This window comes from Setaria viridis, chromosome 9 (genome assembly GCF_005286985.2).
Source record: "Setaria viridis chromosome 9, Setaria_viridis_v4.0, whole genome shotgun sequence".
NCBI lineage: Eukaryota > Viridiplantae > Streptophyta > Magnoliopsida > Poales > Poaceae > Setaria > Setaria viridis.
In genome coordinates, this window is record NC_048271.2 from 12,590,372 (window position 1) to 12,729,016 (window position 138,645).

The 138,645-nt window shown below is 45.3% G+C and overlaps 16 protein-coding genes and 4 pseudogenes across 18 annotated transcripts; 10 read left to right on the top strand and 10 right to left on the bottom strand.

The window, feature by feature from the left end:
* Positions 1 to 3,612: 3,612 nt before the first annotated feature.
* On the bottom strand, positions 3,613 to 6,345 carry LOC117840413 (tyrosine N-monooxygenase). Its single transcript, XM_034720917.2, has 2 exons — positions 5,269 to 6,345; positions 3,613 to 4,450 (listed from the first exon to the last, which is right to left on the bottom strand). The coding sequence occupies exons 1-2, from the start codon at positions 6,292 to 6,294 to the stop codon at positions 3,821 to 3,823; spliced, it is 1,656 nt and encodes a 551-aa protein (XP_034576808.1). The 5' UTR covers positions 6,295 to 6,345; the 3' UTR covers positions 3,613 to 3,820.
* A 10,436-nt stretch (positions 6,346 to 16,781) lies between these two features.
* Positions 16,782 to 22,937, top strand: LOC117837865 (polyadenylate-binding protein RBP45). Its single transcript, XM_034717662.2, has 7 exons — positions 16,782 to 17,130; positions 20,444 to 20,921; positions 21,697 to 21,752; positions 21,837 to 21,967; positions 22,252 to 22,348; positions 22,438 to 22,608; positions 22,690 to 22,937. Exons 1-7 carry the CDS (start codon positions 16,837 to 16,839, stop codon positions 22,690 to 22,692), a joined length of 1,230 nt encoding a protein of 409 aa, XP_034573553.1. The 5' UTR covers positions 16,782 to 16,836; the 3' UTR covers positions 22,693 to 22,937.
* A 744-nt stretch (positions 22,938 to 23,681) lies between these two features.
* LOC117837864 (uncharacterized) lies at positions 23,682 to 26,176 on the bottom strand. The gene has a single exon (XM_034717661.2). The coding sequence runs from the start codon at positions 26,038 to 26,040 to the stop codon at positions 24,124 to 24,126; it is 1,917 nt and encodes a 638-aa protein (XP_034573552.1). The 5' UTR covers positions 26,041 to 26,176; the 3' UTR covers positions 23,682 to 24,123.
* Positions 26,177 to 30,755: 4,579 nt separating this feature from the next.
* Positions 30,756 to 33,340, top strand: LOC140221089 (uncharacterized; annotated as a pseudogene).
* Positions 33,341 to 35,670: 2,330 nt separating this feature from the next.
* On the top strand, positions 35,671 to 42,783 carry LOC117836367 (uncharacterized). Of its 2 annotated transcripts, XM_034715772.2 has the most exons (9): positions 35,671 to 35,984; positions 36,465 to 36,545; positions 38,215 to 38,272; positions 38,378 to 38,442; positions 38,564 to 38,856; positions 39,190 to 39,390; positions 39,499 to 42,145; positions 42,240 to 42,322; positions 42,411 to 42,783. In XM_034715772.2, exons 5-8 carry the CDS (start codon positions 38,678 to 38,680, stop codon positions 42,300 to 42,302), a joined length of 3,090 nt encoding a protein of 1,029 aa, XP_034571663.1. In that variant the 5' UTR covers positions 35,671 to 35,984; positions 36,465 to 36,545; positions 38,215 to 38,272; positions 38,378 to 38,442; positions 38,564 to 38,677; the 3' UTR covers positions 42,303 to 42,322; positions 42,411 to 42,783. The 2 variants fall into 2 exon arrangements, with proteins under 2 accessions (XP_034571663.1, XP_072146836.1); XM_072290735.1 differs by lacking the exons at positions 35,671 to 35,984; positions 36,465 to 36,545; positions 38,215 to 38,272; positions 38,378 to 38,442 and adding an exon at positions 38,975 to 39,091 and having other exon boundaries at positions 38,845 to 38,856.
* An 859-nt stretch (positions 42,784 to 43,642) lies between these two features.
* Positions 43,643 to 47,464, top strand: LOC117839323 (purple acid phosphatase 18). The gene is made up of 5 exons (XM_034719625.2): positions 43,643 to 43,994; positions 45,510 to 46,178; positions 46,501 to 46,689; positions 46,808 to 46,896; positions 46,989 to 47,464. Exons 1-5 carry the CDS (start codon positions 43,743 to 43,745, stop codon positions 47,206 to 47,208), a joined length of 1,419 nt encoding a protein of 472 aa, XP_034575516.1. The 5' UTR covers positions 43,643 to 43,742; the 3' UTR covers positions 47,209 to 47,464.
* A 4-nt stretch (positions 47,465 to 47,468) lies between these two features.
* On the bottom strand, positions 47,469 to 50,920 carry LOC117839324 (4-coumarate--CoA ligase-like 1; annotated as a pseudogene).
* A 6,353-nt stretch (positions 50,921 to 57,273) lies between these two features.
* On the bottom strand, positions 57,274 to 62,679 carry LOC117836629 (4-coumarate--CoA ligase-like 1). Its single transcript, XM_034716095.2, has 6 exons — positions 61,566 to 62,679; positions 58,986 to 59,178; positions 58,612 to 58,754; positions 58,023 to 58,090; positions 57,813 to 57,915; positions 57,274 to 57,597 (listed from the first exon to the last, which is right to left on the bottom strand). Exons 1-6 carry the CDS (start codon positions 62,592 to 62,594, stop codon positions 57,481 to 57,483), a joined length of 1,653 nt encoding a protein of 550 aa, XP_034571986.1. The 5' UTR covers positions 62,595 to 62,679; the 3' UTR covers positions 57,274 to 57,480.
* Positions 62,680 to 68,271: 5,592 nt separating this feature from the next.
* Positions 68,272 to 73,620, bottom strand: LOC117840763 (4-coumarate--CoA ligase-like 1). 2 transcript variants are annotated; one of them, XM_034721284.2, is made up of 7 exons: positions 71,868 to 73,620; positions 70,966 to 71,158; positions 70,401 to 70,543; positions 69,198 to 69,265; positions 68,988 to 69,090; positions 68,614 to 68,772; positions 68,272 to 68,496 (listed from the first exon to the last, which is right to left on the bottom strand). In XM_034721284.2, exons 1-6 carry the CDS (start codon positions 73,059 to 73,061, stop codon positions 68,656 to 68,658), a joined length of 1,818 nt encoding a protein of 605 aa, XP_034577175.1. In that variant the 5' UTR covers positions 73,062 to 73,620; the 3' UTR covers positions 68,272 to 68,496; positions 68,614 to 68,655. The 2 variants fall into 2 exon arrangements, with proteins under 2 accessions (XP_034577175.1, XP_034577174.1); XM_034721283.2 differs by having other exon boundaries at positions 68,272 to 68,772; positions 71,868 to 73,617.
* A 2,775-nt stretch (positions 73,621 to 76,395) lies between these two features.
* On the bottom strand, positions 76,396 to 78,152 carry LOC117840764 (uncharacterized). Its single transcript, XM_034721285.2, has one exon. The coding sequence runs from the start codon at positions 78,062 to 78,064 to the stop codon at positions 76,778 to 76,780; it is 1,287 nt and encodes a 428-aa protein (XP_034577176.1). The 5' UTR covers positions 78,065 to 78,152; the 3' UTR covers positions 76,396 to 76,777.
* A 1,988-nt stretch (positions 78,153 to 80,140) lies between these two features.
* On the top strand, positions 80,141 to 83,163 carry LOC117839976 (protein FATTY ACID EXPORT 5). Its single transcript, XM_034720427.2, has 3 exons — positions 80,141 to 80,493; positions 82,703 to 82,790; positions 82,909 to 83,163. The coding sequence occupies exons 1-3, from the start codon at positions 80,295 to 80,297 to the stop codon at positions 82,979 to 82,981; spliced, it is 360 nt and encodes a 119-aa protein (XP_034576318.1). The 5' UTR covers positions 80,141 to 80,294; the 3' UTR covers positions 82,982 to 83,163.
* A 288-nt stretch (positions 83,164 to 83,451) lies between these two features.
* On the bottom strand, positions 83,452 to 85,226 carry LOC117839974 (molybdate transporter 1). Its single transcript, XM_034720426.2, has one exon. It carries the CDS (start codon positions 85,072 to 85,074, stop codon positions 83,623 to 83,625), a length of 1,452 nt encoding a protein of 483 aa, XP_034576317.1. The 5' UTR covers positions 85,075 to 85,226; the 3' UTR covers positions 83,452 to 83,622.
* A 7,132-nt stretch (positions 85,227 to 92,358) lies between these two features.
* LOC140221090 (uncharacterized) lies at positions 92,359 to 94,623 on the bottom strand. Its single transcript, XM_072290417.1, has 6 exons — positions 94,599 to 94,623; positions 94,325 to 94,500; positions 93,583 to 93,678; positions 93,178 to 93,492; positions 92,860 to 93,032; positions 92,359 to 92,497 (listed from the first exon to the last, which is right to left on the bottom strand). Exons 1-6 carry the CDS (start codon positions 94,621 to 94,623, stop codon positions 92,359 to 92,361), a joined length of 924 nt encoding a protein of 307 aa, XP_072146518.1.
* Positions 94,624 to 102,109: 7,486 nt separating this feature from the next.
* Positions 102,110 to 103,671, top strand: LOC117835283 (tyrosine N-monooxygenase-like; annotated as a pseudogene).
* Positions 103,672 to 109,821: 6,150 nt separating this feature from the next.
* LOC117835284 (tyrosine N-monooxygenase-like) lies at positions 109,822 to 113,226 on the top strand (annotated as a pseudogene).
* A 1,290-nt stretch (positions 113,227 to 114,516) lies between these two features.
* Positions 114,517 to 115,347, top strand: LOC117837208 (uncharacterized). The gene has a single exon (XM_034716795.2). It carries the CDS (start codon positions 114,753 to 114,755, stop codon positions 115,110 to 115,112), a length of 360 nt encoding a protein of 119 aa, XP_034572686.1. The 5' UTR covers positions 114,517 to 114,752; the 3' UTR covers positions 115,113 to 115,347.
* Positions 115,348 to 116,367: 1,020 nt separating this feature from the next.
* On the bottom strand, positions 116,368 to 123,649 carry LOC117837206 (uncharacterized). Its single transcript, XM_034716793.2, has 5 exons — positions 123,033 to 123,649; positions 122,883 to 122,932; positions 117,619 to 117,745; positions 117,298 to 117,402; positions 116,368 to 117,219 (listed from the first exon to the last, which is right to left on the bottom strand). The coding sequence occupies exons 1-5, from the start codon at positions 123,451 to 123,453 to the stop codon at positions 116,597 to 116,599; spliced, it is 1,326 nt and encodes a 441-aa protein (XP_034572684.1). The 5' UTR covers positions 123,454 to 123,649; the 3' UTR covers positions 116,368 to 116,596.
* Positions 123,650 to 126,200: 2,551 nt separating this feature from the next.
* On the top strand, positions 126,201 to 129,893 carry LOC117835285 (putative disease resistance protein At3g14460). The gene has a single exon (XM_072290742.1). The coding sequence runs from the start codon at positions 126,218 to 126,220 to the stop codon at positions 129,503 to 129,505; it is 3,288 nt and encodes a 1,095-aa protein (XP_072146843.1). The 5' UTR covers positions 126,201 to 126,217; the 3' UTR covers positions 129,506 to 129,893.
* Positions 129,894 to 129,945: 52 nt separating this feature from the next.
* Positions 129,946 to 132,554, bottom strand: LOC117837207 (uncharacterized). The gene is made up of 2 exons (XM_034716794.2): positions 131,696 to 132,554; positions 129,946 to 130,739 (listed from the first exon to the last, which is right to left on the bottom strand). The coding sequence occupies exons 1-2, from the start codon at positions 132,404 to 132,406 to the stop codon at positions 130,380 to 130,382; spliced, it is 1,071 nt and encodes a 356-aa protein (XP_034572685.1). The 5' UTR covers positions 132,407 to 132,554; the 3' UTR covers positions 129,946 to 130,379.
* A 1,233-nt stretch (positions 132,555 to 133,787) lies between these two features.
* Positions 133,788 to 136,555, top strand: LOC117835286 (la-related protein 6C). Its single transcript, XM_034714648.2, has 10 exons — positions 133,788 to 134,176; positions 134,552 to 134,633; positions 134,789 to 134,883; positions 134,978 to 135,049; positions 135,139 to 135,218; positions 135,328 to 135,418; positions 135,566 to 135,613; positions 135,702 to 135,770; positions 135,876 to 135,986; positions 136,066 to 136,555. The coding sequence occupies exons 1-10, from the start codon at positions 133,817 to 133,819 to the stop codon at positions 136,321 to 136,323; spliced, it is 1,266 nt and encodes a 421-aa protein (XP_034570539.1). The 5' UTR covers positions 133,788 to 133,816; the 3' UTR covers positions 136,324 to 136,555.
* The last annotated feature ends 2,090 nt before the right edge of the window (positions 136,556 to 138,645 follow it).

Here is a 138,645-nt window from a genome sequence, read left to right on the forward strand (position 1 = left end):
ATCGAACGGTGAAAAAGATTTTAACTCCACTGCGATTAATCTTCAACCTCGCCTCGTTTGTTATATACTAATTCAGACCAGGTCACTGGAAAGACTGATAAGGATTTGCCCTATCCATCCAACCTTGCCCTCCAAGGCTCCAAACACACACTCGCTTAATTGGATATCACACGCTAAAGAGAAGACCGACAGGATCAAGTTACAGTAATACTTTTACCATGTAGTAGGTGCCACGTAAGCATGCGTGGACATAAAGGTTGGTTATGTTTTTCCAGCAGTCTCCTAGCATGACCTAAGAGCGAGAACTATATGAATCAAATATTGGTGCAAATATAAAATAGAAAAGCATGACTACTAGCTCTAGTCAATAAGGGGGATAAATATGAAAGAGAACCTGTAGCTATATATGATAATATGAATCATTACGATTGATTGACAACACAAGCATCTGTGTCTAGACAAAGCTAGTTCACAAGGTATCCTTCCTAGCTTGAATGTTTGAACATTAGCACTTCGCTTGAACTCCATCATTGCACCTCGTTTTTTTAGATACAACCCCTGAAACACAATGGATGAACTACGCACACCGTATCGAGCGTTCCATGCATTTTTGAGACACTAGCTAGAATCAAATTGATCAGTGCTTATGTTTAATTTGTATTGAAATCTTGATTGTGATGATATAATACAAATGATTTATCATGAGCAAAGATAAATTTTCAGGCGACCACTGCCCCTCTCCCCCTATCTGACCTAGGATTATGTCGTTACCCCTCTCCTCCGCAGCTGGACGCCACCATCACCCTTCTCCACTAAGAATCAGTTCTAGGTTTTTTTAAGATAATGGATGAAAATCCGGCTTCAGGAGGATGCATCACACCACAATTATTACAAAAGGTAGCCACTGCTACAACACCAGCACACGTAAGAGACATGTAGCCTAAAAAAAATAAAAAGATCCCTCCTAATTGCAGTTCGAGTAGTCATCCTTCAAGGCTTGCTTCGTAAAGTCGATTCCTGGTGATCCATCTTCACACCAAGTAGGGCAAGATTACTATCAGAGCTTGGCCAATTTCGAACAATGAGAGGTACTTCTTCATTAGCTCACTAATTAAGACCATGACCATAAACCACTGGATAGACAAAACCAATTTCCACGGCTAACACTAAGCAGAGAAGACCTGAGAACTTCCAAAACAACACCTCCAAGGAGGGCACGACACCACCAGCATCGACGCCGCCCGTCCTACATGGATAAGGTTTTCACCAAGAAGAACCCAAGACACGGGGAGCAACCATGACAAACGTCTCATAGAAGGAGTACGGCACCCAAAGGCGTCACCGTCGTCAGTTCGTTGGGTCAACAAGCAATGGCTTTCGCTCGAGTGCTGCCCCAAAGTCGCCCAAGCGTGTCCCATACCACGCCATCACCAAGCAACACTGACAGCCATGCCTCCATTGCAGCACAACAAACATTGCAGCTCTCATAGATGAAGTGCGTCCCATACCACACTAACACCTTTGGGACCAATGCAAGCTGCTACACCGCCATAGCCGCACACCATCTTTGTCACTGCGTAACCTTCTGTCGACGAGGAGCGCCCCATACCACGCCTCTACCAACTCAGGCTTGAGCGTCCCGTGCCACTGTCACTGCACACGCACCACAACACAACCTCCAAAGACAAGGAAGCACGTTCCATACTAGGTGCCGCCATTGTAAGCCTCCCCAAGGTGCCACCACCGATGCGTCCAAAATCACCAAACTGCCGCGAAGATGAAAGGATCCGCCCCTCAGGCCACCGCCGAGACGTGTCGACGGTGACAGGACAGCAGCGACGCACGCCTGTCAGCCAGCACCACTGATGCCCCAGGTCACGCGCCGTTCATGGACACTGGCGCAGTTGCACGCCATAGGCCACCTGCCCGCCGCTCCACCACACGGTCGCCCCCTGGATCCGACCGGGGAACACACCTGGGTGCATGCGGCCACGAGAGCCTGGCCACCGCGTGCACCTGCCCTCCGTAGAGCTGGCCAGGGGCGAGGTAGACCAGTCGCATCCGCCGCCGACCACCATGGCCGCGGATGGGGCGCCCAAATCCGAAGGACCCGCAAGGGAGAAGCCCCTCCCGCCACCTTCATTGCGTCTGCCTGGCTTCCGGCAAGCCGTTGGGGCAGCAACGACGCTGGCGCACTTCCTTGGGCGGGACTCCACTCCCCCTCGGGGGTCGACCAAGCACAGAGGATGGCGCACTTCCTTTCTCAGATGGGCCGCCAAGGGGTTAATAGATCCAGACCCCAGGGCACTGGATCCGCCCGCGGGCGCGCCGAGTCGACGCCTCTGTGCCCACGCCTGTATCCATGTCCAGCAAGCCGCCGTCGCCGCTTAGAAACTTCCAAGCTTGAGGAAGATGCCCCGCCGCCGCCTTCCTCGTGGCCGTCGGGCTTCCATCCACCCGGTCTGGCGGCAGCGAGGGAGACGGAAGGGGCCGGCCTGGTCCCGGTGGCGGAGATGCGGGGCCGCCCGTGTCGCCCTGGGGACGACGCGGGGGCAGTTCCGATCCAATCGGTCATGCTACTGAAAGTTTGTTGAGCGAGATGATAATGTATTGCCAACGATTTACAAACAGATTCTTAATTCACCACGGAATCACTTCCATGGAGAAAGGAAATTCTATGCGGCGGTGCCGCACAGCGCCCCCCGTGCGACACCACCTGGATGTCCGACACGCGTCCCCGCTGGACGATCCAACGCGCAGCCCCCCCCCCCCCCTGCTTGAGAGCCAATTCCACGATCGAGCCTTGAGCCGATTCTGCGATCGATTCCGCCGTTCCGCATAGAGCGATCAAGCCGGCCGCTGCCGCTCCGTTGAAATTGGATCAAGCCGTTCCACTCCTTGTCAATGCTTGTGATGCAGGTTCTGGGAACATGGTCATGCTCTTCTGCCATCGATGCTCACGTTTCGGTGATTCAGAACTTTTTGGACTTCAAATAGCTAGTGCTCTTTCATTTGTGATCCATGCTCTCTAATGATATCAGAACATATCCGTGTCCATGTTCCATGTACTTGATGTTCGTAAGGTTACAGGAGCGCCATCTTGTTGCTATCTGGAGGCGCTGCAAGAGCCAAGATATGTTGCACCGGAGGCGCTGCTGCGCTGGCCTGGTCGGCGACGAATGCACGAGGACGCGAGCAGCAGCTCTATCTGGTGCCCATGGTTCATCTACATATTAGCGGCTCAGGAGGAGGGGCTCTCCTCGGCTCAGCTTGGTGCAGGTGCCGCGGCTCGATTTGCATGTACTCCGTAGATGGGATCGACCTGATCTATTGAACACGTGTCGGACATGCAGGTGGTGTCGCACGGGGGGCGCTGCAGGAGCCAAGAATTTCCTTGAGCTAAATTGGCATATCGTTTCTTTGTGCTAATGAGCAGTCCTTTTCCAGAGAGTTGGTTTCTGTTTCTTGTCTGATCATGAGCTTCTCAATATTCATATTGGACATAAGATTTTATTGCTCTTAACTGATTTGCAATGACCTATATAGTTGTTTCGAAAGGATTTGTTTGTCTCTAGTTCAGTATTCGACGTGGCCAAATTTACATAAGTTACATAAGGAAAAGGTCCATTTTTTTAACCATCAAGCTGATGTACGGATTAACTCCAAAACAACACAATAACCACCGGATGTACATGCTCGCACACTACTATGCCACAACTACTTATCCAGCTCCAAAAGCGAAACTTCTTTATTACTACATGTACTCGTAGTCGTCACTCACATAAATTACCAAAAACAAGCCGCAGTACGTCACATAGTATCACTTGGCCTCGTAGAGGTGCGCTGGCAGCCGCGGCGTCGCCCGCAGGACGAGCGGCTCGACCCGCACGAGGCTCGTCGCCGCCTCCCGGAGCTCGACCCTGCCGACGCCGGGCGGCGCGCTCCAGTCGAACCCCTGCAGGAGCCTCCCGAGCAGCATGACTGTGATGACCGTGCCGAGCGACAGGCCCGGGCACCCCCGCCTCCCCGTGCTGAACGAGATGAACCGCAGCTCGGGCTCGGAGAGCGACACGCCGCCGCCGTCGAGCAGGTGCCGCTCGGGGCGGAACTCGAGGGGGTCCTCCCACACGTTGGGGTTCCGGCCGAGCCCGACGCGGCTGAGGATGACCTGGCTGCCCTTGGGGATGGCGTAGCCGGCGACGGACGTGTCCGCCATGGCGACGCGCGGCGGGTTGAAAGGGTGGTACGGGTGCAGCCGGAACGCCTCCCGGATGCACGCCTTGAGGTAGTTGAGCTCCCGCACGTCGCGCTCCGCCACCAGCCGGTCCCGGCCGACGACGGCGTCGAGCTCCGCCACCGCCCTCGCCATCACCTCCGGCCGGTTCAGCATCTCCGCCAGCGCCCACTCCGCCGCGTTCGACGGGTTGTCCACCGTCGCGATCATGATGTCCTACATTCGCATGCGATTGTGTGTTCAGCCGTCGTCAGTGCACGTAAGATGAACAAGCACGTGATTGCTGCTGCGATCGAGCCGTGCACACTTAATTATGTGTGCGCACGGATCGGACAAGCGCGGAACGTGCCCACACGTCCCCACACATTGATCCGCGGTCACATCGTGGAAGCTTTTGTGTATCACTTTGGCAGTACGTGCAACAGAGATGCCATGAAGATATGTGACTGTTTGACTCCCAATGTCTAAATTTTAGTGCGGAACGTGCCCACACGTCCCCACACATTGATCCGCGGTCACATCGTGGAAGCTTTTGTGTATCACTTTGACAGTACGTGCAACAGAGATGCCATGAAGATATGTGACTGTTTGACTCTCAATGTCTAAATTTTAGCACCTATCATATCGGATTTTTGATATTAATTAGGAGTATTAAATAGGCTAATTATAAAACTAATTGCACAGATGGAGGTTAATTCGCGAGACGAATCTATTAATCTTAATTAATCCATGATTTGACAATGTGGTGCTACGTAATCATTTATTAATGATGGATTAATTAGGTCTAATAAATTCGTCTCGTGAATTAGCCCAAGGGTTCTGCAATTAGTTTTACAATTAGCTCATATTCAATGCTTCTAATTAGCATCCGAACATCTAATATGACAGGACTAATGTTTAGCGGCTAGTATCCGAACACCACCCCACTCTCGCTCAGTCAGTCACTCACTCAGTCAGTCATCAAGAGTAACCTGTGTCGGGGAGAGAAAGAGAGAGTGCATGTGTAGCTAGATGTCGATGGATGAGTGGCTTACGATGATTTGCGCCTTGATCTCGTCGACGGTGAGCAGCGGCCGGCCCGCGGCGTCGTTGAGGGAGGCGAGGACATCGAGGAAGTCGGCGGGGTCGCGGCGCTCGCCGGCCTTCCGCAGCTGGCGCCACTCCTCCACCCTCTCCTCAACGACGGGGTCGTGCAGGCGGCGCAGCGTCCGCATGATGCCCCTGACGACGCGCTCGTGGCCGTCGAGGTCGAGCCCCACCAGCGCCGGGAAGTAGTCGGAGACGCAGAAGGCGTCGAGGTAGTTGAGCGTGGCGAAGAGCGCGTCCACGTGCTCCGCCTCGTCGCGCCCGGGGCCGCCGGTTCCGCACGCCGGCGGGGCGGCGGCGAAGTGGCGCCGCCCCAGGGTCAGCATCCGGATGACGTTGCCGCAGAAGTGCCTGGCAACGTGCCGCACGTCGACACCGCCGCCGCCGCAGAGCGCGCGGACGTAGCGGACGAGGTGATCGGCCTCCCCCTCCCGCACGGCGCGGAGGCGGTGCTCGGTGCCCGGGGCGAGCACCTCGGCGGTGAGCACGCGGCGCATCTTCCGCCACTGGTCCCCGAACGGGGAGATGCTGGCGCTGCGGTAGCCGACGCTGAAGGACTCGGCGGCGAACGTGGTGGGGCGGTCGGCGAAGACGGCGTCGTTCCGGCCGCGGAGCACCTCGCGGGCCATCTCGGGGCACGAGATGGCGACCACGTGGACGGGGCCGAGGCGCACGCGCACGATGCCTCCCCCCGCGTCGGCCAGCAGGCCGTCCAGCCACCGGTGGACCGGCTTGTTGGCCAGCATCTGGTGCATGTTGCCCAGCACCGGCAGCCCCCGCGGCCCCGGCGGCAGCCCTTTGCCGCCGCCGGTGCCTTTTGTTGACACCACCTCCGCCTTGTTCCTCCGGTACAATACGGCCATCACCACGAGGCCGCCAAACAAGACGGCGGCCGCGGTGGCGGCGAGCATTGCCGGAGCCGGCAAGCTCGACGACATGGCGTCGTCAGCAGCGGTCGTCTCTTGCAGTAGCATTGCTTCGATATAAATGTGGGTGGGTAATCCAGCGGGTGCTCTGGTTTGGAGGAGCGTGTCTTCAATGGCGAGAGAGACGACGGACGGGGGCGTAAGTACTTATACCCCGAGGCCGAGGACGGCCATGCACACTGACCCAACCTGAACCTGGGCGGCGGAGGGGGACGGGCGTTTTACTCCGACGGCGACAGGTGGTGGCAGCGCCAGAGCACCGGCGCACGGTCTCCATGGACGACAGCTGGTGATCCACAGCAGTGACTCCGGCGACTAGTCACCCCCGTACATAAAATGCAATTCCACTCTAGCTGCAGAGGACATGGGCACGAGTAAAGAAGACGAGAAACTGCTGCGATGCATCACGTCCAGACAAAGATATCCTCGCCGCATTCATTCCGGGCTTCAGAAAAGGTCCAGCGGCAATGCAAGACTTGAAAAGGTCCAGCGGCAATGCAAGACTCTATCCGAGCGCGGTGAATCAAATTCTTAAAAACCTAGAGAATTCAAAGATTTGCTGCGCGATCCGTGAAGCACGTGGGGGAGCATGGAAACGGAGGCTGCTCGGGGGTTGTCAGCCTGCCAGGGATAGCGGTCGCGGAAAACCGGGGGTGCTGTGACGCGGAGGGTGGAGAATGGCGAGAGCGCGCGCCGGCGATTGTCAACGGCTGCCCGCGCCACGCAGGGCCCCCGCTGTCGGGTGACGGGGTGAGGCCGGTGGGAACAAGGTGACATTCGAGTGGACCGGTCGGTCGGTCCACCGGGCCGGGGCGGACAAGTCTCGACGTCGCGAAAAGTAAGAGCGTGCATGTTCAGCTGCTGTGAAAAAACTTGAAAAAAAAATAGGCTTTTGTGCAACGAGATAGGATCAGCAATTCAGCATGGAGAACACGGTAGAGCTCGGAAGCTTCATGCATGGTACAGTGAAGGATTAGTTTAGGAGGAACCTGCGAGTTGTGTTGCGTTTGCAGTTGTTTGTTTCGAATATGAAGGTGTGGACAAAGAGATGCTGCTTTCGTACAATCGTTTTCGTCTTTCCTATTTGAGGGAGATACATTAGTTAGGAACATGAGATAAGGTTTATCCCATCTAACAAAAGAAATCTAAATCCAGCAGCCATCTTTTACACCCCCTCTAGTTACAAATAGCTAGGTGGTGATTTTTTGAGGTTTGCCATCACCATTACAAACTTTACTTGTGTATTTGGGTACTGGGTTTGGGCATCTCAAAATTGGTATGGGTAGACTAGTCTTGGATGTAGCACCATAAACGTATATTTTGTGCAGTATTTTACAAATATACATTGTAGCCAAAAAACACTAGCCCTTGTTGTGCCTTTGTGAGGGAGTGTATCGAAAAGGAGCGGCACACAAAGTAAGAATGGATTTGAAGTCGTCAATGAGCGCCGCACGTGGGTACCCGACGTCGCATTCGTCAGGTGTAACAAAGCATCATGGAGATCAATAATGTCCACATACCATGCTAATATTTTCGCAGTAGGCGATTATGACCTTCACAAAGAGCGATGGACCTCAAGACTTACTAGTGAGGTGATGACCTCTCAAATTGAAAATGTGGAGGTATATGGTGATAACCCACATTTGGAAGTCAAAGTGTAAAAATCAGTGCGTGTGACTCACAAGAATGGTACCTGTTGTAGTTTTGTGTCATTATTAGTTCAACCCAATATGTAATAGGAACCTTTTTCAGTTGCAAGTGAGGATTTGTGGGTGAAGTAGCGTGAGCCCTTTACTATCTACGCATGACAAGAGATGTATATCCATATGGATTTGAACTTTTGGCGAGCCTTGTAGAATAAATCATCGTAATGACATGTAAAAGCTAGGGAGGAGGGTAAGGATGGCATCAGATCGGGTTTGGGGCGGATATCCGCGGGTTTCGATTTCGGTTCCTAGTTTTCGCCCACAGTTTTGCAAGTTCGGATACCCGAAATACTGCGGGTTTAGGACGGATTCTTGAATTCACTCGTGGAGCTCCATCGAGGCTCCGAAACATGCAGCCCATTAGAAGCCCACCTAGCAATCCTAGGTATATAAGCCTGAAATCTTCACCAGCCGCACCGTCCCGCATCCAAACTCCAATCCGCCTGGGCCCGCCCCACCGCTCGCCCCTTCGCCCCCACTGCCGGCCCCCGTGCCCACCCTCCGCCCCCGCCCTTCGCTCACTGCCCCGCCATGCTGCGTGCCCTTCGCCCCGCCCTCCCCCCCCCCCCCCCCCCCCCGCACCCACCCTCCGCTGCAATACTCTCGGGTTTCGGTTAATCCAATGGGTTTCGGTTTCGGAGATGGATTTTCACCTGAATCGGTGTTCGGGGCGGATTCGTGTTTAGATTCAGGTTTTGATTTTAGGTGCCCAGACACTCCACCTGATCCCACCCCGTTGCCATCCTTAGAGGAGGGATCCAATGGAGTTTTTGTCATTGGCAGTGAAATTTAGGTAGTAAAAGTAAGCGTCCAGAGAAAAAAAATTGAGCTGTCTTCTGTTTAAGTTTACGTAAATGCTGCCACCATTATGTGGGAGGATAGCTTTTATCCATCTACTTGCTATATAGCTTTTTTTTATCATGATAGTAATGTTAGTTATTTTTGTCCACAGCATCATTGCTACCCCTGCTGTGGATTTTGTTCGTGGGCTACTAGATCTAGTGAAATTCGTGGAAGGTGGCACTAGATTTAACCCTTTACCTTGATAGAGAGGACATCACCACTATCCATTTAGGATCTCACTAGAATCGTGCCCGTGCGTTGCTACGGGTCAAAAAGAAAATATCTTCATAAGCATAGTTTAAATAGTATAGGTTGCCTCACAATAAAAAACAGTTTAGAATGCCAACCCAAGGCAATGTAATTAATTTTGTCTTGGTTTTGACTTTTGACCATACTGTTCAGGCACACCTCTGCAAAGGAAAAATTTGTATTATATAGTGCGATGAGCGTCAAAATCTATCATGGAAAAAAAAATCCTTTGGTGCTAGCATGACCGATGGAAAAAACAGAAGCAAATGCCGTTGTTGCATCACCAGGTCGTTTACGTGGTACTGCGTATGTTCATACCCACATGCCAAATAAAAAGCACATATTTAAATATGCAGAGAAAAATTAAATGATCCGTGACAATCTTCCTATGGATAATGTAATATCAATTTTAGTTAACCATTCATTAGCACTTCATAGGTAGCAATAGAATCAGATGATAAAACTCTATTGGGGTATATGCATGTGCGTTGCTACAGGCGAAACAAATTCATTACAGGAACATCAATTTAGAATAACAAACTTATTTGAACTTGTTGGGAAATCACATATCATCGCTCAAACAATATTATATCATTATTAAGCAAATTTCATGCACAACGATTCTCTTGACATGTTTAACAAGAAGCATTCCTGTTAACAGTATAAACAACCTACATTCTAACTTGTCTAGTCTTAGGGAGTCCATTCGTCCACCAAATCATGGATAATGTAACAAAGGCCTAAGTTTGCAGCCTAATATGAACTTTCACTGCATCTATAATTTCAAAATCATTAAACAAGCTTTACATTTCACTGATCAAACTTGACCCTTCGTCCGCTTTGATTAGTCATCCTGGAAAAAAAAAAGGACATTGTCTTGAAAGTACAGGTGCAACTATTGGACAGCGTTTCACCGGAGATCGTTTCACCTCATGAAGGTCCTCGAGTCACCATCACCAATCGACATTTATCTCGACATATCTTCAGTTAACGCAAAACTTCAGGCAGAGACCAATGATCTGTGTGTAGTTGCCTACAGAATTTTTGTGACTGAAAAAAAGGACTATGAGTCTCAAAGCATGAATAGGCTTACCTTAACCACATACAAGATGCAGCATTCAGAAATCAGAACACATCAGCTTGTGTGCAGTGTACAGAATCAGGTAATATATTGAGCTTGACTAAACAAAATGTTTACCAATTCGGCTGCCAGCACTTTCTTTTGGCAGAGGTACGATAGCTTCTGAGTTCTTCAGTACAACCACCGTGACCACCAACAGATGATGACAGCAAATTACACCTTCCACACAGAATGGTTCTTAGTTGATAGTGCTTGGTGCCTCTGTCTGCTAATAGGAGAAATGAGATCAAGCAGTGACGTGCCGAATAATCATTCAGGAGAGCAGATCTTTTATTTGATGATAGTCCTAGCATTTTTATATGGAATTCTGTATATGCAGTTCAAGGGAAGCAAAAATGCAATCGACTAACGTTGTAAAAGTGTAAAGAATAATTGACATTTCAGAAACCTTTCTGCACGCTCCTTTAAAAATCCAATGTACAAGTTGATGATCTACCAGAAGAAGAAAAGAGTAATATCAGAAATACTCCTGGGAAGGTTGGTCGATGATAAAATCCAATGTACGCTATAAATATAGAAGGAGAAAATACTTCTATCTTTAATTTTCAGGACGGGCGCATCGCGTGAAACGCCAGCAGCCGAAAGTGATCTGCTCGTCGCCGACCCAGCGCCAAATCATGTTCCGGCGCCGCCTCCGCCTCCGGCTACAATGGCGGAGGACGTCGCTGCTGCTAAAGAGAAGGCAGCGGCGTTCCTAGCCTCTGTGCGAATGGCGATTCAACCACCGCTAGCTGCTGAACCTCCGCGCCAAATAACTCCAGTGACAACGTCCCAGACTCGGCGTAGCAGCAGGCTTGCGGCGCAACCGCTGAACACGGCGGTCAGAGCATCCAAGAAGGGCGAAATCCTCGCGATGAAGAAACTGGGAATCATTACACAAGACCATGAAGCTGCACAGATCACTGACAAGGACCTCGACAGGTTCTTGGTGTCCACCATGCAGCCGCGCCATTTCGCTGCCCTTCGAGATATCTTCCCCGCCGCGAACGGCCTGACTGATCAAGAACTGCTGCTGCTCACCAGTCAGGCGTGCGCCATTCCCGCCACCTAAATGCGTCTGAACGCCTACCATGTTGTAATTTATCATGGACCAGCCTAATCACAACCTTTTGGTTTGGAATGTTCGCGGGTTGAATGCGCGGTGCCGTAGAGATGCGCTGCGAACGATGGTGAGCGATGCCAATGTGGCCATGGTTTGCCTTGAGGAGACCAAGCTCCACGACATCAACCGATTCCTTGTCAGTGAGATGCTAGGACAACGTTTTACACAATTCGCCCATCTACCGTCTTCTGGTGCAAGTGGTGGCATCCTCGTCGCGTGTAGAGGCCCGGAAATCTCCTGCTCCACCGTGCACATTGGTCGGTTCTCTGTCACGGTTAACCTCACCCTGGGAGTGACGGATGAACAATGTAGTCTCACCACAGTATATGGGCCGCAACCGGAAGCTGACAAGATCGAGTTCCTCGACGAACTTTGATCCGTTCGCAACCTCGTTACGCCGCTATGGGTTATAACAGGAGACTTTAACCTGATCCTAAATGCTGCCGATAAAAATAACAAAAACCTTAACAGAAGAAACATGGGCCGTTTCAGGAGGTTTATGGATGACATGCAGCTGAAAGATTTGTACCTACATGGATGACGCTTTACGTGGAGCAACGAGCGTTCGAACCCAACCATGGCTAAACTTGACAGAGTCCTAGCGTCAGTAGAGTGGGAGATGAAGTTTCCTGGTGCTTTTTTACAAGCGCTATCTTCAGATATGTCTGATCACTGCCCTCTCCTCCTCGCGACAAATGCCTCCTTCAGTGCCAAGCCTCGATTCCACTTTGAAGCCTGGTGGATCAAGCTACCAGGGTACTTGGATGCGGTGCAACGTGGTTGGAAGTGCCCCCATACAGTTTCAGACCCCTTCACCATTCTTGACCTTAAGCTGAAAAGTACGGCGTGGGAGCTGCAAAGTTGGAGCCAATGTTGTGTCAGCCAAATCAAATCACAACTCTTACTAGCCAGAACCTTGGTCTCTTGGCTGGACAGGGCGCGGGAGGAGCGCCAACTCACAACTAGTGAAGCGAATCTGAGGAATGAACTAAAATGCAAAATCCTCGGTCTGCCTTCCCTCGAGAGGACAATGGCAAGATTAAGATCAAGAATGATCTACCTGAGAGATGGGGACGCTAATACCAAGTTGTTCCATATGCAGTGTGGCCACAGAGCTAAGAAAAAGTTCATCTCCCAACTGGAACACAATGGTGTCCTGGCACTCACACATGATGAAAAAGAACTACTGCTCCACAAATATTTTTCTGAAATATTGGGTTCTCATGTGCAAAGAACAGACTTCGTCAACTTGCCTGCCCTGGGTTTCCTACCAACAGACCTCCATCACGGTTCCTTTCACTGAATCTGAAATCTGGAGCACAATTAAAATGATGCCTAATGAGAGAGCACCGGGGCCTGATGGGTTCATTTCAGAATTCTATAAGTCTGCTTGGTCTGTGGTAAAGGCTGACGTCCTGGCTGCTTTCAACGCCTTCTATAGGACTTCCTGTGCACAGCTTCACAAGTTAAACGGTGCCCTGATTACTCTGCTGCCAAAGCACCAGGATGCTAGAAAACCAAGCGAGTACAGGCCGATAAGCCTCATACACAATTTTGCTAAGCTGGTTGCTAAACTCCTAGCTAACAGATTAGCCCCTGAACTCAGTAAGCTGGTGGACGTTAACCAAACTGCTTTCATCAAGCAACGGTCTATTCACGATAATTTCAAATTTGTTGAGCAGGCTGCTAGGACTTTGCACAGAAAAAAGAAACCCTCCTTGCTGATCAAACTGGATATTGCAAAGGCATTCAACACAGTAAGCTGGCCCTTCTTGCTGCAAGTGTTAGAATCCATGGGTTTTGGGCTTAGGTGGAGGAATTGGATATCAGTCCTTATCTCATCAGCCTCTACGAGGGTACAGCTCAATGGAAGATCAGGACCCAGAATTCACAATGCTAGAGGCTTAAGACAGGGTGACCCACTATCACCAATGCTCTTTATTCTTACCATGGAAGTACTCAACCGGCTACTGAAGAAAGCTGCCCAGGATGGTGTCCTTGCCCCACCAGCTGACAATGCCATACATTACCAATGCTCTATCTATGCTGACGATGTGATTCTCTTCGCAGCACCAAGTGTTCAGGATGTCACCACTATTCAGGAGGTGCTCAGATTCTTTGGACGAGCATCTGGACTTTATACTAACCTGGGCAAGAGCTCGATAACCCCCATCTCATGTTCACAGGAACAGCTCGATAGAATTCAGCCTATCCTACCGATCCCCATCTCAGATTTCCCCATCCTTTATCTGGGGCTGCCTCTATTAGTCACGAAACTGAAGAAATGTCACTTTCAACCTTTGATTGATAAGGTTTCAGCAAGCATGCCCGCTTGGAAGGCACCTTTAATGAATAAAGCCGGAAGGCTTACCACAGTGAAGGCGGTAATGAGCTCGGTCACAGTCCATACCTTCATCTCCTTGAAAGTTCCAGAATGGGTATTGCAGGAAATTGACAAGAGATGTTGGGGCTTCCTCTGGGCCGGCAAGCCTGCAGCGGATGGTGGCCATTGCCTGGTGGCCTGGCCATATGTCTGCAGACCGCTCGCTTATGGAGGGTTGGGCATCCCCGACTTGCGCATCGCATCGCTAGCCTTGAGAATGAGGTGGCTATGGCTGAAGAAAACGGATCCCGGTCATCCATGGACACATATGCAGCTCGACTTCGAACAGGATAATGATCTGAAAAAACTATTCCAAGCTTCGATTCAGGTACAAGTAGGAGATGGCAACTTAGCGTTATTTTGGGTTGATAACTGGATGGGTCAGGCCTCGCCGTGTACCTTGGCTCCGGAATTATGCAACTTGATCAGGCCACGAATCAAGAATCGACGGACAGTAGCGCAGGGGATGCACCAAAAGCAATGGATTCATGATATTGTCGGACACCTAACAGTAACTGCGTTAACTGAATACGTCACCTTATGGCATCACTTACAGCAGGTTCAGTTAACGCCCGGGTCGAAGATTTGGTGACTTGGAAATGGGATAGCTCTGGTTCTTACTCCTCTAAATCGGTATGCAAGTTCTTCTACAGCACCTCCATCAAGTTTGCCGCAGCGGAACCGATTTGGAAGGCTTGGGCACCATTGAAAGTGAAGGTATTCATGTGGTTAGCTGTCAAGAATCGGCTCTGGACAGCTGCTAGGAGGCAGAGACGAGGATTGCAAGATCATGCGCGTTGTGGCCTGTGTGATCAGGAGTCAGAGACTACAGATCACCTCTTCTCTAGGTGCCCTTTCTCTATGCATGTGTGGCATCGAGTCAGTGCAGTACTGAACCTGCACAACGCCATCCCGGCAAATGAAGTCGGACTGCTAGACTGGTGGCTCAGCAAGAGAAGCGGTGTCCATTCCGGGCAAATGAAAGGCTTCGATTCAGCATTTATGCTTGTTTCATGGAAAATACGGAAGGAACGCAATGAAAGGGTGTTTGCAAGATCGCCACCAAAGGATGCCTCACAACTGCTGCAGGAGATCATTCAGGAAGGGCAACTCTGGTGCGCCTCTGGTGCAAAACACCTAGCTGCCATAGGCTGGCCGATACCATCAGGTGTTTTAGATCAGCATTTTTGATTTCGGCCTTTCTGTGCCATTTGTGTTGTCGTTGCGGTGGTGTAATGTAAGCTAAAACATGCCTAAACCCGTGTGCGTGCGCCCGGATAGGCCCGCAATGTACAAAACTTTTTTCTTCTTAATACAAAGATACGCAGCTCTGCTGCGTATTCACGAAAAAAAATTTCAGGACGGCGATGATACGTGTAGCTGCAAATACTTCTATGTTGCTGCACTAATTTACTTTACAATAAGTAAAAAATAGAAATATGGGGAGAAAATAGTGGCCGCCGAACTTGGCCTCGTAAAGACCAGGCGCAAACACGTACTCAATTTGTCAGTTTAGAAATCACATCAGTCACAACTATCTCTTGGCAAAATGGACGGCGATTGTAAGGAAGCATGAAGAAGCCCAAATAAAATTCTAAAAATTGATAATGATGTTGCTTGTCAGTGGGAAGTCATCACCAATCAGCCCAATCTAAAAATTATGGTGAGAGAACACCCTAGCTGCTCAAACATTGCATAATCAATTGGATCCAAGTCATTCAGCAAAAAGACCAGAACTCTACCCCAAGCAATGCAATTTTCAGATAGCCTATATTGAACATTAGTTAGCCCGTTGAGTTATTACCCAATTCAGAACAAAAAATCCAAGCACCACAACACATGAAAATTCCATTTACGCTATCAATCAACAGGTTCAATGCCCCGGCCAACATCCTCCTCCCCAAGAATGCCCAAGATGCACGCGAGAGGGAGGGGTTGCACGAGGGGAGGGGCAGCGCATCAAAGAGAGGGGTGGCGAATCGGAGGGGAGGGGTGCGGTTAGGAAAAGAAGGGGGGAGGGGCGGCATGGGCGGACGAAGAAATCAGAGGAGGGGGTGGCGGGGGTGAACCGGACGGTGCAGAGTGTGAAAGTACGATCGGAGGGTTGAAATCGGCTCGAGGGAGGACCATGGAGTGGGGGTGAGATAACGGACCGTAAAAAAATCCCTTTTTACTTTTTTTTTAAGTAGGAGAGACATGCCTTGATTGTGGATTTAGATGTTGGCTATTGCGGCTATCAAATGCAAGGATTGTGGTTCCTCATCGGAGTTGATACAAGTTTTTTTACTCTCTTTTTTTTATGCTAAGCTTGTTCAACTATTACGGCGAAAACGTGAATAACGACAAAGGATGGAGGGTGAAGGAGAGGGCATATGGTTATCTTTTCTTTGTAGTTTAGGTTCTTTATGTAATATGACAATGCGCTTTCTAGCTCTATTCACAAAGACAAGTATATAATTTGTTTGTAAAGAAAATAATTTCCTTTGTTTTTAGCCTCTAATTAAAGTGCATAAAAACAGAGACAGCTATCCATATGTTTTTTCTTTATACTTTTAACTCGAGTAATATTAATATGTACACTTATTGTGTTGATCTTGATTAATCATACTTTTGGGCTTTAAAGTTGACTATTGGTTGCCTACTTTTGTGGGAATTTTGGTTAATATTAAATTTGATAAAAATGTGGCCAGGTCAATTTGTGGGCACTGATATGTTGCGTTGTTTAGGTTAATATTAAATTTGATAAAAATGTGGCCAACTTGCAAAAAATTGAAATTTCTCAAACCTGTCCTCAGATGAAAATTAAAAATGTACTCCTGTAAATCTTCCATGCAGTTTATATGGAGTAGAAAAGCATTTCGAAAAATATGGAGTAGAAAAACACACATGAAGCGCGCACAAAAAAGAGTTTATCCGAAACATAGCCCAAACCGGGCTAGCCCGTTCAGGAATCAGGATGTGCGGCGGTTTTTTGCCTTCTTTGGCAAAACCGGTAGCCTCTTTCCTTCGCTAGATCCGGTCGGGTCGATCTCGGCCGTCCGCTCCAGATCGGACTGACGAAACCACCTCAGCGGCCGCAATTTCTATCCATCCGTTTGGCCCACGAGCTCCCCCTCTCTTCTCTCTCCTCGCGTTCCTAGGGTTTTGACCCCTAAACCGCGCCGCCATGATGCAGCCGCCGCCGCCGCCGCAGCAGCAGCAGCAATGGGCAATGGCGCCGCCGCCCCCACCGCAGTACTACCAGGCGGGGCACCCACCGCCGCCGCCCCCGCAGTTCTACCAGGCGGGGCCTCCGCCTCCCGCTATGTGGGGCCAGCCGCCGCCGCAGGCTGCGCCGGCGCCGGCGCCGGCACCGTCCGGCAGCGGGGGAGGGGACGAGGCTAAGACCCTCTGGATCGGGGACCTGCAGTACTGGATGGACGAGAACTACCTCTACAGCTGCTTCTCCCAAGCCGGCGAGGTGATGCGCCGCCGCCGTCTCCCTGCTCTTTACTTTAATTGTTTCCAGATTCCAGATTGGTCTTTGAGAATTTAATCCTACAAGTGTAGGAAAGTTGTGCCCAAGTTCTGTTTATGTGCGTGGTGAAGAGAGGCATTTTAGAACTTGCCAACTCAATGGCTTGAACAACATGATTTGCCAGTTCCGAAGTGCCAAATTATTGAGTGGTGATTGAAAAACATGGTTTTGATGCTAATTTATGTGCATTACCTGGTTGGCTGGCATTAGTTGATCTGGATAGCATTTGGCCATGCAACCGGTATGGCAAACCTGAGAAGCTACCATACCATATGTTGTCTTATCAGTTTCGAATGTGACGTTAGTTACTTAGTTTGCACAATAGTTTCTCTTTTGCCGAGAGGAGAGTTGAATCATATTAGTGTTTGGATTTTTTTTTTCTTTAAGGTGTGTTGTGCTTGGAATTACATTTTTTTTTGTGTGTATGTTGTTCCTATGGCAGGTGTAGCCCCTAAGCAAACTTCCACTGTGTTACCGCAAACAATTTTGGTGGTTTATTAAGGGATGTTGTGACGTTCCATATTTTCCCATATTTAACAACATAATATTCACCTCTTTGGTAATGATAATTCCTTTCTGGGCTGCATCTGAATGGGAACACCAGGCAGCTGGTGTTATACTAGCCTTTTGGCAAAAGGGGGCTTATGTTATGATTTTTCTTGTGCCTCTTAATGGTATTATATGTATTGGCCATTGCAATGATAGATTCAACCTGTTTTGGGAAGCAAAATAGTTACCATTTTTGCCTGTTCACTCTAGCTGTTACGTTCTGTTAGCTAATGTCTAATATAACTATATAAGCCAAATTTCCTTGCTATGCATTCATGATTACTCTGTTTAAGATCTACTTAGATCACTGGAAGTTATTGCACTGCACATGTAATTTTCACTCTCTTTATACTTATGCAGGATTGGTTATCTCATAAAATGAGTTGCTGCTAACTTTCATATACTTGCTAGATGCCTAGATATGAACTTAATAGTGCAAATTTGTTAGTACATGATGCAAACTATCCATATGTCATGGACTGTTAGTATGTTCATGTTGATTGTATTTAGTACGTGACTCAAATTATTGGGTACTTAACTACTTATGGATTCATACTATTATTAGAAAAAATCTATGGTTTTTGATGAGCTTTCAAAGTTTACAGTGATCTTTTCACATGATTTATGTTATGTCATGACTCATGAGTGGTTGCCAGACTCAGATGGTTCGCATGATATTTGCACTCCCAATGTTTTAGGTTCATAGGTACCATCACAGAGATTCTTGATTATGTTTTTTTAGATATTCCTCTGCTTCAATTGTATTTATTAATATCTTCATTCAACTAGAAATGTGTTATAAATGTTCCTTTGGATTATTTCACTAAAAGTATGCTTTTATCTTCTTCAAATTTTACCACCTTTGCTGTTTTGTTATACATATTTTAATGCTTGCTTGGATATGATATTTGGATTTTTGTATGGGGTCCGTGCATGCATATTTTAGTGGGATCAACATTTTAGTTTGCACAAGTTCAGTTGTATGTTTGCATCTTTTTTACTAATATAAACAGTCTCTTGTTGGCCATTCACATATCATTCACTGATGTTTTAGCATTGGTTATTGAATTTTATATGGCATGGGCATTAGTGCATTAGGCATGTTTTGATGAGTATAGATTTGTAAAATTCAGTGCCCCCTCTGCATTTACATAATACATGTATGCTGTCTTGGACATGTGCATTTTACAAGTGGTAATTTTGAACATATCGATATTTGTGACAATCTTGGTAAAACATAGCGAGATATGGACATCTATCTTAAATAAAGGATTATTTGTGACAAACTTATCAGTATTACTTTCACTTGTTCAAACTATGTACATATCCTCATAAAATTTAGAAAGTTTTAAGTGCATCCCGTCTACAACATCCAAAGCATTAGAAAGTTTTAAGTGCATCCTGTCTGAAGCAACATATATTCTATACGCTTCCAAAACAACGTATATTTCATGCTGTGCCACACACCAGTAGATAATTGAAAATTTAAACAGCTTCCTTTCTAGGACGCATCATTAAAATAATTCAAATTTTGCAGATGTTTCACTATGGAATATGTTAATCTGGTTAAATTCTTTTATGAATTTTGGTTTAGGTTCTCAAAGAACTATATCCATGTGTTTGAATTGGAAGGACTAACTCACTTTTGAGTTACTCACTTGAAGCTTTAGTTGTGCTAAAGTTTGAGTAACACAAATGTGTGCTATTTATGGGAAATCACGAAAATAAGTGTTGCTCAATATAATGGTGAACTTGCTATAGTTACTGAACTGTAGTGACTAGGAGTAATACATGATTTTGATAGCAACTAGCAACTCCATCAAACCAAATGTCGCTTATTTGTGTTGGTTTATGGGTTGATCGTGTCATGCACTTTTCATGACAAGGTAATTACCGCACCAATGATGGTACAGCTCAGCTTGAAGGAGATGAAACACTATAATATAGAGAAAAACTGGACCAGAGATGGAGAAGTCTCTAGATGACACAATTACCAGGCTTTCTTGACCTCAGATTTCAAGGCCTACCATTTTGAACCGACTCAAAAGTTGTCCCAAATTCCCAATCTGCTTTTTACTCTCAAGAAATTCATTGGTAAATGTTTGAAAAATGACATGACGACCTGGATCAACAGTGAATTCAAACTGCTAGTACAAATGAATTTAACTCAGATAATTTTCCAGTCAAAAGAATATATCAAAACTAAAATACAGTATTAGATTGTTGCCTTGTGCTCAAATATTCTAATGTATTGTAAGTTGCTTCTTTCTATTAGTTTGTTTCAGTTTTTTTCAATACGTTTTGGGTGACATTCAGGATCTCTGGCAGTTTTTTTGTTTATATTGGATCGTTCAAGTCTTTGGTGACATGTGGAGCTAGCACTATAAAAGGCACATTATAGGCTACGAGACCAAGCAAAAAGAATGAACTTACTATCACGTATAGAGTTGCTGCTTTCATCTACTGCCTATTTCTTCTTATTTCTCTGGCTATCTAGTCCATGAAAGATAATGCTACATGTAGTTATCCTTTGCTGTAAATTTTTCTACTAATAGTGTGTAAACAAAGACTTTTATTCCAGGGTATAGCATGGACTTATGTGTTTCATTTTATTTCAGAGAGTTCATTCCTGGCTTCGTAAAATTTACAGCATGAGAAACACCATTGTGGTATATTGGCTTAATGAGTTGACTTGTGTAATGTTCAGGTTATTTCAGTGAAGATAATTCGGAACAAGCAGACTGGGCAGCCTGAGGGTTATGGTTTTATTGAATTTGGCAACCATGCATTAGCTGAACAAGTTCTTCAGAATTATAATGGTCAAATGATGCCTAATGGTAATCAACCTTTCAAATTGAATTGGGCTACAAGTGGGGCTGGTGAGAAACGTGGAGATGATGGCTCAGATTATACTATATTTGTTGGGGATCTGGCCTCAGATGTTACAGATTTCATTCTACAAGATACATTCAAGAGTCGTTATCCATCAGTCAAGGGTGCAAAAGTTGTCTTTGACAGAACTACCGGCCGCTCGAAAGGCTATGGTTTTGTTAAATTTGGAGATTTGGATGAACAGACTCGAGCTATGACTGAAATGAATGGACAATACTGTTCTAGCAGGCCCATGCGCCTTGGACCAGCATCCAACAAGAAGAATATCAGTGGACAACAACAGCCATCTAGTGGTATGCAAGCTTACTTCTATAGCTAGGACATTTTTGGCTCTGTCAAGGGAATTATAAATATTTCCTCTTCTTGTTGTATGGTTTGTGGTAGATAAAACATGCTTCTTCTTAAATTCTCCTTAAGTATGGATGGACATGAAAATAGTTGTGCTCACTTCTTAAATTCTCCTGTTAACCATGATGAATCAGTTAAACAAACATCCCCAGATGTACCCATGGTCCTGAATTTCATAAGTTATTGTCACAAACAAAATAACATGGTCGCGTCCATCACACTGTTGAAACCATTATCAACTCCACTTTTGATGCTTGCACCGCACCTTTAGTGCCTTTCTCCAATCTCTAATTTCTTCATAGCATTTTGTTTAACAGACTTTGTACTGGAAGAAATAATCAATAAAACATCTCTATTAAGGCCACCATTTAAGCCTTCTGAGATATAAACGGTATCACAGCTTCTCATCCATACAAGCACAGTCAAATGTAGGGTGCACCGTACACTCAGATAAACAACATTGTACAACTACCAAGTGATAGTTTGAAGAACGTTCTATTAAATCTACAACTATTTTGTTGATTACTTTTTTATTATCTGTTATGATCTGACCAGGTTGACATGTGGCATATTTGTGTTGTTACCACCCACGATTGATTGTTAAAAACTTGAAGTCTAAAATGTTTATGGATCACTAGATAACAGTTTGCATATTCATGACTTAGAAATCTATGACTATAGCCAAAATGTAAATTGGCTTACTCTTCCGTTCTTCTGCAGCTACATACCCGAATACACAAGGAACTGATTCTGATAATGATCCAAACAATACTACTGTGAGTATACAACAAATAGTTTTGCCTTTTCAAGCTGAACCTTGAATGGATGTTTATTTTTTAGGCATGTTTCATTGCTTGCAGGTATTTGTTGGTGGTCTTGACCCGAGTGTGACTGATGAGGTTCTGAGGCAAACCTTCAGTCCATATGGAGAGCTTCTCTATGTCAAAATACCTGTAGGAAAGCGATGCGGATTTGTCCAATATTCTAACAGGTATCAAGAGTATCTTTTCTGCTGTTATTTGATAGCCTCATTATCTTTCGGTTTATTACACTGTGCAGACCAATTTACAGACCTCAAACCTTTCTCTGCTAATACTTAGTGCCAAAGAGGGCATCCAATTGGATATAGTAATTCCACATTACTGAGGAGTGTATTTTGTAAAATGTAAACCGTATGGAAAAGGATTGGAAATTTAAAGTGGAAATGCTGCGTAACATTCTGAATCGGACACTCCTATATGGATTTTGTCTTGATTAAAAATTCTATTTGTTCAGGGCATCAGCTGAGGAGGCCATAAGGGTGCTAAATGGAACCCAGTTAGGAGGCCAGAGCGTAAGGCTCTCGTGGGGTCGTAGCCCTGCAAACAAACAGGTATCTTTTGTATCTAATTAGCATGCCTTTTACTTGGTGCTTTATTAGACAAAAGTAATCAGATGTCCTTTGCTGGTTTTTTGTTCCAGCCTCAGCAAGAGCAGAACCAATGGAGCAGCGGCTACTATGGTTATCCCCAAGGTTATGATCCATATGGTTATGCTCGGCCTCCTCAAGATCCTGCCATGTATGCGTATACAGCATATCCAGGGTATGGAAATTACCAGCAGCAACCACCGCAGCAGCCCCCACCACAACAGGTTAAGCGTGTTTCTCAGGGTCCTAGTACAACTTGTATTGATTAGTTTCTGCATTGCTAAGACAAGTTTTTCTATGTGCAGTAAGAATAATGGTTCGAGAGGATCATCATTCGCAAGCTGGCAGCGGAGTAGTTGGGGCAGCAACTTAGGTGCATTGGCATGAGAAATTTTGTGACTGTTGCTTGTGTTATATTGCTCCGACGTCCTTGTACACGTAGCCTGTGTTGTACGTGAGATTTTTGCTGAGGCCTAGAGTGACAATAGTGTTTCAGCTGTAACTGGATCAGACATTTTTCCATTGTTCAAGAAGTTTTGTCGCGAGGATTTTATTGTGCTGCTCGTGCCACGTAGGAATACTGTGTCTTGGTTTCATTTTTCGACTTGCTCTTATTGCTAAAATCTTTGAGAAAGTTTACAGTTACTTCTTTCGTGTCTACGCTAGCATTGACATCCTTAGGCTTAGGGCTGGTTGAATGGGCAAATGTTTCCATCCATGAAATAGGAATAACACTTCGAATTTGGTTTACTTGTCTTGCCGTGTTTGGGGCATAGCGGTGTCTCTGCACATTATAACTGCTGATGTTACACTCGTCTTTTCAATGTTTTCCTTCTTCCCAAAGCATTGTTATGGTTGTTCCCTCTACCATTTCGTATCTCATCTTCTTAATCCCTGCGCCTAGTTAAAATAGGCATTATAAATGAAATAGTGAAAGTAAATCTGGAAAAATAACTCTGAACTCCATCCAGTGCACAATATATATGTGTGAAACTGTACGGAATTATCGACTTGTCGGGACAATTGCAAAGCATGTATTCCCTCCGTTCCAAATTATATCATTCCAACTTTTCGGAAGAGTCAAACCATTTTAAGTTTGACCAAAATTATAGAAAGGATCACAAAGATTTATGACACTGAATAGATATACTATGAAAATATATTTAATAAATAAACTAATGGTACTTATTTGGTAACATGAATATTAGTACTTTATCATATAAATATGGTCAAACTTGAGATGATTTGACTCTCCAAGAAAGAATGACTTATAATTTGGATCAGAGGGAGTAGCATGGATCAGAGGGAGTAGCCCTCAAGATACTTGACTCATCATTAGTATTTTGAAAGTCCTTTCCCTAAAGAAAGGCACTTGATACAACAGTTAACCGTGTGATGTTCAACATCTACTGAAATAACCGAAAATGCTAATCTCGTCAAATTTGATATGTCAGATGAAATCTTCTACTAAGGAACCAAAAGCTCGAATAACTTTGTATTCTTGATATCTTCAATAACGCCACAAACTGCTACTAATTAGGAATCATTGAGACAGTCTTTCAGCCTGACCTTATGTGTCCACCCATCAGGAACTGCACTTGTAGAGCATGATACATCATACCCAGCCACTGCAATTTGAAGATTCAGGATAAAATACTGTGGATGCCACCTTCAGGCTAACAAGAAACTGATTTCCTGACGATACCAGCATTTGGCAGTAATAACTAGTGGTTTATACTTTACTCAATACCAAAATGCTTCATCAATTGCTTTCTTAGAGCACCTCTGGAGCACAACTCACTGAGCATCTCCTGTGCCTCCTTTACAAATCCCTCACTTGCTAAGCCTCGAATAAGTATAGTATAGGTTGATTCGTTGGGCATGCATCCACAGGACACCATATAAGCCAAAAATTCAATAGCACGATCTGTTTCCCCTCTTTTGCAGAGCGAAGAAATAACTGCATTGTAGAGCACTGGATCGGATCTTATTGTGGCATCTTGGATGCTGTCAATCATCTGAATAACCTTGTTAATTCTACCTTCTCTTGAGAGGGCGCAAGCTATTGATGAATAAATGATTGTGTTTGGACTCATCCCTTTGTTGACCATCACATTTAACAGCTCCAGTGCTTCATCCGTCTTGCCAGCCTTGCCAAGCCCATCAATCACTGTGCTGTAACTAATCAGGTCGGGACTGCAACCATTCACTAGCATCTGCTTAAGAAGTTCAATGGCCTGCTCAACCATTCCCTTTTTACACAAGAAATTGATGAGCGTATTGAACGTAAAAGGATTTGGAGGACAACCTTGCTGAATCATTTGAGCCATCAGCTCCTCAGCATCCACCCATCGTTCCGCGCTGCACAAACCTTTCAGCACAATAGTATAGCTTATGGTATTCGGCTTGCATCCGCAGGCTGCCATACTTTTCAACAACATGACAGCTTCGTCGATAAGCCCTTCTTTGCAGAAGCCATTGATCACCGTAGTGTATGTGATGACGTCCGGCATGCATCCGTGCTCCAACATCTGCTCAAGAAGTTCGATCACCCTGTCAACCAGCCCATTCCGGCAGAAGAAATCAACGAGTATGTTGAATGTGACATCGTCAAGCGGGCAATCCTTGTCAAACATATCTGCCAGCAACTCCTCAGCTTCCTCCCACCGCTCGGCACTACACAATCCCTTCAGCACGGTGTTGTAGCAAACCACGTTGGGCTTCAGCCCGTATGATGGCATCCTGCTCAAAATCTCATGAGCAACCTCAAGATGCCCCTCCTTGCAGATCCCATCGATGATGGTCGCGTACATTCTGATGTCCGGCGTGCATCCGTGGTCTGCCATTTGCGCGAGCACCTCGTGCACCCGCTCGAACAGCCCGTTCCGGCACAAGTACCCAATCAGTGTGTTGAATGTGACGATGTTAGGCGGGCAGTCGACCTTCACCATCTCCTCCATGAGCTCCTCCACCTCGCCCCAGCGCTTGGCCATGCACAGGCCCTTGAGCACGGCGTTGTAGCTCACCACGTCCGGCTGGCACCCGAAGGACGGCAGGTCCCGCAGCAGCCGCACGGCCTCGTCGACGGACCCCTGGTCGCAGATGGCGTTGAGGACGAGGTTGAAGTTGCCGACGTCCAGCGTGCACCCCCTCTGGTGGAGCGACCCGAGGACCCGGACGGCGCTCCGGAACCCGCCGCCCCTGCAGGCGGCCTCGAGGATGACGTGGTACATGGGCGGGATGGGCGCGCATCCGCGGCGGGGCATCTCGTCGAGCACCGCGAGCGCGTCGGCGATCCGGCCCCGCGCGCAGAGGGCGCGCACGATGGGGAAGTAGGTGTAGGCGTTGGGCGGGACGGGCACGGCCGCGGCGAGGCGGCGCGCGGCGGGGAGCTGGCCCGCGCGGCAGTAGCCCGCCACCATGGCGTTGTAGGCGACGATGCCCGCGCCGTCCCCCGCAGCGGACAGCGCCCGCGCGGCCTCCGCGGTGCGGCCCGCGGCGCAGAGCGAGCGGATGAGCGCGGAGAGGCGGCCGCCGGCGGCCGCGTCGGTGGATGTCGTCGCGGTGGGGGCGGAGGCGGCGAGCACGGCGGGCCTGAGCTTGGGGGGAGGCTTGGAGCCCGGGATGGTGGGCGGCGGGAGCGACGAGGTGACCATTGGCGATTTGGGATTGTCGAATGGAATGCGAGGATGCTGGTGACGGGGGGCAAAGCTAGCAGATAGTGGATTTCTGGTTTTTGGTTTTGGGGGACCTTGAGCTGCAGCTGCAACCTGTCGGCCATTCGCAAATGTCCCTGCATTCCAATGAGAAATACTTCCTCACTGAGATATTTTCTGAGGCAATTATTTTTTATCTATGACCCATAATCCAGATTATATAATCTAGAGCAATTATAGTCAGAAATAAATAGGGCATAAGCGCCTACCATGACGCAAGCTCTAACTAGGTATCCATCACCTTTTCACATCTTAATTTCGTCATGGATTAACCACCGCACACAAATGGTGGTGGCCACACTGCACGAGCGGATCGGATGGATTTCCTTTTGATTTGGCTCTTTGAATTTATTTTTCTTCAACACATAAATCCATTTGCGGATCCGCTTGAACCATAACAAACGAAACATTACACGATGTAAAAAAAATAATGTTTACAACAAACCATATCAACATTTGCATAATGCTACTTCAATATTTGTATTACGATATTTCAACCATTTTATATAAATATATGTTAAAATATTTTTTATTGTTGAATGGTCTGAACCTAGTTCAACATTCTGACTATACTATTTCGATAATTTTGAATGGTTAATTACTTAAAATGGTTGATCAAGTTCCTAAAACGTTTCGTTTGAACATTTGAAAATGGTGAATATATATGCCAGATTAAAAATCATTTTTTTCTCAAAAAAGAATAATCCTAAGATTTAGGATAGAATGATTAAAAACCAAATGAAATCAAACTTGCGTCTTGGGCCGAAGTCCCTCCTGCGCGCCAGGCTGCTGTTGAGCCGTTCCATGAGAACCCTTATTCATTCTAGGCTGCTCCTACTTTTTGCGAGAAGGGATAACATCATATTAAGAGGGTGTTTGGATACCCCTTATTTAGGAAAGTTTAGTAACAAATTTACCAAATCCCCCTGCTAAACTATGGTTGCTAAATTTTAGCTCTTTAGCAACTTTTGGTTGCTAAATTTGGAGCTGGACACCCTTTGCCCCTCATTATTGCTTGTCTGAACCCTCTCTCCCTCCCTTGCATTAAATAAGAGCAGACAGGTCTTTCTACACCTCATTAAATGTTGTTTAGCCCATGGATCCAAACAGCCATGGCTAAAGTTTAGAAACTCAAGTTTAGCGAAATTTAGCTTCTAAAGTTTAGCAAACGGATCCAAACAGGCCCTAAAGGAGAACAGGAACAAGTACAAGTGCATCCTTTTTCCAAAAGAGCCCCTACGTAATTGAGAAATTACAACGAAGCCCTTCTTCTTCCTCCTCAAAACTGCACCGCTGCACTCCCAGAACGCACCACCGCCGTCGTTACCTCGCATCCAGACAAGAAGCCGACACACAAAGGTAAGCCGCAAGAAGTCCTCGGTAAACGAACATCGGCCGTCAAGCTTCCCAATCTAACAACCCCTCCTCTCCACCTTCTGTGCGTTCCAGAACACAATTCTAAGGGGTGTTTGGTTACACGGACTAAAGTTTAGTTTCCGTCACATTTAGATACTAATTAGGAAGACTGATACTAATTAGGAAGACTAAACATGAGCTAATTATAAAATCAATTGCACATATGGAGGCTAATTTGCAAGACAAATCTATTAAGCCTAATTAGTCCATGATTTGATAATGTGATGCTACAGTAAATGTGATAATTATAAATTAATTAAGCTTAATAGATTCGTCTCGTGAATTAGCCTCCATCTGTGTAATTGGTTTTGTAATTAGTCTATATTTAATATTTGTAATTAGTATCTAAACATTCGATATGACTGGGACTAAACTTTAGTCCATGGAACCAAACACCCTATGATACTTGCAAAGAGAGTAACAGCAACACAGAAACCGAACCGTCCACATCAGGCCGCCATGGAGCACCAAAGCAACCCAATCGAAAACCAAATTCGCCGCCACCACCGAACTCGCCAACCCAGAAAAAGAAGCTTCCCAAAGGGAAGCACAACAACTCCATCCCATCCAAAAGATAGAGTAGAAACCTCCTCCTTGAATCTTGACCCAAAGCAGTGCCGCCGCCGCCACCGGGGAAGACAAGAGGAAACAAAATCCTCCCAAAGGAAGCATCGGAGAACACGCGAGAACCACCATCATCTCCGTCTCTGCCTCCGGGGAAGACAAGTCCGCAAGACATCGCCACCTGCGACATCCCCGAAAACCCTAAGCTACTCTATCTAGATCTAGGCTAGACTAGGAGCTACTCTATCTAGATCTAGGCTAGACTAGGAGCTGTATAGCCGGATGGAGGGCCTGGTGCCTGCAGATGCAGACAAGCTGGTGATAAGCCTGCAGGATGTAAATTGGTTCGGATCGCCGCAATTCTCGGTTATGAATGCACTTGATTATCGCTTAAGCATCGTAGAGTAATCAAGTTGAATATAACGTTTTTCCTAGAATTAATATGCTATATGACTTAATTCCATCCTTAGTAAGCTTTTCGCAAAATGGGGATAAGCTAGTACACCATAAAGCTATCATACAGGATTTTAAACCTACCTTAGTCGGGTCAGTCTGGCTAAGTACCCTTGTACTCAGGGGATCCCTTGTTGTTATTTTTAGAGGCACAGCAGGGGACCTCTGAAGAAGAAGTCCCGAAGAACTAGGGTATTATACGAGTCTCATAATACCATGGAATAAAATTTAGTTGTATAATTATTTGCCTTGGACTGGTTCGATGTTCAAAACTTTTTTTTTTTGACAAGGAGCTCAAAAGGCCTTGGCATGTGCCCAATGCATTAGTTGTGCACCTGCTCCGAGCGGCATCCCCCGGCCGGCCTCGTCGTTCGCCGAGATGTCAGGATTGTTTTCTACCGGTGTCATTAGCGTTGTAAACAGTGTTTGAACATTATTTCCACTAAATTTTCTAACATCCGCCGGTGTCAGCTGACACCGACATCAAGCTGTAGCTTCGCCGCATGATGTTGTGCGATGGCGATGAATTGTGGTGGCGGTCGGCATTTACGTCGCTTCCCTGGACTGGAGGCCAAGTCCTCCCGCTGGCTGAGAACCGAAGAGCGTCCGCCTCCACGCCACCCTCCAGCATTGCACACAGCACACGGCGCTCCTCCCAAACACTAAGGGTGCGTTTGGTTGCGAGGACGAAGTGGGACGGGACGGGACAATCCCACTTCGTCCCGTGTTTGGTTGGAGGACAGGTGGGATGGGGACATCCCTAGAAGAGAATATTCTCTCTATACGCGGGATACTCCCGTCCCTCCAAAACGAGCGGACGGGGGCGTCCCACTTCGTCTCCGTCAACGCCGTGTCTTCTTCGTCAGGCGGGCGCGGTCGAGCTCCTGCAGCCGGGGCGGGCGCGGCAAGATGCGGCCGCGGTCGAGCTCCTGCAGCCGGGGCGGGCGCGGCAAGATGCGGCCGCGGTCGGAGCTCCGGCGGGCGGAGGCGGGCGCGGCAAGATGCGGCCGCGGTCGGAGCTCCGGCGGGCGGAGGCGGGCGCGGCAAGATGCGGCCGCAGCCGGAGCTCCGGCGGGCGGAGGCGGCGCCGCGGGTGGAGCAGGAAGGCCAGCATGGTGCAGGGAGGAAGAAGAAGACGTTGTTAGTATGACGAGTGGGCCCCACAAACGGTGTCTAACGGAAGGAGAAAACTGTGCTCATCCCGTCTGTTGCAATCTCTCCAACCAAATAAAAAATTGGGACGACACCATCCCATTCAACCAAACATGAAATGGGATCATCCTATCCCAAAAAATTGGAACGGGACCATCCCGTTCTACACTGTCTCCCATCAGGGGCGGATCTGGGCCTCGGGCTGCCCGGGCTGCAGCCCGGGGCGAGGCCCAAGAGTAGTGGAAAACTTCTTCATAAAAATAGTATAAAAAAGCATTTTGGCCCATTAGCCCACCCCGAAAAGAAGTTAGCCCAGGCGGAAGGCGTCCAGGCGGCCCAACAACTTCAGGCGGCCCAACAACTCCCGTTGGCCGTTGCCCTAGTTCCGGCCGGCCCATGTGAGCATGCGCGGGGCGGCCTCCCGGCTCCCCCGACTCTCCTGCCCGAGCGCCCGCCGCCCGACCGCGCAGGGACCGCCCACCCAGCTCGCCAGGGCTCGCCTGGTCGTCCGCGCGCCGCCCCCCGGCCCCGGCGCGCCCCTCGCCAGCGGCGCGCGCGCCCCCGCCGGTCGCCCGCGGCCCCGCGCGCCCCCGCCGGTCGCCCGCGGCCCCGCGCGCCGCGCCCCCGCCGCCCGCCGGTCGCCCACGGCCGCGCCTTCGCCGGCCGCCCGCGCGCGGCGCGCCGCCACCCGCGGCCGCGGCCCCACGCGGCCGGGCCCCCGCCGCGCCGGCTGCCAGTGCGCCGCTTGCGGCCCCACGCGGCCGGGCCCCCGCCGGCCGCCAGGGCGCCGCCCGCGGCCCCGCGCGGCCGCGCCCCCGCCGGCGGCCGCCCGCCGGCCCGCCCCCGGCCCCCGCCGGCCGCGCAGTGCGCCCACGCCCGGCGGCCGCCGGCCGGCCCCTGTTCCCCTATTGTCTATTGAAAATTTGAAATTGTTCCCCCGGTATGCATTTTTTTTTGAAATTGCTATTTCTATGCAAAGTAATGATAGTGAATATTTCATTTTATTGATTTGAGCAGGAAGTATTTGAGTCTTAGTTTGCAATTGCAATATTTCATAATCATAACTTAGAATGGAGAAATACTATGCTAAAAAGAGTAGTGCCGAAAGTGTAGAGAGCCGGGTTGAGCAAAAAAGACCACGGATTGAACTTGATATGAGAGATATAGTTGCTGATCCAGGAGAAAGGAAGCCAATTGATGATTTTCATCATGACATTAGGGATGAGGTAAGGAGAGCATATCTACAAATAGGTCCATATAGGCCAGCTGGTCATAAGTTTCCAAAAACGAAAAAAGATGGTAAAGGCCAATCAAGAGGATTTGTTGGATCATGGTTTGATCAATTTGATTGGTTAGAGTACAGTGTAGCCAAGGATGCAGCTTATTGCTTTTATTGTTATCTCTTTAAGCCACAACAAGCTGGGTTTCATAGTAATGATAGATTCACCAAAGTTGGATTTAGAAATTGGAAGAATGCAAAGAATTGTTTCAAGGAGCATGCTCAATCAATTGATGGCTTTCATAATAATGCAAGAAAGCGTGCACTTGATTTCAAAAATCAGAGGCAAAGTGTTGAACATGTATGGTCTGTTACAAGTGCAGCAGAAGAGGAGGCATATAAAGCTCGTTTAAGTATCATGTTAGGCATTGCTAGATTTCTCCTTTTGCAAGCTTTAGCCTTTCGTGGACATGATGAGTCTAAAACATCAAGAAATAAAGGGAACTTTATGGAGATGCTCGAATGGTACAGAAAGAAGGATCCTAAGGCTGCTTTTGTGACTGGTGAAAATGCTCCAGGGAATAATCAAATGAGTAGTCCAATGGTTCAGAAAGATTTGGCTAGGGCTTGTGCAGAGGAGACAAGTGAGTTAATTAAAAGTGAAATAGGAGATCGTTGTTTTGCGGTTCTTGTCGACGAGGCTCGTGATGCATCTATTAAGGAACAAATGGTTGTGGTTGTGAGGTATATACTTTCTCTCTATTTGGTTATTTTATTGGTTTTGTTTTGTTGCTTTCAAGTAACACTATTTTCTCTTTTCTCTTGTAGGTTTGTCAATGATAAAGGAAGTGTGATTGAGAGGTTTCTTGGCATTGAACATGTTTCTGACACCACATCAACTTCACTAAAAGAAGCATTGGATACTATGCTTAGAAGATATGGTCTATCTATTTCCAAGATTAGAGGGCAAGGATATGATGGAGCTTCAAATATGAGAGGACAATTTCATGGGTTACAAAGACTGGTATTGAACGAAAACCCATATGCCTTTTACATCCATTGTTTTGCTCATCAATTGCAGCTTGTGGTAGTTTCTGTAGTCAAGTGTTGTGGCTCAACTTTTGATTTCTTCAATTATGTCACTTCAATCGTCAATGTTGTTAGTGCTTCTTGCAAGAGGAAAGATCAACTCCTTCAAAGTCATCATGATAAGCTTGTTGAGCAGTTAGATAGTAGTGCTATTTTTTCTGGGAGAGGGAAAAACCAAGAAACTAGTCTTGCTAGGCCTGGTGATACACGGTGGGGTACACATCACAAAACATTGGCACGTCTTATGATCATGTGGTCCTCTGTACTGGAGGTATTGGAGAATATTAGTGAAGATGGAACTGATGGGAAAAAAAAAACTACAGCCTCTGGATTGATTCAAAGAATGTAGTCATTTGAATTTATGTTCATATTACATCTTATGATTAGAGTACTGGGGATGACTCAAGACTTGTCACAATGTTTGCAAAAGAAAAATCAAAACATTGTTCGTGCAATAGGATTAATTGGCTCTGTGATGAGAAATATGAATGAAATGAGGGAAAATGGTTGGGATGCTCTTTTTGAAGAAGTAAAGGAGTTTTGCCTCCTCAACAACATAGAAATTCCTAATATGGAAGATATGATACCAGTTAGAGGTCGTTCGAGATGTCGTGGTGCTAAACTAGTGAGTTACTACCATCATTTTCATCATGGAATTTTCAATGTTGTGATTGATCAAGTTTATTGTGAGTTAAACAATCGATTTCCAGAAAGATCAACTCAACTCTTGAGATGCGTTGCTTGTCTTGATCCGAGGGATTCTTTTGCCAACTTTGAAGTACAGAAGTTAGTTGAGCTTGCTAAGATTTATAAAGATGACTTCTGTGATTATGACTGCATAAAGCTTGCGGGTGACCTTCCTATATTCATTGATGAAGTTAGAAATGATGATAATTTTGACACTTGTATTGATCTTGGTAACCTTGCTGAGAAGATGGTTCAGACTGGAAGAGATACAGTTTTTCCTTTGGTGTATCGTCTCATTGAACTTGCATTGATTTTGCCGGTGGCAACAGCAACAGTTGAAAGAGCCTTCTCTGCTATGAATATTATCAAGACTGAACGAAGAAATAAAATGAATGATGATTGGTTGAATAATAGCATGATGTGCTATATTGAGCGAGATTTGTTTGCGTCGATTGAAGATGAAAAAATTCTAAAGCGCTTTCAAGGCTTAAGAAACCGTAAGATAAATTTGCCAAACGAGGGCTCAAGGTGCGTGTTGTTTACTTGTATTAGTCTATTTCAATACATAATGTTATCTTGCTTTATATAGGGCTGATATGTTGAAAATTTTAATGTAGACTTGAGGACGTCGGAACAAGTGGAAGTGGTGTTAATTCATGAAGACATGTATGGTTCTTTTTTATCATGGAAGACTCTTAATTTGGTAATTTTCTACCTTCAATATTCTATGTATTGTTTGAGTCTATTGGTTGAATTGTGCTCTTTGAAAAATATATTATATCTAATAGTGTATGGCTAGTAAAATTTTAAGCCTTATATTAGTTAGCCCGGTCGGAGCCCGTTTCTGGATCCGCCACTGTCTCCCATCCAAACGCATCCTAATCCTCGTGCCCAGGACGTACTCAAACATGGGCGTAGCCGCGTAGCACGGCTGGTGTCGTCGATCGCGAGTTCACGACGCGACGAGGATGCCCGCGTGGTTTGAGACGCCGACGGACGGAGATACACTAGCTAGCTAGCGGTAGTGCACCGTACAACAGTAGTAGTAATGCTTGCTGGAAAGTTGCACGTACCCTACCAAAAGGAATCCCCCAAGATATGCCAGGGCTAGGCCCAAAGAGGTAGGCGCAGCGGCTGACGCAGGATTGGCTACTCCACTGTCCACCACAACTCCCCAAGCAAAAAACACGCTCGCCCAAGCAAAAGATTTCCTTTCTTCCTCGCATCCGCGAAACCCGCTTTTGCTGCAGGCGCAGGCCAGTGCCGCGGCCGTGACGTGACCGCACACCACGCGCCACCACGGCCACGGCCACGCCCGGGGTCAAGGCGTATGCATGCCACATTGCCACGACCAGTCGACCACGGCGCGCGGCGGCGCCATGACAAGACGTCAAGACACGCCGGTCTCTCCGCCGTCCCGCCGCTCGCGCAGCGTCATCTCCATCCAATCAGCCATTAAACTTCAATTCAATAACCTAGTACTTTCTCTCCAACCCGTCTTCGATCATGCGACTGCCGCGTACTACTGGACTACTGCTATCTGCTTCACCTGCTGCGTTCCGCCCTAGGCCGCACGGCACGGAACAAAGCCGCATTTTGTGTTGGTTCCGTTGTCGTACGATCCGGAAAGGTTTAACCACATCTTTCCGCCGCGCGGTCGTAGGCACGGAACCGATGAAGCCCTTATTTACTTCACCCCCAACTCCCAACTTTGGCACTATGCAAAAAGAAGATTCACCATCACATCAAACTTGCGGTATATGTATGGAGTACTAAATATAGATGAAATTAAAAACTAATTGCACAGTTTTGTTGTACTTTGCGAGACAAATCTTTTGAGCCTAATTAGTCAACGTTTGGACAATAATTCACAAATACAAACGAAACGCTACAGTGTGCTACAGTGCCAGCACAGTAATTTGGCACCTCCCAATTTGGCCAACGAAGTCACGACGGTTTTTTTATTATAAATTATTATTGTCAAGTACAACTCCGATTTCCACCCTATTTTCCCTTTAAAAAACATGTGGTATCTCTTTATCATTCTGTTCAGAAAACGTATAACTAATATGCAAAGTCCCACCGCCTCTTGCATTTCCTAAAGTGCTTCCTACATAACCTCCCGTAATCTCGTGGGAATTTCTGATCCCGCACGCACCTCTCGATGCCACCTCTACCTCTGGAGTGGGACGAGCCCCTTTAGTTAAGCTTAGAGTGAATTCCTAATAAAACCATAAGATAAGATTCTTTACACAGCAAGAGGATAAGCTCCATTAGACAATAAGATCAACTGTGTATATATAGATAGTGTTTTTGTTATACTTACCAATATAATTCTTGTTGGCGTCAAATAATAACCCGAATGCCAAACTTTAGCTTCGTACTCATTTAATTTCGACGTTGGCACTATCACTTTTAGCTCATTCAGGGACGACAACATCTACCAACAAGTCCATATTTACAGTTAGTTAATTGATGTTGATAATACATACATGCGTGAGACCTTGTTGAATGGGAAAAGAGAGGAACAAGGGGGTAGTTTTTCCTAATAAGAAGATTTTTTTATAGTAATAAAATATATTCAAAATATATGTGACCTCACATGCCTATAAGTCTAACCGGAAGACAACATGTTTGGCTACCAGGCATTTTATTTCGAACTATTAGGGCTTGTTTGGTTCCTTGTTTTCAACTTTTGCCCAACCAAAATCATGCTATGCTAAAATTAGAGTTTGCCAAAATCAAGGCATGCTAAAATTAGGGTAGAAAATTTAGGTATTTACTGCCAAAATATGATAACCAATGCTTTTTCCCACTAAGCTTTAAGAAATTTGTGGTGACTTGCCATTATTTTAGCTATAAATATTGGTGTGCTATTTTTTTTAATGAACCAAACAATAAGCAAAATTTGTAGGAGCACCTTGAATTTAGTTGGGCAAATATTAGAATCTAACAAGCAGGCTCTTAATGTTTGCCTAATGTAAATTAGGAAGAAGTAAATAGCTGAACATTATTATTTTCCTTAATTAAACAAAAAAAGCGGTGCCTTAAACTGGTTCAATGCGGTAAATGTGGAGCCGTGGCAAGAAGGAAGAAACCGTGTGGAGAGAGAAAGGAGAGGCACAACCGGGGAAGTTGGGGGCACGACTCGCGCCGCCTCCGCCCCGTGCTCCACTTTTTTTCCCTCCTCTCACTGCGCTCCCACCCTTCCGCCGCCGCTCTCGCGTCCGGGGACTTCTCTCGCGCGCATCGGCCGCCGCCGCCGCCGCCGCCGAAGCTTCCCTTCCATACTGCATTGCCGTCGGTAACGCCTTCCCCTCGCGATCGTCCTGTTTTTTCGTCTTGGACCGCTCCGCTGCGTTCTCCTCCCTTCCCCCGCCGGTGCAACCGCAGGCGCTTTCTGGGTGCTAGGGTTTAACTTCCGAGTGTGGATTACCTCAAAGAGGGGATCTTGGCTTTGCACCTAATGCTTCCCTTCTTTGCAACTATTTTTCTTTGCATCTTCTTTAAAAATCTTGAGAACAGTAGCATTTCTTGTGTAATAAAAGTTCGAGAATTCTTTGCATTAATTGTGCTTCTCCATGTCGAAATTGAGTTCTTTTTTTGTGCGCTTCCTTTCCCTTTCTTGTAAAATCGCAGCCCCTGCATTTTGCCTTTTTCCCCCCCCTCTGTTGATGTGTAGTTATTTCCATCATCGATGTGCTTCTTTGAGTTTTCGTCCTCATGTATGATTAGTGTCACGTGAATCGCATCTCCTATCTGATCGTTGTGTGATGTTCTATAGATCTCAGATTGAGTTGTGACTCTGACGCTGACGACTTGAGGCCAAGGCGAATTCCAAATACACATCTGCTGCGGGGACAAGGTATTGCTCTTCTCTCTATGGCTCCATGCATGAAGCACGAATCATGTATGGACTGTTCCTAGTTCTGCTCCGCCTCAGCATTGATTCAGTCTACTGGCATCTATGTTGCTCTCTACCTACCGGTCTTGGTGCCTCTACTCATAAATTGGGCATTTTTCCTGTTTGGGATCAATCATAAATTTCATGTTTAGTCTATATAGACTGAAAGATTCGGCGTTATGCTGGCCGCAGTACTATCTGGTTGCCAAGTGTGCCCTTTTTTGTTGCTCAACCAACCATTTTGGGCCCCCCTTGTTTCTACCTTGGGGAGACCAAATGTCCAAATGCATGGGCCAGGCCTGACTGACGCTACGTTTTCTTTTGTTGTGGAATGCGTAAGGCAAGTCCAAGTTTAGACTTGGGCGAATTTAGCACAGAGTACTCAATTTGATAGTGTCACATATTTTTCAACAGTTCTGTATTTGGAAGGAGATGCTTTTGGCTATTTTGCGCTATTATTATCTGCAAATACATGGACGTTTTTCTTAACTTTAAATGTTAAAGTAATATGCTTTCACCACGAGGTCAACATGTATAAAATATTCACCAATTGGAACACGTGGGCTTAAATATTAACAGAATTTTAATCCAAGATCATGCCGTGTTGTCTATGCAATAGGCAACACTGCATCAGGGCAGCTGTTAATTTATCATCCAGGAATGATGGTAGTATTGAATTGCGATCTTTTATGAATAATTGGGATTGGATTGATAACGTAAAACAATAGCAGACTTCTGGTTAGCTAATCATCAACATGGAGACTCTGCCTCATGGTTGAAAGTAACTGTTAAAACTAAATTTATTACATGTAGGTTGGTTAGAAAAATGAAGATGGTTAATGATAAAGTACTAATATTGGAAAAACAGTATTTTTCTATTAGCCTGGTAGTTTTTATACGGTTTGTCTCTGATTCTTTTCTCTATTCAAAGTAACAAAGATTGAATGTTGACCTAAAACTTTGATGACACTGATTGCAGTTTTAAAATCTTATCGTATTGATTTAATGTCGTGGCCAAGGGGGTTAGCATGTTAGCTGGTGCAGGCTTGCAGTAGATATGGCTTTAATGTCTACCATTATAAGATTCATACTCTTTAATTACTAAAGGAGTAAGCATGATTGCAGAATATATTGTTTTTGTCAATGCAATAGTGAATACTCAGTAACGAAAGCGACACATGTGTTTATGTAATTTTTTTATTTTTTACATCAAACTCCATCCTTCACAAGATATAAGTAAGATATAGTTTCTGTTTTTTGACATTTGCTTAAAAAATGTAAGGTTTCCATGCCTTTTGAACTATCTTTTCTGTTCATTTTCCATCACTAATCTCTCTCTCTCTCTCTCTCTCTCTCTCTGTGCGCTGTTCAACATTTTGAGTAAACGCCAACACAACTATTCTCTGCCTTCTTGCTAAGACATTAATACCACATACACTATGGTTATTTTCCTCTACCATTCTCTTGGTTCCTCATGCTCCTTAACCTCTTTGGCAAATGATAGTATGCCTTATAAAAGATATGTAGGGACTCTCTAGCAGCCAGATGCCAGATTATACAGTTCTATTTCTTATGGACTTTCCAACCATTCAAGTCTACTGATTACTGTTCTCCTATGCTGAAAGTATAGGGGCGGAGCAACCAAGTGCTGATATTTGAAGGATGGTTTAGGGAGTACGAACCAAAAGGTAATCCTTGGTGTAAATTTGTAATTTTTCTGCTAAATTGCTTATCAAGGGACATGTTGCAATTGCAACAATTATCCAATGATTCTCTATGGGAATTATTGCTAGGAAGCAAGAGAGAAGGCAGGAATTTGACTGATCCAACACCTGACGATGGCATTCATATTTGATTGGTAGGTGCCTTCTTGTGTGTTGTTGAGTCTTGACATTCCTATTTCTTATTGTAAATTAAAGGTTTACATCTTCATGGAAGTTCTGGCAGTAAGTTAAATTTGAGCTCCATCTGTTTTTCAGCCTGTGAAAGCCTCACCCAATGAGTAAAGGATTCAAACCGGCATCCCAGTTTCATCTGCGACATTGGAGTTGGCATTGTAGTGTCCTCTTTATTCAAGTGCTGCCAGATAACAGATGAGTTCAAAAAGGTTATTATTGCCGTCAATACATGGACAATCTCTGGGACAAGCAGCACGAGGTTATTCATGCACTGAGAAGTACGATTGGCAAAACCTAACCCGTCACCAAAGTGAGCAGGCAGCAAGGGAGCAACCTGATCATGATGCAACCCTGCACTGCCATATGCCTGGCAGGTTATTCTCTTGATCAATACATGCAATTAAGTTTCAGATTCCATGATATACTATTATGCTTTTTAGTTTCATAGGTTCAAATTTATCATCTTGATGGGATTATGTGATGTGGAAACAGGGTGGAGGGTTCTGTAACTGCTAATGAAATTTTTACATCCGCCTAAAGATTCTTACGATTTGCATAGAAGTCGAGGAGAAATCGTGAACAATAGATATTGTGACTGTGCTACATGTGGTATAAAGAGGCGTGCATCCGTTTTCAAGTTTGTGATGCTCATTATTACTTTCACCAAATATTTCAGTTTTATAGAACTTATGTATTTTGGCATGCAGGTTGGGGGAATATACTGCATCACATGGTAGTGGACATTCCTCTGAGACTCATGGCCGTGGAAATGGAGTAGGTGGACCATGCCACCTATCTTCTTGTTCTTATGGTGGATGCCATGGTCAAAATCATGCTTGTCTCAGCAATACATCAAAACAAGCTAGGCGCAGCATTTCACCTGGACGTGATCCCATCATATCGTATCGGTAATATCTCGTTCTGAGTTTCTGATGTTAAATATTTGTTGTTATGCATTTATGACAAGTTTTCGACTATTTAGTCCTGGCCAGTTAAATGGTTTGTTTCTAATCTAGGTGCAAGAGAAGCCTGCCCTTTGGTAATGTTCATCATTGTGCAAAAGGAGCTGACAGACAGATATGTCGAGCAGGAAGTTGTAGGAAGAATTTTTCTACTAACCAGGGGAGTAGCAGTCAGAATAGACACAATCATGATGATAGATATCTGCCAACTAAAGTTGACTTCCTGTATGACCATTTTTCTGAGATAGATGCAGCAAGGCATCGGTCCTACATGTGCAATTTTCACAGTAAGCGTAAGGGAAACTCTTGGAAAGATCCTATATCATCACAAGGTCGATCGTGTCAAAGGGATGAAGTAGCAAGAGCTCATCCCAAGAGACCAGTTAATGAATTTCGTTCCCACCATCATGAGCAACTTGAGCTTTCTCCCAATGAGGATTTTCATGAATGCTTGGATAGCTGTCGAACTTTCAGAAATGCTTATAATGGCAAGATGGTAAAAAGGAAATTTATAAAACAAGGTTTCCATGAAAACACTTACAATGGTGCTTGCGCTAGTAAATATGAGAGAAACAATAGCCGGAAAAGGAAGTCAGATCATTTGGGTGGAAAGAAAGCTAGCAAGAATGTGGCTTATGAGGACAAGTCTAAAAGGCACTGCTGGCCCAGGGAGAAGGACCAGCAACAACAGGTTGAGACTGACAAGAAGAGGATAAATGATAGTCTGGAGGTAAATGCTGAAATGACTAAGTTTGTGGGTCAAAATGGAGGAAAAGGGAATTATGATCCAAAGAAGAATGCTACAGCTCCTGCTGCAAGTGGCTCAACAAAGTGTGATGAGAACTCAAACATGTTAAGTCCCAAGTGCAGCAAAACTATTGCTTCATCGAGCACACCAAAACTGAGTGAAGGAAGTATGGACATGGATCTAGAATCTGACAAGCAGTCTGATGTCGACGGCTGCACTGAAAGAGGTATACTGCAGCATCTTCCAGTCACCCATACAGAGAGGAATGTGCAACTGAAAGAATCAGATAATCTTGCTCAGTCCGAGGCACTTCGCCAAGATTGTTTGATCCTATGGAGATCAAGACAATTAAGAAAGGCTAGTGCTGCTAAGGCTGATAAAATTGTAAAAGCTAATCAACAACAGACTGGACGAAGAAGCAAGGTGTCAACTGGCAGAAGAGTGATGAATGGAAGACCTGCTGCTTTTGCTACCTCAGAAAGTGATAATGAAGATGACACTGCATTGGGGTGTTCTGATCGATTTAGTAGTGCAACATCATCCGATGGACTACAAAAGTGTGGTGAAGGAAGAGCTAACAAAAAGATAGAGAGGCCCCTCAAATTCCATAGTAACAGTAAATGCAACAAAATCCCTCAAAATGTAACTGCTGAGAAAGGGCTGGAGTGTAGTCTCAAGCTTCCACCAGAAGCAAATCCTCTTGAACTTTTGCAGCCGAAAGAAAAGGAGAAACATCTTAACAGGAAGCAATTATCGACTGATCATCCAGATGCCAAGGTGTTGAATAGTTGTTCTGACACTAGTAAAGTGGACCAAGCTGCTGTTTGTCATTGTGATGATGGTGCACATCAGAATATTTCTCAACAGGAGACAAATAATGCTGACAGAAATAAAGAGAAACTAGGTGTAAAGTGTGAAAAGAAAGCAGAAGGCCATGGTGCCAAATGGGTTGAACAATATACTGGTGCTGACCCAACATTGCTGGACCAAGAGGCTGTTGCTCGTTGCTCGATGAATGTAAATTTGAAGGTAAATGCTCTGGAGACTCCAAATCATGAGAGTGGAAGTACTCCATTTCATGGTTCAATACTGGATAGAGGAACTGCAAACATGTGCCAAAAGAAACCCATCAATAGGGCCAGTGAAAGTTACTGCAGAGATTTCAAAAATTGGTTGGATGGAAATGATCGTAGAGACAACCAACAGGAAACCATGGATCATAACATTTTAAGAAGGAATCAAGTATGTTCAGTGATGGCAGACCTTGAAAATGTGTTGAACGAGAAAGATACAAAGGACTCCGAACCTCAAGCTCTTAGGGTTGAGAGCACATCAAATCGATGGATAACCACAGAAGATTGTACTTATAACACAATACATTCTGGTGCTGCTAAACAAGGTGATGGAATCCCTTGTCCTTCGATACCAGACTTAAATTGCTCGCCTAGTATGATCAGCAATGAGGACTTTGCGGCACCCGAGGAACTGGTTTGCCAAGATGGTTTCAAACCTCAGAATGTTACTAAGAGTCTTTCAGCTTCGTTAACTGGACCAATTGCAAAGGAAGAACATCATGAGCAAGTGAAGGAAGAGCAGCATCAGCAAGCTGAGGCGAATCAAATCATCAGAGAAGTCTACAAAAAGGAGGGTACCTCTGAAGTGGCAACACAGTTGGAGATCTCTGAATCAAATACTGGGCCTCCACAACGAAGCGCAGTTGAAGAAAGTAGCGCACCAATGGATCTATTCAAGTGTGCCCTGTGTGAGTTCGTAAAAAATTTCATAAAGCCTCTGTGGGACAACGGGGTGCTATCCCGGGAAGTGCACAAAATCGTAGTGAAGAAGGCTGTGGAGAAAGTGGCTGGTGCTTGGGCCTCGAATGCTCCCTCAACAGAACTGGCCATCTCAAGGATTTTGTCTGATGAAGCTAAAAATATAGAGAAGCTTGTTCAGGTGGACTTTCAATCCTCGTCCTATTCACCATTATGCAATCTTGGGTTCTACCATAGCGAACTGGTTAATGTAACACATACCGCACATCTTGCAGGGCTACCTAAATATGTACGTGGGAAGAGAAGTTCTTAAAAAAATTATGCCTGATATTTCCTGAGCGGTCCAGCGAAACATGCTGTAAGTATTTTCTGGCCCCATCTGCTGATACCATTTTCCGCATTGTAGAGTTATTACATGCTGGTGATGAATTTCATTGTTTCTACAGGTAGCTCCGTGCAAGTAGGAGGATGTGAAGCGTGCGAGGCAGCTGCGAAGAAACCATGGAAGGGAAAGACAATTAAGTTATTAAAACTCTCACAACCGCCCACCTGTTGAATTTAAACACATCTTCGTTCCTGGGGGCTGTAGCCTATCGTTAACTTATTAAGAAGATGTTAGGAATGTATATATTATTAGTATCTATTTAGCCGGCTTTCGGCTGGTGATGCCATTTTGCCTCTGCAATCATGAAGGGTCACTGGTTGTGAAAGGGTGCTAAACCTGTGTGGTGTGGCCGCGACATGTGATGGTGGGCGTTTCACCTAATTTCATGGGCACTCTGGTGGTGCGCGATGCTTTTTGAGCGATGTTGCTTGCTACGCATGCTTGGTGTTCGTGGAGGCTGTCCGGTCCGGCAACTTCTAGAGGGCACCTTGTTTTTCTATTTACTTTTCCATTGTTCTGCTTGGTCATCTGTCTCTGCTATTTACTAATGTAGGTTTCATTGGCATGCTCTGTCCTTGTGGTAAGCTCGTGTGGTGTTTCTGGTGAACACGTGGCTGGCGTTGGCTCGGTAAGAATATCCTGTATACAGCGATCTTTGAGTGCGAGATTTGGTTGCTGCTACTAAATTCTGCGATAATTGCATTGTCTGACTTTGCATGATGATGAGCGCGATTGGGTTGCCCATCCAATTATACGCTATCCAGTGGAACGAGCAACATTGTCCTTGTACACCCTAAATCAAAAACCGTTTCAATGTTTATTACTTACTTTAACCAAGATCTCTCCGGCTCAGGCCATGTTTAGTTCACCCTCAACTCCCAACTTTGGCACTATGCAAAAAGAAGATTCCCCATCACATCAAACTTACGGTACATGCATGGAGTACTAAATGTAGATGAAATTAAAAACTAATTGCACAGTTTTGTTATACTTTGCGAGATGAATCTTTTGAGCCTAATTAGTCAATGTTTGGACAATAATTCACAAATACAAACGAAACGCTACAGTGTGCTACAGTGCCAGCACAGTAATTTGGCACCTCCCAATTTGGCCAACTAAACAAGGCCTCAATTCCATCTCTTTTCCCCAAAGTTTTGGCACTTCCATCGTACTATAACCAAGATCTAATCTTTCTCTGAAATATGATCTGTTCACACTGGATGCAACGAAACATTCCCGAAAAACCAGTGCGTTGACCCGGAGGCCAGAGCTCTTCTGAAACTTTCCCACACTGTGTTCTTGCTCTACCAGAAATGACGTCAAACTGAAGGAGGTAGCCCGCCGTACAAGCATACTGCGCTGCGCCCCAGACAGAGCCGAGGAGCAGAGGACGATGGGGACCCGAGCTGCTAGAGCCCGCAAGAAGAGCCCTCCCCTTCCCGCTCCCATGGCCGCGCCGCCCCCCCTCCTGCTCCTCCTGCTCGCCGTATCCTCCTGCGCCGCCGCCGCCGCCGCGACCGGGGCTCACGTGGTGGGGGAGGACTACGTCCGGCCGCCGCCGGCGCGGTTCCACCCCAAGTCCCTCCTGAGCATCTTCCCCTGGAGCGAGAAGAAGGCGTCCGCCTCCGCCACCGACCCGCAGCAGGTGACATTTCTTGATTAGGGCCAAGAAAGGGGGCGCTTTCTTGATTAGTCGGCGACCGAGCGATTAGGGAGTTTCTTGGTTAGTTTGATCTGGATAGCTTCGATTGGATCGGAGTCGGAGTAGTCGATTTAGTGCTGTTTGTGGCCACCAATTGACACTTTCCCCCCTGATTAGCTGCAATTAAGTCAAATTCGTGTCCAGCTGATTTACTGTATGTTGAGTTATTCTATCTCGGTTTCCGTATTCAGAAGTAGCTCTAAGCTCCCGTTCATCTAATCCTCTTAATATTTACTCCCCCCAAGTCTAGGTCTCTTCAGTTAGTGAGGTCCCACCCGCATAGATATATCACAGTGCGATGCTGTGTTTCTCAATTAGATCATTATTGCTACTTGTCAATTCTAGTATGGCCAAGAACTTATTTGCTAGACAGTGGACAGGACAACATGTCAGTTCTAGACTTCTAGTATAGCCTAAATAAACTGCAAGGAAGTCTATTTAAATGTTCTGCTTTCCATTATGGTAATACGGAAATTCTATACCATTGCATGCTACGGCAATTCCTTATTGATTACTCAATAGACCTTAGTAACATGTTTCCACTTGGCACACAGTTATGACCATCCTTTTAAAATATACCCTGATTCTGCATTGTTACCTTCTTTTGTATGTTCATACTCCGCTAGGCATCCATTATCCCTGATAAGGGCTCTCTGCTAGTTTTGATGGCTTGGTGCCCAAATATTATTTTCATTCCATGCTGCATGATACCTTTAATTTGTGGAGTATAATTATAATGCCAAGCTCAGATCTTTTAGCATTATTCTTTAATTTGAAACATGAATTATTTTTTTTATCTTATAAAAGATTTGTAACATGGCATGGTCAGTTGAGTTTGACTGGTATCTATGTCCATTTCATTAGACCTCTATTAAATGCAAGGGTGCATTTCATCAATACTCCTGTATTTATAGGAGTTTTGGGCTTTTAGCTGCACATATGAATATATGATACGAGTAGACTTGTGAAATAAATGTCACCATTTCGTAACCTGTGCTACAATACAAGTGTAATTTGGCCTTATATTATGAAGCTGAGGTAGTGTAAATTTCATGAGGTCTGTTGATAACAAATTTCTTTATTTGGTATATAAAAACAATTAGACTTGGATTATTATTGTTCATGGGTAATCTGTTGATGTGCCATATGGATGGCTTAGGCCTTCTTTCTGGATTCTTTCCCATTTTCTTGATTGATAGCCTATCTTCTTTATCGTTTCTTAGAAGCTTACCATAAGATTCCCCATGTTAAACAAGTGTCATTAATTTGAGATTTCAGGAAGTGTTCGACTGCATTAATCTATGTGATCCCTAAAGCTAAATTCGTTGCAGAATACCCCTGTGCATTTCATGAGTACTAGTCCGTAATCCTGTTTCTGCTCTTCCTTTTATTCTCAATACTATCTGCTCGTAGAAATGATCATGAACAACTCAAATGATGTAATCACATGTTTTACAGGTGCACATATCCCTAGCTGGAGAAAAGCGCATGAGAATAACATGGATTACCAATGATAACTCTGTCCCCTCTGTGGTTGACTATGGAACCAAAAAAGGCACATACACAATGACATCTCAAGGAGATAGCACATCCTACAGGTACTTATTGTATAGTTCAGGAAAAATTCATCATGTTGTTATTGGACCTCTTGAAGACAACACTATTTATTACTATCGATGTGGAGGGCAAGGCCGAGAATTCCAATTTAAGACCCCTCCCTCCCAATTTCCGTTGTCATTAGCTGTTGTTGGTGATCTTGGGCAGACTAGTTGGACAACATCAACGCTGAATCACATTAAGCAGTGTGAGCATGATATGCTTTTGCTCCCTGGTGATCTCTCTTATGCTGATTTTATGCAACATTTGTGGGATTCCTTTGGTACATTGGTGGAGCCACTTGCTAGCACACGGCCTTGGATGGTGACAGAAGGCAACCATGAGAAGGAGCACATTCCATTTCTTGAGTCAGGATTTCAGTCATATAATGCGCGATGGAAAATGCCTTATGAAGAGAGTGGATCTACATCAAATTTGTACTACTCTTTTGAGGTTGCAGGGGCACACATTATAATGCTAGGTTCCTACACAGATTATGATGAGACCTCAGATCAGTATGCTTGGCTCAAGGTACGAAACTTCATTATGAAATCCCTTCTCCACTTATAGGACTGAAGGTTCCGTTAACATTTCATTTGCTAGAAAGAGTAAGGATAGACTAATGATTCCAAGTCATACATAGTGCACCAGTCATCTTTAATTTTAGATACCACTCATCTTTAATTTTAGATACCACTTATCTTTAATTTTAATTATTAGTTAGAGGTTATTTGTGCTCAATTGATATTTTGTTTGTATCTTGAAGAGGATGTCTTGAACTTCAAAATCCCTACTCAGCATTCTTGCTGACAATACCCAAGATTTTTGTATATTGACTTCTCTGCTTTTTCAGGCTGATCTTGCCAAGGTTGATAGGAAGAGGACGCCATGGCTCATTGTATTGTTGCATGCCCCATGGTATAATAGCAATTGGGCTCATCAGGGTGAAGGTGACAGTATGATGGCCGCGATGGAACCTTTGCTCTATGCTGCTCATGTGGATATGGTAGTAGCAGGTCATGTGCATGCTTACGAACGCGCGGTATGACTCCTCATGTATCCCTGAACTGCAGTCTGCAAGATTGTTCAAATTTGGGCCTGTAATCATTTAGTTGATCTGAATGAAAATTCCATATGATGCTATTTCACTCTTAATGCAGGAGCGAGTATACAATGGCAGACTTGACCCTTGTGGTGCTGTTCACATAACTATCGGGGATGGTGGAAACCGTGAAGGCTTGGCCCACAGGTACCACTTCGCCTTCATTATACATGTTCCTTAGGGTTCTACTCACTTAAGAGTCACCTGGGGTATGCTTAATTGCTTCTTGGTGTGTTCAGGTATCGCAATCCGAAGCCAACTTGGTCAGTCTTCAGGGAAGCGAGCTTTGGGCATGGTGAACTAAAGATTGTGAACTCCACCCATGCCCACTGGACTTGGCACAGGAACGATGATGAAGAACCAGTAAGAACGGATGAAGTGTGGATATACTCGCTGTCTGGTTCAGGGTGCATCCAGGAAGGCAGCCATGAGTTGAGGAAGATTCTAATGTCTCCTTGAGAACTACTCCTGCACCGCATGTCTAGAAGTGCCTGCCATGTACTGTATATATGTGCACAACTTGATAAACTAACACCGAAAAAAAGAACTGAAGAGTTGTGCTGTATATTGTATATTGTAGACTGGTTGATCAAGGGTGATTGTTGCTTTGAGTACTTTTGTTGTGTAATGTGATGTTGTAGCAAGTAACATTTCTGATATATGTTTTGAGGAAAACGAGACACACTTAACAACATGGAATTATGGTTTGGAGACATATCTGATGTATGAACTCGCTAATTGCTTCCAGATGTATTTGTTTGTTATTAGGAGATACAAAAATAGGCATGGGGTTGATAGGATGGCTCGATTGCTTTTTGAATACCACTATATGGCGTACACCATCTGTTCTGTACCTAGTGTCTGCCATATCTGTACTAATTTGTGGTTCCTTACAGTGACTTGATACGTAAACCTTGTGTTCAATCATCTAGCAGAACCTAGAGGCAAGAGGTGTTCTGAAATTGAGAAGATCAATTTGCTACAGCTTGGACGATCCGACTTGGGCGATTAGCGCTCTCCTCAAAATTTTTCCTGAAGCAGATTTTGGTACACTGTCCACAAAAGTAACTTTCCTCAGTCTCTTGTAGTACGTGACCTGAAATGTTATTCATGAAAAAGTCATTACGATATTAGAAGGGTCATATTTCAGTAGATGTGCGAGTACATAACATTCAATTGACGGATGAAGGTACAGAACGTTATCCATTCAGGAATTACAAATGCTTCATTCTACTGAGAGATACTACAGTCTTTTTATGAGAGTTAAAATAGTTGCTGGTCACAGTTAATCCTAGGCTTCTAGCCAACCTCACCTGCTTTTCAATAAATTTCTGGACATCAACTTCAGAGAGTGAACTGTTAGGTGATCGTACAACATAGGCAATGGGAACTTTCCCTGCTTCAGGATCAGGATACCTTCGAAAAAGTAGACTTCCAAAATAAGAGACAAGAAAACCACATAATTGAAGGTTGTTTATATAGAAGAAACTATAAACACTAGAATCTAAACACTAGAATCTAAGTTATTCAGCTTACGGGATGACAACGGCATCGAGAATTTGTGCATGAGACAGAAGCAATCCTTCAAGCTCAGCAGGAGCAATCTGCCAGTAAATAAAGAAAGATATAAAACTAAGACAAGATGATACAAAAAGTAAATAAGAAGTTTCACTGTACGAGGTCTCACACAGTCAAACTTCTTATTATAAACAATGAGGAGCTTGTCAAGTTGTTTGTGTATTATTGCGATCCTTTTGTAATCTTATTCAACTTGTCTTGAGCTTCCTATGCACGAGTTTGCCCTTTTTGATATTTCGTTCATGGTCCTACTGAAAGATTGAGCCTACAGGCATTCTGTTTCACTTAAAATTTACAAAATACTACCCTCTTTATTTGTACTGAAAAGTGTTTTTAAGGGGGAAAAAACTGAAATTCTTTACCTGGAAACCTTGTACTTAATCAGCTCTTTAAGTCTATCGACAACATAAAGCTGGCCTCTTTCATCAAAGTATCCAAGGTCACCAGTATGCAACCACCCTTGCTTGGTTGTAATTTCAGTAGCTTGCACATTGTTGAAATATCTTACAAATAATATATACCCAAATAAGTAAGGAGAAATTTTGATGGGGATTTTTGGCCCGTTGCATTGTCAGTGAACAACGATGTAGCTTATGACAGGGAAGTTTGTAGGTGGAGTGTCTTGATATACATGCTAGCTGTCTGCCCTTTTTTATTATGTCAGTCACTAGCCATTGATTGCTTTATCAATGAACAGTTGCAATTCCAGAAACAAAAAAAAAGGTACTAACAATTGCTGCAGCTTGAAGGCTTTTGGGAAAACTCTAGAACATCTCACTCTGTTGCCTTCCTATTACATTTTAATGGGCTGGGCCTATTACACATAGATGGCCCAACACAGTTACATTGATCGAGAAATTGATATCTTTAGTGAATAAAGCTCCCCCTCTCTCTCAAAACAAAAAAAGTGAATAAAGCTCCCCCTCCTGATCATAGAATGTATAGAGAACGATTGAAAGCAATGCACCACAATTTGAATTTACCTCGCATTATGCTTGGTCCACGGACACAGATTTCTCCTAATTGATTCGGAGACAGATGCATCATTGTCTTTGCATCGACAATCTTTGCTTCAACTCCAGTGACAAGTGTTCCAGTTGAACCAAACTGACGGGCACGTCCCTTGTGTGGGTATTCCAGCGATATCATCCCGCAAGTTTCTGTCATACCATAACCCTGCAAGAGGACCAATGTCATGAAAATTGCATTGCAATAAAATTTTCGTTGTAATTTGTAAATAAACTAGCTTTGCCAGCAGACAAAGGAATCTTATCTTTACTATTTACAGGTGAGCACACTATTCAAACTTTTTCTTGATCCAAATTCCAAAATGGGAAGAAAGAACAGCTCTGGTGGAACTACAGAATCTCAAAAATGCTCAGTTACCTGGATAATCTCGGCTTGGGGGCATTTGTCGGCCACGGCTTCCATGACGTCCTTGCCGAGCGGCGCGGCGCCGGAGGCGATGCACCTGAGCGAGCTGAGGTCGTACCTGCCGGCCCTCCCGTGCTTGGCGAGTGCGATCATGACCGGCGGCGCGTAGAAGAGGTACGTGACGCGGTGGCGCTCCACGGCGGCGAGCACGGCGTCCACGTCGAACCGGGCCATCACGACGACGGTTTTGCCGCGCTGCAGCTGCGCGAGCGTGACGACGGACATGCAGTAGATGTGGAACATAGGCAGGAAGCAGAGGAACACGTTGCGCCCTTCCCCGAGCTCGTCCTGGTCCGACGTCGCCCCCGTCGCCGCAGCGATGAAGTTGCCGTGGGTGAGCACGACGCCCTTGCTCTCCCCCGTCGTGCCGGACGAGTAGAACAGCGCTGCCGTGTCGCTCTGCAGCGTCGGAGGGCGGCGGTACTCCGTCTCCTGGACGCCGGCGACGAGGTCCGAGTAGAGGGTGACGTTGTTGGCGTGGTCTGAAGGCACGGCGGCGCCATCGCCGTCCAGGAGGATGGTGGGGAGCCGGAGGTCGGCGATCTTGGGCAGGATGTCGGACACGGTGATGATGAGCTTGACACGGGCGTCGGCGATCTGCTTGGCGATCTCCCGTGGGGTGTAGAGCGGGTTGGCCGTGGTGGCGACGGCTCCGATCGCGGTGACGGCGAGGAAGCAGACCGGGTAGAGCACGCAGTTGGGCGCGAGGAGGAGCACGACGTCGCCGCGGCGGACGCGCGCGCGGGAGGACAGCGCGGCGGCCGTGGCTAGCACCGCGGAGCGGAGGGCCTCGAAGGTGAGCGCGCGGCCCGTCGCGGCGTCCACTTGCGCGGGTGCGGAGGCGCACGCGGCGGCGCGGCGGAGGACGAGCTGGGTCGGAGAGTGAGAGCGCCGGGTCGGAGGGGATGGGCGCCGCCGGGCGCGGCGAACGGTACACGCCGTCGGAGCCGTAGCCCGCGGCCAGCAGGGACGCCGTGCCCGCCATAGTTGTTGCCTGCCTCTTTCTTTCCCTGCTCCAACCGAATGGAGCTCTGGTTCTTCTCCTGATCTTCTCGTTCAGAAAAGAATGGTGACGCTTACGGTCTATTTATGCATTTTGGAAGTAAATTTTATTTTGTATATTTATGACGTAGTAAAATATTGTAACATTGTTAGATAACATTTTTTTTCTAAACATAACTGCAAACGTAGATACTAACCAAGCATACACCTGTCACAATAAACGCACACACTACCTATATATGAGCACATTTGAGAAATTAGGCAGACAGCTTTTCAAATTAACAAAGTCGTCACAGACGTTGACTCAACGGCCATGTAATGTACCGTTAAAAATAGTGCTATTATTTTTTTAAATAAATTTAAAAAAATACGACCATTCATAATAATGAGTTTAGGATCTGATCCAGTTGGATTGGTTCCTAATCGAGCTATGCGTACAATATATAAAAATACGCGCTTTCTTTTATATTTAAAAAAATAGGTAGGGTCTGATTCGTAAATAAAAAACTATGCGTATAATATAATATGATTTTTCTTGAACTAGGCTCAGCCCCGTTTCTATGCAATGCACAGTAACGGATCTACCATAATTTTCACTTCTTAGTATTTCATAATCTAGAGAGCCGAATGTAAAAGTCAAGGTTTTCCTGGACCACGATGACTGTTGACCCAATATCAACCATAATATGAAAGTCTGTGCTCATAAATGTTAGAAAAATGATGCAAGTACAATCACAATGTACATACTTGTATCCATATTTGCTTTCTAAGTATGGTTTGAACGCATGCGTATCACAATTCACAAAACTGCATTGGCGCAAATAAATGCTCCATCCGTATCAAAATAATTATCGCTGCCGACTTTTTCTTGTAACATTTGACCGACTACGTTAGGCTTTAACTTGATTGGAAGTTGGAATGATTAGCCAGCATACTCTGTCCTGACATTTCATTCCTTGATACTCCACGTGAAACAATAACTGAATTAAGAAAATGTTTTTCCAGGAAGCTATAGGGATACAATGTTCCAGCAATTTATCGTGCAATGCATGTTGATACATGTCACCGAATTCTTTTTAGTGCCCTGATATCTCTCAGTCAGTGTTGATCCATCTGAAGTCTATGTTCAACAAATTTACATTTCTTCCCTCCATCTTCTTAAAATTACTGCTTGTGACTTATGTTACATTAACATTGTAAAAATATATGACCATACATGCACAAGTTTGACAAGTTCATGGCCAAATTGATACAACCAAGTTATGGTACGATGGGTGCAATTTACTCTATTAAAAAATTTATTACAAATGTACGAAAAGATAAGTCACGCTTAAAATACATATTGTTGGGGTATCCCCAAACAACAGTAAGAATATGACAAACGTTACAGTGGCTGTCCTATCAATGATTCGTGTGTTCTTAGGGGGGACGGTTCGCCTCCCTTTATAGAGTCATAAAGTTACATTTCCGCATCCCCGTTATACCCATACTCAACCACTACATCCTAAGAATATTCCGTACAAGACAGTAACTTGGTTCTCATGCGAGACGTCGCTGTCACGGTAGAATTACATATCCAACCTCATACTAGACTCCTATTACGGAGCCGTCCTGCTATAAAGCGGTTCCGGGGCCACCTTGACTGTCTTCTTCTTCATTTGTAAGGTTCGTCGAGACCGAGCAGCCTTCAGTAGACTTCCCGCCTTCTTTGGTCGAAGCCAGTTGACTTCGACTTCTGGTCACGGAGTCTTCACGAAGCCGAAACGCTGGGAGCTCCGCGGGGGGTTTAACTTCGTGAGTCTTTTCCTGCAAAACAACAAAGTGGACACCTTCGTGATAGTTAACTTTGGTCATTTGTTAACTTCGTAAAGAGGGGGAAAGTGATGAGGTTAGAATCGGTCCAGAGGAAAAGGTCCCCGCTAGCGCCATTCAGGGTGTGTTGTGGGACGGTCCCCAACACATATGATGGTAAAATAAGCCAAAAAAAATTAATGATACTTACATAATTTTTGAATAAGACGTATGATCAAACATTGTGACCAAATCAACAAGATTCGAGAACTTTTGTATTGGCCCTTATGGCATGTAGGAATTCTGGAAGAGTTTCTATAGTAAACAGAATTTAAAATTTAACTTCAACGCATGTTGTGTTCCGTATGAAATTCTTGTGAAATTACTACTCCCTCCGAGGAGCTGCCATGTGCCATGGCGGAGGCGAAGGGACATAGCCGTCCGAACGAGTTCCTATAGCACCCAAGCCATGCATGCACCCACACAATTTGTGGTCCTGCGGATAACTTCACAACTACTTATTGCTGAGACAAGGTTCTGATGTGCTAAATTATTCTTCAATTGTTCCCCATATTAGAATTTACCATTGAACTTCATTAAAATGAATACTCAGGTTGCACTCAGGTAGGTTGAAGTTTATTTCACCTATACTATTTTGTGCATTCTTTTATCACCACTTGTTCATTGAGATAATTATTTTGCATGAGACAGTATACTAATAATGATGACATGACATATAGCAGAGGCAACTCATATTGCGAACAAATTCAGAATCACAAGAAATACCTGCTAAGCACCATTACATCCCAGATAGTAATTTCCTATCTGCTAAAGAAAGTATATAGTGGCAGTAAGCATCAATGGCGTTCAGAATTTTACTTTGAATCGTCACGTACTTGCATAACGTGGGTGTGCTTTGAGCCACAGCACCAATGACCAATTGACAATTCTCTAATACGCCGCTGCTTAAACTACTGAAGTTCAGTGAATTATTAAGTTAGTTACATCTCTTTCTGTCTGAACACAATTGCAGGGTAGTTTCACGTACGGCGCCTTCAATTCGAGTGGATTTTTATCTAAAAGAATGTATCATTGGGTGACAGTGACTACGTCATATGCTAACTCCCGTCGAGCAAACACGTACCTGAGTCATTTTTTCTCAATCTCGATTGATGATTGATCACCTAATAACCCTTGTTTTTATTTGCACCGAACAAATAACACAACTGCCAGCCCCATGGCCTGGCGTGGCAACAACAGGAACACTCCATGTCGCTTCCTTCCAGACCGGAGCCCTTGTCTCACACACATGCCACGCTCTCAGGCGCTTGGAGACGCGCCACGCTACCGCCTGCTTGTAGCCTCGCTCCATGTGTCCTGTTGATCCACACCAACCGCCAGGACCTCGCGTCCATCTCCCTTGAGTCCGACGACGCCTTGGTCCGTGCCTCGCCACCATCCAAGCTCTTGCCTCCTGAGGTCGTACACGCCCTCTATACACGCGTGTATCAGGTCTGCATGCGCTACCTGCGCCAGCACTCCGACCACGACGACGTCCGCACCAATCTTGCTGACGACTCCTCGCTGATAATACCTGGCTATCTAAACCACCCGTCTCGACCCACCCTATCTACGTGCCTCGATTACAGCCATGCTCGTCATCTTGCTTTCCTGTGATCTTCCACGCATACACTCTTGACCTAATCGCTAGAAAATTAGTCCTTTCGGTGAACGCTGCCTACTGATCTACACCAGCGGAAATGATAATTGGATCTACCGAGATGAAGATGTAAGAGTAAGACTATATATGGACAACATCGGAGACATAATCTTTCTTGATGAGGTTTAGACGAAACCTATACATTCCCGTTGCATGACTACAGAAGCTCCTCACCAGTACCACAACGAGATCTTTTCCCCATGCACAAGTTTTAATTTCTGATGCAAGCTTTTGAAATGAAATTGTGAAGTTAAAACTAGTGGGAGGAAAAGGTTTCGTCAGCACCAGATACAACAATAGAAAGTGAAGATGGATGCGTCCCGAAGGGGGAAAGAAGGTGAAGGTGCATGCGTTCGGGAAGGAAAAACGTGAAAGTTCATGTGCTCTAACTTCGACCACAAATATGACCAACCGTACCGTAGAAAAATGACCACGAGCATGCGCATGCGCAGACAGGATGAAAGCGATAGGGAGAAAAGGGGGATAGGCCGTCGAGATCGTTCCGGCAGCAATGTGTGAAAAGCGAAAATATAGGAGAAGAAAATGAATTTGAAAAGGAAGAAAATATAGTCATGTGGCAAATGTTGTGAAGCTAGCCTATCCAGTACGTCGCCATCGGTACGTTATTGTATAAAACCGGACTATTATGAGCACAATTATTCTTCCAAGTACAACATCAACCTTGACATCGACGTCGCCATCGGTCTTTGCAACTGGACTCGTCGCCACACCGGCAGGTCATCTGGTCCAACCGAATTGTCCATTCCCCAACGCGATCAAATGGTACGGATGCTTTAATAGATTAAATCTGTTTTGATCCCAAGATTTGTTTTGGTCTGTTTCTAATCTATTAAAATTCGCTGCAATGCCTATATATATGATGATATTAATATGTAAGCTCTTTCTTTTTCTAAGGTAATTTATGTCAATTGTCCAAGGGAGGTTAATCTTGTAGCTCATACTTTAGCCAGTGAGGTTGGTATTCATCAAAGTACATGGGTTGAAGAACCACCTGGTTTTATTGTACCAATGTTGGTTGATGATGTAACTGTAATTTCGGCACTGCTAGCACCCGGATCCGGATGTCCGATAAGAATTTTCCTATCGGATGTTCTGTTGCAATATCAAAATAAAAAACTACAACATTGAAAATTTATGGTTGCAACATTGAAAAATATGCAAAAAATAGCTCAATGTAAGGAAAAATTCACACCGCAACATTGAACACATATTTCATGCAACATTTCCAAACAAATCATGGGTTGAGGTTGCAAACAAATCATGGGTTGAGGTTGAGCTCGTACGGTAACAAACATTGCAATATGGAAAATCAACAAATAAAACATCAAAAACCAACTATTGCAACATCGATACATCTCAGATCACAAGATGCATTCATCTACAACACCCACGCACATCTATAGCACATGCAACATCCAAAAATTTCTAATGCAACACCATGAGGTATCTATTACAACATGACTATCGGGGAGAACTATCTTCAGATCTATAAACAGGCCAACCCCACGCGCGCCCCACGCCTGCTGGCCGCCGATCGCCGCCTCGCACTCCCCGCAGTTGCTTGCCGCCGCCCGCACCTGCTGGCTGCCGCGGCTGCTGGCCACCGCCGTCGCCCCTACACCCTGTGCCCGCGCCGCCCACTCTTGCTAGCTGCCGCGACCACCGGCCTCGCCACCACGCCCACTGCCCGTGCGCGCCCCTGCGCCTGGCGGTGGCTCGCCGCTGCACCTTGTGCTTGCCAGCCACGCCGCGCACGCTCGTGCCCACCTCGTCGGGCGCTCGCGTGTGCCGTGGGGTGGCGCGGCCCCGAGAGAGAGGGGAAATGGAGAGATGAGTGGTGCGTGTTGCAGCAGTGTGGCCGCGCATGGCGAGGGGCGGAGCAGCAAAGAGCACACCGGCAAGGGACAGGGCAGGGTCCATCAGTGTGGTGGGGGATGGCCAAACTCATCGTGCCTACGGTGTTGCTGAGAAAGGGGAGCTCAAGAAGGTGGAGCGGGAGGTACTGTCCATGGAGACTGAGGCGGAGTATACAAAAATGAGGAATGAGTGGATAAGAATAAGGAAGAAGCAGCCGAGCAGTTTTTTTTATAAAGTGCCGATCATTTATTATTTCGCTCGGGAGTCGTAGCCCGTGGGCAGCGTCCGATATTTCTAACTCGCATAGGAGGTAAGACTCTTGGCATTACCCCTGTAATTTGAAAGAATAAAACTCATCATCATGGCTTTTCAAAAAAATAATCAGTACTTATTTTTTTCGTTGTAACTTATATCCTCTTTGACACAAAATGGCAAGTCTAACAATAACTCTTTTTTAAAAAATATTTTCCATTTCGGCAATGTGGATGGAACCACAGCAGTACACGCATATAAGTACGGCGGCGGCCTCGAGAAATCCATAACCGTTGGTACGCAGACAGACACACACGTACGACTTGCACAATTCCGTTCTGCGTCCTGTTGACGCCTCTCGACGCCATGGCACCCTTGCTGTCTTGCATATCATTCTAGTTTCTTGCGGAAGCCTCTCGAGGATTGGATTTTTAAGTAGAACTTAGGAAAAGTATTACTTACAGATAACCCCCTCTATTGTGAACATTTGCAACAGTTTATTGGTGTTTCTGTTTTACGCCTTTCAATATGCATAATTACAAATTTAATAACTTTAATCATATAAAAATGGTTTAGGTATACGAGATCTCTATTTTTTCTGGTATTCAGAGATAGCCTTTTTTTTAGCTCATATTTTATTTTGTAATTCTAAAAATTATGAAATTTGAACCATTGATTTCTAAAAATGCTAGGAAAAATTTACTAAAGCTGTTTGAGCGTGACATTGACTTTAATTTATGTATACTACTTGTTCACTTGCAGCAAAGTTACTTGCACAATATTTTTCATCATCATGTAGAAATGTCTAACCTTCTGTATGAACCACTACATAGGAAGGAAGGGTTATGTATGATGAACAACAACAAAAATAAGCATGAAGTTGATAGGATGGCTCGATTCCTTTTTGAATATATATCAGTATCTTGCGTACATCATCTGATCTGTACCTAGTGCATATCTATACAGCATGTATGCTTCCTCAGAGACTTGATAGGTAAACGGTAAACCTTGCTTGTGTTCAATCATCTAGCAGAACCTAGACACAAGCGCTGTTTCTGAAAATTAAGATTAATTTGCTACAACTTGGATGATCTGACTTGGGCGATGAGCTCTCTTCTCAAAATTTTTCCTGAAGCAGATTTTGGTACACTATCCACAAACTTGACCTTCCTTGGTCTCTTGTAGTACGCGACCTAAAATTTAGTTCACAAAAATGTCATTACGATGTTAATTAGAAGGGTCATATTTCAGTTGATGTGGGAGTAGCTAGAGAACATTCAATTAATGTAGGAATCGTCCATTCAAGAATTACAAATAATGTTTGATTTTAGCGAGAGAGAAACTATAATGTTTTTCTATTAAATTAGTTGCTGGTCACAATTAAGCCTAGGCTTGTAGCCAAACCCACCTGCTTTTCAATAAATTTCTGGACATCAGCTTCAGAGAGTGAACTGTTAGGTGATCGTACAACATAGGCAATGGGAACTTCCCCTGCTTCAGGATCAGGATACCTTGGAAAAAAGAAGGCTTCCAAAATAAGAGACAAGAAAACAACTGAATTGAAGGTTGTTTATATCAAAGAAACTATAAACACTAGAATCTAAGTTGTTCAGCTTACGGGATGACAACGGCATCGAGAACTTGTGCATGAGACAGAAGCAATCCTTCAAGTTCAGCAGGAGCAATCTGCCAGTTATAAATAAAGAAAGATATAAAACTACCTTAAATAGTAAAAAAAAGATACATACAAAAGATTGTGCTTACTATGCACGAGTTTGCTCTTTTTGATAAAGCCTCTATTTCGTTCATGGTTCTACTGAAAGGTTGTGACATTCTGTTTCACTTGAAATTTCGTTCCATTAGTTACAAATAGGCCTACATTAGTAGCCTCTTTGTTTCCGGGAGCATGCCATATCTACGTTAATGTGCAATCAAACATTTGATGCTTTCCCACTAGAATAAAAATTTATTGTTTAGATCTTCTGTTCATGTCGAGCTACCTACCTTTGTAGACCTTATTATGTTAGTGTTTCTGTGTATGATATTTCAACAAAATGCGTACAACAAAGACACGCCATAAGTAGAACAGAGATAAGTATAAACCAATTCAGTACAAGGAAAAATTTCTTTTTCCCCTCAAATGATTATAAGAAAAGGCTTGCTAAAACTGAAAAGTAGTTTTAGAAAAGAAAACTGAAATTCTTTACCTGGAAACCTTTGTACTTAATCAGCTCTTTAAGTCTATCGACCACATAAAGCTGGCCTCTTTCATCAAAGTATCCAAGATCACCGGTATGCAACCACCCTTGCTTGATTGTTAATTCAGTAGCTTCCACATTGTTTAAATATCCTGTAAATAATATGCCAAATTAGTAAAGAGAAATTTTGACCATTTTTTTTTTGCCTATACTCGGTGAACAACAATATGGATACAATATGTTATGACAGGGAAGTTTTTAGGTCTATCTTGATATAAATGCTAGCTGTCTTTTCCTTTTTAGTTACGCCAATCACTAGCCATTGATAAATAATTGCGCTTTATCAATGAGCAGCTGCAATGCCAGAAACAATTTGAATTTACCTCGCATTATGTTTGGTCCACGAACACAGATTTCTCCTAGTTGATTCGGAGGCAGATGCTTCACTGTCTTTGCATCGACAATCTTTGCTTCAACTCCACTAACAAGTGATCCAGTTGAACCAAACGGACGGGTACGTCCCTTTTGTGGGTACTCCAGCGATATCATCCCACAAGTTTCAGTCATACCATAACTCTGCACAAGATGCGTATGAAGATTGCTGAGTGTAAATCGATCCTTTAAGTTATGGCACTTGTTAGGCCCTTGTTAAGTGATGGTTTGACAACAAATGGAAAGAGGTATTAGTGAAATAAAGTAATCAAAAATAGAAGAACGCTTTTATGGAGTTCAAATGAAGGCACCGTGTAGTATGGCGATGGACATGCCGGACTAATAAGCATATGACTCGCACAAAAGGAAGAATTTAGCTCGGGAGAAGAAAAAGATATACATGCCGGACAATGCAGAATTAGGAACCTGCTAATGGGCTAAAAACCGACCCGAGTCCACCCGAACCACTTGAACTAATCGCTTGCAAAACCCAGACCAAACTGAACCCAACACGATATGAAACCAAAACAAAACCAATCACTTTCTAGCTATCAACACCACCGGTTCATCCAATTCCCAGGGCCAACACTCACGCACTGTTTGATCATTGCAAAGGCAACGAAGACCAACATCTGAGCAAAAGCTGCGCTTTGTCGAGTGGAGATGAACCTGCACACCTGCCAGGCCGCACCTCCTCCCTGCGTACACGCGCCTCGGCATCGTCGTCCTTAATTGCTGTGCGGGAGCTCTCTGCTCAGGACCTCGCCGTTTCGATGTTGCCGGCGACGAGCTCGCCAAGGCCCTGGCGGAGATGCTCTACAACATGCGTCATCCTTACACGCACACGCTCTCCGACGGTCCGACGACATCATCATCCATACGCTGCTGCCACGTCAACGGCGTCTGCGGCAACGACACCGAGGATGCACACCAACAAACCGATCAAACTAAACCACTGGCCGAACCAAATCTTCGTCACCCTGTAGAGTCGCTCCCCAGATCCTACATGACTAACTCGCTACTAATACCTAAACCACTGGCCGTCTGGCCGAACCGATCCTACCTACCATTAGCTACTTCAACGACCACCAAACCAGGCCAGGCCAAGTACAAAACCAACCCACCAAATCCACTTTGGGTTACCAGCTTTGCTTGCCGGCAAGCTCGCTCGTTGATCCTACTGCGGTCGGTGTCAAGCAGATGCGGCCATGTACGGGGATGATCAGGACCTCAGCATTACTGGAGAGACGACATAACGAGTGACCAGAATAGAGGTTGTGGTGGGACTTCCTTTTATGGCAAGTAAATCATTCGGTTTGTGCAGGAGTCTTTGTAGCCATATTTTTTTAATGAAACAGGAGGATATATATATTAAAAGCAAAAGGAGAGAATTATGTACAAGCAAAGGGGGAGGAAAGCAACTACTAGAGGTCAGGTAGCCATTGTTCAATTTGAGAAAAGTACATTCTCCTTGCCCGATGTAACATTAGAGCAAAATTTCTCTTGAAAAACACCTTACTGCTATCCAACCTTGGGGCAATGTTCTTGAAGATCAGGTCATCCCTAGACATCCAAATGGTCCAGCATTTATAGAGAGAGACTTGATAACTGGAATCATATTTCTAGTGGAGCTCTAATTAATGTCGACTATCATGGGGCAAATCTTTATAAGTTCTTAATATTTCCACACCCAAATAAGGCCTCCCCCCACCTCCCCCAAACTTTTTCCACTTCTCCGGTCTGCCCGAGTTCGCACCTTTTTACTTACTCATCCCGTTTTAGGTTGCAAGTCATTTTAGCTTTATTCTAGTTAAACTTCACTAACTTGGACTAAGATTATAGAAAAATGGTGTGAAAAGACTTCTAGCCTAGTGGTTAGAGTACCTAAGTAGCACCTAGAAGGCTCGTGTTCGACTTCCCGTGGGAGCGAATTAAACGGATCTGGAATAAAAAATTATAAAAAAAGGTAGGGCTTCCACTTCGTTCAAAAAGATTATAGAAAAATGTACAGATATCTAGCATATTGAAGTGGTTTCACTAAATAGATCATGAAATATATCTTAATAATGCATTTATGTGATATTGTAGATGTTAACATATTTTCAACTTGGTCAAATTTAGACAAATTTAACTTAGCACAAGGCTAAAACGGCCTACATTTTAAACCAAAGGGAGTAACTCTTTAATTTTCCATATTTCTTACTTGAAACATGTGTCTTCAATTTATAGAATAGTTCTTGCTCACTCTTTTATAGGTGGGTGCACACACAAGACAAATCTTAACTGAATATCTAGGTAGTGTGTAGGAGTAGACATTATTTATTGTTGTAGGGGAAGCCATAATTTGATGTTTTAAATTGCTTTAATTCACTTTGTTCTTCTCCTAAGCCATACGAGCGCCTATTTCTTGGACGGATGTATATCCAACATCAGATCCCACATAGTGTACGCAACATACAAAATTGTTCTTGATCAAGCAAGGGGAAGAACATCTCTGATGGAACTGCGGAATCTCGAAAATGCTCACTGACCTGGATGATCTCGGCGTTTGGGAATTTGTCGGCCACGGCCTCCATGACGTCCTTCCCGAGCGGCGCGGCGGCGGAGCCGATGCACCTGAGGGAGCTGATGTCGTAACTGCCGCCCCTGCCGTGCCTGGCGAGCGCGATCATCACCGGCGGCACGCAGTAGAGGTAGGTGACGCGGTGGCGCTCCACGGCGGCGAGCACGGCTTCCAAGTCGAACCGAGCCATCACGACCACGGCGTTGCCGCGCCGCAGCTGCCCGAGCGTGACCACGGACATGCCGTAGATGTGGAACATGGGCAGGAAGCATAGGAACACGTTGCGCCCCTCCCCGAGCTCGTCCTGGTCCGACGTCGCCGTCGTCAACGCCGCGATGAAGTTGCCGTGGGTGAGCACGACGCCCTTGCTCACCCCCGTCGTGCCCGACGAGTAAAACAGCGCCGCCGTGTCGCTCTGCCTGGTCGGCGGCCGGCGGTACTCCGCCTCCTGCACCCCGGCGATGAGGTCCGAGTAGAGCGTGACGCCGTTGTTGGGGTAGTCTGAAGGCACGGCGGCGCCATCGCCGTCCAAGAGGATGGCAGGGAGGCGGAGGTCGGCGATCTTGGGCAGGAGCTCGGAGATCGTGACGACGAGCTTAACGCCGGCGTCATCAACCTGCTTGGCGATCTCCCGCGGGGTGTAGAGCGGGTTGGCCGTGGTGGCGACGGCGCCGATCGCGGTGACGGCGAGGAAGCAGACTGGGTAGAGCACGCTGTTGGGCGCGAGGAGGAGCACGACGTCGCCGCGGCGGACGCGCGCGCGGGAGGACAGCGCGGCGGCCGTGGCGAGCACCGCCGAGCGGAGGGCCTCGAAGGTGAGCGCGCGACCGGTCGCGGCGTCCACGAGCGCGAGCGCGGAGGGGCACACGGCGGCGCGGCTGAGGACGAAGTCGGAGAGGGAGAGCGCGGGATCGGAAGGAATGGGCGCCGCCGAGCGCGGCGAGCGGTACACGCCGTCGGAGCCGTAGCCCGCGGCTGGCGACGCCGTGCCCGCCATAGTCGCCTGCCTGTTTCTTTCGCTGCTGCAACCAAATGGAGCTCTGGTTTGCCTGCCTTCCTCTCCTGATCTTCTTGGTTTGGAGCGAGCATATATATCCTCCCGGCCGTTCCGAAAAAGAACAGCGACGGTGAGGGTCCATTTATGCTATTTTGGGAAGTATTATGAGATTGTGACATTGCTAAATATAAATAATATAGTTACACATATTCAGCCTCATAAGCACGCACACGCACACTCAACTCATGTGAGCATGGCCAGAAATTATGTGGACATGTCTTCAAATTGACGACTCATGTGAGCATGGCTGAGAAACTATGTGGACATGTCTTCAAATTAACAAAGTCGTCGTGGATATCTTGTTGATGACTCGATGGTCACATCATGTACTACTATAAGAATAACTTCATTATTTAATAAAATAAATAAATAATATGAGCATACATACTAAGTAATCTAGGTACTAGGGATTGGCATATATTTTTATTGTTCTTAATATCATTGTGTTGTTACAAATTCAGTGTTGCTGGACCCCTAACCGAGCTATGCTCAGTTCTATTAATGTACTTCTATTATTCTTAAAGGTTTTCTTTTGATATATAAAATGGTATTGACATTCAAGTTCATTTAGACCTTTCCACCATAGAATATATTTTTTTTTCTTTAAGCTAGGTTCGGTCCATACGTTTTAATTAAGAAACATAAGAAACCTAGCCTCTCCTGCGCGCCGCTTGTTGGGGCAACATAGTGGCAGACCGCGAAACCTAGCGCAGCTACCCCTTCTCCCTCTCCTCTCCCATCTCGTCGTCGCCGGAGCTGGACCGTCGGAAGTCCGTGCGGCAGCTAGGAGGGCGGCGGCAAGTGGAATCTTCCGATCCAGGTCGGTATTGCTCGAATCTGGGTCGTGTTGGCCTGAGGGGTGTGGTGGCAATGGCGGTCTGCTGTGGCCTCGTGGGGGTGACGTGGCCTACGATGGTGGTGACGGTCTACTGTGGCCGCGCACGGGGGCGAGGTGGCCTGCGGCAGCGGTGGCGGTCGCAGCATCTGCGCAGGGCGTTCCTCCTACCGTCGATGGTCATCTGCGGCTCCACGTGAGGGTCGATGGTCTTCTCTGGTCGCCGATGGTGCTACAAAGGGCTCTCCGCCACTAAGTGCTGGTGGTGCACCTGACCTACCTCCCCGCAGCTCTAATCTGTGTAGGCGGCCACCGCGCGATGGGGTGGCGTGGCCTGGCGCCACCATGTGCGACACGCGGCAGCCGCCGTCAGCCTGGGCGTCCTCCCCTCTCCTCCCTCCTTCCCCTTCCTCTCCCCTCATCTCTCTCGTACCTCAGCCCTATGGTTGCCAAAGATGCTCCCCGACGCCGACATTGGTCACTTCCGGCCTCACTTCGGGTTGATCCGAGCCGGATTTGTGGCTCTGTGCTCCTCTGGTTAGGGATTGACTCCTGCTGTTGCTGGCGGTCGTGGCCTCTGGGCCGCCGTCACCATCTCCGATAGCCACCTCTGGGTTGTTTCGGCCCAGATCTGTGCCCGTTTGGTCGAGGTGGGGCCTCTGGAGAGTGCTGCTTGGGTCGTGGGGTGCCTGCTGTCGTTGCCGAGGGTCGTCGTGCGGGGCTGCCGCTGCCGGTGGTCTTCGTTGGGAGCCCCCGCTGCCTTTGTTGTGCTGCCCGTGTCTAAGTTAGGGTGCCCCCTCGCTACTCCCGTCGCTTGGTCGTGTAGGTTTCTGTTGCCGACACCGTTCTTGGTCGTGGGGCCACCGTGCCCATTTGTCACTCTAATGGTGGGAGTCTTGCAGGCTGCGCTTCCGCTCTGGATCTGCTAGCACCCCTCTTCACGCAACGCTTCTCTTCCTTCACCCTCGCACGATTTCTCTTGGTTGATTTGTCTCCAACTGTGCTCCCCGCTGGCCATGGTGTTGAGGATGAAGGATGGGTCGGGTCTTAGGTGAAAACTTTGCGCAGCTTGGGCTGGCACACACAATGGCGATGTCCTCGAATGTTGTTCACCATGTTGGAGGCATTGCGATGACCCTAACCTTGTTTCTTTAGGTGAAATCGAGTATGGATGTCTAGATAGCCGATGGTGGCGCACGTATGTGTCATTTTCTTCTTGAAGGCATCGTGTATAAGGAATCCTTTGGGCTCTCTTCATCCACATTGGCGTTCTGGCTGGTTTTGATAGTCATCTTTGTGCGTTCTGGCTGGTTTTGATAGTCATCTTTGTCTGTAGGGTGTTGGTCGCTTGATCGTAGCTATTTTGGTCATCGGGCAGTGGTAACGTGCTTCATGGCTTCTGAAGTTGGTCGCTTGATCGTCTCGTCGTTGCCACCACCGCCGCTTGCGCCGACTGGCATCGCCGGATCTGCCCTCCGGGTGATGGTGGCGTGTGTTTTCTTCCAGACTCGGTCTTATGGAGCTGAGGTGGTCGCTCTCTCTCTCCCCGTGCATTGTCATCTTAAAACTTTGATGGTGGCTCATCACTTAGCAAGATTGGACTTCGTGCTTGGTGCTTGGTGGTCTTCCGCTTCGTCAGGCTTGAGTTCCTTGTTTGTGTGGCGGGTTATTCCTAAGCTTTGTGAGTGCTTTGTGTTTCTTCGAGTTTGTTGCTGTCGTGGTGGAATGTTGTTGTACCGGTTCAAACTCTCTTCTTCGTAATGAAAAATGTGCTATGCATGTCTTCTTCTTCTGTTTCCTTCCTTTAATTAGGAAACGAAGTCAAATATGAAAGTCTTTGCTCTGTTAAATGTTGAGAAAAATGATCAAGTACAAAGTAAGTACTTGTATCCATATTTTTCTCTAAGAGGTTTGGTTGATACGCATGCATATCACACAACTACATTGGCACAGATAAATAAGATTCTAGAACTTGTATTGGCCTTTTTGGCCTATAGGAAAGGATTTCAAATAATAAAGAAAATCCAGAATTTAACTTTGACTAAACGTTAAGTCCTGTGCAAAATTATTGTGAAATTACAATATTCCAGCCGGGTCTTCTATCCGTCCTTTAAGACATATATCGAAGAATTAATAAAAATTCTTCGATAATTTTTTTGTGTGGATAAATATTTCTATTTAATTTTGTTTGTATTATATTTTTTTTGGAAAGGGAATGACACCACCTGCACGTGGGAAGATGCTTCTGACACTCGACATAACGGAATGTTCCGTCCGGCCGACCGTAACCTTGACACCCCCAACATGGAGAGTAGGCGGTGTGGTCACCTTGCTGCTGTAGAGCTGTTGGCGGACAGGCATGGTGGCTGTCGCACGCGTCGCCCGCCAAAGCCCCACCCGCCTCGCCGGGGCCGCCCTAGGCTCGCACGTGATTACCGCCGATGCTGCGCTCGTCAAACTCGCCCTGGCCTCAAACGCACTGGCCATCGTAACCGGTTTCGCTTGGCAAGCCGCAAGCGTCGGACACCGGACGGCCAGACCCAAGGTCGAGCAGCAGCAATCGCGGCGTCACGAGAGAGCCGCCCAGAAACACGCCGAAACGGCCGCCTACCTTGCCAGGCTCGAGCTGCAGCACCTGCGCCTTGCCAAGCTCGAGCTGCAACAGTAGGTCCAGGTCACCGGTGCCGCCAACTCGCTGAGCTTTTCGGTTCTGTTTGGATTTCTACCGCAGTCCGCAGGTAGCATGACAAACACGCGGCGAATATTTCGTCCCCAAAACATTTGGTGCAAAAGGCTGTGGGATTATGGAAAAAAAAGGTTCGTGGAGCCAAACTTGCGGCAAACTCCAGAAGCGATCCAAACAGGCACCTAAAAATCTGTAGCAAGTTGTGGAAGGGATCCAAACACACCTAAAATGCTCGAGATCGGTATGGAGCTGCCCGCTGCGGTCTGACCTTGGAATATATCGAAAGAGTGGTGATGGTGTGCTACATCAGAGAAAGAGTGCAGGATCTGGACATTTATTTCTCTACGGGTGCGCAGAGCGTACCTCTCTGTCTAGTTTTTTCCAAATTCAACAGAAGAAGCATTTCATATCGAAATTTTTCATGTACTATAATATATATCATGTTGAAAGAAATGGTTAACCATAAAATTAGTAGGAGAAAAGGTTCAACTTCAGAGATGATAGCAAATGTTCACATGATCACGTCCATATCAGGAGGACAGCTATTATATTATTTAGTTAGTAGTCACATTCCGTGTCATATTGCTTGGGATTTTATCGCTTATACTCCTTTTTTTTTGTGCAGATTTTCCTTTTGCGGGTTATCCTGTGATTTTATCTTCTATGATTCTCTTTTCTACTATCTTTTTTAAAAAAAACATATCCTCTACCTTTTAAATTTGTTAGCGGGTTCTCCATTTTGGGTTACCCAGATTTTGTCACCTATAATTATTTTTTTATGATTCTATCTGTTACCGAAGTTTTTTTTCTAACAAATTACAGAGTTCATGTAAAAAAAACCAAACAAGCACCTAATAATCTGTGATAAGTTTTGACGAGTTGTGGAAGCAATCGAAACACACCCGAAATACTTGATTGGGTAAATGCCGCGCCCCATGGAGCTCCCTGCTGCAGTCTGGCATGCGGATAAAGCTGCCTCGGTGAGTGGATGAGGATGGTGATAATGTTTGCGGTGCGCTGTGTGGGGTGGGGGGAGGGGGGCACGGTCTGTGGCCCCGTATACAGAGGAAAATAATTGGATCAACAATATGTACGTGGAGAGCACCTCTCTGTCTAATTTTTTCCCCCAAATTCAACTAAAGAAGCATTTTATATTAAATTCTTTCATATGTTAAAAATATATATCATGTTCAAAGAAATAGCCAAGCATAAAATTAGTGGGAGAAACGGTCCAACGTAAGAGATTGCAAGTGCTCACATGATCACATCCTTATGAAGATGGCATGCACTATATTATTTAGTTAGCGGTCACATTCCAAGTCTTATTGTTCGGGGATTTTATCGCTTATTATACTTTTGGCTTTTTTTGTATGGGGGTTTCCTTTTGCGGGTTATCCTATGATTTTATCTTATGATTCTTTTTCTTGTAGTTTTTTTTATTTTATCCCCTACCTTTTTATTTCTCGTCAGTTTTCCTTTTTGATTACCCAAGTTTTGTCATCGATAATTGTTTTTTCTATGATTTTATCTGTTTCCTAGTCTTTTCCCGCAACAAAATACAGAGTTCACGTGAGAACACCCCCATTCACGTAAGGTAAGCGTTTGAAGTGACTTTTTTTTTTCCCGAACAATACGATTTGAAGTGAAATTGTGAAGTTAAACTAGTGGGAGAAGAAGGTTCCGTTAGCAGCAGAGACAATAGAAAATGAAGATGCTTGCGTCCGGAAGGGAAAAAAACGTGAAGATGCATGCGTTCGCGAAGGAAAAAACGTGAAAGCGCACGTGCTCTAACTTCGACCACAAACAAATATGACCAACCGTCCAACCGTACTTTGCCTTACTGCAGCACGGTGCACGGAGCTGCAACGCGCGCCAGCAGTGGACAGAGCGGGTGCGGCGGCTCTCAGCGACTGAGCAGACAGGACGAGAGCGATATATAGGGCGAAAGTCAGGGTATGATGATGCCGTCGAGACCGCTTCGGCAGCAACGTGGAAAGGAAAACGAAAACAAATGAGGAAAAAATGAGTTTGAAAAGCAGGAGAACATGTCGGTTTCAAAAGAAATTTGCACTTCCATGGCCGGCTTGACACGGATGAGAGAGCAAGCAAGGACGTTTGTTGATTATATTGGGCTAGATTATGGTCTAATGGTAGTAGAGTAAAAAAAATCAAACGTAGTCTTTTACTGTAGTACACGTGATCCATAATTTAGAGGGTGAACCGGTTGGCCATCGTCGTATAACCGGTTGAGCCAGGCTAAGCGGTCCGGTCCAATAATGATCCACTCTACCGATTGGGCTGGCCCATAATGAATTGGGCACCTGAAAAATAAAAAATAAAAAAGCCTAGAACATCATCTTTCGGGGTACCCCTCTTAAGACATCAGAATTCGAACATAGCAGATATTTTATATGTTGTGCTGAATCGGCTAGCAGAACCTGAACACTTAAGACTGTTCTGAAATTGAGAAGATCAATTTGCTACAGCTTGGATGATCTGACTTGGGCGATGAGCTCTCTTCTCAAGATCTTTCCTGAGACAGATTTTGGTACACTGTCCACAAACGTAACCTTCCTCAGTCTCTTGTAGTGCGTGACCTGAAATGTATTTCACCAAAGTATCATTGCAGTGTTAGGAGTGTCATATTCAGTTGATGTGGGAGTATAAAACAATCAGTTAATGGAGGGTACAGAACATCGTCCGTTCAGGAATTATAAGTGTTCCATTATAATGGGAGAGATACTATAGTATTTTAGTTAGAGTTAAACTAGTTTCTTATCACAATTAAGCCTAGGCTTCTAGCCAACCTCACCTGCTTTTCAATAAATTTCTGGACATCAACTTCAGATAGTGAACTCTTAGGTGATCGCACAACATACGCAATGGGAACTTCCCCTGCTTCAGGATCAGGATACCTTTGAAAGAAGTAGACTTTCAAAATAAGAGACAAGAAAACAACAGAATTGAAGGTTGTTTATATCGGAGAAACTATAAATACTAGAATCTAAGTTGTTCAGCTTACGGGATGACAACGGCGTCGAGAATTTGTGCATGAGACAGAAGCAATCCTTCAAGTTCAGCAGGAGCAATCTGCCAGTAAATAAAGAAAGATATAAAGTTCCTTAAATAATAAAAGTAATATGTTACAAAAGATATAAGAAGTTTGACTGAAGGTACTTCGACCAAATGCCTCATACGGTTAAAATTTTTATAATTAACATGCAAGAGCTTCTCAAGTTGTTCGTGGATTATTATGATCCTTTTGTAATCTTATTCAACTTGTCTGGAGCTTACCATGGATGAGTTTGCTCTTTTTGATAAAAAAAAAACTTCTCTTTTTTCCATGGTTCTACTGAAAGACTGAGCCTACTGACATTCTGTTTCACTTGAAATTTCTATTAATTACAACAACAACATAACCTTTCAGTTCCAAGCAAGTTGGGGTAGGCTAGATTTGAAACCCAACAAGAGCCACAAATCATGGTTCGAGCACATGAATAGCTGTTTTTCAAGCACTCCTATTTAGAGCTAAATCTTTAGGTATATTCCATCCCTTCAAATCTCCTTTTATTGCCTCTTCCCATGTCAATTTTGGTCTTTCTCTACCTCTCTTCACATTACTGTCACGCCTTAGGGTTCCACTATGCACCGGGTCTTTGTTGGACATGTCCAAACCATCTCAGCCGGTGTTGAATAAGCTTTTCTTCAATTGGTGCTACCCCTAACCTATCACGTATATACTCATTCCGGACTTGATCCCTTCTCGTATGATCACAGATCCAACGCAACACACGCATTTTCGCAACACTTATCTGCTGGACATGTCATCTTTTTGTAGGTCAACATTCTGCACCATACAGCATTGCAGGTCTAATCGCCGTCCTATTAATTACAAATATACCTAAAATAATACTGCCCTCCTTGTTTGCAGAAGGATGCCATATATATGTAATCAGACTCCTGATACTTTGACCACTAGAATAATGAAATATTGTTTAGATCTTTTGTTAATACCAAGCTATCATCGTTGTAGATCTTGTGTGAATGTTTCTATGTGTATGATATTTCAACAAAGCTTACAACATACACAAGCCATTAGTACAACAGACATAAGTAGAAGCCCAAATTGGTACGAGGAAAATTTTAGTTTTCCCTCAAATGATTATAAGAAAAGGCTTGCTAAAACTCAAAAGTAGTTTCAGAAAAGAAAACTGAAATTCTTTACCTGGAAACCTTTGTACTTAATCAGCTCTTTGAGTCTATCAACAACATAAAGCTGGCCTCTTTCATCAAAGTATCCAAGGTCACCAGTATGCAACCACCCTTGCTTGATTGTGAATTCAGTAGCTTTCACATTGTTGAAATATCCTATAAATAATATGCGCAAATAAGTAAGGAGAAATTCTGACCAGGTTTTTTGGCCTTCTGTTGGTGGACAACAAGTCAACAATGAGATACAATACAACAGCTTATCATGACAGGGAAGTTTGTAAGTGCAGCATCTTGATATAAATTCTAGCTGCCTTGCCCTTTTCAGTTATGCCACAGTTACTAGCCATTGATGAATCGTGTTTGAGAGAGAGAAAAAACGTGCTTTGTCAATGAACAACTGAATGCTAGAAACAAAAAAAAAACACGATTGCTGTTGTTCCATTTTAATATCATTGAGTGAGCTTGGTAGAGTGTAGTGACAAAGAAAAAATGACATACTTATAGTGAATAAAGCTCCAGCCCTGATCACAAAATGCATATAGAACAATTGCAAGCAACGCACCACAGTTTGAATTTACCTTGCATTATGTTTGGTCCACGAAGACAGATTTCTCCTAGTTGATTCGGAGGCAAATGCTTCATTGTCTTTGTATCGACAATCTTTGCTTCAACTCCAGTGACAAGTGCTCCAGTTGAACCAAACTGACGGGCACGCCCCTTTTGTGGGTACTCCAGCGATATGATCCCGCAAGTTTCAGTCATGCCATAACCCTGCAAGAGGAGCACAGCGAGTTTATAGCTAGCATCATGACATGACTACAAGTAAACATTTTTCTGCAGTTTCAACAACACACGGGGTATGAGTCTGATCTAAAGATAAAATAGGATGCAACCCTCAAATACTGCATGCTGTCATAAGGATTAAGGAGTGCTGTTTCAGCAGAACCTGTTCAACATAGTTCTAACTACAGAGCTTGCATAAATAGCTTATTAGTGTGTATGCTTATTGCAGCTATGTCATGAAAAGGTCCTTTGCTTTTAACTTTTCGTTGCGATTTGAAGGAAACTAGAGTCTTCCCTGCAGACAAGCAATCTACGTTATGTTTATTCTTTACAGGTGAGCACATTATTCAATCATAGATGTTATTTTCTTGCTGGTATACTGGACCACAATCCAACATGTGATCCAAAATAGTACATAAAAATATGCCAAAGTAATCCTGATAAAGAAAGAAATAATTATATTATTGCAGCATTACCAAGGCTAGTAAGTGATACAATGACACAACACATAGTAGTAGTTAACTAGCTTGGGCGCCTAAACTGTTTTGGATAGCAGTGTAATGCAGTACTGCAATCTTCTGTCTTACTGTTATTAGAGTAGTAGATAGAATGAGAGAGTATGAAACACTTCTGGCGTACTAATGCAATGTTTTAAATTTAAAACACCATAATCCCAAATGCTCGCTCTGTCGCTCACCTGGATAATCTCTGCGTTGGGGAATTTGTCGGCCACGACCTCCATCACGTCCTTGCCGAGCGGCGCAGCGCCGGAGCCAATGCACCTGAGCGAGCTGAGGTCGTACCTGCCGCCGCCCCCGTGCTTGGCGAGCGCGATCATCACCGGCGGCGCGCAGAAGAGGTAGGTGACGCGGTGCCGCTCCACGGCGGCGAGCACGGCGTCCACGTCGAACCGGGCCATAACGACGACGGTGTTGCCGCGCTGCAGCTGCCCGAGCGTGACCACGGACATGCCGAAGATGTGGAACATGGGCAGGAAGCAGAGCAACACGTTGCGCCCCTCGCCGCGCTCGTCCTGGTCCGACGTCACCATGGCCGCCGCGGCAATGAAGTTGCCGTGCGTGAGCACGACGCCCTTGCTCTCCCCAGTCGTGCCCGACGAGTAGAACAGCGCCGCCGTGTCGCTCTGCCGCGTTGGCGGCCGGCGGTACTCCGTCTCGTGAACCCCGGCGACGAGATCGGGGTAGAGGGTGACGTCGTTGGCGTGGCCCGGAGGCACGGAGGCGCCATCGCCGTCGAGGAGTATGGTGGGGAGCCGGAGGTCGGCGATCTTTGGCAGGAGGTCGGAGACCGTGACTACGAGCTTGGCGCGGGCGTCGGCGGCCTGCTTGGCGATCTCCCGCGGGGTGTAGAGCGGGTTGGCCGTGGTGGCGACGGCGCCGATCGCGGTGACGGCGAGGAAGCAGACCGGGTAGAGCACGCAGTTGGGCGCGAGGAGGAGCACGACGTCGCCGCGGCGGATGCGCGCGCGGGAGGAGAGCGCGGCGGCCGCGCCGAGCACCGCGGAGCGGAGGGCCCCGAAGGTGAGCGCGGCGCCCGTCGCGGCGTCCACGAGCGCGGGCGCGGAGGGACATGCGGCGGCGCGTCGGAGGACGAGGTCGGAGAGGGAGAGCGCGGGGTCGGAGGGGATGGGCGCCGCCGGGCGTGGCGAGCGGTACACGCCGTCGGAGCCGTAGCCCGCGGCGGGCGACTCCGTGTCTTCAGCCATGGTTACCTCGTCTCTCGCTTCTGCGACCGAATTGCTTTGCTCTAGTGCGGCGGATCGGCGGATCGCTGGTGTTGGAGTGAGAGAAGAGTGTGTGTGACAAAGTTCTGGTTTGGCTTGCTTCGTCTCCTGATCTTCTCGGACTGTGACACTGGGTGATACGAACATGATAAAAGCATAGGCTCCCCGCCGGTCAGAAAAGAACAACGACGCTTGCGGTCCATTCTAGGTAATTTGGCAACATTGTTAAATAACGATTATTCTTAATAAAATAGGTTTTGCTCTGATACATAAAATGGCATTGATAGCTCAAGTTCATTTGGAGATATATACTATGTCTAAAAACATATGCATCTAAAAATGCCAAAACGGCCTGCAATTTGAAACGGGACGAGTATATGTTATCTTTTTCTTCAAACCAGGCTCATTCCTATTTCCATTTCATAGTGACGGAAAAGACCTTCAGCAATGTACTTTGTGTTCTAGCTAGTCAAATATACAAGTCTGTCCTCTCATAAGTGTTGAGAAACATTATGCAGTACAAAGTATGCATACCACTGGTATTTGTTTAATTTCTAAGGGGGTTGGGTTGGTACGCATGCATACCACAAAGCTGCATTGGTACAAGTAAAATTTCTCGCTATACATAGAACTCTTGTATTGGTCATGTTTGGCATACGTTGGAATTCTGTTAGAGTTCCATATAACAAAAGAAAATTTAAAATTTGACTTGACTAAAGATTGAGTTCTGCACGAAATTGTTGTGAAATTACAATACCCCAACCAGCCTTTAATCTCCCTTAACAAATACCATTGAAAAAAGAGTTGTATGACCATGCAAAATTATACTCCGTTCCAAATTGCAGGTCGTTTTGAATTTTCTAGGTTCAGACATACATTATATCTAGATGCATAATAATAAAAAAACACTAAAATGACCTACAATTTGGAACGGAGGGAGTACTCCATGTCACAGTAGTAAGGCATGTCTAGAAGCGGTTGAACTTTTTCCATATCCAACAAGATAAGCGTTTCATGTTGAGTTCTTTTATATGTGTTTTAATATATCCTCTTGAATGAAATGGTCAAGTATAAAATTAGTAGTAGAAGTTCAACGGCAGAGATGATAGCATATTGAGATGCAAGTGGTCTCAGCACCCACACCCATATCAAGATGACAGCGACTATATCATGTAGTTAGTAGTCACATTTCAAGTCTTAGTTTTTGGGATTTTATCCTCTCTTTTCTTTTCTTTTTTTGGAAAGGCTTTCTCTTTTCTTTTTGCAGGTTACCCTGTGATTGTGTCCTCTATGATTCTTTTTCACAGGTTTTTTTTTTGGATTTTATCCCCCTACCCTTTTGATTTTTCTGTGGGTTTTCCTTTTTGGGTCACCAGGGTTTTGTCACCTATAATTGTTTTTTTTAGGATTTTACCCTCTACTTTCTTGGTGCTAAAGCCTAAGATTTTCCCCTAACAAATTCAAGTTTTAATACATGTCTAAAAGCCGCAAGAGCTCTCTTAATGAAAAATGTATGAAGCGTTCGAGATGAAATCGTTAAGTTAAAACTAGTGGGAGAGAAAGGTTCAGCTGTAGAGACAATAAAAGGTGAAAACGTACAAAGCGTTCGAAATGAAATTGTTGAAGTTAACAAAACTAGTGGGAGAAAAAGGTTCAGCGGCAGAGACGGAGAACGTGATTACGTGAAGATGCACGTTTTAGGAAGGAAAACACGGGAAGATGCATGCGTTCGGGAAGACAAAACGCTAAGAACTGAAGACGCATGTGCTCCAACTTCGACCACAAACATGGCCACCCGTACATTAATCACCACAGTTGCCACTTGCCTTGCCATTTACGGTGTTTTGATTATTGTGTATTTATCCCATGACCTCTTGTTGCTGAGCCTTAGTTCTGTTTTTGTTAACTTTAGCATCTGCTCGAGAAAAACAAATATGCTGTGAAAGCTGCTGCCTGCTGCTGGCATGCTTGAACCATCTGAAAGAAGCTTGCCAAGCTGGAAGCTCTTGCGCTCCATAGAAACCATGATATCGTCGTCATAATCAAGTTGCAATCCTCTCATTATTTAATACTCACTCATCCCAAAATACTATTCGTTTTGACTTTTTCTATATACTTTAAAAACAAACCTGAAGTTTAGAAATTACATGCAAAGCACATTATAGGAATTGTAAAATTGGTCGAACCTGGGGGGATACTCTGCAATATGTGAAGATTCGATAGTCAACAAATGCACAAACCTCATACCATAGGAAGTTTCTCGACAAAAAAGGTGAGACCTCTGTTCCGAGAACCTGAAGTTTGGCTGCTGCAGCATGCCAATGCTCCGCTGCATAAGAAAGTTTCACCACATGGGGGGTTCCAATTAGCAAAAATGAACCTTCAAATCATATTTCTGCAGAAAAAGAAGATTGTGCAGGCAGTTGTAAAAACATATCCAGGTAGTATGTCACCATTTGCATTGAATAGGCCACATGGTTGGCAAATAAAAGCCAATCAGGTCTCCAATCTCCTACAGATGCAAGTCCCTAGCCTGAGGATCCCAGCTAGTGCATATTTTGATTCTACCAAGCTTGATTGATACCGATAAGGAATAAAATTAATACGAGAATAAACAAGGCATGCCAGATATGGCTGCCCAAGTTGTTTGCCTTATGGTAACTGTAAAAATGAAATGAGCACAGAAACTGGAGTTAAACCTGAGGGAAGCAAGTCGGAGAGCTTGTTCAGTACATAAAAATACATAAAAACAGGAGGACACTCATTTATTTTATCTGATGAGCATTACCATACCATAACATCAAGGGAAACTTAGAACAGCATGCAGGAAAATGTTACTATAGGAACAGTTAGGAAGCGAGCATCTCATTAATGAATGGGCTCAAACACATAACCAATAGGACACAAAGCAAAAATATAGAGGAAAATCAGAGTTACCTGTTATTTGTAAAAAAAAAGAAAAGAGTATAACGTTACCTCAAAAAAAAAAACAGAGAGCTTAGAATGTACACACCATCTATACGGAAATAGAAACCCACAAGCCTGCATTTTTTTGCTGCCATTCATGTTTCACAGTATTTCCAGTATTACCCAGTGGCCAGTGCCAAGATGGGGTTTGGGGAAAGGAATTTCCAGGCAGCCTTACTCACTTATTTTGCAAGGAGGCTAATTCAAAACCAGGATCACTAGGACCTCCAGTGGCATACACATCATGATAGTTATAAGGGGCATAATCTTTACTTATTCAAAATGGCAGAAGCTGACTGAGAAAATTGACGGAATGGGATGCATGAAATTTCAATGGCTGGAAGAAGAACAGGCATTCTTAGGTCAATAACAAAAGTTTTCTAAACGACTCAGTTTTTTACTTTTTGTACCAAACTTCATGGCATGGAACATTGGAAAAGGCAAGAAAATTTAGCTGGTCCAAGTTTATTGTGAGCAGCTAAACTTTTTGCAGAAAAACAGGAGAATACAAACAGAAGAAATGCAGTGCTACATCCCATATATGATGAATCATCATCCCATACAAAAAGGACTAAAGGAGTGATCCCATACAAAAAAGAGTGCCATAGGTCCAAGTCTAATACAAAATAGTTGTGTATGCCAGCTTAGCAGTAGTAAGAAAAGAGTTACATCTGATCATAGAATAAGGTGAAACCTACAAGGGTATGCTCTCTACCCTTCCACTAGCATCCAGGTAATGGAGATAAAGCTTAAATGAAAAACATCATCTCCAATGAATTTTTAGTAATAAAAAATTCTCAGTATGAAGTAAAGTATATGTCATCTGGACTGAAAAATGCATCCAGAGGTCATCACGAAGTTAGACAGCAGACTAACGATAAGACCTGTTTTTATGATTAGGACTTCAGCTTTTGCTTCACATTCTCATCCTTGCATCGCCGCTGATCAGCAATCATCGACTCAAAAACATCCAGGAGATCATCCAATTCCTTTGAATCCTCTCCCAATTTCTTCATGGCAACAACTATGCTCTCAATGGTAGACAAGCACCCAGCCCTTGGCTCATGCCTCACCTCACTATACAAGCTAACCCTATCTGACTCGAGCTTCACATGTGGCAGAAGTTGTAACCATGGATTCTCATGGTACATCCTTTGTGCCTTTGCCCAAGTGCCATCCAACACAATCAGATGCTGCACCTGACAACCTGAAGCATCTATGCTGATTGCCCGCTGACATGGAAACAGCAGAGCTGATTTTGGCGGTATGGTAATTGAAAATTCCTCAAACTCTGTTATTTCTCCAGTGAGTTTACACTTCTTCATTTGTATCTTTGTGACAACAAAACCATTTGAGACAGCTGCTTCACCAAGCGGGCCTCTTGATAACCATCTGATTTTTGGTTTCACACCACGCTCAATATCGATCCTTAGTTCCTTCTCTGTGAATGCAATAGTGCACTTATCCATGCTCTTCATGGTCCAATCTTGCCCAAGATCAGCACCAACTTCAACTTTTTCTACACCTATACCATTGCAATCATTGACCATCCCCTCACTTATATGATTGCTTTCACCATTAACAGAATCAACAACAGAGTTCCCTACCTGGTTAGCTCCAGAGCTAGGCCTATCCAGATCTGCAGGTTGCCCATCACTCTTCACCTTCTTGAATCCAAAACTACCAGCACCATTGTGGGCCCAACCAGGAGAACCAACCTCTCCAACAAAATTGATGTCTTCAACACCCAAATCACCAGAGGAATACAACCCTGAATCCTCAGAATCGCAGCTCGCGCCAACTTCATCTGATTTCCCACAAGTCCCATCACGAGGAAATGCAAGATTTCCGGAACGGGCGGTTACAGGATCGCATCCAAGACCCGGCGCCGCGGCGCTGCCGGTTTCGAGCGTGGTGAGGATGAAGTGGGCGCGGTGGTTGACGTCGGTGACCTGGGCGACGGCGAGGTTAAGGAGGCCGAGGCGCGCGACACGGGTGGAGTTGAGCGGGTGGTGGGCCTCCATCGCGTGCTGCAGCACGGTGACGCCGACGGCGGTGTCCACCGGAGGGGAGCGGAGGCGGCCGCAGAGGCAGAGGCGGATGGGCTTCGTGCAGACGCCGCACATGGGGCGGCGCTGGCCGGGCTCCCGCCGAGGCGCGTCACTCTGGCTCGCCGCTGCCATGGGCGGGCCTGAAGGGGACTGAGGCGGCCGCCCGGGGGAGGAGAGGTGTGGGCGGTTCGTGGGTTTGACCGAGGTTAGGGTTTCGGAGGATGAAAGATTTTTGTTGGGCCGTTGGGTATGTTCTGGGTTGGATTTGGAGGGGAAATAGAAGATTTTGAAAAGAAGAAAGGAAGCGGTCTCTTCAAATCTGTAGAGTTTCCATTATTTTTATAATTTTTAAATAAATAAAGATGGAATAAGTTTGTTTTTATATATACTTAGGGCTCGTTTGGTAAGGCTGTAGCTGTGGCTGAAACAGCTTCGACTCCTCCGGTAAAGGAGTTTCTCTGGTGGAGTTGAAGCCTTCTTCTATCTTTTATAAATAGATGGAAGAGTTCAATGTCCAATATAACCCTCCCTGCTCGTACATATATGAGTTTTATTTTTGCCCTAAATTTATAACATGAGTTCATATGAAATGAAAAATAAGAATATATATTATAGATTAACAAATAATTTGTATAGCTAAGTTATTGGACCACATAGCACACTGGTCCATATTGTTTATGTGGGTTTTAAAAGAGAATTACAGCCTTTTAGGCCCAAGAGAGACACGGGTGAGAGAGAGAAGTGGATAAGAAGAGAGTGTTCTGCTCTCTGCTCCTGGCCGGCCATGGTCGAGCTCTTGGAGCTCAGGCGGTCAAGCCAGCAGCGCAAGAGCTAGTGGATGAGATAGGGACGTGATGGAACCGGTCGTTTCGAAGATGGGGAGCTCGTTTGCGGTGGAAATCGGTGGACGGGAGTAGCTGGCTGGTGGTAGCACCCCATTGCCCCACGATGCCGTCAGCCGCTGAGCTCATCTTCGTGCTCCACCACCACACCCCGCGCGACGTTGTCGGCTGTGGTGCTGCTCTGCAGGCGAGGTAGGTGGTAGGATAGTGAGTTGGAATGGCATTTTGGGGTGTGATTTCGGTGAATTTCATGAGCAATTTGGTATTAGTGCTTGCGTAGTTGCGTGGATGGGGTGGAGCCACGGGAAGCTGGTATTTTGAGCTCCATCCGTCCGGTACAAATCGGCATGTGGCTTCGTATGGGCTTCACATTCACATGCGAAGCCGGTTTTGACTCGTGCATTTGGTAGGGCTCCTCGAGAAGCTAGTGCCGGAGCCGTTTGCCCTGCCAAAGTCAGCCTCAGTCCTCAAACGCTCATGCGTGTGAACAGGGTACATGTATAAACACACTAAAAGTCCGACATTATTTTAAAGTAGTAGACGTATATTTTGTCATGGGTTGGGTAGTTGTTTTGTAGAGAGGAAAAGAGATAATTTTTCTTAACATGGTTTGATTGTTAGCAATATAAATGCCTGCAGATAACTTTTAAGGCATTTTTTAGAACTTAAGTTTCAACTGAAAAGCCTTTCAACCCCACTCAACTCATATTATTTTTCTCGATATGAATCATGCCTAGTACTTTCCTCCTCGACCTCTCCTCATTTTTCCTCTTTAAAGATCTGTTCTAATCTTGAAACAAGAGCCATTCAAACTTCAAAGATTTGTGAATTCAGCTAAATAATCTAATTCTGATTTGGAACAATTCTTCTATAATACTACCTCCGATTATTTTACTTGACGTTCAGACAAGAAAGCATGTCTGAAACATTATCTACTACTTCCTTCGTTTCAAATTATATATCATTTTGACTTTTCTAAATTTATAAATATTTATATACATTTAAACATATACTATATTTAAGTATATACAAACATGCATGCGTATAGAAAAACTAATACGACCTATCATTTGGAACGGAGGGAGTACTTCCATGGCTGTTATCAAAGATGTCTGTTATCAAGTTATACCGCTTTTCTCTTATCTTATGGCATTGTCACGAAACTCGTATCATCCATCGTGTGGAATCCATAAGCAGGGTTGGGGAATGACAGCATGTGAACGTTTGGATTTTTTTTAAAAAATTTGGCTAGTGCCGTGCTGGCGTGGCGAGCGAGTGGTGGGCACACTTTTCTGGTCACCTACCCTCCGGAAATGACCAAACTGCCCCTCCACCTCAGCGCCACCCGCTCCTTCGCCGCAAGCCGCGCAGGCCGCCACGCGCACACCCCAACTGGTCGACGACGACTTCCTCCCTCCCACCTCGCCCCCGGAGAAAACAAACCAAAAGAAGAAAGCAGCGAGGGAGCAGCCTCGCCGCGAGATCTGGGACTGGGAGGTAGAGAGAGAGGCGCCCCGAAGATGCACGACTTCTGCTTCACGATCCCCTACGGGTTCGCCGTGCTGGCCGGCGGCGTGCTGGGCTACCTCCGCCGCGGCAGCACTGCCTCCCTCGCGGGGGGCGCCGGCGCCGGCGCGCTCCTCCTCCTCGCGGGGTTCGTCAGCCTCAAGGCCTTCGAGAAGCGGCGCAACTCCTACCTCGCCCTCGCGCTCGAGACCCGTACGCGCCGCCCCCTCCCCCTTCACTCTCGGCTGCGCATTTCGATTTGTTTGCGTTTCACGATTTGTGCGATCGTGTCCTCGGATAACTTGGTGGCGGATCTCTAGCTTAATTGTCGTGGATGGGCGGCCATTATGGGGTTTATGCGATGCCAATTGTCATGATGTGCGGTTTCTCTGTTGAAATTGGCCGCTGAGTCATCGCAGAAAAATGATTTTTTTTTACGGTAGGGTGTAGTAATTTGATTTGTTTGAGCATAGTATTATCTGGGTTTCCGACTTAGTTGATATGTTTGGGATCTGAAGTTCAGAGTTCTAAGCAGTTAGAAATGCTCGCTGATTCGATTGCGTTCAAAACATGAGAAATGTACATAAGTGTCCTTTCGCTGACAGTTCAAACACCAGGCGGTGGTCTCTGAGATCCCAGCAAAGTTGTTTCCTTGTGCTGGTGTCTCACTAGTACACCCTTGGGAAAGGGACAAACAAAAGGAATTTTTTGATGTTCGGTTGTTAGTGCATCACTTATCCTGTGTGTTTGCCTGAAGCGCCCCAATGATCCTCTATGAGCTGTTTGGAATGCAACTTTTCTTTTTCTTGGGAAAAATGTTCTTTGCTGGTACTGTTTGAGAACCCAGTGGGTGATTCCACCTCCAATAGTTCCATAACCTTTTCAGTGTGGCTTGTATTGCTCATCATCAGAGCCTCTTGCATGTTGCCTCATTTGGGACATGAGGACACTAGTTTGCTGCAACATCAGCAGTTTCTTCATAGCTACAAAAACTCCTTGTGCATTACACGTGGGTATTTTTTTTATCAACCTAATTTTATTGTGTATTATGGGTGTGTGCTCATGACTGATGGGAGTAAGTTTGCTTAAAATACCGCATTGAATTATACTGCAGTAGGTTGTTGTGTCAATGCCAGCTTAATGGTCATCTGATTCCTCTCGATCCTTTTTGTGGGTAAATCAATTGCTTTTGACATGATATCAGTTCTACTAGTATATCAAATCAGCCTCTGAATTTCTGAATCTGATTGGTTCCCATAGATGGGGTGAGATACTAATATTCACTTATTACTGGTAGATAGAGTGGAAAATCATCCATGATGAGATACTCATGTTTTAATCAAAGTTTGTAATGGCTCAATGGCTAGTTTTATGAGCATTCATACAGTTTTGTTCTGTTCTGGAACATGAAGGGAAATATTCTTGCTTGGTATGAACAGGCATAGGTCCATACATGTACTCCTGCAGTAGTAGACATGATCTAGCACCAGGCAATCTGCATGATCCTTTCCTGCATACCTAGGAATTAGGATTGTTTAGAATGCAGCAGTTCCACAGGAATTTTTCAGGAACACGTATGCTGTTTTTTTTTCAGTTTTAGATACTTTCGTTCACTCTGCGTTTAGCATAATTTTCATTTCCTTCTGAACTTCAAGAGATCAATAACTTTCATTGGCCTTTTCAGTCGTTGAAGTACACCAATTATCTCGAATGTGTCCCTTCTATGGCTGACTCCAGTCCAGTTGTTTCAGGACACTAAAAACACCTCATACAAAATTTGAAAGGATGTGAACAGATTCATGCTCACTGCCCTGTTGATTTATGTTAATCATCTTTGGCAGGGCATTAGTGCCAGCATTTTGATCTTGAGCTTCTAACTATTTCGTTAGAAAATTCTCTTGGAGAATTCAGTTCTTCCTTGTTTTGCAATTTAGTGATTGACTCCAAGAAATTGCCACAATCCTTTTGCATTCTCTTGAAAAGTTTGAAGAATTACTTATTGAAATTGGATGCTTCCAAATCCTACTCCAGGGTGGAATCCTCATCAATGAACACTTATTGCCTATGGAATCCTGAATATGTTCTTCCATATCTTCAAAGTTTAATCCCAATAAAGCCCTGAGGCTTACAAAAGGGTGTCCCCTGACCCCTCCTGTGTCAGATTTAATGATATATCTTACTGTTAAAATGTTTTGGCCATATTTTGTATTTTACAGACTGTCAGTTCTTGTTACATACCATGGTAACTTTTCTTAAGAGACTACAATAAGGTTAATGCTTTCCACGAACTGTTGTTTCTGGTAGAGGCATCAATTGCTAAGTGCAAAATAAACGAATGAAATACCTTTCTGCTTCTGCCTGCAAATTGCTTTGTTGCTTATCGTTTCTGTACTAACTGTGCAATTTTGTTGATATCAAACAGTCTGTGCATTCGCCCTGACCTACGTTATGGGGCAGAGATACCTAGAAACTTCAAAGGTAATGCCAGCTGGTGTTGTTGCTGGTCTCAGGTAATGTCAGCCTCGACACTTTGAATGCCACACTGGATTTCACACACCACAATTTGTTTTCCTCCCGCAAATAGAAAAATAGCTTCCCCGAGCTAATGTTTAGTTTTTTTTCTTGCAGCGCCTTGATGTCTGCATTCTATCTATTCAAGATTGCAACCGGTGGCAACCACATCCCACCAAAGAAAGAGTAAACCAAGATTTAACTTGTAATATATGTTTGATTGAACTCAAAGGATCACGACCGATTATGTTGTCTAGTGGCACAGTAACTTCAGGGACTAGTGTTGTTCTCCATTTGTAATTTCTGTTAGAATGTACCATGGAGCTCTGAACTTTGTACAAGAAATAAAGATTAAAGATGTGATTCACGGAAGCGAATGTGATGTTACTGACGCAGGCTTGTGTGATCATGGTAACTGCTTCCTTGCAGTGGGGGTCAGGGCCATGGCCAGACTGAGCTATCTTCACCCTTGCCTTGTGAGAATCATAAACACACGAGGCAGCAGAGGAAGAAGAGCCCTTTCAGCTGTGGAAGAAGCATCATCCGTGTTCATTCAGCCATGGTACTTGGATGGCAGGCAAACCTGATGATCGTTCATGGAGAAGCGATGTAGAGGACACTGCTGTGGAACTGTGGAAGAAGGCTATAAGATGTACTAGATGCAATGGACACTCTGTCAAGCTGGAGCGGTACTGATAACATTGCTGAAGATGAAATTTCCCAGTCAACGAGTAGTGGCAGGGGACTGTATGGACACACAGAATCACAAATCATAATTCACAATTTACAACACACGCGACCTGAATGGGGATCGATGGCGCTAGCTGCTAACTAGCTCAGCCTGAACCCCATCGCCCAGGCCCTGAGCATGAGCAGGCCGTGCGCGACCATGCCGCAGAGGAATCCCAGCGCGGCGCTGGATCCGACGAGCGACACGGCGGCGCAGAGCAGCATGACGAACGCCTCCGCCTTTGAGGACATGTCCCTGGCCACGACGGCGAGCTCGACGCCGGCGAAGAGCAGCAGCACGCCGAGGAGCCCGACGGGGAACGCCACCAGCACGCGCAGCATGGATCCCCCCAGCGCGAGCCCCAGCGCCAGCTTCAGCGCGCCCAGCGCCGCTACGCACCCGCCGCTGCGCCCGCCGAACCTGTACTGCCCCGCCAGCCCGCCGGCGCCGTGGCAGCACGGCATGGCCCCGAACCAGCACCCCACCAGGTTCATGGCGCCCATCGTCACCGACACCGACGTCGCCGACGCCGCCGCCGCCTTCTCCGGGAACAGGTCGCGCGTCAGCTTGCACACCGCCACCACGGAGTTGAGCACGGACAGCGGGATCTGCGGCACGGCGCCCTTGAGGAACCCCTGCCTCCACGCCTCACGCGAGATGCGCACCACGCGCATCCGCGATGGCCCCGCGCGCAGCTCACGGACCGCCGCCGGGTGCCGCGCCACGGCGAACGCCACGCCCAGCACGAACACGATCACCGCCGACGGGATCGCCGGCGCCGCGCGCCTAATCATGGAGCGCCAGCGACCTGATTCGTCCCTCTCTTCTTCTTGGCGCTCTCCTTCTTCTTGGCTTTGGCGATGTGTGTCTCTGTCTCCTCCTTGGCCATGGCCTTGATCTTGGACGGTGCTGCTATTGCTGCTGCTGCGGCGGCTGCTCTCGGATCCTGCGCCGTTGACGAGGAGGATGAAGCAGATGGCTGCGATGGCCAGGATGAGGCCGTCGAGGCCGGTCCAGGGGCGGCGGCCGGAGGACTTGCCCTTGCCGAGGTTCTGCTCGTAGCGGATGTACTTGACCGCCGCCATGGCGAAGTTGAGCCCCTGCGCGAGCTGGATGCCGCGCACGACGGGGAGCGGGACGAACCAGTAGACGAGCTGCATCAGCCGCGTGACGCCGAGTAAGAGGACGAAGGCGGCGGTGAGGATGCCGGCGGCCATGACCTCGGGGATGCCGAACGAGGGGTCGGAGAGCGCGGTGGCGGCGATGGCCTTCATCGGCTGCACGGGCATGGGCACGCCGTAGATGAGGCCGGTGACGGCGTTGTAGATGCCCGTGAAGATGAGGGTGGTGCCGAGGTCGAGGTGGCTGGCCAGCGCCAGCGACAGCACGATGGGGATGTAGGTGCCCAGGTCGCCCATGGCGCCGTTGAGCTCCGACCACACCGACCGGAACGCCAGGTTGTCGCGCGCGCGCAAAAGCAAGGACCTTGGCCCCCTCGGCTCCTTATCGCCGGCGAGCGCCGCTTCCGGGTCAGGGGTCACGGTGGTAGCCATAGCTCGATCTCGTCTGATCACCGTGGTGGCTGGCGAGAAGAAACAAAGGCGCTGCCGCAGGATTTATAGGCGGCGGTTGGTTGAGGTCGTCTCCATCGATCGTCTCCATCGATCGGCTTTGCTTGCCTCATTCGTTTTCACGCACTTCCTTGGTTCATATTCGTTTTCCTTTATTTTTATCAAAAAATTTAATCTTTGAAGCGTATTTATATATCTTTTTTTTAAGTTTTGGTTTGCATCATCACCAGGGGCACAATAATATACATGTCAGCAATCATCATCAGTAGTATAGGAATCCAATAAATTATTTATACAGGTACGGTATTTGCTTCATGTTTATCTGTCAAAGTTTGTGCTCAGTTCGTATACACATTTATCCACGTTACTGAGGTCCTGTTTGGTTACTTTTGCTAAAATTTAGCATCTAAAAGTTGCTAAAGTTTAGTCAAGGTTGTTTGGATACCTTTGCTAAACAACATTTAATGAGATGGATAAAGACTTGTTTGCCCTTAATGAATGCACCAGACAAACAATAAATGAGGGGTATAGGTTGTCCAGCCCACCTTTTAGCAAGTTTTAGCAACTAAAAACTTGCTAAAGTGCTAAACTTTAGCAAGCTTTAGCAAGGGTGTTTGGCAGTTAGCAGCTTTGTTGCTAAACTTTAGCTGCTAAAGTTTAGCAAGGGTATCCAAATACCCCCTGAATCTGATAAATTAAAACTTGCCGTTTAAATATTTCTTTTCTTCTGAAAGAATGAAAAGAAATTAACTAAAAATCATCGGAATTAAAAGGAAATTAAACGACTGTTCGGTTCGCTTAAACAAGAAGTGCCGATTACAAGAGAATAATAGAGTGAGAAGAGTTTGAAGGCATCTGGTTCTCTTCTGACATCATCGTGTTCCATTTTAGTGATCGGCTCAGTCACAACTTGGGATTTGCTGTTGCCGTGAGTACGTAGGATTCATTCTCATATGGTTTTTTTTAAGGCAAAACAGAGAAGGTAATATTTCAAACGAGGACAAGAACAATAAAAAGCAAATAACCACATTTTTCTCTCTTTTCTTTTTCCAGCTTACGCTATCTCTTTGTTGGTGGTATGGGGTGTATGAGTCGGGTTCGTCCACTTATACATTAAAACAATGCAGAGACACTGCGGATTCTCTGACGTGAAGGAGTAAAGTCAGAGGGCTCCTGTAGTCATAACTTCTGATGTTTTTTGACCGCCCATTCCAGCACAATTGTTATGCTACAGTGATTGAATCGAAGGCACCGGTACTATTCATCCAGACACAAATTGGGTAACTTCTCTTCATGAAGTTAGAGAATCCGCGCCGGCTGAGACAAAGTACATGTACTACCATCAGTAAAACAGAAGAACGTTTCGTCCCTCCTTTTTCTTTTTCTTTTTTTGGTTGCAACGATGGAGATGGCGATTACATTATTGTTCGAAAAGAGGAATATATAGAAGTTAACAATGTTATCTTCCCAACGCATCACGTACAATTTGGTTGAGGCTGTCAAGCTAGCACAGAAGACGTGTGTTTATTCGGTGTAGGTGTTTCCTTACCTCATCTAATTAACATCAGTTGACAGCATCTTTCAAGGAATATGCACTTTTATATACTGCTAGAGTACACAGGTTAACTAACAGTAGTAGTATGTATATATACAAGGAAGGCATTAGCTGCGATTTATTTTCTTCTTCCTTTTTTCAAATCATGAACACAATTGTTTTGTTAGTTGAGCAGTACTAGCGAATGCTCCCTCCGATTCAAAATACATGACATTCGAGGCAATTGGTGTGGTTTACAAGGTGAAATTTTGACTAGTAATTGATTATAACATTTCAAATGAATTTAACTGAATATTATAATAAAATTGTTTTTTTCTGATGATTGTTGCAACATCCATATGACATACCCAATCTATATAATTATTGTATAATACTCCCTCCATCCCAAATTGCAGCTCGTTTGGTATTTCATGACTCATAGTTTTTACCATATATCTGAACATAATGTATATTTATGTGCATAGTAAAAGGTATGAACATGAAAATATCAAAACGGCCTACAATTTGGGATGGAGGGAATAATAGTTAAAAATTAAAGGAACGATGAGTATAAATTAAAATGACACGCAAGGAAGATGGAGGGGCTAGGGGAGTAGTGAGCAATTGAGCATGTAGTGCCCCATCGGAGCCCCAAGAGGCAAGCATACAACGCCCTTGGTGTGTTTCTTTCCTTCTTTTGTAGCAACGGCTATGTCAAGCTGTATTCTGATGAGGGAAATTCTCCTAAAGTGGCTAAGTGTATGATGCAATATATATATTCTCCCACTGTGCTTTGTTTGGATTGACAGGGCTATCTTGGGCGGCGAAACCCAAACATGCCCTACTCTGCCTATTGCGCCGTAGTGATTAGTGAAACAGAAGTGGCAGCCGGCCAGCCCCATGATGGAAGGTCAAGTTCAAGAGGGATGGCTTCTATCGTCACACATCTCAAGGCCCATGAAAATGAGTGACCAGCGCCACCACCATAAATGACGAAGCCTCCCACTACGGTACTCAGCACACTGCTCGCTCCAGTCCATTCTGCGTTGTTCACCATGGCATCAAGATCTAGCACAGTTGGGCCAAAGCTGCTGGACATGAAGATCTGCTGGACATGAAGCTTGCGCTCCAAAGCTGTCAGGATCGTGGATTTGCATCCGGAGCTAGCTATACAAATTGGAGGCGAATAATGTTGCTGGACGGACGGTGAGCATCGCGTACTTCTTGCACAGAACCTCACGGGCTATAACAGGGCAGGCAAACAGGAACCACATGTGTGTGGCTCTGAGTCGGAGGGCATAGGATGTCAGTGCCCATCTCATTGAGCAAACCGTGGATAGATCCATCTGAACACGGCCGGGCCGGCATGTTCCAGATTATGGTATAAATGTCCATGCAGCTCGTGGCCTGTCTATCCGGCACGGAGCTCTTTTTTTGCCCGGCCCTAGCCCAGCCCGGCACGGAGAGCTTCGTGCCCGTGCTAGCCCAACCCGGTATTGCGTGCCGGGCGTGGGCCACTACCTCGGCATGTCGGGCGGCATGAGCCCAGCCCGGTTTGAAGAGATGGCCCGCTAAAGCCCCGTTACCCGCCGCCTCATATAAAATTAAATTTAAACCCTAGCCACTGCCCCCTCCTCTCTCCCCCGCCGCCACCTGGCTGCCTCTCTCACCCTCTCCGCTCCGTTGCCTGCCTCTCTCTCGGTCGGCTCGGAGTAGAGCTCCTCCTCCCCTCTCCCGCCATCGCTCCACCTCTCCTCCCCTCCTCCTCCGCCGCCCCCCTCTCCTCCCCTCCACCGCCGGCGCCGCTACCCCCCCTCTCCTCCATGTCGGCACCGCTCCACCTCCTCTCCTCCACCGCTAGCGTCGCTACCCCCTCCTCCCCTCCACCGCTGCCGCCACCTCCTCCCCTCCGCCGCCATCACCGCTCCACCTCCTCTCCTCCACCGCTGGCACTACTACCCCCTCCCCTCCACCGCTGCCACCACCGCCCGCACAGGGAGCATACCGTGAGGGCCTGCCATGCCTCACGGTGGCCCGAAGTCGGCCGTGCTTTATGGCCTGGCCTGGTACGAAATGGGCCCGTGCCTGGGCTGTTGGTGCAGCTCGTGGGCTGGCACGGCCTGGCATAGTAGAGACATAGTGCCGGGCTAGACCCAGCACGAAGGGCCTGACCTAGCCGGGCCCATGCCAGGCCGGGCCGAGCCGCCCGTTTGGATATCTATAGACCATAGGATGCATGTTACCCATCACTAGCAATTAATAATGTGGTTGGCCCTGGGGAGCAGGCCTCCTATATTCCCCTTCCTCTCTACAAGTTGATCTCTTGTCAACCTAGCTTATTGTCAGTAGGATATCTGTGGTGACCATACTAGATGTCTTGAACAGTCTGGTATGTAGCACCGGAGCATCATGCAATATTGTATTTATCTTTACTGGGATTAGTTAATTTGCGGCCACACTAGGTACCAACTTATCGCTTCACATTTTCTAATTTCCTAGAATAATACTGAAAATATATATAGCATCTCGCTGTTCACCTCATGTGAGCTTTCAAGATTATATTACGCATGTCAGAAGATAGTAGTTGCATAAAACCTTAAAGCATGACGACCATCTCTAGTCAACAGAAATAGGAATATATGGAAGATAACATACATTTATAGACAGAGAAATCTCATACAACACATTTAAACAGTTGGTCGAACGATCTCGTTCGTACATGTATGCACTGACAGATCGAAACAGTAGAGGTACTGGCAATGGCACAGCTCATCATTGCACACATCATATAATAGATCATAGATCTCTTCACCACCCCAGAGATAACAGAGAAATAAAGCAATTGTAAACAATGAAGAGACGACGTCGTGCAAATGACTGCAAAAAGACACCATGTAGCAAACACTACTAATAATGGAAGAATATCGAACTGGAGTTGTATGGGATAAGTTTGCAGCCACGAGCCGTCTAGGATAATCTCTAGTGATCACAGAAGCATAATCTCAGATGTTTCAAACTCAGATTTGGGATAAAGGGTTCCGAACTTTTTGAAATTTGGTGCTTGATCTGTACCGGTGAAATGATAAGGTCTATCTATCAATATATTGTTTCTTTCTCTTGCGGTTCTTGATGTGTCTTGTCTTCACTTGATTTTATTTTCTAGCTCTATGGCAAGTCTTGTACTCCCACAAATTAAATTTGAGCAGTGAGGAAGTGAAGAACTTGATCCACATATGTTTCCTTGAGATTTTAAATAACTCAAACAATGGATAATTCTTCGATGGTATGAGGTTACTCTTTTAATTATGTACCCCAAATGTAGTTTTTTTTAAATCGCCTTGAAATAAAGAGAAAGAAGGATCATCTGCCAACCAGTCTTATATTACATTTAAGTTAAAATATTATGGACGGAGAACTTATATATCAGCACATTTGCAGTCGCAATTTTTTGTTAACAAATTAAGGCGACACTCACAAAAAGGGGAGAACAATTAAACCGTTTAACAAATGTGTACATCAGAGAACAGTTCAGTTTTTCTTAGATGGGAATCATGGACGGAGGACAAAGCAGCATATGTGCAATGTAGTTTTGTTCCCAAGTACTATATTACAAGTCCATTGAAGTGTCAGAAATATATGAAAACCCTTCCAAACTATAACAAAAACCATGTCGTGTGATGATGTATCATTGTACAGGTTAGAAGTACGGTACGATGAGAGCTAGTTAATACCATCTGCCAAGGCGTAGCAATGTTTTTTATTATTGCTTCATATGTTTCAACGTGTCTGCCCTTGACTCTTGGTCGCACATCGGTGCATATGTAATTACCGCTTAAACTTTTATAGCTGAGCAGGTCATCACCTCTAGATGACACTGCTTCTACTTGTATTTTGGCTTCCATCCTCTTAATGAAATACGTGCCAAGGCACAATCGCGAAAATGTTTCAACGCGTCTAAACTCCCACATGATTAATTCTTACGCCTTAAATTTTACTGTGATCATGTTGTGCTAATTAGATATTACTAGCCCATCAAAAGCCGCTCCTTCGTGAGCTACTAATTTTAAGAGAGACGAGTATCAGAAGTCCATAGACAAATTTAGAGTCCAAGCCCAATCACTTATCTTTGCTCTCTTATTCATTCACATTCTAATATAGTACTAGATACTTTTGTAACATTTTATCTGGTCATGATAGGATTTAATATACAAATTTAGATTTTCATAGTTTCCCCTTTACGTCGCATCTCCTTGTGTGTTTAACATATGTTTAGTTGAAACTTTGCTTGAGCCATGTGTTTAATATAGAAACTAATATGCTAACCATTTCATGACTACATGTAAACAAGATCTTGTATGGTGATATGCATTATGCGTGTGCTAGTTTCTTTTTCTGTATGAAAAATGAGAAAAGTTGTGTTTTGGGATAATTAATAAACAATAGATATAGGCACTTTCAGATGCAAATTACGAGGGATTGCTTATATTATTTTTCATAATGACACAGGTGAGAAATTTGAATAATATTTGTGATGTTACTTTAAGTTCACAATATTTGAGGTGGTTAATTTGTATATATATTTAGATGCTTACTTAATACCTTGTTTTTATAATGGTAACGATTGGTAAAGATTTTAGAAATAGGATAGATCCCATGACTGTTTGGGGCTAAATGTTCTTCCACCTTTGCCCTGAACATTCTCAATGATTATTAAATTATATCAAACTGATAACTAGATGTTTTTATTTTTGTGTGAGTTTTATAATTTATTTTTTATGCATATCGTAGTGAATACTCTAAAAAGGTCACTGATAACAAGTAAGATGTAATAGAAAACTCAACATTCGTCCCGAGACTCAGTACCGGTTGCATTTTAACTCGGTACTAATGTGAGCATTAGTACCAGGTCTAACGGCTAGTCCCCAAGGAGCCCCCCTTGACCCCCTTTACCTTCACCCGGTACTAATGGGTGACCTTTGGTACTGGGTGACCCGGTGCTAAAGGGGTACCTCCCCTCATGCGTCAACCCCCCTTCTTTCTCTCACCCACGCTCACCCCCCTCCCCACAGTACTTATCCACTCGTCCCCCTCATCCGGCCTCTCACCCGTGCCTCTCTCTCTCTTCTTCTCCCTGCCGAATCCCCTCTCTCTCCCTATCTGAATCCCCTCCCCTCTCTCACCCACACAGATCCCATCGCCGCCCCTCTCCTCCCCCCCTCCGCTCTCCCCTCACCTCTTGCATGTGGCGAGGACCGGTGGCGGGGCAAGGAGCGGCGGAGGCAAGAAGGGAGAGCGCGGCGAGGCGGCGGAGCGGTGGAGCTCCGGCGGGAGGGTGCAGCGGCGGAGCGTCGGCAGGCGTGGCGGAGCAAGGAAAGCCTGGATCTTGGAGTAGTGGCCACCTCTCCCTCAGATCCAGCGGCAGCGGCAACCGGCGGGCTGAGGAGCAGCGGCGGTGGCAACCGGCGGTGGTGGCTGAGCAGCATAAGTACACCGCCTCCCTCCCTCCCTTCCTTCCTCTCTCTGGTGCGGGGCTCGGGTGCTGTGCGGCCGGGGCTCCGGCGCTCGAGCGGACGACGGCAGGTGCGGCCGGGGCTCCGGTCGGCGGATTTTTTTTATTTTTTAATACCCCTTTAGTACTAGTTATTTGACCCGGTAGTACCGAAATAGAAAAAATGCCTCTTTCCTGCAGGAGTTGCAGGTGTGATTGGCCCACAAATATCACCATGGACAAGCTACAGTGGACGCTCAGCTCGGTATGCCACCTCCTTGGGGAATGGCGAGCGTCGCTGCTTGCCGATGAGGCACCCATCACAAAGTTGATCCACATGTTTGAGGTGCGGCATGCCGACCACCATGTTCTTCTGTGGCAAGCTACAGAGAACATGAAAATTAAGATGACCATACCTTGCATGCCACAGCCAAGAGCTATCTTTCATGGAAGCAAACAAACAAATCGGAGTAGTAAGATTCAGGTGCAGCTTGTAGAGCCTATTCCTTGACCTTGCAACCTTTGCCAACGATATTCTTTTCCTGTCAAAAATATGCAGAAAACCATCTTCAATGATAATTTTACAGCCATTCTCTTCTAGCTGTCCAAGACTTATAATAGTACTCTTCAGTCTTGGAATGAAATACACATTGGTAAGCAGCTGTGCTCTTCGTTACGGCACTGAAATAACACAGTTCCGCGGCCACAAACATCCACAACTGAACCATCTCCAAATTTGACTGACCCATTTACTGCTGCATCTAATTCAGTAAACATCTCGCGTGAGCCAGTCATGTGATTGCTTGCTCCTGTATCTAGATACCACAAGTCAGTAGCTTTATTTTCTCCATCTCCAACTATGGGCTTCACTCTCTCTTCATTCAGCATAACATGCTGCTCGTGCTTCTCCTCAATAACCTGCACGAGCTCACATACTTCAGCTAGCAGCAAGGCTGGCTCATCATTGTCTTTTTTTCTTGGCAAAAAATGCTTTGGCACCCTTCTTCGGCCTGCGACAATCCCATGAAAAATGCCCATAATCCTGGCAGTTATAACATCGAACTTTCTTGATGTCAAACTCATCATTGCGGGTGCGCTCGCTATCACCGTGCCAACGACCACGGCCACACCCGCGCCCGCGTCCGCACCCACGACCCTTGCCGTGGTCACGAGTGCCTCCTTTCTTAGCACCACTGCTGGACCCCTTGCCTCCATTCTTCTCTTCCTTGGCTCTCCACTGAGCACGAGTGAGAAGAACGTGCTCATCATCTACATCATCTGGGACACGCAAGCGCTCCTCATGTGCTTTGAGACGACCGATTAGCTCCTCCACAGACATAGCGTTCATATCAGCAAATTGCTTGATCGAGGAGGCAATCTGCAAGAATTTCTTAGGAAGTGCACGGTGTATTCGCTTTACAACATAGGAATCCTCCATCGCCTCCCCCAACTCCCTTATGTGACTTACAAGACTGCCGACCTTGATTGCATACTCTTCAACACTCTCACTACTTTTCATCTTGAGCGCATCAAGCTCCTCTTTGAGGGTTTGCACCTTAGCTGCCTGCACGTTTGATGCAGCGTCAGGGAGTGGATTTTGAAGAAATATTCGCTCCTGTCGTAAGAATGGAAACTGTGCGCCTACTCATTGCACTTGCAGCTCAGGAGGGTTGGCAGGTTCATCATATGGATGTTAAGTCAACATTCCTTAATGGTGAACTCAGTGAAGAGGTGTATGTGTCGCAGCCACCAGGGTTTACCATAGAAAGAAAAGAGCAGCACATATTGAAGTTAAAGAAAGCTCTGTATGGTCTGCGGCAGGCACCACGAGAATGGTATGCAAAACTTGATAAAAGTCTTGTGTCGCCCGGATTTGAGAGAAGTCCAATGGAACATGCTGTATATAAAAGGAAGAAAGGAACTACAACCTTGTTAGTTGGTGTTTATGTTGATGATCTGGTAATCACCGGCATAGACCCATGAGAAATAAAGAAGTTCAAGCTGGAGATGCAGAGCTTGTTCAAAATGAGTGGGCGCACAGTTTCCATTCTTGCGACAGGAGCGAATACTTCTTCAAAATCCGTTCATACCAGCAAATTGCTCGATCGAGGAGGCAATCTGCAAGAATTTCTTAGGAAGTGCATAGAGTATTCGCTTTACAACATAGGAATCCTCCATTGCCTCCCCCCCAACTCTCTTATGTGACTGACAAGGCTGCCGACCTTAATTGCATACTCTTCAACACTCTCACTACTTTTCATCTTGAGCGCATCAAGCTCCTCTTCGAGGGTTTGCACCCTCGCTACCTGCACCCGGTCAACACCAAAGGATATGGTCTTCAAGGCCGCCCAGACCTCCTTCGCATTCGTCTTCTCAGAGACATCTCCTGCGCCTCCATCACAACCTACATCTTGATAGACCAAGTTGAGTAATTCTTCCGCGTCAGCACGGGATACGACAGCCTGGCCGCGGCTGAATTCTCACCTGCTGCTCTACTGCCTCCTGCCATAGCTCTAGACGCTAGCTGGTATTTGGGAATACAACACTAGCTCTGATAGCAAATGACATATTAGAACATGGCCTGCAACTTGAACACACACGTACACAATATCACTTGGAGAAGCTGAATAATACACATGTGTTGTTGCAACGCAGCAATCTCAGCTCTGCCTAGTTGCTTATATATTATATGCTTAACATCAAAGCAAACTTCAGCTACAAAATATGTAAGAACTCCATGCATAGTGGAAGAGGTGAATAGCACAGCTGATCCACCTTCCTACAGCACTACGGCAATGCTATAATACCACTTGCATTTATTTATGTGCTGTGACATGATTAGGCACTTAAGCTCTAGAAGATAAACAAGATTAATACTAATAATGCCCTTCTTTCCTTCCTCCATTGTTGCGGCCATTTTTCTTCCAATTGCTCAACAAAACTCCCATTTTTGAAGGATAAACGTTAACATCTTATTTTGAGGTTGGTAACTAGCATTCCTTAAAATTCTTAGCTTCTTTCTTTGGCTAGTTTTTGAAATTTGGCATGAATTTGATGGAGAGGCTCTCTTGCTTCATTTTAGAGCTCATTTGTGGTGGAATTTCAATGGAGTGAGCTGAAATTTGAAGGTTGCTCATCACCGCCTTGCTTGAAGGTTAGTATCTTGCTCATCACTTCATGTATGCTTAGTTAGATTGTTGCAAAATTTAGAAAATGTGATGGAGAGGCTCTTTCTTGACTCTAGGCTAATTTTGAGCAATTTTTTGATGGATGCTCCAAAAGTTTGAAGTTATCACAAAACCTCACATGATTTAAGTTTAGTGAATGTAGCCTCTTTTGAATTTGGTACCTTCTATGCTTTGCCTAGTTAGATTTTTGCAAAATTATGAAAAATATGATGGAGAGGGCATTTCTTTGTCTCTAGGGCATTTTTGAGAAATTTCTTCATGGATGCCACAAAAGTGGGAAGTTAGCACAGAAAGTCACGTGATTCAAGGTGTGTTTAAAAATTCTTTTGTAATTGGTAGTTTGTATGCTTTTCCTAGTTAGATTGTTCCAAAATTGAAAAGAATGTGATGGAGAGGCTCTTTCGTACCTCTAGGCTATTTTGAGGAATTTCTTCATGGATGCCACATAACTGTGAAGTTAGCACAAAAACTCAAGTGATTTTCAGGTGTTTATGAAGCTTATTTTGTAATTGGTAGCTTGTATGGTTTACCTAGTACTCACTGTTGCGAAACTGAGAAAATGTCGTTGTTCATAGATGGATCGAGGATGGATGTACTGTTCAAAGGCGAGAGAGGTTTCATTCATCAACGGTGTTGATTCTTTTGTGAAGGCCGCCAAGGCGTACATCACAAACAATCCTCAGAATGATGGGTACGTATGTTGCCCAGGCATTGATTGCAAAAATTAGAAGGAGTGGAGCAATGTCGAGCAGATCTGCTGTCATTTGTTGCGTAGGGGTTTTACGGGTAACTATTGGGTACGGAATAAGCACGGTGAGGGTGGCGTTAATGAATCTAAGGCAACGACCGTGTCTGAACCTGCCCGGGCTGCAGCCGTGCATGGAAACACTGGTGAAACTTCTTATGAACTGCCAGTGCTAGAAACTTCTAATGAGCTGCCCGTGCCAGAAAGCAAGCGCGAGACATTAGCATTAGGTGAAGGGTTAGATTCCATAGACCGGATGCTATGTGATGCGGAGCATGAATGCCTTGATGCAAGAAATCTGAAGAAGCTCGAGCAGATGAGGAAGGATGCCAGGACACCACTATACCCGGGCCTGTAGCATTTCAAAACTGGAAGCTGACCTGATGCTATTGGAGATGAAGTCAACCAAAGGTTTGTCTAATAAAGGCTTTGATGATTTTTTAAATCTCCTGCAAAAGATGCTCCCAAGCCCGAATGAGTTGCCTGAGAACATATATTAGGAAAAGCAGATGATCTGCCCAATGGGCCTTGAAGTAGAAAAGATCCATGCGTGCCCCAATGATTGCATCCTTTACCGTGGGGATACGTACAAAGATTTTGATTCTTGTCTAGTGTGCGAAGCTTCAGGTACAAGTGTGACTTGGCTAAAACTATGGCATGCGACTGGAACAAAAGACCCCCCGCGAAGGTCGTCCGGTATTTCCCCATAATTCCTCGGATAAAGTGGTTGTTTGCGAACTCGAAGACAACAGAGCTTATGCGGTGGCATGCCGAAGAATGTCTGTAAGATGGAAAACTCAGGCACCCAGCTGATGGATCCCAATGGAGGGATATCGATTGGAAATTCAATATAGCATTTAAGAAGGAGATAAGGAATATAAGGTTTGGTTTGAATATGGATGGGATGAATCCTTTTAACATGGTCAGCAACAATCACAGCACATGGCCTGTTACTCTTTGCATATACAACCTTCCGCCTTGGCTTTGTATGAAGCGGACGTACATTATGATGCCGTTAATGATCCAAGGCCCACGACAACCTAGCAATGATATCGATGTCTATTTGGAGCCACTGATAGATGATCTGATGACATTGTGGAAAGATGGTGTCAAGGTGTGGGATGAGTACAAGCGGGAACACTTCAAGCTAAGAGCATTGCTATTCGTAACAATCACGGACCTACCCGGCTTGGGTAGCTTAGCTGGCCTGCTATGAAGGGACATAATGGATGTGTGGTTTGTTTGGATGGCACCGAAGCTAGATGGTTAACCAACAGCAAGAAGATGGTATACATGGGTCATCATAGGTTCCTTCCCTTGAATCACCCATATCGGAAGAACAACAAATCCTTTGATGGGACAAAGGAACCACGCAACGCTCCACAATATCGCGATGGGAGGCAGATATTTAAAATAGTAAGCCAACTTAGATTTATTCTTGGAAAGGGCAAAGGAAGTGTACCCGCCCCAGCTGATTCTTTGTTTAAAAAGAACTCATTGCTTTGGAGACTTCCATATTGGCAGTTCTTGATGATTCGCACGCACTTGATGGCATGCACATAACTAAAAATGTGGCAGAGACCAATCAGAACATTAATGGCACATAAAGGCAAAGGAAAAGACTCAACAGAAGCTTGATTGGACCTTCAAGAGATGAATGTCAGGCAAGAACTACATCCCATTATTCTAGATGATGGAAAAAAGAAGCTTCCAGTTGCTTCTTGGACATTGAATAATACTGAGAAAAAGAAGATATGTACTTTCTTCAATGAACTCAAAGTGCTGACAGGATACTCCTCGAACGTCAGGAGACTAATAACCATTAAGGAGTTGAAATTCAACAAGAGCAACATGAAGGCCCACGACTGCCATGTCATGATGACACAACTACTCCCAATTGCGATTAGGGGTGTCCTTCCTGTGAAGGTACGAGACCCAGTCATTAAGTTGTGCTCATTATTCAATGCCATCTCACACAAGGTCATAGATCCAGACACACTGGACAAGCTTCAGGCTGACTTGATCCATACTATTAATAGGCTCAAGATGCATTTCCCACCCACATTCTTTGACATCTCACTGCACCTCACTACTCACCTTGTTGCTCAGATAAAAGCTCTTGGGTCAATGTTCCTGCATCAGATGTTTCCTTTTGAGAGGTTAATGAGCGTTCTTAGGAGATATGTTCGGAATAGATTTAGGCCAGAAGCGTGCATGGTAAATGGATGGTCTACAGAGGAGGCTATTGAGTTCCGCACATACTATTTGGATCTCGACAGAATTGGGGTTCCAGTATCTTGTCATGAGGGGAGGCTGAGTGGAAGAGGAACAATCGGTCAGAAGTCGGTATGTGTTGTAGACCTAGATGCTTTCAAGCTAGCACACTACACTGTTCTACAACAAGTGGCCATAGTTTCTCCATATATCGATATGCACAAGCATGAACTACAACAGCGGAATAGGAACAAGACAAAAGCTTGGATCCTGAAACAGCACAAAGATTCATTTGGCAGCTGGTTATGATTGAAGTTAACAGGTGTTGATACCGGTCCTCGTGAGCTGGATCTATTGGCCATGGTACCATCTAGTACCGTGCTCATGTTCCAAGGATGCGACATAAATGCATACACATTTTAAGATGAAAAGAGTGCTAACCAAAACAACGGTGTCCGTATTGATGCTTTTGACAACAATCATCAACAAGAGTCATACTATGGAAGGATAGAAGAGATTTGGGAGCTAGATTATGGACCACAAATAAAGATCCCTCTGTTTCATTATCAATGGGTTCGACTCAAGGGGGTCTTCGAAGACAATTACGGCATGACTATGGTGGATCTCAAGGATGTAGCCTATAGAGATGAACCTTTCATTTGGGCCAAAGATGTAGTGCAAGTATTCTATGAAAAAGATCTAGCTAACGAGGGCAGACATGTTGTGGTACCGGGGAAAAGAAAGATTGTCGGCATTGAAAATACAACCAAGGATGAAGTAAATGGCTTTGCAGACATGCCTCCACTCGGCCCAAATGTCAACCTTCCTCTATTTGAAGAGGGTGATGAACCTGCTTATGTGAGGCTCGACCATAATGAAGCCCTCATCGTTGACAATGAGTGACAAGACGTGATAATTCAGAAACTCTTAACATTTTCTATGTACTTGTTTCATTATATGTACTATGTTGAACTCTGGTTGTATCTTTTTTTAATATTGCATGCATTGTCTAGAAGATATGTTTAACCTTTTTTATTGCACTCTATATCATGTACTATTTAATTGTAATAAAAAATTGGAAAAAAGCCATCACTGCCGGTTCTTGTGATAAACCGGCAGTGATAGTGACCTTCAATGCCGGTTTATATTTAAAAGCGGCGGTGAAGGGCACTTTCACCGCTGGTTTATATCTATAACCGACGGTGACGGTTGCTATCACCGCCAGTGCTAAAAGAAACTCGGCGGTGATATGCATGCCACCCAAGAAAAGGTGGCAATGTGGAATGAAATGATAGAATGTATGCGTGAGCAAGTTCGTGAAGAATGCAATGCATCTAATGCTCAATTCCACGAAGAGCTTGAGAAAAGAATGAGCCAACGTCAAATAGAAGATGGTACCCAAGATCATGCAAGACCATTGCTAAATCGTAGTAGCTATGGGAGCACGGCTATGCCTGAAGAAGATGCATTGGTTAGATGGCCTTTACTTGAGATCGAAGCTCCAAGAAATTGCAAGCTATATGTCCAGGAAGGATTCATGAAGACCAAGGTGGCCGTAGGTCAGGCTCATCCTACTAGCCCAGATGTTATGTTGCATTATCGTCCATTACCAGATGGCTACGCCAAAGTGACACTTGATGCTCTCATTAAGAAGAGTTATGGTATAGTGGAGTTGGACTTTGTCGTAGGGGGTGAGTCGAGGAAACTAAAGCATAACCTTAGATCATTTGTGGCTCGGAGGAAATGCTACATATCCTTTGACTCATCATACTCTGATGATGATGTTGATGATGATAACAACCGCGAACATGACCCGGTGCCACCACAAAGGGATGAGAGCCCACCACGTGAAAGGGATCCAAGCCCGTTGCTTCGAAGGGATCCAACCCCGCTACCTCAAAAGGAACCAACACCACCACCAAGTCCAAGGAGCCCACCATCAAAGAGGAGATTATCCTAGAGGATACCTTCCGAAAACTCAAAACAAGCAAGCTCAATTTCTCAGGGGAAGGGCACTACGAAGAAAAAAAGGGTTAATGCCAGCATAACATCGCTCTTCATGGTAGTAGATGAGGTGCCAGTTAGTCTAAAAGTTGTTGCACATTTCCAGAAGCATTTCATAAAGCCAGAAATAGAAAAACTGCCCTCAGACTTTTCAGAAACCATTAGCAAAGGCCATTTGATTAAATATTTAAGGTTGTGCATAATGAAAATTTGGAGTGGATAGAGCAGAGGAAGGCCCTTTGTGAGGCGAACAACATCACTAAGGAACAACTTCTGACAATTCAGTTAAGTCAAGATCCTCAAGTGGCGGGGCCTGGGCCTATTGCATGGAAGTTTGAGCTAGGAAAGGATCTAGTCAAGCCGAGCATATCCCCGAGTTACCCACGAGAATGAGACACTTACATGAGTGGTAGAAACAACAGAGCACCAGCATATTTGGTGCGAGTTACACAAAGCATGATATCCACAAGAAGGGTGACAGTGAATTATGGATTCCTTTCAAAGAACTATTGCAGTTCTACCAACAGCGAGCCCTTGACGTCTCAATCATCGCCTTGTGGATGTTGTAAGTATCATCGCTAACATGTAATATGAGTTCTTTTCTAAGTAGCTTGTACATATAACTTCATTCTTTTGTAGGATGGAGTCTTATATGTGCCGCGAAAACGGGATTAAGGATGTAGGCTTCTTGGACCCTACCGCTGTCCATGAGAGGACATTAGAAGCTACAGACATGAAGAGTTACTGCTTGATGCTTTTTTGGCCTTGAATGACAATAAGCACATACTTCTCTCCTACAACTGCTTGTAAGTGGATATGATCCTTACTTATCGTAAGACACTTGTTGTCAAGCACTTAATTCATTCGTTGCACGATATATATGCAGTAACCATCATGTCCTCATTGATATATGCATTTTGGAGAGTACGCTCAGCATATATGACTCAAAAAGAAAGCCTCGCTCAAATGTCCAACCACTCATTGACCTTTTGAACAAGTAAATAAAGCAAATCACTCTTTTTTGATGTGTTGGATTTCGTTTGTTATATTTGCTTCCACCTAATCGTAATCACTGTTTGTAATGTCAAATAGGGTCTTTGCTAAATATCGTAAGAAAAGCAGGGTTCATAAACCTTATTGGAAAGACTTCATCGTTAATGAAAAGAAGTGGATCCTAAGGCAGCCTGACAGTAATGATCATTGTGGATTTTATGTTATGTATTGGATGCATTGTATAGTGGTGATGACTTCAGTGCGGCATCCGAGCATGTATGTTTGAAACCCTCCATAATTACCATTCATGACTTGCACTTAGTATTTGAACCTAACTGATACATCTTTGATTTGTATTGCAGAAGAAGGGGTGTCCACTTCCGCGCTAATGATAGGCCAGATAATATCACTTCAAGAACAACTAGCTGGGTTCATTCTAGATCAGGTTATCAATCCAAGGGGAGTACTGCTTGATTAGGAGGATTAAGTATCAAGTTGTTTGTGAACTTATTGGATATATGGACTTGTGGTTTATGAACTGACGTATGGACGTTACAATATGTTTTATGTGGACTTGTAACAATATGGTTCATTGTGGACTCGTGTATGGATTACTGCATTCTCTGGATTTTTATGATATTATATATATATATATATATATTGCTGTCAAATGGGTGATTTTAATTAAATGTATAAATTTTTTCTTCGGAAAAGCTCATCACAGCTGGTTTGAACCTGTGGTGAAATGGACGCATCACCGCCGGCCTGTGGCATGAACCGGCTGTGATGATGGGCTCATCACCGCCCACCTGAGAAACAAACCGACGGTGATGATTCCAGAACCGGCGGTGATGGGGTACGCCATCACCGTCGAATTGGATATGACGGATCCCAAACCGGCGGTGATGCATGGTTTGGGACCGGCGGTGATGAGACTTTCTGTAATAGTGAACACCACACACACCAACACTACACACACCTCATAGTTTCTAGGTGCAGTGGAAGAAGATGAGGAGGGTTCTCACCTCGGAGATCCTGTCCGCGTCAATGGAGCGGCGGTTCCATGGCCGGCAAGCGGAGGAGGCCGACCACCTCGTCAGGTTTGATTACAACCAGTGCAACGCAATGGCTAACCGCCGTAGTGTCGATGTACGTCATGTAGCTCGCCATTTCTGTGGCAACATGATACGTAGGCTCGTGTTCAGCAAGAGATACTTCGCCGAGCCACCGCTGGCGCCGTCGGCTGGAGCCGGCCCTGGTCCTGACGAGGTGGAGCATGTCAATGCACTGTTCACGCTACTGAACTACGTCTACAGTTTCTGCATCTCGGATTACTTCCCTGTGTCGATAGGCCTAGATCTTGACGGTCATGAGAAGGTTGTGCACGGCGTGATGGCGACACTGAACAGATTGCATGATCATAGAAGAGAGGCTCCATGAGTGGTCTGCTCTTCGTAGACGTAGTGAGAAGAGTGAAATCAGAGACTGACTTGACGTGCTGGTTTCTCTTGAGGATTCGGAAGGGCGACCTCTTCTATCGCTTGAAGAGATAAAAGCACAAGCAGCGGTGAGTTATAACTTTATCTACGCTGCTCTGCCTCAATTCATTTCATTTCCTCGATATAAAATTATTCGATAACTACTTAAGTATGTTGTGAAGTTAACATTGATAATGTGGGATCGATAATAAGAATATTTGTTTCTTCCTCTCTTTCTATATCTCTCTTCTTCCACTGTTTCAGATATTTTACATGTCACTAATTGATCTATACAATGGCATTTATTAGGAGATAATGTATGCAATAGCTGACAACCCATCGCGGTCGAGTGGGCACTTGCTGAGATGATGAACAAGCCAGAAATCATGGAAAAGGCAATGGACGAATTGAACACGGTCGTCGGCAAAGAGAGGCTAGTCCAAGAATCTAACATTCCTCATCTCAACTATCTCAAAGCTTGCATACGGGAGGCATTCCGCATGCACCCTTACCACCCTTTCAACCCACCCCATGTTGCCATGGAAGACACCACCATCGTCGGTTACTTGATTCCAAAGGATAGCCATGTCCTCATAAGTCGAGTTGGGCTTGGGCGAAACCCCAATATTTGGCTTGATCCTCATGAGTTTCAACCAGAGCGGCATCTGATGAACAGTTCAAATGTAGTTCTCACTGAGCCAGGCCTTAGATTCATGTCGTTCAGCACGGGTAGGAGGGGCTGCCCAGGGGTTTCACTTGGCAGTTCTGTAAAAGTGATGCTACTCGCAAGACTTCTGCAAGGTTTCAGCTGGACAAAGCTGCCTGGCGTTCAAACAATCGAGCTCAAGGAGTCCCCTACAAGCATCGCACTAGCTGAACCATTGATCTTGCAAGCTGAACCTCGTCTGCCGGTGCACCTTTATGAGTCTATTTAGCTATCAACATTGTTATAACAGTCTCCATTTATACTAAATTTTCCTGAAGTTGTAATTATATGTATGATTGTATGGCCATGTATGTCCTCTGAAATGTGGGTGCAATATTGTAAATTCAGTTATGCAAAACCGGGTTTTTTTTCAGAATAAAATAAAGTTTACATTGGGCATTGTGTTGAGCTTCATCTGATTTGCTTATATTTCTACAATCTGCTAGAATGAGCAAGATATATATTTCATTTGCTTAAGCTCCAATACTACCAGTGAGCCTTTTTTTTTTTGCAGTCCAGTCATCAGGGATTCAGGGGTATCATAAGGTATACAATAGCAATATTTGTACCTCTGTCTTGAGATTAACTATATACTTACCTCCTTCCGCAAATAAATGACGTTCATGCATAAAGTTTTTGCCTACAAACAGTTCAATCTCTGGTGGGAAACGCCATATATTTCCGACCGGAGGGAGTATATGGATAACTTACTGGAAGCTGATTTTTTCCAGTACCAGCAGGGGTGGATCCACAGTACAGGGACACCAATGAACTCAAACAATTACCTAACACTATTTTTTATTCAATTGATAATCATGTAGCTTGGTAACACCAATAATTTTATTTTCTAGATCCGCCTTCCTCCAAGGACTCCCTTAGTACCTCCAAGGACTGTTAAAAGAGCTCGATATCAACTTCCTCGATCCTGCACTGTTCAATTCTTCTTCTGACTTTTCTACTTAATAACCATCGTATTCAGTGGCCCCCTTATTGTAATCTCACAATATCATTCACTTACCTCAGCATATTGAATCATTGATCAATTCTCTTGCTTCACTACACTACAAGACTTTGGGTATTAACGACGGGAATTGTGGTCGTTAAAAGTCTAATTGTGGTAATATGGTCGTTCATGATCATTAAAGGCTCCATCGTTAAAAGTATTAACAACCACGTAATAATTCCGGTCGTTAACTCTTTAACAACAGGATATGCATGTCGTCGTTAATTATGCATAAATAACGACCACTTTTATAGTAATAACGACCACTTTTCCTGTTGTTGCCAATGTTACATAGGAGACATGTTTTGAATGTTAACGACCACTTTGTAGCAGTAGTGACCACAATGTTTTGTTGAAAGCACTGCAATGTTGATTAACGACCATATATTTTTATTTGAAACAGTACCAATATCACAATCTTACTGCTAGTTACTATTCCATATTGGATAATTCTTCCATCTCATAACACATCAATTAACTTGGAGGAAATACAATTTTTGTCTGATTGTGGTCAACAGACCTGAAATAACATAACCATTTACATAGCAACAAACTAAATGGACCAAAAAACAAATCTACTGCTACATCGAAAAAAAGGTGAAGATTCTAATACTTCAGGTAGCCTTATTATTTGCATTTGATTGGACAAATATTGTTTTGCGAGAGCTTTATAAATGAGTAGCTTTCTCCACAGACCAGTGTGTGCGCAACCGTGCACCTACAATAGAAAAAATGAGAAGATATAATAAGTGACCAGCATAAAGTGAGAACATGTGGAGGTAGAACATTATTTACCATTGTAGTTTCGAAACTATAAACTAGTCTAAATGAGGAGACTATGTGAACATGCTGCAACAGTATTATTAAGCTGAAAACATGAAACTTACTTAGGTTGTTGGTCCCCAGATGGTCAGGTGCCTACCTGAACAATTCACAGTTGTTCTGGTTAACATATGACCCTGCCTGATTACAAACAGTGTGTCCATCAGATTCACAAATTGTCTATTATATATTCAGAAATTAGAACTACCACACTTAAACCAATTTAGATGAAGTAAAATCAAATTACTGTAAATTCTCCATCCGTCAACCAACATATGCATTTAGCTATTACTGATCTAGTGAATAGATTGGATCTTGTTACTATAGCAGATGTAACATGATTAAAAAAATATAAGCAAAAGAGCTGTTCATCAGTATAAAATCAACAGTAAGAGTATCCGATCAGTAAATTAGAGATCAAAATGTATATTAATCAGTAGGAGCCTTGCCCCATCTGTTCTCCCTCCACAAAAAATAGAGATCTAAATACATGTAGTCAGTAAAATTAAAAAAATAAGTTATCACCTAATAAGAAATTTGTGCAAGGATTTACTGATACAAAAATCCCATTGATAGAATTCGTTGCTGCATTGCCACGTACTACTGCATCCAACATTATTCCAAGCACACAAATTCAGTTACGGAACATAAAAGATTTCAATTATATGTAAGAGTCTGCAATACAATTAGTAACTTACTGATGAAAAAGTTTGTGTAAGTTACACACTAAACCGGATCATACAATCCAATCGAGATTGGGGTGCTTCTGATTAGTCAATTTCGAGTGCTACTAGATGAATTAAGAAAAGTACAGTAGCATGGAACACCTGTAATTTCAATTGTGTAGATGCAGAACATGCAGTTTTGATTACAGCATATGACGAGGAGAGGAATACCAACTAGAAACCACCTTAGCAGAGATTACCTTGTCTGGGCACCGCCTGACCCTAAACCATGCCGCTGCCGGCCGTGGCCGCAAGGTCGCAGCTGCCTCCTGCTTTAAGATGCTATGACTATATGAATCGGGTGTTTCTTATGTTGCAAGTTAACATGTGATTTGGGGTTTTGTATTTGGTGATTTTTTTATATGTTCCAGTGATTAGGAATGTTGCAATACACATTTTAGGATGTTGGTATGTGTGATTTGGATGGGCCGTTGGAGTATCTTCTTTCAATATTGCATTAGGTGATTAAGGATATTGTAACGTGTTCGTCGAAAAAAAAGGATGTTGTAACGTGTTTTGATTACAAAAGCAATTTTGGATATTTCTATTGTTTGGGCTTTGACTGATATTACGATGGGCTTTGTTCTTGTAGCCCAACGTGAACATGTTGGCATGGGAACAAAAATTATACGTGACATGTTAGCCTTGCCACACACTAGGAAAGAAACAATGTCACCTTTTCATGAAAACAGAAAGTAATGTGACTTGAATTTTCTAAATAAATTCTAATGTGACATGCACGTGGCTGTTGCCATGCAATTAACCTTTTAATATTTAAGAAAAATATAAAGTGATTTAGTGCTATGTGTATCACATTTTTTATTGGAATGATGTACACATGACAATTGCTGAATTGCAACTTGGTGGACCAAAACATGCATGGTTCATAATTTAAACTGGCCACTTCAACTTGATATGCACCGTAATGTGCGTGGGCTCATCCAATACTTGTGAAAGTAACAAAGGATGAAAAGTGAATCTAATCCTAGTAACAAGCATGACAAGTTGTATGCCTAACATAGAGTGAGGAGAACAGCGGCTACATCTTTTCTCGTTTCAATCTCCGTGAATCCCGTACCTGAGATTTGGGATTGAACCATTGATTTATTGTTCATTTTTCTTCTCTTATTTTTCAGAAAATTTTTCCTATGTCCATGACTTTTTTGTATGAAGCTAAATGGTGGTTGAATCATGGATCTAGCTCACCAAACCTCAGAAAAATGGTTGCAAGAATTTTGAGGTTGACATGCATAATGATCATTATGATAAAAAAAAGTTTGAATTTAATATTGATGCGGTCAATTTGCTTTAGATTATGTTTTATATTTTTATTTGAGCACAGTAAGATAACAAATTCGTATTTCATCATTATTTCAAGTTAACATCTTTCGTATCTTTCATACAGGCGCGCATCACGCGCTAACCTGACTAGTTATTAAACATCTGCTGAAATTAGTCCAATTACTCATGTTTTGAGCCTTATATTGCATAATTTTTTGGAAGACAATAAAGGCCATAGTGGCCGCTATAGCGTCCATATCGTTTCAGCCATGCATCCACTAAATCATGTTTAAAACATTGTTTTTTGACATTCTTCATTGGCCCAAGCAACCCACCAGCAACTTAGCCCACATTATTTGACTGCAGTTTAGCCCATCCAACTACCACATTGGCCCACAACTCCATTCCATTTTAGTTCCCAACTGTGCATCAGACTATAGAAAAGTTGCATCAAAGTGTCATTATTAGCCACCATTGTTTTTCTTTTTACTAAGCTTCTCTACGATTTGTGAGGAACATCTCTGCAAGAGTGTGCCACAGTCGCCACAAAGAAAATGTAAGGCAACCTATGATCCACAGGCAGATGGACTACGTGGTACTAGTTGGGTACACACATGGAACGTGTGCATGCCCTCCATTGGCCACCTACAGGCCGACCTACATGCAGTCCCGGCGCACGTCACCATGCTCATCAGGCACGACCCACAGGACGATCATCACAGGTCCTCCATATTGCCCATGGTTGCTTGTTTCCGACGAATGCATCCATGGGACGACCAACCACTTGTGCTTGACACCACACGCATGCAAATCGTAAATTTGATAAATTCGTGGATAATAATTCGATTGGCCGGTACCCAAAATATATAGGGCGGCTGACCTTTGCCACGTTGAGTCGTCGGAATGGTTACTCCATCTTGAATTGATTCGGTCACTTGATGCTTTTGTTAGTTTTTACCGAACCGAAATAAACACTATACAACAAGAAAAAAAACATTTGCTAGCCGGTCAATGCACGTGCAGGAGAATGAATCCCAGCGGGATTTGCATATATAGGCTGCTACGCACTACCTTGTCATAATCATTTCGGTTTGTGTGGCCTATTCTCGTGCTGCTACCGCCATCAGAATGCAACTCTCTTGACTCCTGGCCAGCATCCAGTGGTTAGCATGGACTCTTATCTGCTGCTTGCTACCAGTACTGCAAAACTTGAAGCAAAACCAAGAGGTGAACTAATGGGTCCAAAGGATAACATCATTACATATTAGAAAAATCCATTTTACTACCACCACAATTCACTTTGGCTGCTTAATTATTAAACTCCAGAATAAAATTTAGGCTCCGTCTACTATCATTACAATTTTATTTCTCTATACATAGAGGTTGAGTTTTAATTTCGAATTTTGTGAGATGACTGGTATCATGATTTTCCTTGTTACAAAATTGCATCATGAATTTTAATTTCATAGTTACTTTTCATGTAGTTTTATATCTCTACGATCAATTTTGTATTAAATATTTCTAACCTATGAAAATAATCATGAACAATTCTTACACTACGGGACACAAGAAAATTGCCGAGTGCCAGGGGCACTCGGCGAAGGGCAAAATACACTCGGCAAACGGCACACGGCAAACTTTGAGTCGGCAAACACGGATTTGCCGAGTGTTTTCTGTCGCGCACTCGGCAAAGTCTTTGCCGAGTGGCCAGAAAACACTCGACATCCAATTTTTGAAAAAAATAAAAAAAAACCTATTCCGCCGCCGCCGCCACCACCGGCCAGCCACCACCGCCAGCACCACCACCGGCCGCCACCACAGCCAGCACCACCAGCCACCACGCCCGGGCCACCAGCTCTGGCTGCTCCGCCGCCGCCACCACCGCCTGAGCTTCCGCCTTGGAGTGCGCCACCGCTGCTCCTTCCACCTTGGAGTGCGCCGCCGCCCGAGCTTCCTCCCACTGGGCCCCCTCCCCGCCGCCACCCGAGCTGCCTCCTGCCGGGCCCCCTCCCCGCCGCCACCCGAGCTGCATCCCACCGGGGCCACTCCCCGCCGCCACCTGAGCTGCCACCCGCCGGGCCCCCCTCCCCGTCGGGCCCCCTCCCCGCCGCCGCCCGAGCTTCCTGGAGAGAAAGGGGAGGGAGCGGCGGATCCGGGAGGGAGGTGGCGGCGCCGGATCCGGGGGGAGGTCGCGGCCCCAGCGGATCTGGAAAGGGGAGGCGGCGGTGCCGGATCCAGAGGGGGTGGCGGCACCGGCAGATCCGGCTTGGAGGGGCGACGCGGCGGTGGCGGCCAGATCTGGCCCGGAGGAGGGGCGGCGCGGCGGTGGCCGCCGGATCCGGCTTGGAGGAGAGGCGGCGCGGCGGTGGCGGCCGGATCCGGCCTGGAGGAGGGGCGGCGTCGGGATGAGGGAGGGGAAGGGGAGTGGGGTGGAAACGAGGGAGGGGGAGGGAGGAGGGAAGGGGAGGGGCCGGCCGCCGGCGGGGAAGAAGAAGGGGAGGGAGGGGAGGGGAGGGGCCGGCGGCGGAGGGAGGTGCCGGGGGTGCGAATGGAGGGGGCTGGAGGGGAGGCCGGCCGGGTGCCAGGAGAGGCGCTGGGGGGGCTGGTGCGGGAGGAGGACGGGGGGGGGGGGGTTGTTTTTTAGTCGCGCGCGGCGGGTGGGTGATTATTTTAGGCAGGTTTTTCCCTTTGCCGAGTGTCTGTAGCACAGCACTCGGCAAAGCACCATTTTGCCGAGTGCCAACCAGGGAGCACTCGGCAAAGTTTTTTTTTTCCTTTTTCCCCATTTTCTACACCGTTTTCTTCTACATTTGTTTTGATAAACTCAACAATACCTTATCAAATTCACTCAACAATATGTATTTGATTATTCTACTCATATTATTTCATTATTTTATGCATTTATAGCTCCAATTTATATCAATTAAAATTCTATAATTGCACTTAATACATTAAAATTATCAAACGGTTCCAAAAAATTACCAAAAATTCACATGAAACAATATACGTTCTCTATTGCCTATACAAAATTTTTTGTAGTCAAATCTAAATTTGATCATCACTTTGACTCCAAATCTTGTTGAATCCTTCTCAACGGTATGATTCTTCTTCTGAGATGCTTCGATTTGTAAACATTGTATGTGATAAAATATGCAAAACTTTCTCAATTTTTTACCACAACCTCCACATATGATACCATCACATCATGACAAATTTCATAATTTTCCGACTTCGTTTGCCTTTTTTAGAATTTAAAAATTATTCGATCACATGTTTGTGGTTATGTTTCCTGAATAAGATGTTTGAAATTTCTTTTCATTTCGTGGGTAAGGCCTCAAACTGGGATAAATAACATAAATATAATTTTTCTACTCATTTTATTCTATAATTTGAATCACTTGCAGTTCAAATTTGACTTATACCAAAATTTTCCTTGAAATACAATTAATTAAATAAATATAGCAAATAAATCCAAAAATATACCGAATTTTAACATGGAGTACCACATGTTGTACGTGGGGAGTAGAAAAAATTTCAAGGTGAAAAGAGGGAAAAAAATTATTTTTTTGCCGAGTGTCAAATAAAAAACACTCGGCAAACCCCCCTCTTTGCCGAGTGTCAAAAAAAACACTCGGCAAAGAGGGGACTTTGCCGAGTGTCAAAAAAGACACTCGGCAAAGAGGGGGGTTTGCCGAGTGTTTTTTATTTGACACTCGGCAAAGCCCCGATTTGCCGAGTGTTTTTTCTTTGCCGAGTGTTTTTGGCTTGGCACTCGGCAAAAAGCTTGTTTGCCGAGTGCTTGAAAAAAAACACTCAGCAAAAAAAATACACTCGGCAATTTTAAGGTTTCCGGTAGTGTTAAAGTATTGTTCTCTAAAATTTAACTTAAAAATAAAGTTGTGTGCAAATAAAAAAAAAGATAAATTTCATAGGGGTTCTCTTATCAGACCAATCTGACGAGCTCGAACCACCATCAAAGCATGGCACTGGCACCAAGCCAGGTGTCGCCTCCCTTGATTTTCTTGTCTACCGGGCCAAAGCAACAACCACCATGAGACGATAGCTGCACCGACTACCGCCAGGCCCAGCCGGATTGCCTATCATCGTCTGCACCGTATAGAATGCTCATGAAAATGAAATCTGCGTCTTTATTAGCTCGGCCGCTTTATCGTGGTGACCTGCATGTGTTTCATGGCGGTTTCTACATGAACACAAAAAATAAATTTTTTAGATCCTGTTTGTTTGGGATTATAATCCACCTAGATTATATAAGTGGTAAAAGATCACTTTGTGATCACAATGTGACCGCAAATAATCTGAAATAAGCTAGTCTTGTGATCCCATAATGACCTTTTACCCTACTACCCTTAAACCATAATCCAACTTAGGGACTAGGAGGGAAACAAACAGGCCCTTAACGATTATAGCCCTAAAGGAAAAACTTTCGTGGCGGCTTTTATCCATAGCGTTTGGCCATGAATTTCTTCGAAAAACAGTAATTTCAAGGAGCTCGGTCGTGAAAGGAACTTCATGACAGTTGAGACGTCACTCACGGACAAACTTGGTGACTTTTTGGGATCCCCACGTAATTAATCGCCCCATTTCACGTGACAAATATTTCCTTTTTCTGGTATAGTGCGCTGAGAGCAGTGGAAGAAGATGAGGCGGGTCCTCACCTCGGAGGTCCTGTCCGCGTCAATGGAGCAGCGGTTCCATCGCCGGCGAGCGGAGGAGGCCGACCACCTTGTCAGGCTCGTTTACAACCAGTGCAGCTCACCAGCAGGTAACAACAGCGTTGTTGATGGACGTCATGTAGCCCAGCATTTCTGTGGTAACATGATACGGAGACTCATGTTCAGCAAGAGACACTTCGTCGAGCCACCGCCGTCGTCGTTCTCTGCTGGCACCGCCGCCGGGCCTGGTCCGGAGGAGGTGGCGCACGTTGACGCGCTGTTCACGCTGGTTAACTACGTCTATAGCTTCTCCATCTCACATTACATCCCTGCTTGGATTATTGGTCTCGACATTGACGGCCATAAGAAGGTTGTCAAGGGCGTGATGGAGACCATAAACAGATTGCATGATCCCATCGTCATAGAGGAGAGGATCCATGAGCGGTCTACTCGAGGTGACAAGAGAGAGCCAAGGGACTTCCTTGATGTGCTAGTCTCTCTTCAGGATTCAGAAGAGCAACCTTTTCTGTCGCTTGATGAAATAAGAGCACAGACAGCGGTAAGATACCAAACTTTGTGCTGCAATCGTATCCAAACAGTGTCTCTAAGTGCATGCAGATCCGAGTCCTCTCTCTGATTAAAAAAAATGCTTACTGATTGATGAACTTTACCGCAATGTTCAGGAGATAATGTTTGCGATTGTTGACAATCCATCAAACGCGGTTGAGTGGGCACTCGCCGAGATGATGAACAAACCGGAGGTCATGCAGAAAGCAATCGATGAATTGAACACTGTCGTTGGCAAAGGGAGACTCGTCCAAGAATCTGACCTTCCTCGTGTCAACTATCTCAAAGCGTGCATACGGGGGAGGCCTTCCGCTTGCGCCCCTACCACGCTTTCAACCCACCCCATGTTGCCATGCAGGACACCATTGTTTCTGGTTACTTCATTCCCAAGGACAGCCATGTCTTCGTAAGCCGGGTGGGGCTTGGTCGGAACTCTGCTGTTTGGGAATCTCCTCTAGAATTCCGGCCTGAGAGGCATATGAACAACAATTCAGATTCAGATGTGGTTCTCACTGAGCCAGACCTTAATTAGGTTCATCTCGTTTAGCACCGGTAGGAGGCCAGGGGATGCCCAGGGGTGTCACTCGGCAGCTCTGTTACAATGATGCTATTCGCAAGGCTTCCGCAAGGGTTCACATGGAGCATGCCTGCTAGCGTTCATACAATGTAGAACTCAAGGAGTCACTACAAGTCTTGAACTGGCTAAACCACTGCTCTTGCAAGCTCAGCCTCGTTTACCAGCCCATCTCTATGCGTGAACCTAAGGTAATGCGCCGGAGAGTCCGAAGTCGAGGGGGTTATTTTGGACTAATAACATACATTGGTAAATTTTTTTTAAGAAAGCAGAATATATCCTATGGAAGTTTTTTAGATAATGATATCCTATGGAAGTTAATAACAATGATGATTAAATTTTACTGAATTCATGTCGAGATGTTTCTCATTTTGAAAAAATTCTAATATTTATTTTTTTAGTATTGGCACTGTTGCGGACACCATTTTTGTCACATACTCCTCATTGGCCCAACCAACCTGAGAGATCCTATCTATCTTTCAGAAGATAGGGCAGCCACCTTTCCTGGTAGATTCATCTCTACCTCATCTTCTTCCCCGCGCTCCTCCCTCACCTTCCTTCTTCCCAGCAGCCTAGCAGCCTCCGATCCACCCCGCCCCCTCCACCGCCTGGCAGCTGCCCCTTCCGATCAACCCCCACCAGCCCACAGCCCCGTTCCACTGCAGCTTTGCACGTGCAACCCACCACCATGGCCCATAAGCCCATTCCACTTCAGCTCGCACACATATCCAACCGAGAGCCTATAGAAAAGTTGCATAAAAGTGACATTATTAAACCATTTGCAGTGAAAATTTTATTCTTCGTAAATGAGGTACCACATAAGTTAATATATATGATGATGGCATTGGAGTTTAAATAGTGAGACAACTCTAACACACATCCATTGAGGGTAGAGTTTCATTTCATTCAATCCGGTGTCCAATTAAACGCTTCCAACTCACACATGAATTAAATAATATGGCTATGTATGAAATAACAAAAATGAAACTTGCATTGTAGGGTTGTTTCATTTAAGGTTTTGGTACATTCCGGATGATGTGGTAGTCTCGGAAACAATGAAACGAAATTGAGAATACTGTTAGTCCACCAATACTTTTTTTTTATTAAGCTTCTCTACAATTTGTGAGAAACATTTGCAGGAGTGTGCCATACTCGCCACAGAGAAAAAGTGGGGCAACCTATGGCCAATTGGCCATGAATCCCCTAGCTCCTTTCGGGTACACATGGCGTACGTGGGTACTAGTTGGGGTACACACATGGAAGCACGCGCATGTCCTCCATTGGCCACCTACAGGCCGTCCTACACGCGGTTCCGGCGTACGGCACCACGCTCATCAAGCACGACTCGCTGGACGTGCGATCATCACAGGTCCTCGTCGTCCAATGGCACTCCATACGGCCCCATGGGTTGCTTGTCTCCAACGAATGCATCCACGGGAGAGAGGACCAACCACTTGCGCTCGACACCACGCGCATGCAAATCGTCGGGTACTGAAGTAGCGTCCACGCCATCTGCATGAATGCGCCCAAAAAAGCTCGCCGCATGCAGAAAGGGCCATGGCTGGCGGCACTGTCTCCCTTTTGAGGCCAGAACTCACATCGAATCCCAAGCGAGCCATAAGCTAGCAGTGGGAGCGGGCATTATTGCTTGTGTCGTGCCGGGGCATGGCGGCGCCGGCGCCGGTGGAGGTCGGCGCGCAGGGCACGGTGGGCTCGCTGGTGCTCCGGGAGGTCGAGTACTTCCGGAGGGCGGACGTCGCCGGCGGCGGCAACCACGGCAAGAAGAGCAGCAGCAAGGATGCAGCCAGTGGTGGTGGTGGCGGCGGCGGCAGCCCCCGGGGCAGCAGCAGCGGCAAGAAGCAGAAGAAGAAGGGTGGTGGTGTAGGCAACGGGTCGTTCTTGCCGAGGATGTGCTCGTCGGCGGAGGTGGCGGATTCCCCCGGCGGCGGCCGGAGGGAGCGGCCCGCGAGGATCCGGTACCGGCCTCTGCGGGAGGAAGGGGACGCTCTGGCTCACGAGGACTAGCAGGCATGGCGTGCAGCAGCTGATGCTGATTGGTGGACATGCCGGATGGTTTGTGCCGGATGTCTGTGTCAGATCCGGAGAAGTGTATGTGCCGATAGATACTGGATGATTTCTTGCCATTTTTCTATTTTGGCCTCCCCTCCATTCAGTGTTAGTGTTTATGACTATATCAGAAAAGTATGTATGAGTGTATGACTTTTCGTTTAACTTGTATCCATCCATTGGTTTGACTGCTTGTGTTCCAACTTCCAAGGATCAGATAAGCCCATGGTAATCTATTTTGCTAGCTATTGACTTGACACAGAATTTGAGTCAAATTTGGTTGCATTACAATAATGAAGAATGTTTTTTTTCCATTCCGTTCATTTTACTTATTAGTCCTGTATTTGGACAAGGTGAACAAAAGTTTTCATGCTTAATCTTCTTTAACTTCTTGAATTTCAACTAACTACTAAAATTTTGCTGCGAATACTTCCCCGGAAAACTGTACAAGCAAAGAATGCCTGTGTCAGGAAGGTGGTGGTGCATTCTGTGTCAGATCGTACGTAGATTCTTTTTCTTAAGAACTTTAAAAATGTATTTTAAGCACAGAATAATTGTACAAGGTAAATAGTACCCTTACCCCTTGGATTCCTCTAAAGCGCTGCACCTGACTACTATTGCTCCAGAATCAGGTTTAACAACTCCAGAACCAAAGCAGACTTCTCTCTAACAAAAAGACAACAGACATTTTACTTCGATCATCATCAGAGGCAGATGTTTCCCGTAGTGGATGGATGGCACACAAAACCGAAACAACTATTTCACTACATATTCAGCCTGCTTAGGTTTTCCTAGCTTTAAAAAAAACTAATTACCACCATATATCAAATGGAAGCCCTTCATTTTCTGAAGGCGCATAACAGCAGGTCCATATGACCATCTTCAGTGCCCAAGTGGTGTAGAAACGTGTATGATGAGATGCATGGGCGTAAGTCCCTGTGCATCAGACATGATTTACTGAATGCTTAATAAATTTATGATCCACGAACCAACATAAGGGAGCAAGAAGACCAGCTATGCAACAGTTCAATTTTGAGTCATGGTTATAATTCTGAGAAGAAAATTGTCTCATAAGTCATATGCAAGGCAATTAGACATAACCTTTCACCAAAATCTTTCCTTTTCTATGTGGTTTTATAATATTAGGATACCTCATGTTTTCATTCAGTTTTTCTCGATAGAAAATGCTATCTTAGCCTACTCCATGCAAGAATTGCTAATCCAGTAATCCTGGACGAATTATCATTAACTCATAAGTACAAGGTTCACATGGAATGCAAACCTACTCTTTCATGGCAAATTTGCCCCTTCCCGACTAATTCTGTTACTTCTGTTGTATATCTAACCCTATCAAGAATCAATTTAACAACTGCTGCACCGTAGTTTCTAACTAATGACAAGCAGGAAACACAAGAAAAATGGTGATATGTACAGGAGCTACATCACTCAGTAGAGAACTCAAACAGCATCGTATGCCGGTACTTCTCACCAGGGCGAATGACAATTGATGGAAAATTAGGTTGATTAACAGCGTTTGGGAAGCCTTGCGTCTCAAGGCAGAAGCCAGCATGCTTCCCATAAACCACACCTCCTTTGCCCACAATGCCATGAAGAAAATTTCCAGTGTAGAACTGCACTCCAGGTGCATCTGCCCAAATGTCTAGGACCCTCAAGCTTGACGGGTCTACCACTTTTGCCACATGTCGCAAGCCTAACCTCAGTTCACCAGAGTCAAGCACGTAATTGTGATCATAACCACCAGGGACCTGATCAATTCTGCTTCCGATCCTGTTCCCAGTCAGAAAATCAAAGGGAGTGCCGCTTACTGGCATGAACTCGCCTGTAGGTATTGAGGTTTGATCTACTGGTGTTATCTTAGAGCCCCATATCTGGACCGAGTGTGGAAGCACATCTCCTGAGTTGTGGCCTGCAAGGTTCCAATAGGTGTGCTGTGCTAAACTGATGGGTGTGGCCTTGTTCAATGGTGTGGCTTCCATCTCAAGCTTCAGTGTTGCACTTGGAAGAATGGAATATCTGGCAGTAACAGAAACATCACCTGGGTAACCTGTTTTTCAAAGCATTAATATTCGTCATATTAAGGCATTTATACAAAAATGCTCAGAGAAGTTAACTGTCACAGTACCTTCCTCTCCATCTTTACTATGATACTTAAAGGTGATTGAAGGGTTGTCCCCTTTGTTATATTCAGCAACTTCCCATATAGTTTTGTCAAACCCTTTAAATCCACCTGAATAAGGAACAGCATGCATTAGTTAATGGAACATGGAATCAGAAAAAACTGAAGAGGCATAGATATCTTATGCATTACATCCCGATTCTTCAGTCATTTAGAGCCAGGATTGTTATAAGAAATAAGACATTATTAATCATTAGTTACAGTTGCATGCTGAAATAGATTTTAAATAATCCACTTATGAAATGTAATATTCCAATTTTTTCGTACCATGAAGAGTGTTTGGTGGGTTGTTGATACTCAGATTATGCTGCACCCCATTTAGAGTGAACTTTCCATCCTTGATCCTATTTGCAACTCGACCAACAATGCAGCCAAAGTAAGGTGACGTTCCATTCTGATCAAAGAAACTCACATTGTTAGAACCAAAGCAATTCTTGATCACTGAGATATATGTAATTACCGATTTACAAACTGCAGATAAACAAGAGTCATAATTGGGACTAATCCCTAAAAGGAAAAGGCACTTTAAAAAAATAAGGCCTACCAGGAAAGCATTGCAAAAAAAATTAGGAATAAATCCCTTTCACACCCACTGTGCTGGGGTAACTTTGGCTACTTTCGAAGGTCATTTTGAAGTTCAGGGATTGAGTTGACTTCTGCAGAATAGAAATGCTAGCAGACAAGAATATCAATGCTCCAAATCATTTTCATTCTAGAAATCTTATTTTTGAATCTTCTCAACAGAGAAAAAGGGCATACCATACCCAGTGCTGAAAACTCCCATACCAGTTGGGGTTTAGGGAACGGAAGTTTTGAGGTAGCCTTATCCTTGCTTTGCTTATTTAGCAAGGTTTAATAAATCTTTTCAACAGAGTATTTGACGGAAAGGAAGCTAGCATGCAAGGTCATCAAGAACTTCTATTGCAGAGATTGCTTTCTTAGTTATGAGAGAACAATGTGTTAAATAAGTTGCCCAACCGTATACAGGAAACCTAAAATTGTCAGCCATACAAACCAAGCAGGTTTCATGTTGTTAAATGCGGTGTGGTGTGCCCAGTGGAAGAACAAGTAAAATGGCATTATGCAGAGTAGCAGATTGTAAATGGTCAGAAGAGAAGTACCCTTTTCAGAACAATTTTAACATGCAATTAAGAAAACTTCTCAAAGAGATTTATAAGGGGACATTGGTGATTCTACCCCTACTCTAAACTTCAATGGTGATTTTACCCCACTTTTTTCAACTTTGTGATTTTACCCCTACTTTTTTGGATTGAACCTACCATTTGCCCCTGTTTTGGATGTCTGTTAGATGAATGAGATTATATGAATTAAAAGAAATGGAAAACATTTGGAAAATAGGGGAACAGACCAAACTACCCCTGATCCGATCACTGTCGTGACCCTCACCACTCGACGGCGGCTTGCATCCAAGCGAAATCGAGGCGGCAGCGGGGGGAATCGGCACGGGTGGAGCCGTGGAGGTGCGCAGCGGCCTCCCGCGGTAACGTCGCGTGGCGCGGAAGGCAGGCCCGCGGCGGCCTACTGCAGTAGGCAAGCGCGGCATGGGTGCATGACTTACTCACACTAGGGCCAGACAAGGGCGAGCGGCGCAGCGAGGCTTGCTTGTGCAAAGCCATAGCAGTCTGCATTCGGCGGGCAATCAAGCCCGCGCGGCGGCGGTGGCCTGCGGGAGCAGCGTGGGCAGCGCCGCACAGAGCTGAAGCGTCCTCTGATTTGTTTGTGTGTCATTTCGCAAACAAATAGGAAAGCAAATTACGGAGGAAAGCAAATAACAGTTTCGCAGCAGCGGCTAGCCCTGGATCTCATCTTTATGTGCAGCCGACAACAACTTTTTGAATATAGGTGCAAGTTATGTCATAACGATTCCAAAATGCCATCAAACTTTTGACAATATCTGTCCAAGTTTGCTTAGATTTGAAGTTTATACAAATTTTATCATGTTTTGCTGTCAAATTATTTTAAGATCTATCAAATGTTATGTAAATATTTAATGTCAAAATAGGGATAAACTATGAGCACTTAGAGAAAAGTAGGGGCAAATTCACATGGGCATGCTAGTCTTTTTCAGCTGAATTGACACCGTTAAGTGCTATTAACGGAATAGGGGCAAACTCAATCTTCGTTTTGAAAAAGTAGGCGTAAAATCACAAAGTTTGAAAAGTAGGGGTAAAATCACAATTGAGCTCCAAAATAGGGGTAAGAACACAAAAGTAGTCAGAGGAACACAACAACACACAGTGATCCAGACATCCAGAAAATTAAGAATACAACACTTAAAAGCAATACTAGTTAGCCTGAACTAGAAACTTGAAGTTACAGAATTTGAAAAGTACGATAAAAACAAAAAGAGATCAGATTAATGGACTTGCAAAGTACTCCCTCCAGTCAAAAAATTAGACATTTTGGACATGACATGGTATTCAATGGGTATCTTTGACCACTATTTATATCTGAATATCTATATGTAACTCAACAAATGTATGAGGAATTTGAGTGTTTTTAAGACAAACTATGCATATGATTTTTAAGACATACTTCAGAATTCAGTACTGCCAGCAACCATACCATTTCCTGGTTTCTATCATTAAACAATTTTCTGCACAAGGCTAGCAGTGCCAGCTGGCTACCACAATGGAGTTTGGCAAAGTGTGGCTAATGCTGAAAAAGGATGTGGTTTGTGGAAGAGTCACAGAGGCTTAATCTTCCACCAGTTGTTTCTAAAGTAGGTGCTGGAACATCAACTCATGCTACCATTACGTAATATGCAAGACTGAAAGATTTCAGAAATAGGAAAATATGTACAATAACTTACAGTTCACCGAATGAAACTCATAACTACAAGCTAAGGTAATGAACACATATTAAAACAAAGATTAAGTGTGTGACTGAGTGTTGAATAGTTTCAATGTTATTTCAAGATTAAACGCTATGACTTAAAATTATGCTGGCAATTTGAATCATAACTTAAGGAATTGTTAAATCTTTAACAAATGGCACTATAACTCAGATCTTAGGAGGTGAAAGTTGTCAGTGGCATAATCATTAAACTCACACCATATTATTAGTGCTATAAGATACAAGAGTGAGGCAGATCTAAACCATATGAGGCTTCACTTTTAAATTTCTTTTTGCACTTCAACTTCAAAAGGATAATTTCCTTCTGCCATTGAACAAACCTTTATTATCCCATCTACTTCTACAAAATGACACTTGTCTTTTACCCCTACACCATATATGTCCATTTCCTTTTCACCATTCATATCCTTTGACCATGATGAAAGATACAAAAAACAAAACCTCATGGCAATGGAACAACCAAATGTTTAAGTATAGTTGATTTAAGAGTTCAATACAACAGCAGCCCTTAAACTTGTCTCGAGATGCCATTTAGGTCCACAAACTTGCAAAATTGAAATATGGCACCCCAACCTTGTTAAGTCGTGCCACTTAGGTCCATACCCCTTCGATGGCCTTTTAGATCTGAGGTGGCACGCCGACGTTGTCGGTGTTTAGACCCGGCAACCTACGAGGTGGGTGCCCGAGGTAGTGTTTTGGTTAGTGAGGCTCGTCGAGATCAGGAACTCGAAGGTAAACACAGACACATGATTTAGACAGGTTCAGGCCGCTGAATAGCGTAATACCCTACGTCCTGTGTGTTGGTTGAATTGAATTGCCTTGGAGGGGGTCCCTGCCTCACCTTACATTGTCGGGGTCAGGGTTACAGGTCGGTTGTTTACAAGAATACTAGTCGGATTCGACTGGACGAGTTCTACTCTTATTGCTACGAGTACTTTTCTTAATCCTCGACTAGTTCTTGTCTTGCCACGTATACTACGCCGTCATGCGCCATAGTCTCCATGTCAGATATGTCTCGGTGTCCAGCCCTGTATTTAAGACTGTCCAAACCTTCTGGTGGGCCCATAGATGTACGTACGACAGACGTGACGCCACATAGATGCATATATGCAAAAAAGCCCTTGATTTTTATCATCTTCTACATCCGCATCCTCCTCCTCATCTAGTCGCCGGCAGTAATGGCGACGCCGGCGACCGACGATGCTACATCCACAGGGGCGACGTTGCCTCGCCTCCTCCACATCCTCGCCCGCACCTGGCCCTCAAAGCCCCAGCCCCTTCTTCTCCTACCTCCCCCTCGCCATTTTTTTCTCCACCGCAATAGAGCCCGGCCGCCAACTCAATTCGCTGAGCTACGGCCATCCCCATCAAATCCCCCGCACCCAGAGACCCTAGACCTCATCCACTATGCCCTTGAACTGTCCTCATACAGCCCCGGCAACCAGACCGCCGAAATCAGGCGGATTCCCGACCGCCCAGGACCACCCATGCCACCACCGACCCTCACTGCCAGCAGCTCTCCCCGGACCTCCTTCGACGGAACGAAGCCCCAAGGTGAGCTTCCTTGTGGCCCAGCGTTGGTCTCCGGCCCACCTAATCGTCTTATCCGTCACCGCCGTCGCCACAGCTGCCGGCCATGCTCTAGTGAGCCTCTGGCCATGGCAAGTAGTGCAATGGATGCGCGTCGTCCTGTAGATTCGTTTGGTCGTGTCCTCACCAGAGGAGAACCTTGCCGCCAGCGGGATTTTGCCGGTCAATGCCGCCGCCCGTCACTCTGCCATCGATAGCTTACAGGCCGCTGGCGCGCTCTGGTGAGGCCCCAGCCATGGCAAGCCCATGGTTGAGTGTGGCTAGTCGCGCTGAGCACGTCAAGTGCCTCCTCACCGCCGGCTGTCACCTCTCCGGCAAGCACCCACCGGTCAAACGCCCGCCGACCGTGTTTGGTTGGAGGTGGAGGGCATGGAGATAGAAGATGATAAATTTGGAGGTCTTTTTTGCATATATTCATCCATGTGGTGCCACGTCAGCATGCTACACCAGATTTCGAAGGGGTATGGACCTAAGTGGCACAACTTAACAAGTTTGTGGTGCCAGATTTTGATTTTGCGACTCCGTGGACCTAAGTGGCATCTCAAGACAAGTTTAAGGGCTGCTGGTGTATTTAACTCTTGATTTAACACATTGGATGCTAAAAATAGAACTTACAGACAAGGTTAAAGCATTTATTACTGGTAAAAGTATTTTAAAGATGAAACCTTTCCATTATAATACTGTAGTGACGAACATCATTTTAATTTTCTAAAGACATGAATAAATCAATTTGCTGCACTTTCTCAGAAAAATATTAAAAATCTCTATTTTATCTTTATTCTAGTACTAACTATTACAAAACGCAGGCTATAACTGAAGTAAACTACGAGCCAAAATAAAAAGGGATCCTAGCACAAACGCTGAGACATTTACACAAGCCAACCAAAAATATGCCGCGCTTGAATGCAGAAGAAAACAAAGCTGTTGCATAAGTTGACTTCCAAAAGTCAGAAACCAAGAAAATATCTTCTTGCAGACCTAACTCTAATCCCGCCGAGATCTCGGAGAAAGCCAAATGTGCTAATTAATGGCTGCAAATCGGAATGCATGCATCAAGAACTCACCAGATACGGATCCAGAGTGTCGAATCCAAGCACCACATCAGCGAGAACCCCTGGGACGAAAACAAGCAGACCACCGCGAGCAAAGATTCAGAACCACAAACGGCGTAAGCAAGCAGAAACTTCTCAAAAAAAAAAGAAAGAAAAATGCACCTTTCTTGTCCGGGACGAGGAGCGAGGTGACGGCGGCGCCGACATTGGTGAGGCGGACCCGAATCCTCCCGCCGCGGAGCTCGAAGAGCTCCGGCGCGGGCGGCGGCGCCGGCATGGAGAGGAGGAGCGGCCTGGGAGCGGTCCCGCTGAGGCGGAGCAGCGGCGTGGGGGCGGAGAAGATGGTGACGGAGGCGAGGAGGTAGACGGCGGCGAGGAGGACGAGGAAGAAGGGCGGGGTGGCGCGGAGGACCCTGGCGGCCGCGGGGTGAATCTGGGGCTGGAGATCCCGGAAGCGGTTGGACGGGAGGTGGTGGAGGAGCGGCTGCGGCTGCGGCTGCGCGCGGGTCGGGGTGCGAGGGGTCCGAGGGGAGAGGGAGTGATGGTGGTGGTGGTGATGGTGAACTCCCACCAGCTGCTCCATTTTCTCCGGCGCTCTGCGTCCCGATTTCCCGGGGTTTGGGGGGCTCAGCTTTGGAGCATCTTCGGTGGCGACGGCCGGCGCCCGCCAAGGGGACACGAGGCCGCTGGAGTGAACGCCGTTTACCCACCCCCGTGTTCTTTCTCCCACAGGCTCAGCCGCTCAAGCTCAACAATCTGCCTTACTGCAGTTGGGATCTTGGGGGCACGAGGTCTTTGAGACCGATGCACAAGTCACCAGCCTTTGGGGGAAAAAAAAGTCCGGCTACATACAGTATTAAATACTCCTTTATTCAGTGTATGGCAGTGTATGTCTAGATGTATAATAATATCTATAATATAGCTAAAAATAATCTACAATTTGAAATGGAGGGAGTACGTTGGAATCTTAAAATCTTAACGGAGATAGAGTTGAGGGAGGTGAATCATGTCGGAACATATCTCACAGGAGTTGGAGGAGGATGAAGATTGAGTGGGGCAAAATTCAAGTGTAGGAGAGGGAGGAAGCATACAGGTGTTAGACAGCAGTTTCATAAATAAAAATAAAGAATTACCATATCATTAATCATAGTTTCACGGATAAAAAATAGAGTATTATCATATCATTAAGTATCATTAGATGATCGTAACTGTACATGTCCTTCGGTGTCAAGTCAGTATGTCATCTCTTTGCCCCAGGCCACTTCCATTTCGAGTTCTCCTTAAATTTTAAATTTCTTAGCAACTTCTCAACGTGAAAAGTAAGAAGCTTAAATAAACATCAAACTTCTTGTGCAGCTTCCGAAAAGTCAGAAAGCTGAGTTTATATGGGAAGCTGAAAAGCTCAGTTTTTCGAGTTTTTCGTAGCTTTTTAATCTAAAAAACTAAACACATTTTCTAAAAGCTAGTTTTGGCTTTTCAGAACCAAAAAGCTACCAGCAGCTTTTCAGAAATTAAAAAACTGCAGCTCAAATAAAGAGGTCTTAATCTGGTTCGAAGATTGCAGTGGGTGAACCCGCACCGGCATTAGTCTACGAATTGACAAACTTAAACTGGCTCGCCCTGCCTTTTGCATATTGACTCGAATCGTTGAAAATGCTCTGATGCTACTCTTATCTACGAGAAGTCAAGAATAGCAGCCAAACATCCCCCAAAATTTTCGACTAAGAGCAACTTTCAAGAAGCAGGCAGAGCCTCATACGTCAAAGTTTTCTTTCTATGTTGAATACCATCCGCATCCGGTGCTCATGCAACCAACAAAGTACCGTCCTAAAATGGGAGGGATCTAAGGAACCTAGCATAGCATTGCATGCTGACCAGCTGAGCGGCCCATCTTTAAATATGTAATGTTTAGGACAAGCTAATTAGTTTTTTTTCACTAATTAGCATATTCTAAGCGGCATACTTAAAAACGGAGGAGCATCAGGCATCAGCTGATTAGGGAACCCCATATATTATAAAATCATACGCCAAAAATAAACCAACTTTCAGTAGAAAGGGTTACTTCACGTTCATGTTTTTACTTAAGTATTTCTTTCACAGAAGAACAAAACCTCCCCTGCGAACTGCGATCCCTCTGTCAATCAAGCCCACAAGTCTTGCATAGAGGGAAAGCACAGAACTAATCCAGCTACCACCTAGTAGGGTTTAACAAGATCCCATAACATCAGTGATATCAAAATCCTCCTTAAAGGGACCTCACTTGGTAATACCTTTTATTTATTAGTCTGGCTTCCTTCATGTGCTCTACTGGAAGATTAGAACAAACCTGCCTCTGCCTAGTATGTGAGGAAGGCACAAAGTTTTGGTACGCAGCGGCGTGGTTTATAGGCCCAACATGTTCCAAAGGGCCCAACTAATAGCAGCAGAACCAGCCCAAAGGCAATTGGAATTTGCAGGAAGCTGATATTTCCACAAGTGAAGAAAAAGTCAACCAAACCATCTTTGTAGTCTCCACACCAAAACTCCTACAAATTGTACTCCACGCAAGTTCAGCAAAAAGGCATTGAAAAAACAGATGCTCTGTAGGTTCTTGGTGACCACAAATGTAGCTATTATTTCCAGCCTATCTTCATAACAAAGTAACCATTAGTCACAACTGATTATCCATAGGTACAGTTAAAATTACGGCTTAGTAACCTGGTAAAGAACCGATTCTTCATAAGAAATTTGAATCTCCACAATTTGTACATAATATGAATGGTTCCAACAGGATTTAACTAGTGTATATGAACAGAACTATAAATGTGTGCTACCTTCAAATTTCTCCGACGTCTTCTCCATTTCAATGCAAAATAATGTCTGAACCTCAGCCAGTGTGTAGAATTCGTCCTAAATTCCATTAAAAGTAAACTGGTGATACTCTGACTAAACCCCTGTCTTGCATTCATTTCCAACTGATTAACTAAAACATTAACTTCTTGAAAACGAAGTGCTACAGGCCTGTCTAAGATCCAAACAAATTCTAGGACTAAATACTGAATTCGAAACTCAAACAGTCACTTCAGGTTAACACAGCAACAAGGGTTAGCTGAAAACAGTGCATTAAGGTTCATCGAGATGCAATAAATGATCAAAGCTGAGAAATGTGTCATTTTAAAATTGAATAGATTCCACTGTTGGTGGAAGACTTCTCAAAGACTTGGCGGAAGACTTTGACCTGGTGTGTAACTTCACAAAGACTTGGTGGAAGACTTTGACCTGGTAGCCTGGCAGAGTGGCAGTATATATAGTATATAATATATCAATATTGATCCTAAGAAGAAACAGCAAGTTCAATAATCTGCACTATGGACATCTCCAGCTACCTGGCTATAGGTGGCTGGTTCATCCAGGTTATCTTCGACAAGTATCTTTCCTACAAGCTCCAGAGGTGGGCAGTCAACTGTGGCATCGACCATGAGCTAGACAGGCTTCGTGTTGCTTTGCTTCGCACACAGTCAGTTCTCCATGGAACTGAGCTGGCGCCCACACTCTCCCACAGCTCTCTTCCATGGATGCGGGAGCTCCGAGATTGCATGTATCATGCAGAAGATCTCCTAGACAAGCTTGAGTACAACCGCCTCCACCATGAAATGGAAGAATCAAGTGCAAATGGGAGCAGCAGTAGCCCAATCAGCACCTTCATGCATTCCCGGTTTCGCAACCAAGGTGCCCCAGCTTCTAGCCCGGAGCCATGTTGGGATAGATCAACCAAGGTAAAGAATGAGATGGTAAATCTATTGGAGCGTATTGAGCAGGTTGCAAGTGGAGTTAGTGAAGCACTCAGCCTACCCAGGAGCATCAGGAGCAACAATTGCAACACCATGACTAGCTCAATAATCCATGGGAAAATCATTGGGCGGGACTTCAAATCCCAACAGTTGGTAACCGCTCTAACAAGCTCTCAGGATGAGAATCCAGTCTCTGTTGTCTCTATTGTTGGGGTAGGTGGCATAGGCAAGACTGCTCTAGCACAGCATGTGTACAACGACACTAGAATAACTGAGAACTTTAATGTGAGAATGTGGATCTCTGTTACTTATCTCTTTGACGAGTTGAGGATCACAAAAGAAATGCTGGAGTCAGCTTCCAGCAGTCGGTTTAGGCATGATGGCACAACAAATTTCAATAGACTTCAAGTGGCGCTGACGGCAAGGCTTGCTTCAAAACGGTTCCTCCTTGTCTTAGATGATGTTTGGAACAATGACAACATTACAATAGCAATAGAACAAGAGAACTGGCAGAAGCTGCTAGCCCCCCTAAAGGGTGGAGCAAAGGGGAGCAAGATACTTCTGACAACTCGGTCACGTATGGTGGCTGAGATGTTGCAATCGTCCTATATAATTTGTTTGGAGGCCTTGCTAGTTAATGACTGTTGGTCCCTGATAAAGTCTTGTATGTTTGATGAGACAAGCCACAACATCAACTCACAATTGGAGAACATCGGAAGGAAAATCGCTGAGACACTCAGTGGTCTTCCTATTGCTGCAAAGGTTGTAGCTAGACACCTGAAATGTAAACACAGTGTAGATGAGTGGAAACAGGTCTTGCAGAGAAATGCAGTATGGGAGGAAATCATGCCAATTCTAAGGACAAGTTATGACAATCTGCCACCACACCTAAAACAGTGCTTTGCATATTGCAGCATCTTCCCCAGGGGCTGGGAATTTGAAGCTGAGCAGCTGATTCTCCAGTGGATAGCACAAGGTTTTGTACACCCAGATGGTTGCAGGAGAATGGAGGACATTGGGAAGGAATACATAAATGATCTGTGCAATAAGTCCTTCGCAATTCAGAAGAAAGAATTTGTCAGCTATTATGTGATGCCTCCTGTAATTTATGAGCTTGCAAAAGCAGTTGCAACAGAAGAATGCTTCAGAATAGGAGATGATGAATGGACAAGAATCCCATCATCAGTACGCCATCTGTCAGTGCATCTAGATAGCCTTTCAGCACTTGATGACACAATCCCATACACGAACCTGCGCACTCTCATTTTCCTCACTAGCAATACAGTGGCTCCAATCAAAGCTTCCATCCCTCAAGTAGTTCTAGATAATGTAAAAAGCCTCCGAGTATTGGATTTATCACCATGCATGATGGACAGACTTCCTGATAGCATACGGCAATGTGTGCATCTCCGGTACCTAAATATCTCATCAACTACCATCACCACACTACCAGAATTCTTGTGCAAACTCTACCACCTGCAGGTTCTGAATTTATCAGGTTGCAGGCTTGGAAAATTGCCTTCCAGAATGAACAACTTGGTTAATCTAAGACATCTCACAGCAGCTAATCAGATTGTTTCCTCCATAACAGACATTGGCAGGTTGAAATGCCTTCAGAGGTTGCCAATTTTTAAGGTTACCAGAGAGCAAACACAAAGCATAGTTCAGCTTGGGTATCTACTAGAGCTCCAAGGATCCCTGCAGATCAGAAACCTTGAGAATATCAATACACCTGATGACGCAAAAGAAGCCATGCTGTGTAAGAAAGGCCAACTATCTGTGCTGCAGCTAATGTGGGCGCCTGATCGAGATGAGGTAAATACAAATAGGGAAGAGGATGTGCTAGAAGCCCTCCAGCCACACGAAAATCTAAAGAGACTTGACATCATGGGTTGGATGGGAGTCAAATCCCCTAGTTGGCTTGAGAACGAATGGCTTGGTAATCTTGAGCATATTTTCCTAAGTGGCTGCAATGCATGGGAGCAGCTTCCACCACTTGGTCAACTTACTTCCGTCAGAACAATCTGGTTGCAGCGTTTGAAAATGCTGAGGCAGATAGGCCCAGAGGCATATGGCAGTAGCAGCCAACAGGAGCCTTTCCAGTCGCTGGAGGAGCTGGTGCTTGATGACATGCCAGAACTCAATGAGTGGTTATGGAGTGGCCATACGATGATGAATCTACACAATGTTGTGATTAAGGATTGCAAAAAGCTCAAAGCACTGCCTCCAGTACCTCCTAATCTTACAGAGATAACAACTGCAAAAAAAGGGTACTGGATGCCATACCACCATGATGTAAAGTTGGCACATGCAACCACTGCTAGATCCAGTGTCTCATCCCTTTGCATATTCAACTGCCCCTTGTTACTTGCAAGTTTATCCTCACCAACAACCAGTGAAATCACTGCAAGCTTTGGGTTACTTAGAAGCATTATCACTGATCAAATGACAATACTAAGGTCTCCTCTTTTAAGAGAAAGGCTTGAGCTCATTGAGAGCCTAGATATCCAAGATTGCTCAGAAATCACCTCCTTCACTGCACACGATAACGATGTTCTCCTACAGCTAAAGTCACTCCAGAGCTTATGTATAAGTGGTTGCAATACTCTGCAATCACTTCCTTCAACCCTGTCCAGAATACAGTCACTGTATAAGTTGGTCTTATGGAACTGCCCTGCATTGGAATCACTGCCAGAGGAACCTCTGCCACTATCCATTAGGAAGATTGAAGTTGCACTCTGTCACCCACATCTCAAGGAGAGACTGATAAAAGAATATGGCGTTGACTGGCCGAAGATTGCACACATCCCTTGGATCGAAATAGATGGTGAAATTCTGCAGCAGAAATTGCAAATAGGAACATAGTATATTTTCTCATCCTCAAACTTAGAATCCAATGTCGATAGATATTCCCATGTCGATGTAACTTTAATTTTAGGAAAGCAACCAAATATTTCTAAACAAGATTATTTTAGCTCAGAGCTTCACAAGTACTACTAGGTAAACTATCATAATACTTCTGAAAATGATAGTATCAGGTAAGTGCAACTTGATATTTTTAAGGAATATCTTTAACCATTCATTCATGCTGCCATCTCACAAAAAAAATCCAGCTTGTAAGATCTTAGCGTTTCAGGTAAAAGTAATGTCAAATCTAATTCAAATTGATCAAGTTGAAGATGTTGAATCGGTAAACTGTGCAAATGAAAGGAATTATGTGTGGTAAGCCAAATAATGAGTTAATGTAAATTAATTTAGTTGTTTAACTTTAGACAAAACTCCTAGATGCTTCTCAAGACACAGGATAACTGAAACATATATATTAATAATATTCAGTAATTAGCATATATATTCCAAGTTCATAATCCAAAAAAAAGTACTAGCATCTGGAAACATCCACTATGATTCAAGATGTCCAATGCACCCACATATATTTTTACGAGAAGTGTAAATTTAATATGGGAAGCTACATAATCATCATGGCTAAAATTGCAATTATACCAAGACCCAGCAACAGCAATTAACAAACTAACCTAAAAGGTAAAAGGAACAAGGGTACCATGGAACTCAAGGCAACCCAACTATTGGACACATGAAATGTGTAAACCCCTGGTCTGCTGACTGACAAAGGGGGCAAAATTTGCTTTTGATATAGCTCAAGACATCCTAATTGATTCTTCTGTGTTCATACACAACTTGAGCTTAGGAGCATCAGAGCACCAGTCAGAAACCAATTTGCCTATTCTTTTGTACAGTGAGCATCAGTGCCACGCCGTGTACAATCATTGTAACCAACACTAGAGAGAAATGCCCTTATCTCCTGTGTGCTGGTGTTGCTTGCCTGCAGCAGGCGTTCATCTTCTTCATATATAAGATAGGGAGCTTCATCTCTTGTCCTTGAAAGCAATTTCGATGCACCTCTCAATACATGGTATTCCCAACCTTGAACATCAATTTTGATCATAAGAACTCGCTCAGTATCTGGAATGACTTCATCCAATGGAATTGTGGAAACCACAACAGCAATTCCTTCATTAGACTTGAATGCTAACTTTGCACCAGTTGCAGAAATAGCACTGTTGTCAAGTCGGCCAATCACCTAGGTCACCACATTTTTACTCATAAGTTACGTATAAGGCAAGATAGAAGCAATATCCAGACACATAGAAAGGAACCTGAGATTTCTACAATATGCATAACCTCACATGAAAATAAGAATCCGAATAATTGGCAAGCTGTAACATCTTATGTGCATGCATAGCTTTTTATGCACTTATGTCTCCTCTAATTATAGTCCCACATGAATGTTAAAAAAATTAGAAAGGATATAAATTTCCAAGAAAAATAGTAATCATGTAATGCAAGGTTCATTGTGTCATTTTAATAATATTAAAATAGATCAGTATGAGACTGGAATATTGATTTTTTATATAAGCTTGTTCCATCAGTTACATGACATTTATGTAAGCTAGTTCACCAATAACAAGAGCAAAATACTGGAATTATAGTTCAGCATGAAAAAGGTGCCTATTTATTTGTGTAGCATTTTCCATTTCCAAGCGACTCCATTTAGCAATAATAGCACCGATAGAAGATGAATAGATTGAACATTCTAATGATAACTTAATATGTAAGAGAAAACCAAACTCACAAACTTCAGTACATCAAACAAGAAATTATTTGCATACGAGCACCACCATCACCCATAATAAGGGACTCCTCTATGCACCATAATAGACCAGAAAAAGCATGGATATTCAGTTGATCCTTTCAGGAGCGATGTAATGGGTTCAGAAGTGAAACATTGTTCTGCATTGTCTTAAGGTAATATCTATGCCATTCTCACAATTGCGGTAGCAAACAAACTAAAATGATAGTGTTTAATGATCCAGATTTTAAGCCCATGACACACATCAAGAACACAGTTTAAGGTAATTTTGCCAAGTCTGAGCTTACCCCCACAATAGATATGCAGTTATGATATAATACTCGATTGAAGAAACAGCCATTAAAACTAAGTAAGCAGCTCATAAAAACTAGGCTCCGAAGCACTACCTTATGCATAGTGATGTTCCCAAGTCGATCTGAAGCCGCGGCGTGATACACCACAAGACGGTCCTGCACCCGGTTGAGGTACACCCCGTCGCAAATCCGCTGCAGGTTCTCGAACACGGGCTCGAACGCCACCACCCGGAACCCCATCACGGCGGCCGCGAACGACGCCATGCCGACATTGGCCCCCACGTCGACCACGACCCCGCTGGACGGCCCGCCCCTCCCCACCTCCCCGGCGAGCAGCTCCTGGATGGTCTCGGAGATGTCGGGCTTGCGGAACCGCTTGCCCTTGAGGAGGCGCGCGATGTTCTTGTGGGGGTGGTCGGGGAGAGCTCCCATGTCGGCGAGCGAGTAGAAGAAGGGGTGCGGCACGCCCTCCACGAGGTTGGCGACGATCGGGGAGGCCTGCGGCGAGGCGTAGCAGTCGAAGGGGCGGCCGTGGAGGGGGAAGGAGTGCGGTAATCCCAGTAGCTGCTCCTCAACGGAGGAGGAGGAGGAGTCGGCGGCGTCGGCGGAGGTGGAGGTGCTGGAGAAGGTGAGATCCGGGGCTCTGGAGAGCGCGAAGAGGAGGAGCAGCAGGACCGGGAGGATAAGCAGGAGGGATTTGGGAGTGGAGGAGGAGGACGCCGCCGCCGCGGGGCTGGCGTGCCGGCGCCACGCAGCGGAGCGCCACGACGCGCTGGGCGGCGCCGGGGCGGGCGGCGCCGGCATTGGTGGAGAGAGTCTGGGGCTTTGGGAGGAGCAGCCGGCGGCGGCGAGCGGGGGGCGAATCGGCGGCGCCTGGCTTTGCGCTGCTCCTCCGTCGGTGCCGCAACCGTGTCGCGGCGCATGTGGGCCCGCTTGGAACCCGGCTGCTAAATATTGGATGCTAGTTAGGGAAAGCCAGCTAGTTAGCGTTTTATTAGCAGCTCTATTTAGTTGTGTCCCGTTGGATCCTCCGATTTTAGTTACCTGCATTTAGCTTTTTTTTTAATTTGAGAGGAACCTGCATTTTTTTAGCTGGGACGCCAGCCAGCCAGCTAATAGCTTTTTAATTAGTTCAGCGTCCATGGGCCAAGCCAGCGTAAGTTGGGCCTGGCCTAAGTCTAGCGAAAATTGAATCAAATTGCTGGAATGAAAATTGAATCAAATTCCAGTTCATAGGATCAATCGCTGTCGAGTGTCGACTGTGGTGCACCGAACGGAGGAACCCCAGCAATCCTCAAATAAATCTTCCTCAGTATATCATTAATATTAGGAGAATTAATTTTGCTCCTAATAATCTCAATCCAATCCAACTACTATATTGGAGGGCCACGACTCCTCCTCTATTTGAGTGGAGTTGGGATAAATTATTAATTTATCTCAATAATTATTAGAAAAATGAAAGGTAAGAGGTTTGCTGGAGTACTACTTTTTCAACAACTATCCCAACATGATAGTTGGATTAAGTAATGCAGATTTGCTGGAGATACTCTAAGAGCAAAAGGTGACGCCGGCATCTGGCACAGCTGTTAGGGTGTGGTAGTAGAAATGGACTGAGAGAGATATTTGGATGTTGAATTTCTTTTTTGAGAAATTCTTTTGAAAAAAATCTATAAAACAAAAGGGTTTCCTTAAAACTTTCTGAATTGTAAAATACTGGCAAATTAATGAGATCCATGTAGTATTCATCTTTTTATAAGTTGTGCCTAATAAAATGTTGGGAGATTGCTGGATAGTCGGTGGATTGGTGTGCAAACTTTATTAGATGAAAATAGCTAGGTGAGATGACCTTATGAGATTCTAAAAAAAACTACTCTCTCCGTCCATGTTATTTGGTTTTTCTAAATATAAAAACTAAGACTTTTTAAACGTCCTGTTTGGATCGGCAAGACATTAAAAAAAAGCAGGGCATAAGTAATTTGCCGTGTGGTCAAGGGCTTTCCCCTACATGTAACGGTTTGGGTGGCACGAGATGGCAGCGAAACAATCTCCGCAAGAAACACTCCCACCTCACAAATGCTTAGAAAGAATTGGTCAAAAGTTCCATACGCTTACACATGGACAGACCCTCAACCCCTACCCCCCGGATACTAATTCACAGCACAGGGCGATTCAGATCGCAGGGGACACCACTGCATCGGCCGACCAAACAGGGCAATGGCGCAAGACGGTGGTGAGAGGTCCAGTAAGGCGTCGGCGGGCAGCAGCAGTGGCTGCTCCACGCCGTTCCGGTTCAACGTGCACGCGCGGGAGTTCGTGCCGGTGTCGCCGGCGGCCAGCCCCATGGGCGCCAGCGCTCTGGCGGCCGTCGGCTACTACTCGCCGTTCTTGCAGCTGCCCAGCGGCAGCGGCGGTGGCGGCGGGCTAGGCGCGGTGGACTGGAACTTCTTTGCCGAGCCGGACCCCACGTTCTTTCTGCCGGACTTTGGACACGCCGAGATAGCCGGTGCTGCCGGCATCACCGGACACCCCAAGGGCGCAAGTCCGGCCGACATCGCACACAAGATTATCAAGCAGGTTTGGAAACCATCGATGATCTCCAGGTTCTCTCCGATGCACATTATTCATTGTTTGATACCGATCGATCAAGGCGTGTAGAAATGTAGGTCGATCCTGAACGACTGAAACTGAAAGTCCAGAGTATGGTGTAGTTGATCTCCGAGCCAAAGATCACGGAGATGGTCTTTGTGTTGATGGCAGATTGTTTTGATTCTCATCCTAAACCTTTGATGCAGCTATTTACGTCTTCATGGTGTTTTCAGTTATCAGACGATCCTCGTGATTCTCGGACCTGTGTGGATCATGCTGTTGACGCTTTCTTTTCCTCACGATGTTCCATCTGTTTCTTGATTTTTGGAGTGGCTGGCCTTACATTGTTCTTGCCTTGTGCAGGTTGAGTACCAATTCAGCGACACTAATTTGGTTGCTAATGATTTCTTGACGAAGATTATGAACAAGGATCCTGAGGGCTATGGTGAGTGACAACAATTAATTCTTTAATCCATGATCCATAATTCCACACGCATATGTTCCCTTTTTTTAAGAAAATATCATATGACCCTAAATACAAGATCATCAAAGAGAAAGGACTTCACAGAAAACTAAATGTGCGTTCACCGTTTTGACCAGTTCCTTTGTCTGTTATCTCATCCTGGAAGAAGATCAAGGCTATGGGGGTGACAAACCAACTGCTGGTTAGGGCTCTTCGGACCTCCGAAAAGCTCGTAAGCCGGCCGTCGCTAACTTAGCTTCTTGCAACAAATGGTAACAATGTAGTATCATGAAACACTTCCGAGTTTAATTTCTTGGCTTCATCAGGTTGTCAGCGACGACGGCAGGAGAGTGCGACGGGCGCAGCCATTCACCGAGAGGCACAAAGAAGAGCTGCAGGTCAGTAATTCCGAGAATGACGAAGTTTCGGTTCCTGAAATGGAAACTGCTGCATCAGCCATCCAAAGACTAAACCCTGACTCGTGCAGTCCCGGATGGTCATCGCGGAGAATTTTCCAGATGATTCCACGAGGAACAGCCTCGAGAAGATCTTCGGTGTCATTGGCAGGTCAGAAAACTCAGAACACACATCTGCTCTCTGATCTCCATGTGACCTGTAGTGTATATGCGATGTACCGCCGCTTAACCGTATACCACGCAATGCAACGAGTTTACAGTGTGAAGAACATCAGAATCTGTCATCCGCAAGAGCCCAGCTCTGCAAGATCTTCAAAGTCTGACGCAAACGCATTGCTAGTCAGTAACAAGGTACTCAGTACTCGCACACTTATTTCTTTGAACTTCAGTACTCACACGCTTTGCAGAAGCAGACATTGATGCGTATAAGCCGTTCTTCAAATTCAGTTTTCTTTTTGTCTCGTTCCTCTGAAAATTTGGCTGTCTGTTCTGTCACAGTTGCATGCCCTTATAGAGTACGAGACCTCGCAGCAAGCCGAGAGAGCAGTAAGTCAAATTCAGACATGAAACTTGAAAGTATTTGGAATCTGCTGTAGCTCATTTGGGCCTTCGGAATTTGTTTGTGTTTTGTCAGGTGTACAGGTTGAACGATGGGAGAAACTGGAGGAAGGGCCTCCGCGTGCGCGCGGTGCTGCGACGATCGGTAATTTACTGAAGCTCCTCATCCAGTCATCAACGGTAGTTGTCCCATTTCAGAACTGATCACTGAACTTGGCATGCTTGTTGGCACCCATTGAACTCACCGCAGCCCAAGTCAGTAACACGTCTGAAGCGGCTGGACTTGGACCACCTCGCCGCCTCCGACGAGGAGCGCTCGCGGGACTCCCCGACGGCAGCGGCGCACTTGCCTGACCATAGCGTAAGCCGAAACGCCACGCCCCGGCACGCACCATGTCTACCCCTAACTAACGTGCGATTGCCTTCACCTTGATCGGCAGCAGGAGGACCAGCACGCCGCCGGCTCCAAGAAGCCTTGGGGCAGCGGCCGGGGCAGGCAGCACGCTGGCGCCAACGCGGCGCCGCAGACAACGCACTCCACCGCGGGCGCGGCCTGGCATTTGGATTCCTTCGCGGCGAGCCCCCGGCACGCGCCGCAGGGGCCGAGGATGCCCGACGGCACGCGCGGGTTCAACATGGGGCGGGGCAGGCCGTCGCCGGCCGTGGCAGCGGCTGCTGCTGCTGTCCGGGTCGTGTAGGTGGCCAGCTCTGCCGTGACGTCTGACTGACTGATCGGCCAGATTTGTTGGTTAGTTGGTTTGGAGGGATAGGTGTAAGTGGCCGTGTTTTGTTTTTTTTTCCTTTTTTTGTTTGTTTGTTTCTAGTTCTTTTTTTCTTTTTGAATAAATCGTTTTGATTTTGTTTTGGTGAATAATATGGTATTCTTATGTTGGTATAACTGTTGGAGGAGGACAGAGAAAAAAAGGAACAGATGCGATTATAAAAGAATTATTACCTTCATCCTAAAATATAAGGGATTCTCGTGAGGGAACATAACTTTGTTGAAAGAAAATAAGAACTAGAAATAAAGAAGAAGATAGAAATAGAACTGAAAGATGCGTGCAAAGAAGATGAGAACCGGAAACTAGCCTCTTGGAACACTAGCGAAGTGAGCTAAGGTGCTCTCCCCTACGTGAGAAGCACCATCTTTCTTGAGAAAAAAAAGAGGGAACAGCTATTGTTTCAAGATTACTGCCTTGCTTCCCTGAGAGAGCTAAATTGACTCTCCTAAGGGCACCTGAGATACTCTCTTTGGTGATGTCCACGTAGGATATTAGTGATGTCCACGTAGGATATAGTAAGTACGGTAGATTAACCGTCTAATGGTCTTACTATAGCACAGTTAATGTGGGATCCACGTGTTAGTAATTGTTTAATCCTCTCATCCCCTCCCTCCCTCCTCTCTTCTCCGTCTCTCAACTCTCTCCGCCACCGCCGAGCCGCATGGCGTCGCGGCCATGGAGCCCCGACGACCTGCGTCTTCCTCCATGCACTCCGACCGCTTGCGCCCGCGTCCATCCCCACGCTGCCGCCGGCTGAGCTCCGCGTCGCCCGCAGCAGCCATCCCGCGCTCCGGCGACGGTCCCTCCGCTGCTGTCATCCGCGAGGAAGGAAGGTGAAAAGGGGCGGGCAAGGAAACCTGCACTTGAGTGGGCCCGCTATCATTGTATTCCGTGCTATCGGCTTACGCTGAGTGTATGGACGTTTTCCTCTCTCTCTATTTCTCTTTCCTTTCCTACGTGGAACAGCTTATCTACACCCATTGCGGGTGCCCTAAGGTGGCAATGCAAGTTTATTGATGCTTGTGTTGTCTAGGCGAGGCGAGGCTAGGGAAGCTTGAGTAGAAGCCAAACGGACCTTTTATCTTTAGTTTATGTGCTAATGTGCCTTCGTCAACCATAGTTCTCCTGCTCGGAACAAATAATTCATAGGCGCCGGAATGATTCATGATAATGACCCGAAATGTTTTTGATAAGTTTCATGACTCGTCCCTAATAATTTCGTTTAAGCTGCCCGCCGATCATTTACTTTTTTAAGAAAATATACCTTGGCACTTATTTCATTAAGAGAAATTGAGATTAAAAGCAGTAGTGATCTAGTATTCTGTACGCAGTTCACGCAAGGAGAGTTCCCGTGTACAGCACCGGCCGGCCCGCAGCCTAGCCGGCTTTGCATTGGTCACGGCGGACGACGCTGGCGATCGCGTCGCCAACTCGCGATGTGCCTGTGCTGTGCCACATTATCCGGATCGACGTTGGACGGAGCCACGTCGTCTGCGTGCCCCAAGTGGAGGCGGTGCTGTCTGTGCATGCCATGCGGTGAACGCGCAGAGAACGTACACGAGCAACTACCCAGCCGGGCGGTACTGTACAGTACTCCACGCACGTACGTGAGGTGCCACGTTTCTCTTAGAATGAGATATTCCCTCCATTTTCAGCAATATATAATGTTTTTGGACAGCGATGGAGATTCGGGATCCATTATACGTACGTAACAATAATATATCGTCTATACTTGGAATATAGGTTAAAGATAATTTAGGAAATAAAAATAAAAAGGATCCGTATTTCAATTTTGAACTATCACGCCCATCTTAAATTCCACACTACATATTTTCACCGTATCCAAACCGAACACACTACCCTCCTACCTCGAGTTAGTTCCATCTGGCGATGTACACGTCATATGTCTCGGAGTGACATCACTTGCTGAGTCAATATCGTGGACCTAAATGACCTTCTTCCTCAACCCCTTTGCACTCCCTACCCCCTCCCAGAAATCCCTCACCCCTATCTGAAAACCCTACCTTGATGCGTAGCGGCGGCGGATCTACTTGGCAAGCACTCAAGACTAATCCGCCTTCGTCGTCTGCCACCACGCTAACCCGGCTTTGTGGGAGATGGCATCGTGACGCCCCCGCCTCAACACCACCCACCGGCTGCCCTCCGCCGACCGCCACCACCGTCGGGCCGGCAACCTTCCTTGAGCTCCCTCTGCATCTAGCAACATAGGTAACCCCA

Coding starts and splice junctions, on each gene's coding strand:
- LOC117839974 (XM_034720426.2), bottom strand. CDS start 85,074: ATGGCTACCACCGTGACCCCTGACCCGGAAGCGGCGCTCGCCGGCGAT.
- LOC117837207 (XM_034716794.2), bottom strand. CDS start 132,406: ATGCCGGCGCCGCCCGCCCCGGCGCCGCCCAGCGCGTCGTGGCGCTCC. Junction 130,740..131,695: donor GGAACATCACTATGCATAAG/GTAGTGCTTCGG, acceptor GTGGTGACCTAG/GTGATTGGCCGACTTGACAA.
- LOC117837864 (XM_034717661.2), bottom strand. CDS start 26,040: ATGGTCACCTCGTCGCTCCCGCCGCCCACCATCCCGGGCTCCAAGCCT.
- LOC117840763 (XM_034721284.2), bottom strand. CDS start 73,061: ATGTTCGTATCACCCAGTGTCACAGTCCGAGAAGATCAGGAGACGAAG. Junction 69,266..70,400: donor TTAAGTACAAAGGTTTCCAG/GTAAAGAATTTC, acceptor ATTTACTGGCAG/ATTGCTCCTGCTGAACTTGA. Junction 69,091..69,197: donor CTCGACGCCGTTGTCATCCC/GTAAGCTGAACA, acceptor CTTCTTTCAAAG/GTATCCTGATCCTGAAGCAG.
- LOC117835285 (XM_072290742.1), top strand. CDS start 126,218: ATGGACATCTCCAGCTACCTGGCTATAGGTGGCTGGTTCATCCAGGTT.
- LOC117839323 (XM_034719625.2), top strand. CDS start 43,743: ATGGGGACCCGAGCTGCTAGAGCCCGCAAGAAGAGCCCTCCCCTTCCC. Junction 46,690..46,807: donor TGCATGCTTACGAACGCGCG/GTATGACTCCTC, acceptor CTCTTAATGCAG/GAGCGAGTATACAATGGCAG. Junction 46,897..46,988: donor CGTGAAGGCTTGGCCCACAG/GTACCACTTCGC, acceptor TGGTGTGTTCAG/GTATCGCAATCCGAAGCCAA.
- LOC117840413 (XM_034720917.2), bottom strand. CDS start 6,294: ATGCTACTGCAAGAGACGACCGCTGCTGACGACGCCATGTCGTCGAGC. Junction 4,451..5,268: donor AGATCAAGGCGCAAATCATC/GTAAGCCACTCA, acceptor ATGCGAATGTAG/GACATCATGATCGCGACGGT.
- LOC117839976 (XM_034720427.2), top strand. CDS start 80,295: ATGCACGACTTCTGCTTCACGATCCCCTACGGGTTCGCCGTGCTGGCC. Junction 80,494..82,702: donor CGCCCTCGCGCTCGAGACCC/GTACGCGCCGCC, acceptor GATATCAAACAG/TCTGTGCATTCGCCCTGACC. Junction 82,791..82,908: donor GGTGTTGTTGCTGGTCTCAG/GTAATGTCAGCC, acceptor TTTTTCTTGCAG/CGCCTTGATGTCTGCATTCT.
- LOC117837208 (XM_034716795.2), top strand. CDS start 114,753: ATGGCGGCGCCGGCGCCGGTGGAGGTCGGCGCGCAGGGCACGGTGGGC.
- LOC117835286 (XM_034714648.2), top strand. CDS start 133,817: ATGGCGCAAGACGGTGGTGAGAGGTCCAGTAAGGCGTCGGCGGGCAGC. Junction 134,177..134,551: donor CACACAAGATTATCAAGCAG/GTTTGGAAACCA, acceptor TGCCTTGTGCAG/GTTGAGTACCAATTCAGCGA. Junction 135,050..135,138: donor GGCACAAAGAAGAGCTGCAG/GTCAGTAATTCC, acceptor TGACTCGTGCAG/TCCCGGATGGTCATCGCGGA.
- LOC117836367 (XM_034715772.2), top strand. CDS start 38,678: ATGAGTTCAAAAAGGTTATTATTGCCGTCAATACATGGACAATCTCTG. Junction 38,857..39,189: donor CACTGCCATATGCCTGGCAG/GTTATTCTCTTG, acceptor TTTGGCATGCAG/GTTGGGGGAATATACTGCAT. Junction 39,391..39,498: donor GATCCCATCATATCGTATCG/GTAATATCTCGT, acceptor TTTCTAATCTAG/GTGCAAGAGAAGCCTGCCCT.
- LOC117837206 (XM_034716793.2), bottom strand. CDS start 123,453: ATGGAGCAGCTGGTGGGAGTTCACCATCACCACCACCACCATCACTCC. Junction 117,746..122,882: donor ACACTCTGGATCCGTATCTG/GTGAGTTCTTGA, acceptor TTCTTTGATCAG/AATGGAACGTCACCTTACTT. Junction 117,220..117,297: donor TAGTAAAGATGGAGAGGAAG/GTACTGTGACAG, acceptor TTTGAAAAACAG/GTTACCCAGGTGATGTTTCT.
- LOC140221090 (XM_072290417.1), bottom strand. CDS start 94,623: ATGGCAGGAGGCAGTAGAGCAGCAG. Junction 94,501..94,598: donor AGGAGGCAGTAGAGCAGCAG/GTGAGAATTCAG, acceptor ATGGAGGCGCAG/GAGATGTCTCTGAGAAGACG. Junction 93,493..93,582: donor CAATCAAGGTCGGCAGTCTT/GTAAGTCACATA, acceptor AAATTCTTGCAG/ATTGCCTCCTCGATCAAGCA.
- LOC117840764 (XM_034721285.2), bottom strand. CDS start 78,064: ATGGCAGCGGCGAGCCAGAGTGACGCGCCTCGGCGGGAGCCCGGCCAG.
- LOC117836629 (XM_034716095.2), bottom strand. CDS start 62,594: ATGGCGGGCACGGCGTCGCCAGCCGCGGGCTACGGCTCCGACGGCGTG. Junction 59,179..61,565: donor CAAACGCCGAGATCATCCAG/GTCAGTGAGCAT, acceptor CATCTTGTGCAG/AGTTATGGTATGACTGAAAC. Junction 57,598..57,812: donor AGAAATTTATTGAAAAGCAG/GTGGGTTTGGCT, acceptor ACTAAATTTTAG/GTCGCGTACTACAAGAGACC.
- LOC117837865 (XM_034717662.2), top strand. CDS start 16,837: ATGATGCAGCCGCCGCCGCCGCCGCAGCAGCAGCAGCAATGGGCAATG. Junction 20,922..21,696: donor ACAACAACAGCCATCTAGTG/GTATGCAAGCTT, acceptor GTTCTTCTGCAG/CTACATACCCGAATACACAA. Junction 21,968..22,251: donor TTTGTCCAATATTCTAACAG/GTATCAAGAGTA, acceptor CTATTTGTTCAG/GGCATCAGCTGAGGAGGCCA.